The sequence below is a fragment of the Anomaloglossus baeobatrachus genome, chromosome 9, assembly GCF_048569485.1.
Source record: "Anomaloglossus baeobatrachus isolate aAnoBae1 chromosome 9, aAnoBae1.hap1, whole genome shotgun sequence".
NCBI lineage: Eukaryota > Metazoa > Chordata > Amphibia > Anura > Aromobatidae > Anomaloglossus > Anomaloglossus baeobatrachus.
In genome coordinates, this window is record NC_134361.1 from 135,012,612 (window position 1) to 135,156,790 (window position 144,179).

Genomic DNA, 144,179 nt, shown 5'->3' on the forward strand with positions numbered 1-144,179 from the left:
ATAGCTATTGAATTTTTCATGTCAGTATTCACACAGCAGTTTCTGCTATTCCATGTATTCCCCTTCCATAGTCACTGGTGTGCATACCTTATCTCCCCATAGTGATGTTTTTTAGGTTTTTTGCACCCAGTTCAGACATAGAATGGAGTTCCAAACGTTATTCCTTAATGTTAGTAGTTTTTCGTTTGTGAACCCTCCCCATACACACCTATTGCCAATCCACATTATACGCATATATAGCCTGGGTCTCAGCTTCCCATACACGGTAAGTTTTTTAACTGCATGAGAGGACACACACAAGCTAGGGACCCCAACGTAGAGAAATACTTTGGCGTAGTGTTGGGGCTCTTCTGCATTGATCAATTCAGTAGCTAAATTTCTCTTTATTCATATATTCATGGCAGTAATGCAGGTTCCATTTTTCACATTTCATTCTTACACATAGCTATTGAATTTTTCATGTCAGTATTCACACAGCAGTTTCTGCTATTCCATGTATTCCCCTTCCATAGTCACTGGTGTGCATACCTTATCTCCCCATAGTGATGTTTTTTAGGTTTTTTGCACCCAGTTCAGACATAGAATGGAGTTCCAAACGTTATTCCTTAATGTTAGTAGTTTTTCGTTTGTGAACCCTCCCCATACACACCTATTGCCAATCCACATTATACGCATATATAGCCTGGGTCTCAGCTTCCCATACACGGTAAGTTTTTTAACTGCATGAGAGGACACACACAAGCTAGGGACCCCAACGTAGAGAAATACTTTGGCGTAGTGTTGGGGCTCTTCTGCATTGATCAATTCAGTAGCTAAATTTCTCTTTATTCATATATTCATGGCAGTAATGCAGGTTCCATTTTTCACATTTCATTCTTACACATAGCTATTGAATTTTTCATGTCAGTATTCACACAGCAGTTTCTGCTATTCCATGTATTCCCCTTCCATAGTCACTGGTGTGCATACCTTATCTCCCCATAGTGATATTTTTTAGGTTTTTTGCACCCAGTTCAGACATAGAATGGAGTTCCAAACGTTATTCCTTAATGTTAGTAGTTTTTCGTTTGTGAACCCTCCCCATACACACCTATTGCCAATCCACATTATACGCATATATAGCCTGGGTCTCAGCTTCCCATACACGGTAAGTTTTTTAACTGCATGAGAGGACACACACAAGCTAGGGACCCCAACGTAGAGAAATACTTTGGCGTAGTGTTGGGGCTCTTCTGCATTGATCAATTCAGTAGCTAAATTTCTCTTTATTCATATATTCATGGCAGTAATGCAGGTTCCATTTTTCACATTTCATTCTTACACATAGCTATTGAATTTTTCATGTCAGTATTCACACAGCAGTTTCTGCTATTCCATGTATTCCCCTTCCATAGTCACTGGTGTGCATACCTTATCTCCCCATAGTGATGTTTTTTAGGTTTTTTGCACCCAGTTCAGACATAGAATGGAGTTCCAAACGTTATTCCTTAATGTTAGTAGTTTTTCGTTTGTGAACCCTCCCCATACACACCTATTGCCAATCCACATTATACGCATATATAGCCTGGGTCTCAGCTTCCCATACACGGTAAGTTTTTTAACTGCATGAGAGGACACACACAAGCTAGGGACCCCAACGTAGAGAAATACTTTGGCGTAGTGTTGGGGCTCTTCTGCATTGATCAATTCAGTAGCTAAATTTCTCTTTATTCATATATTCATGGCAGTAATGCAGGTTCCATTTTTCACATTTCATTCTTACACATAGCTATTGAATTTTTCATGTCAGTATTCACACAGCAGTTTCTGCTATTCCATGTATTCCCCTTCCATAGTCACTGGTGTGCATACCTTATCTCCCCATAGTGATGTTTTTTAGGTTTTTTGCACCCAGTTCAGACATAGAATGGAGTTCCAAACGTTATTCCTTAATGTTAGTAGTTTTTCGTTTGTGAACCCTCCCCATACACACCTATTGCCAATCCACATTATACGCATATATAGCCTGGGTCTCAGCTTCCCATACACGGTAAGTTTTTTAACTGCATGAGAGGACACACACAAGCTAGGGACCCCAACGTAGAGAAATACTTTGGCGTAGTGTTGGGGCTCTTCTGCATTGATCAATTCAGTAGCTAAATTTCTCTTTATTCATATATTCATGGCAGTAATGCAGGTTCCATTTTTCACATTTCATTCTTACACATAGCTATTGAATTTTTCATGTCAGTATTCACACAGCAGTTTCTGCTATTCCATGTATTCCCCTTCCATAGTCACTGGTGTGCATACCTTATCTCCCCATAGTGATGTTTTTTAGGTTTTTTGCACCCAGTTCAGACATAGAATGGAGTTCCAAACGTTATTCCTTAATGTTAGTAGTTTTTCGTTTGTGAACCCTCCCCATACACACCTATTGCCAATCCACATTATACGCATATATAGCCTGGGTCTCAGCTTCCCATACACGGTAAGTTTTTTAACTGCATGAGAGGACACACACAAGCTAGGGACCCCAACGTAGAGAAATACTTTGGCGTAGTGTTGGGGCTCTTCTGCATTGATCAATTCAGTAGCTAAATTTCTCTTTATTCATATATTCATGGCAGTAATGCAGGTTCCATTTTTCACATTTCATTCTTACACATAGCTATTGAATTTTTCATGTCAGTATTCACACAGCAGTTTCTGCTATTCCATGTATTCCCCTTCCATAGTCACTGGTGTGCATACCTTATCTCCCCATAGTGATGTTTTTTAGGTTTTTTGCACCCAGTTCAGACATAGAATGGAGTTCCAAACGTTATTCCTTAATGTTAGTAGTTTTTCGCTTGTGAACCCTCCCCATACACACCTATTGCCAATCCACATTATACGCATATATAGCCTGGGTCTCAGCTTCCCATACACGGTAAGTTTTTTAACTGCATGAGAGGACACACACAAGCTAGGGACCCCAACGTAGAGAAATACTTTGGCGTAGTGTTGGGGCTCTTCTGCATTGATCAATTCAGTAGCTAAATTTCTCTTTATTCATATATTCATGGCAGTAATGCAGGTTCCATTTTTCACATTTCATTCTTACACATAGCTATTGAATTTTTCATGTCAGTATTCACACAGCAGTTTCTGCTATTCCATGTATTCCCCTTCCATAGTCACTGGTGTGCATACCTTATCTCCCCATAGTGATGTTTTTTAGGTTTTTTGCACCCAGTTCAGACATAGAATGGAGTTCCAAACGTTATTCCTTAATGTTAGTAGTTTTTCGTTTGTGAACCCTCCCCATACACACCTATTGCCAATCCACATTATACGCATATATAGCCTGGGTCTCAGCTTCCCATACACGGTAAGTTTTTTAACTGCATGAGAGGACACACACAAGCTAGGGACCCCAACGTAGAGAAATACTTTGGCGTAGTGTTGGGGCTCTTCTGCATTGATCAATTCAGTAGCTAAATTTCTCTTTATTCATATATTCATGGCAGTAATGCAGGTTCCATTTTTCACATTTCATTCTTACACATAGCTATTGAATTTTTCATGTCAGTATTCACACAGCAGTTTCTGCTATTCCATGTATTCCCCTTCCATAGTCACTGGTGTGCATACCTTATCTCCCCATAGTGATGTTTTTTAGGTTTTTTGCACCCAGTTCAGACATAGAATGGAGTTCCAAACGTTATTCCTTAATAATAGTGCAAAAGTTGACTTTATATAACTAATAGGGATGATCTACTACCTCAAATATTTGGCTTCGCAAATATTTTCCGTATAGGTCGCCGCTATTCGACTATTCATGAATATTCGATGCGCAATGTAAGTCTATGAGAAACCTGAATAACAACTATTCGGAACTATTCGGGCTTCCCATAGACTTACATTGTGCATCGAATATTCACATATCCAGAAAATATTCGCAAAGCCGATTATTTGAGGTATTCGATCATCCCTAATAACTAATTGTTATTGGCACACATGTTGTATAAGCTTCTCCAGTTCACTCTTGTTGGCCCCCAAATTATTGCACAATGTATTCCCAAATCCTCAATATGAAAACATAAAAAATGATGATAATTTCATATCCGTTATGCAGAAATACATTGTGTACAAACTATGGAAAACAGATTTCCTGTAGTAAGATGGCTGGCTATAAATCTTTATTAATATAACAATGATTTATAGAACAAGGATACTATAATGATGCTAACACTTAGGAGCATGACATCTCAAGACAATATTTTAACCACTATAATCTCTAACTGCTGAAGATTTCTCCCCATCCTCAGTAGTGAGCATGTCTGATCCGTGTGGACCACGGGGGTTAACTGTATCTGGTTAAGCAAGAGTTCAGTGGTTTTTTTAAGGGGATCTGGCTGCATTCCTGAAATGGTCGGTTGGAAAACAGTCTAGCACAGCTGGGACCCTTTCAGAAAACAACAGAGTTAAGAACAAAAAGTCTTTTACGGGGCACCAAATCCACAAAACCTTATGTTCCCAATAACTGTGCAGGGCAACAGCCAGCCATTGATCCACAGCAGAGGGGACAACCTCCTCATAATTATTCATGACATCCCAGTGAACAAAAGGCTCAAGATTAAGAACCATCACATATAAAGATATGCATCCCAGCAGTCCCTCAAACAAAGCTGTGTTCCTGCAGAAAACAAGACGGCCCAGCCCAGAGGTAGCATGGGACATCATCAAATCAAAGAGAAGGGATTTAGTACAATCAGCCAAATTGGCTGTTGCAGCTGAACTGGTCATTAGCGACCTATAGAGTTTCATTTCCATCTGGTCTCCAATGACACACACATTCCAGAGGTCTGATGAGTCCAATAACTAAATGTTTTGGAGCAGTGCTTGGTAGACGGTCTGTTTTCTCAAGCACGAACGCCTGCAGATTGCGGCTATGGTGCAATGGCATGCCAGGCCTGTAATGGTCCTCATTAGCTTGATCCCTGTGGTAACCTGTGCTGGGAGGGGGAGTTGTTATGAAAGATTGAAGGATTTGGTAATATAGAGCATGGACTAAAGTACATTAACCTCTTGCAATCAAATGTTCAGTTTTAGACATTTTTGCAGAACATTCATATTAAATAAGTGAATCGCCTATATGTAATATTAGAATGGAGTTGGATTTTAACTGCGTATGCAACCATTTTTTATTACAAAACATGAAATCTCATCCCTCAAAAATGACTGCTGCTGCTTTCATTTTCATTGGATATTTTATTGTTTAGTATTTTGTGCAGCCTATAGAATGTTGAGCATTACATGTATTGCTATGAATAGGTGTAACATTTTTTGTACATTTTTTTCTAACTTAATCATTCCTTTGATAAACAAGAGAAATCCAATAACAGAGAAAATCCTTTCCATGAGTCATTATAGGCTGGCATCTTGCCTAGTCACCAAAGTTTGATGTCTCCATGGCTTCCCATCTTAATCACTAGATTCATCCCACTCATAAAGAAGTCATTCTGAAAGAAGTACACTTAGTAGACGTATTTTAGAGACTTACTGCGCACGCTGTCTTCTGATGTTTTGGTATAGGTTTACCATAGGCTCACCAAAGATTAACCCAATTTTTTCCTCTTGTTATCAAGTGACTCAGATTAAACCTGAACAATGTTATGAGGGGGTTGTGTAAGACTAATTGAATAAAAAAATACAAAACATATGATATCCCAAGAACGTGCCTATAACTACTTCTTTCCTTTTGTCTTCGCCTGGGTTCATAACTGTTGTTAACAAAATAGAATGTATTGCAAACATTTATTCTGCACACAAAAACCACAAAACGAATAGATAGAAATGTAATTATTAAAATCTAAAAACTAAGCTAATAGAAGCATTTCACAACATATATTTCAACACTACAGATATTCCACACAGATTTAACTAAATTGGCCAAGTACTGTGCTCCGTCTGTCTCTTTTCAGGTCTGTCTCTTTCCCCGTCTGTCTCTTTCCCCGTCTGTCTCTTTCCCCATCTGTCTGTCTCTGTCTGTCTCTTTTTTTGTCTGTCTCTATCTCTCTGTTTCTTTCCCCATCTGTCTCTTTCTAGGTCTGTATTTTTCCCAGGTCTGTGTCTTTCTTCGTCTGTCTCCCCATCTCTTTGTGTCTTTTCCTGTCTGTCTCTTTCCCTGTCTGCCTGTCTCTGTCTGTCTCTTTCCTTGTCTGTCTCTATTTCTCTGTCTCTTTCCCCGTCTGTCTCTATCAAGGTCTGTGTCTTTCCCATCTATCGTTGTCTGTCTCTCTGGCTGTCTCCTCTTTCCCTGTCTGCCTGTCTCTGTCCCTGTCTGCATGTCTGTCTGTGTCTTTCCCCATTTGTCTTTTTCCCCATCTGTCTCTTTCCCCATCTGTCTCTTTCCAAGTCTGTCTCTTTCCAGGTCTGTCGCCTTCCAGGTCTGTCTCTTTCCAGGTCTTTCTCTGTCTGTCTCTTTCCAGGTCTGTCTCTTTCCAGGTCTGTCTCTGTCTGTCTCTTTCACCGTCTGTCTCTGTCTGTCTCTTTCACCATCTGTCTCTGTCTGTCTCTTTCACCGTCTTTCCCTGTCTGTCTCTTTCCCTTTCTGTCTCTATCTTTGTCTCTTTCCCTGTCTGTCTCTCTGTCTGTCTCTCTGTCTATCTCTCTCTATCCGTCTCCCCACCGACATCTTATTACCTCACATATAAGCTTCTTATACTAACAATGTCTTTTGTTCCTCTAGCAACCAATCACAGCTCCTACTAATAACCTGTAGTTCCAGGCTCCATTTACTTTAATGGAGGCATGTTTTTGGAGAGTAACTGTAAATCGCGGGGTTACATTTTTCTGTCAAAGCATAGTCTACGACGTTCCCTGGGTCACATAAGGTGTCTGTGCAAAATTTCGTGATTGTAAATGCGACGGTGCGGATACACTTTTCTTTTCACTTTTTACCCATTATGCAGATAGGGGCAAAATTGATTGGTAAATTGGAACACGCGGGGTTAAAATTTCGCCTCACAACATAGCCTATAATGCTCTCGGGGTCTAGACGTGTGAGTGTGCAAAATTTTGTGGCTGTAGCTGCGACGGTGCAGATGCCAATCCCGGACATACACACACACACACACACACACACACACACACACACACACACACACACACACACACACACACACACACACACACACACACACACATACATACATACACACATTCAGCTGTATATATTAGACAAATAAAAATGTTATGTCCTGCCATTTGAAGTGAAAATCATGATCTCCATGTATAACTCTACAGTACCCAAATAATGGTTCTATAAATTGCCAACAAATCATAGTGTAACACTTTGCTCAAACAATGCTATGATACAAATATTTCAAGTGTGCTCACAAATATCTCCATACAATGCACAAGTAATGAAACTGGCAATTAAAATAAAGGCTGCCATAACACCAATACATTATGTTATCATACCTTTATTAATGACAAACACAGTGCTTATCAAACACTTTGAGTGTATAAAAACTGTGCTGACTGTATTGCCTCAAATTTTTAGGGGCAAACTATAGTGTCCTTGTGGGCTATACATGTTCCGATCTTGTAGGTAGCTTTGCCGCAATAATATTAATCATTACAGATCAGTGGCGTACCAGCCACCATTGAAGAGACCAAACAGTGTATGGGTACTTATTGATAATGCAATGTTTCTCAATATTTATGTGACACTGTAGACAGAACTGTTTCTGGAAGTTTGCCCTCCTTCAGTACACCGCAGCATAGTGGTTGGCCGAATGAGATGTAAAGATGCACCTTGGGAAAGAAGGAGTATTGCCTCACAGTTGAAAAGTCCCAATTATGTACAAAGACTTACTTACATACTAAGGCTAGGTTCACACACTGCGTTTTTTTTACGCTGCGTTTTTGTGCGTTTTTTACGGCAAAAAACGCACAAAAACGCAACCACGGCTAAAAACGCACGCGATTTGGTGCGTTTTTTGCTGCGTTTTGCTGCGTTTTTGCTCACTGCGTCTTTATGCGTTTTTTATCAGTGAATAATGCCATTAAAGATTGTTGAAAAAAAAAAAAAAGGTCTGATGTCATTTCCTTCTTCAATATGTTCTTCATTCTCCACTAGTGTATGCAATAGAGCAGACAGCTGCAGAACTACAAGGCTCAGCATGCTCCATACAGGACTGTATGCTGGAGGGAGAGGCAGAGGGAGCAGAACCAGAAGGCTCAGCATACTCCATCCAATAGTGTATGCAGGAGAGCAGACAGCAGCTGCAGAACTACAAGGCTCAGCATCCTCCATCCAGGACTGAATGTAGGAGTTTTTTGCCCCCCCAAAAAATGACGTGGGCTTCGCCATATTTTTGTATGCTAGCCGGGTACAGCAGGCAGGTACAGGCTGCCCCCAACCCCAGCTGCCTATTTGTACCCGGCTGGGAACCAAAAATATAGGGAAGCCCTTTTTATTATATTTCATGAATTTCATGAAATAATTTAAAAAAAAAATGACGTAGGCTTTGCCCAATTTTTGAGTCCAGCCGGGTACAACTAGGCAGCTGGGGATTGGAATCCACAGTGCAGGGTGCCCATGCTTTCTGGGCACCCCCGCTGTGAATTGCAGTCCCGAAGCCACCCCAGAAAATGGCACTTTTATAGAAGCGCCATCTTCTGGCGCTGTATCCAACTCTTCCAGCTGCCCTGATGCCGGGTGGCTCGCTGGGTAATAATGGGGTTAGGGCTAGCTGTATAGCTGTCCCTAAGCCCGAAATTTCTGGTGTCATGCCAATATTAGACATGGCCACCATGAATTTCTAGTAAAGATAAAAAAAAACACAACACACAGAAAAATATTTTTATTAGAAATAAAACACAACACAATTAGTGACTCCATCTTTATTGAAATAAAGAACCCCCCCTCCGCAGTAATCCTGGGTCAAGGGTCCCGCGCCGTCCAATCCGGATCCAATATCATCTGATCGGTTTGCTGGAAGGCAAAGCGATCAGATGATGTGTCAGGTTCTAGGGGCTGAATCACATCACACATCAGCTGATTGTATAAAAGCCGTTTATACAATCAGCTGATGCATCGGTGCAAAAAAAAAAAAAAAAAAATACTCACTTATGTGCTGATTACCGGCAGCTCCTGGAGCGATTGGAGGAGTCTGATCCCAATCGATCGCTGCAGGAGCTGCCGGTAATCAGGGATGAAGTCTCCTGATGCATCCGCTGATAGGTTAAACCAGCCGGGCGCCGGCGTCACCCCGAGACTTACGATCAGCTGATGCGTCAGGTGACCACATCAGGTGATCCATCGCCAGGTCCTGCATCTATCGGATGTGTCCCGGCCGTCTGCACACACCCGGAGCGGCGATACCGGGAGGATCTGGGAGCAGGCAGGGCACCGGGACCCTCCAGACAGGTGAGTATGACTTTTTTTTTTTCTACTGTTCACTTTTGTTTTCGCAGCCGCTTCCACCTCCTGCCCGTACATGGCGCCGCACGGCAGCATACATGCACAGGACTGGAGGTGGACGCGGCGGTGACGGTACCGGGAGGATTCACGCTTCTGTGTTTATTGACAGAAGGAATCCTCTTCCTGTACATGTCACTTTACTACCCACCTCCTGCGTTTATAGCTGCGTTTTTGGTCTTAGAAACGCACCAAAACGCACCAAAACGCAGCTATTTGCATTTCTCATTGCGTCTTTCAACATCCCATTGCACTCAATGGATGAAAAGCGCAGTGAAAAACGCGGGAATAATTGACATGCTGCGTTTTTGTGGCACCACAAAAAGCAGCTGAAAAAAAACGCTGTGTGCAGACAGCAAAAATGAAAACTCATAGACTTTGCTGGGGAAGCAAAGTCATGCAGTTTTCTGAGCAAAAACGCACCCGAAAACTGCGCAAAAACGCCGCGAAAAACGCACTGTGTGAACTTACCCTAACCCTAATGCTCCATGAGAAAAAGGAATATTCAAAGGGACTCACACCAGCCAGACTGGAGACCTATATGTAGACCGGTATTTCAGCACAGAGTAGTGTATAGGTTGGCTGATTTCACTGGCTAGATGCAGCTCAGGGGTGTACTGATTCCCATTGAATAGTCCAACCTATGTATGAAGACTTCAATAAAAGGCAGTTGTCAATAGGAAAAAATATATAAAGTGACTCATATCACCCAAAATCCATAGATACTGTAAGGCTATGTGCGCAAGTTGCGTAAATACATGCAGTTACGCTGCACTTTGTAGCGCAGCGTAACTGCATGCGTCCTGCGTCCCCTGCACAGTCTATGGAGATTGTGCAGGAGCCGTGCGCACGTGGCGTCTTAGAGCGCAGCGCTTCGGCTGCTGCCCGAAGCGCTGCGTTCTAAGAAGTGACATGTCACTTCTTTCCTGCGCTTTGCCGGCAGCTCCTCCTCTGTCTATGGCAGGAGCTGCAGGCAGAGCACATGGAATCGGCTTTTTTTTTTTCTCTACGGACATTTTCTGCAGCGATTTGAAGCGCACGTGTGCTCTTCAGATCGCTGCAGAAATATCTGCAGGGCTAGTACGCAACGTGCGCACATAGCCTAAAAAGTACAATATAGCAGGAGTAAGTTAGGTGTGAGTATTCACATTCATTTCAGTCCTGTTGGATCATTTAATTTGGCAAAGCTTCACACACAACTCTGTCCATAAAGCTTGTATATTTCCATGTCTATTATAATACAAAAACATAGGAACTGTTGTATTGAGATAAAAAAGGAGCACTGGTATAGTTCTGGGATATTAAAGTCATAAAAACAAAAAAAATATGCATACAGTAGATCCAAGCACATTCTTCCCTATAAATTTATACCTTAGCGTAAAGGAGCCATGAGTACCGGTGTTGCCAGGGTGGCAGAAGACATTTTTATCCAAATGCTATATTTGACAAACTGTCCTGGCAGTTATACATGACTGTTAGATAGGCAGGCATCATGTATGGTATGTAAGGAACTGAAATAAACTTGCTTTTTCTTTCTTTGCAATGTACTTTAAGGGTTAAAAAATTTGTATCCTCATGCACCTTCACATCTTTTGAGGTCCACAGTTTTAGACTTTTCCACCACTTCTCACTATGAATGGTGGTTGTGTCATTGTCCCCAATTTCTTCCCTCTCCTCTTCTCATGTATTTACATTACATTTTAATAATACACTAAAAAATGTCCTGGATGAAGCAGCACCCCCTACACCCAGAATATTCCAACCAGGTGACAGCAGCTAGCCAAAAACACATTTTGGTGATGGTCCTCTAAGTGTATTACATGACTAAAGAAAAAAAATGCATCAATCAGTTCTTTCTCCTTGTCTAAAAGTTTCTACTTAAAACCTGTGTTATGAATGTAAACTCTCTCGCACATTGGTAACGGAAAAAGGGAAGACCTACTACATGGAGATGCCGCACCCGCTCCCAAATGGTCCCTGTACTGACTAGAAAGATCCTAGCTACGAAACTCAAAACACCACGTTGGACCTGACTCCTTAAAAGACCATCAAAGGGTCTCTGATACCTCCTGAAAGCTGGCAACTCCTGAAGAAGGGAGGCTGCAACACATTGCCAACAAAGGGAGAGGCAGGTATGTAGGAAGATACAAAAACCCAGAGGACTCTAAAGAGAGCTATAAATAAGCAGAATAAATAAAACCTCCCAGACAACTAAAAAAGGTGAAAGGAGAAGGTGCTGAGGAAGGAAGGAAAACAAATTGACTCACTGCAGAAATTAAACTTGTGTTTACCCAATAAAGTAAATCACTTAGCTGAAGGGCTGGAACTCCTAAACACAAGTCCACCTAGAGGTATAGCCAGCCAGGAAGTGTAGCGAAAGGTGAACATAGTTACCTCAACCCAAAATGTGATAGGGCAGACCAAAACTGTAAAATAAGAAACACCTGGAGAGGAGCGAACTAAAAATAGAGAACAAAGACAATTGGAACCATCAGCATTTGGACAGGGAAGTAAAGGCAATAGCCAAGCAGCAGAGGAACCGATCATGATGCAGCAGATCACTGGATCGATTCCCGAAACTGAGCCATGACAACCTTTAACTCTGCCTTCAAATTGCAAAATAAGCCTAGTTAACCTCATTTCCTCAATTAACTCATAATCCAAAATGAATGACACATTTCCACCAATTTCAGCACTGAATATTTCACCTCTTTCTTCCGAGAAAAGATTGATAAAATATCCAATAGGAAATTATCCCCCATCCCCTAGTATTGATGATTCCCTTACCTCACAATCTACTTTATTTTCTACTTGTGACACACGTAGACATGTCTATTTTTCTCTGGCATCACGGGTGTCACACGGAACGCAAACGGACCACACGGATGTGTTCCGTTTGACACGCGCCGGAGAAAACACACGTGTCTGAGAAAAAAATTAAAAAAACATTACTCAGTTTCTCCAGCCCTGCTGTCTCTGCCGTTGCTGTCACTTGCTTCCATCTGCCGCTCATTATCCTCATTGCATATTCACTTCACTGCGGGCCGGAAGCAGAAGCAGCGGGGAGTCGGCAGGACCGGAGACCGAAGATCAGCACCACGGACAGCAACGCCAGGGACAGGTGAGCAGAAAGTTCCCGTTCTCCGTGTGTTATTATGGATAACACACGGAGAACACACATGTGCCATAAACACGGCTCACAGAGGGCAAAACGCACCTTTGACACGTCCGTGAAAAACGTGCGTGATTTTCACGGATGTGTGAAAGAGGCCTTATAGGAAAAAATAACTGTCACGATTCTCTGTGCAGAGCATCTCACATACCTGGAGATGCTCTGCAGCATTTACAGATTTCTGTCCATTCCATATGCAGAACATCTTGACTTTGGAGATGCACTGCGGTACTTACAGATTTGGCAGTGTGTCTGTTCCTTTGTGCAGAGCATCTTGCCCTTGAAGATGCTCTACGACATAGTCCTCGTTAATGAACTAGCAGCTTGGTCCCTATACTGAAGTCCAGATTGGTTCTGAGAGATTCTGGTTACTCAGCTGTAATTGCTCAGGCTTCTTTACTGAGCAAACTCCCCCAGAACTCTGCTAGTTGTATTGTTCGCTCTGCTGTGTCGCAATAGTTTGTGTGTCTGCTAGTATTCTGATCTTGGTATTCTGACCATGGACTGTTATTGGACTTCCTTCTGCCCGCTCCCTATTCCTATTGTGCATTCCTGTCTTGCACCCCGGACCGTTAACTGACTACGCCTTTGCTAGCTCCCTTTTACTACTACGTGCTTTTCTGGTATTGTGACCCTCGGATTATGCCCTGACTACATCTCTGTTTACCCCTTATGATTATATGTGACTTCCTGTTACCAGACCCCAGCTCTCATAACTACTCTTCCGTTCACGCGACCCTGTAAGATAGTGACAAGCGTTACAATAACTTTATATCTACACATGTACAGGTACTGGATGGTGACCAAGTCATGAAAATTGCACGAGTACCGATATTCAATATAACATATGGACATGAGCACTTTGTACCTCTTGTTTCACAGGGTACTCACATCTCTTGTTTGAATTGTTTTTCCATAGTATTAATATTGAAAGAAGATGATCCAGTTCAACCTACACTGTAATGTGTTGAAAATCAAAAAACATTATAAGGGAAAAATTTATCCTCGACCCCAAATATGGCAGTTAGAGTAGTTTGCTGGATCAATGTCCCATCGCCGGGTCTTGTTCCTAAACCCTATAATATTATATTTTTCAAGAAAGGCACAAGTTCCTCCATGAACTTGATAAATGACGTTTTACTCTGTAATGTCTGGGTGTACATGAACCCTCTGACTGGTAAAGTACTGTGGAATATGTTGACTCGAAATAAATACGTATTATCTTTATTATTATTAGTATGAAAGTATAACTTCTTCATACAATATTTATCTTAGTTGACGACCTTGTCAAAAAGTGCATTTTATAAAAACGCTGCTGACTTTTATCACCATACATCAAGGTCGGTATAGTTTAGAAGATGCAATTATTTTGTAATGTCTTGTCAGTCTTTAAGTAGCTAATAGAAGAACACTATGTTCCTTCCTTACTGTACATAAGATCTTCAGTCGCAAAATGGACTTTACCCGAAATAACTTTTACAGGATTATAAAAAATAATAAAAAAAAATCACATGACAAAAGAAAGGGTCTTGGGATGTTCCGTGTTCTTGTAATTCTGAAAATGATTTGGCTTGTTACAAAAAAAAATACTGTTTAATATATTCTGTATAATTATATATTGTGTCATAACAGATTTTAGAACAGTAAAATAAGATTTAAAAAAAAAAAAAAAGACAGAGATGTGATCTTGTTTTATGAGAAATTGTAAGACTGGGACTTCTCGATTACAGTTTGGAGCTCTCAAATAAATCAATTTCTAGGCGTAATTTCTAGCCTTCAAAAATGTTCAGCGTTAGAGCCAGAATGGAGAAAAAAACAATAAAGATCTGGACAGAGAGAGCACACTTAAGGTCTTATATGCAGACATCATTCTAGACTGCCGTTCTGAATAATACAGGCTTAGGTTACACATTGCTCTATTCCAGGACTAGAGCCGCTCCAGGTTCCTTATCTGTATTCCCTGCCACTTTGAAAGTCATGTTGCTTTGCCTGTTCCAAAAAAATAGGCACTTTCTAGTTTGTAAGTGTCTCCAACTATGGTAAGATTTTATATTTCTTCATGCTTAGACCTAACAAGATAACATATACTAAATGGCTATTATCAGTCTCTTGTTTTTGATATTTAATAATGTAATTTCTTCATTGTCTTTATCTCTTGTTGTCATTTTTTTTTACTTTACTCGTTCTTCATACATGCCCAGATGGTTAGTCATTCCAATTGTGCTTGTGGTTATCTTGTGCAGTGTGTGTTTAGCTTTCTTGGGTTGTGTGCACACAGAGCGTTTTTATCTCGTCTTTTGATGTATTAATTAGTGCAGTTTTGTCACAAAACTGTATGCCATCCTTATGCCAGCAAAGTCAAATAGAATCCTCAAGCTCTGTGCACAAGTTGCTTTTTTTCCCTTGCAGATGTGGTGCAACATGTCAATTCTTTCACCATTTTTGCAGCTTTTTTCCACCCCAGAATGCACAGAAAATGCATCAAAAACACTTAAAAAATGAAGCAAAATCGAGGCAAAACGCACATTTTTTCTACAAAGAGATGCAGATTTGGTGCAGAAACTTCTTCACCAAATACTCAGTGTGTGCACAAAGCCTTAGAGGCCGTATATTGTACCTATGATTCATTATTAATTCTTCATTTCCATTGTAACTATAGACTTGCCATCTATACTCACCTTTCCACTGCTATTCTGTATGGACCAATCTCTAATTCTCTATAAGCCAATATACTGTATAAAATGTTTTTTTCTTCTGCACAGTCTGTATTTTGCAGTAAACATTGGATACGTTCAGTAACTATGAAGAAATGCTTATAAACCAAGGGAGAATGTCATTCAGATGTTTTGCAAATCAATCTTGGAGTTCATGTGGTTTATTGGAGCCGAGTATCGGATCCGGTAGATTACGGTTCATATATGAGACAAATGGATGGGTGCAGTTATGGTTTCCTAGAACTTTTGGATTTTAGTTCAGTTATATAAGATATTTGTAGAGAACCCAGATCTTAGTATTTTGCTGTGATCTATAATTTTCTGTTTCCTGACATCTCATCTGGGAGTAATGTAACTATTGGCATGACAAAAGTCATTTTTCTTTCCATATTAGCAGAAGCCCCATATTTTATGGTGAAACAATTCCCCACCCCTTTTATTTTCCATCTCCTCATAACTTCCCCCCCCCACTATCATTATAGCTGTATTCATTGACTCATAGAGGCAAGTGCAAAGTATAAGTGTCCTAGAATAGTAACTTGTGAGGCATCGCTACTGGACGTCATCCAACAGGTGGACGGGACGCACCAAAGCCTGCTACACATAAAAAGAAGGAAAAGCCATTAAAAGCTCACATTAAATGTAGATGAAACAGACTAAACCTGAGTGACTGTAGTGATAAATAGCAAAGCTGTCTTTACAGAATACCGCACTCCGGTCACCTCACCCACTTCCCATGTATTCTAAATCAGGGAAATTACTTTGTCGTAAAGATGTTTCCTTGTGGTCGTCTGCCTGCAGAGAACTGGTGAATGTGAAAAAGCCTGAAACAGTAAATCAGAGATGGATCCTGAGGATTATACAGCAATTCTGTCTTCACAATATGTTATAGTGGTAAGGGATTACTTAAAAACAAAAAATATTATAGTTATGCAGACAATGCATTATAAGTAGTGTTGAGCGAGTATGCTTGTCACTACTCGGTACTCGCACGAGTATCACTGTACTCGGGCTACTCAGCGGGGACCGAGTAATCTCGCGATACACGTGCTGTACTCATGGTCTTCATCCCTGCATGTTGGCGCTCTTTTGAGCGCCAGCCCTCATGCAGGGATTGGCTGGCAGACCACTGCAATGCCACAGCCCTGTTGGTTGTGGAATTGCAGTGATTGGCCGGCCTGCACAGCATGACCGAGCCTTTATACCGGCGGGCGCACTGTGCTCTGCACACAGCCATCCAGACAGTCACTGCAGGGAGAATGTTGCTGCTTCAGGGAAAGGTTTGCGGTCCTTTATAGTTATTTCCAGAGCAGGGCTGCAAACAGTGTGACCAGAAGTCCTTCTCAGGACTATTGTAGTTTTATACAGGCAGGCAGGGTATAGCCAGGTCGGAGTACAGTAGCAGAGTCCTTCTCAGGACTATTGTTGCTGTATACAGGCAGGGCAGGCAGGGTATAGCCAGGTCGGAATACAGGAGCAGAGTCCTTCTCAGGACTATTGTTGCTGTATACAGGCAGGGCAGGCAGGGTATAGCCAGGTCGGAATACAGGCTAGTGACCAGAAGAGTCCTTCTCAGGACTATTGTTGCTGTATACAGGCAGGCAGGGTATATAGCCATTCCTAGTGGTGACCGTATACCAGCCTTCATCATATTTGGGGCTGGTGTACACAGTCTAAAACAGTCCTGATAGTGTCAGACTTCTCAGTAATTGTCGCTCCTAAAAACCTGTTAGGTTCTTATTGCGTCCGTGCTTGCATTTAAAAACCGCACGTGTGTGGCTGTCGATGGCAGCGTACAGGTCCACTTGTGTGCGTTTTTCACAAACTAGTATATAACGTACAAGTCTAGTGAATAATACACGTCAGCACTCAGCAGTGTCTGATAGTGTCAAACTTCTCAGTAATTGTCGCTCCTAAAAACCTGTTAGGTTCTTATTGCGTCCGTGCTTGCATTTAAAAACCGCACGTGTGTGGCAGTCGGTGGCAGCGTCAGGCTCCACATTGTCCCTGGATAGAGACGTGCATGATGGCCTGTAAACCTGAAGTGCCCATTGTAAGGAAGTGGGTCTATTGTAGTATAGCCCTTTGGCAGGGCAGCCAAAAATTGGGAAGCTCCACATTGTCCCTGGATAGAGATGTGCATGAGGGCCTCAAAACATTGTACCCATTGCAAAGGAGCGGGTCTTCTGTCATTGTAATGCCCATTCTGAAAGAATGGGCGAAAAAATTTACCACTGGGGGTATACCTGAAACAACGGCCTAACTATTGTAACGGTCATCATGGTGGCGCATAAGGAGAAGGAGGAGCAGTCCAGCGATTAGCCAAAGTCCAGAAGTGTGTACCCATGGGTGAGTGGAGGTACATGGCAAATTCCCGTTACAAACTTTAAATTCTGCTGTCATTTGCTGGTGGTGTAGTGAAGTCTGGCCCAATCCAACCCTTGTTCATCTGGATCAGAGTCAGCCTGTCAGCATTTTCAGTTGACAGGCGGGTGTGTTTATCTGTAATGATTCCACCTGCGGCACTAAAAACACGCTCTGGCAAAACGCTAGCGGCAGGGCAGGCCAGGAATTCCAAGGCGTAGAGAGCCAATTCATGCCACGTGTCCAGCTTGGATACCCAATAATTGTAAGGCACAGAGGAATGTCGGAGTACAGTTGTTCGATCTGCAAGGTACTCCTTGAGCATCTGGGCAAACTTATGATTTCTTGTGGCACTACCCCGCACCTCAGGGGCTGTGGTACGTGAGGGGCTGAGAAAACTGTCCGACATCTTAAAGACTGTTCCCCTACCTCTGGCGGATTGGACTTGTGCCCCTCTCGGCTGTACGCCTTGGTTGTCCACTGATTCCTGACCTATGCTGTTAGCGTTTTGTGAGGGGAATGCTTTGCCTACTTCCGTGACTATGGCCTTTCGGAACTGCTGCATTTTGGGTGACCTCTCCGCCTTTGGAATAAGAGACATAAAGTTTTCCATGTAGCGTGGGTCTAACAGTGTTACCAACCAGTAATGATTGTCGGCCAAGATGTTCTTAACGCGAGGGTCACGAGACAGGCAGCTTACCATAAAGTCAGCCATGTGCGCCAGACTCTTAACAGCCATCACTTCAGTATCCTGACCAACACGATGACAGAACATGCTGTCCTCCTCCTCCTCCTCCTCCTCATCATCTACTCTGTCCTCTAGCCAGCCACGCTGAACCGAGGATATGACTGCATGTCATATCCTCAATTTGGCCAGAGAGTTGCTCCATGTCTTCATCCTCCTCCTCGTCATAGTCCTCCACTGCACGTTGGGATGAGACGAGGCTGGGCTGTGTGTTATCACCCACACCCACTACTGTTTCTTGCTCCAACTCATCGCGCTCCGCCTGCAATGCATCATGTTTGTTTTTGAGCAAAGACCATTTTAGAAGGCAGAGAAGCGGTATGGTGACGCTAATAATGTCGTCATCACCGCTCACCATCTTGGTGGAGTCCTTGTTTTGTTTTGGCGGATGGTACATAGGTCGGACATCCATCTCCACTCCTCAGGTGTTATGTGTGGAGTTTGACCCATTTCCCGACGGCTTAGGTGATGCAGTTACTCAACAACTACCCTCTTCTGCTCACAACCCCTGACCAACATGTGCAGAGTTGAATTCCAACGCGTGGGGACATCACACACCAGTCTGTGAGCCGGAAGATGCAAACGGCGCTGAAAGCCGGCAAGGCCGGCTGAAGCAGTAGGTGACTTTCCAAAAAGGTGCAGACAGGCGGCGAACTTTTACCAGCAGATCAGACAGCTCTGGGTATGACTTTAGAAACCACTGAACCACGAGGTTGAGCACATGGGCCATGCATGGAACATGTGTCAGCTGGCCTCGCCTCAAAGCCGCCACCAGGTTCCGGCCATTGTCACACACGACCTTTCCTGGCTTTAGGTTCAGAGGTGTGAGCCAGTGATCTGCCTGCTGTTTCAGAGCTGTCCACACCTCTTCTGCATTGTGGGGTTTGTCACCTATGCAGATTATCTTCAGCACAGCCTGTTGCCGCTTCGCCGAGGCAGTGCTGCAGTGCTTCCAGCTTGGGACTGGTGTGGAGGGTAAAGTGGATGAGGATGCGCAGGAGGAGGAGGAGGCTGAGGAGCATGACATTCCGGAGCTGTAGAGTGTGGGTTTAACCCTGACTGAGGTAGGGCCTGCAAACCTTGGTGTGGGAAGGACGTGTTCCGTCCCTCGCTCAGACTGGGTCCCAGCTTCCACAATATTAACCCAGTGTGCCGTCAACGAGATGTAGCGGCCTTGCCCACAAGCACTTGTCCACGTGTCTGTGGTTAGGTGGACTTTGGCTGAAACAGTGTTGTTCAGGGCACGTGTGATGTTTTGTGACACGTGGTTATGCAATGCAGGGACGGCATACCGGGAGAAATAGTGGCGGCTGGGGACCGAGTAACGTGGGACAGCTGCCGCCATCAGGTCGCAAAATGCTTCTGTCTCCACCAGCCTAAAAGGCAACATTTCCAGCGCAAGCAGTCGCGAAATGTTAGCATTTAGAAGTGTGGCATGTGGGGCGTTGGCAGTGTATTTGCGCCTGCGTTCAAAGGTTTGCTGAATGGATAACTGAACGCTGTGCTGGGACAAGGACGTGCTTGATGATGGTGTTATTTCTGCGTGGGCAACTGCAGGTGCAGGGCCGGAGGAGGCTTGTTTGCGCGCAGCATGGACAGGGGATGACTCGCATGCGCAACAAGCGAAGACGTAGCAGTGACATCAGCAAGCACTGCTCCTCGACTCTGTTGTACATCCACAAAGTCGGGTGCTTGGCTGACATGTGCCTGATCATGCTGGTGGTGGTCAGGCTGCTAGTTTTGGTACCCCTGCTGATGCTGGCATGGCAGGTGTTGCAAATGGCCTTTTTAGAATCATCTGGAGCCAACTTAAAAAACTGCCAGACTCGGGAAGACCTAACATTTGTACAGGCACCTTGTGTCGTGTTGTTGTTCCAGGGAACGGTTGTCTGACTTCTGCCTGGGGCCACACCCTGCTTCTTACTGCCTGTTGGGATGCTACGCCTCCCTCCCCCATGCACTGCTGTCCTCGCTCTGCATATCCTCCTGCCAGGTTGGGTCAGTTACTGGATCATCCACCACGTCGTCTTCCTCTTCCGCACCCTGCTCCTCCTCCTGACTTCCTGACAATTGTGTCTCATCATCGTCCACCCCTTGTTTAGACACGTTGCCAACTTCGTGAGAACGTGGCTGCTCAAATATTTGGGCATCTGTACATACAATCTCGTCATGACCCACTTCAACAGGAGCTAGCGAGAGGCCAGAATGTGTGAATGGAAACGTGAACAGCTCTTCCGAGTGTCCAAGTGTGGGATCAGTAATGTCCGTGGACGTGTTCTCGGCCTGGTGGTAGGAAGGAGGATCAGGTTCTGAAATGTGCGATGCAGTATCACGGCTACTGACACTTGACCGTATGGAAGACAGAGTGTTTGTGGTGGTGCCAATCTGACTGGAAGCATTATCCGCTATCCAACTAACAACCTGTTGACACTGGTCTTGGTTCAAGAGCGGTGTACTGCTGCGGTCCCCAAGAATTTGGGACAGGACGTGCGAGCAAGTAGATGTGGCCCTTTGTTGTGGCAAAATTAGAGCTTGCACATGACCTCGGTCTCTGCCTGCACCACCATCACGTCCACTTCCTTGTTCGTTGCTAACGCCCTTGCGCATTTTGCTGTGCTGACGTGTATTCACTAGACTTGTGCGTTATATCCAAGTTTGTGCAAAACGCACACAAGTGCACCTGAACGCTGCCACCAACAGGCACACACGTGCGGTTTTTAAATGCAAGCAAGGACGCACTAAGAACCTAGCAGGTCTCTATCCAGGGACAATGTGGAGCCTCCCAATTTTTGGCTGCCCTGCCAAAGGGCTATACTACAATAGACCCACTTCCTTACAATGGGCACTTAGGGTTTACAGGCCATCATGCACGTCTCTATCCAGGGACAATGTGGAGCCTCCCAATTTTTGGCTGCCCTGCCAAAGGGCTATACTAAAATAGACCCATTTCCTTACAATGGGCACTTCTGGTTTACAGGCCATCATGCACGTCTCTATCCAGGGACAATGTGGAGCCTCCCAATTTTTGGCTGCCCTGCTTAAGGGCTATACTACAATAGACCCACTTCCTTACAATGGGCACTTCAGGTTTACAGGCCATCATGCACGTCTCTATCCAGGGACAATGTGGAGCCTCCCAATTTTTGGCTGCCCTGCCTAAGGGCTATACTACAATAGAGAGAGAGGGGAGCCAGCACGATCTGAAATTGGCATGCATAATATAAAAAGTGAAAATTCACAGATTTATTACAACTGTACTACAATAAAAAAAATGAGATTTTTAGCAAATAATTGATCAATTTTTTGAGCCACCCCTGCCAACGTCACGGCAAATCTCAATAGGGGGGTCCTACTCTACATTCTGTATTTCATGTGCCATGCGGCCTCCTAGATAAAGTTAAAAGCAGAACCATAATAGAGCACACATACCTGTAACCTGTATATAACCGCTTCTATGTTGCAAAAAAGGCACTTGTGGATAGAGACCAGCCCAGGTCCCAGCATGTGGAGCAAGCTATGCACCATACCAGGACTATATCAGAACTGATCCTCCCAGTGCCAAACAGCAACCATTGATAAAGGCGGACCAGATCCAAGATGGTGCTTAATTAGCATTGCCTGTGGAAAGGGGTGAGGTAACTGAATCTGAACAGCTACCAACAGGAGGAATACATAGCAAACCAAAATCAGGCGTGCATGGCATGGTGGTGACCGGCCACCAGAATTTGTAGCATAACTACGACCAAACAGAGAGAGAGGGGAGCCAGCACGATCTGAAATTGGCATGCATAATATAAAAAGTGAAAATTCACAGATTTATTCCAACTGTACTACAATAAAAAAAATGAGATTTTTAGCAAATAATTGATCAATTTTTTGAGCCACCCCTGCCAACGTCACGGCAAATCTCAATAGGGGGTCCTACTCTACATTCTGTATTTCATGTGCCATGCGGCCTCCTAGATAAAGTTAAAAGCAGAACCATAATAGAGCACACATACCTGTAACCCAGGTCCCAGCATGTGGAGCAAGCTCTGCACCATACCAGGACTATATCAGAACTGATCCTCCCAGTGCCAAACAGCAACCATTGACAAAGGCGGACCAGATCCAAGATGGTGCTAAAAATCTCATTTTTTTATTATAGTACAGTTGGAATAAATTTGTGAATTTTCACTTTTTATATGATGCATGCCAATTTCAGATCGTGCTGGTTCCCTTTTTTTCTCTGTTTTGACCGTAGTTATGCTACAAATCTGGTGCCTGACCAACACCATACCATGCACGCCTGATTTTGGCTTGCAATATATTCCTCCTGTTGGTAGCTGTTCAGACTCAGTTACCTCACCCCTTTCCACAGGCAATGCTAATTAAAAACCATTCTTGGATCTGGTCCGCCTTTATCAATGGTTGCTGTTTGACACTGGGAGGATCAGTTCTGATATAGTCCTGGTATGTGTAGGGCTTGCTCCACATGCTGGGACCTGGGCTGGTCTCTATCCACAAGTGCCTTTTTTGCAACATGGAAGCGGCTATATACAGGTTGCAGGTATGTGTGCTCCATTATGGTTCTGCTTTTAACTTTATCTAGGAGGCCGCATGGCACATGAAATACAGAATGTAGAGTAGGACCCCCCTATTGAGATTTGCCGTGACGTTGGCAGGGGTGGCTCAAAAAATTGATCAATTATTTGCTAAAAATCTCATTTTTTTATTATAGTACAGTTGGAATAAATTTGTGAATTTTCACTTTTTATATGATGCATGCCAATTTCAGATCGTGCTGGTTCCCTTTTTTTCTCTATACTACAATAGACCCACTACCTTAAAATGGGCACTTCAGGTTTACAGGCCATCATGCACGTCTCTATCCAGGGACAACGTGGAGCCTCCCAATTTTTGGCTGCCCTGCCTAAGGGCTATACTATAATAGACCCACTTCCTTAAAATGGGCACTTCAGGTTTACAGGCCATCATGCACATCTCTATCCAGGGACAACGTGGAGCCTCCCAATTTTTGGCTGCCCTGCCTAAGGGCTATAATACAATAGACCCACTTCCTTACAATGGGCACTTCAGGTTTAAAGGCCATCATGCACGTCTCTATCCAGGGACAACGTGGAGCCTCCCAATTTTTGGCTGCCCTGTCTAAGGGCTGTACTACAATAGACCCACTTCCTTACAATGGACATTTCAGGTTTACAGGCCCTCATGCACATCTGTATGCAGGGGCATTGGTGAACCTCACAATTTTGGACTGCCCAGGCAAAGGAAAATACTACAAATACTCACTTGAACTTCCTCAAAATGGGCACATTAGACTCAAGAGGCCTTCATGTATGTCTCTTCTCAGGGACATCGGAGTGCCACACAATGTTTTCACGTAAAATCTTTCATGTAATCTCCAAAAGTAACATACACCAGCTCTATCTCACTATTGGGTATGTGCCCTTAACATTTCCGCCATGAAAATTCATTTTGGTGTCATTTTGGAAGGTTTTCTGGCGAGTCCGTAAAAATGGCGTAAAACTCGGACAAAATTGTTCACACTTGTGACTTTTGAGTGATAAATGCTTCAAGGGGTCTTCCCCATGCTGTTTCCATGTCATTTGAGCACTCTTCTGAGACTTTTGTGACATTTTTAGGGTTTCTACATGCTGCCGGGGGGTCATTTCATAAAAATACTCGGGTCTCCCATAGGATACATTGGGCTCGGTGCTCGGGCCGAGTACACGAGTATCTTGATATGCTCGGCCCGAGCCTCGATCACCCGAGCTTTTTAGTACTCGCTCATCACTAATTATAAGGTAGGGTCAAGCTTATTTAAGGATAAACCCATTAAAAGCAAATCCAATGCAGAAATAAATTGTGGTAAAAAATTAGCTCTCATAAAAAAAAAAGACTTTCTAGTTCTACCTATGGAAAATATAAATCCTAAATGTCAATATCGAACCCCTTACCAAGCCTTACTACATGACTATGGATATATAATTAAATCAGAATCCTCTTTCCTGCTTTGCAAAAATATCTTAAAGGGAAATTCAAGATCCTAGATCCTATCCCAATATGTAGTACAACTGCATCTCAATAAATTAGAATATCATCAAAAAGTTAATTTATTTCAGTAAGTCAATACAAAAAGCGAAAAACATATATTATATTGAGTCATTACACACAGAGTGATCTATTTCAAGTATTTATTTCTTGTAATGTTGATGATTATGGCTTACAACCAATGAAAACCCAAAAGTCATTATCTCAGAAAATTAGAATCTATATATATAATTGCCTTATTCTGTCTGTCTGTCTGTCTGTCTGTCTGTCTGTCTATCTGTCTGTCTATCTGTCTGTCTATCTGTCTGTCTGTCATGCTCCGAAATTGTGTCCTTACGGTGACACAAAGCTGATTGGCCGCTGGGCTCGCCATGGCCCCGCCCCCCCACACGGATTGGCCTCTCGCCCCGGCTCTCTGCAGGCCCCGCCCCCCTCACGCAATGCACGCTCGCTCTGGCCCAACTGACACGGAGCCCCGATTCCCAGGTGAGTACACACACACACATCAGATCACACTCACTCTCACACTCACTCTCACACACACCTCACACATCACAACATGCTGGGATATCTCTTGCTTCTACACCGGCTCCGTCAGGATCCCAGCAGCGCCAGACATAACCTTGCGATGCTGGGATCTTCACGGAGGCCGTGAAAGCTGGTAACCATTATACACATCGGGTAACTAAGGTCCCTTAGTTACCCGATGTGTATCATAGTTACCAGTGTACACCGGCTCACACTCACTCTCATACACACCTCACACACACATCACATCGCATCCACACATCAAGGTCCTGCAGCGGCGGAAAATACAGACACATAACAGCACACACATAACAGAACACACATAACAGCACACACATACACACACACAAATCAGATCACACTCACTCACACACACACATCACATCGCATCCACATACTCACAACATCCTGGGATATCGCTTGCTTCTCGGCGGCGATACTGTGCTGTTGTGATCTTCCAGGACCTGCCGGAGGATCACATGGCCAGAAGCATGTGATATCCCCGGATGTTGTGAGTATAAGCGCGTATGTGCGATATCGTCAGTGTCTGTGTGTGTGAGTGTATGCGATCGGGTGTGTGTGAGTGGATGCGATCGGGTGTGTGTGAGTGGATGCGATCGGGTGTGTGTGAGTGGATGCGATCGGGTGTGTGTGAGTGGATGCGATCGGGTGTGTGTGAGTGGATGCGATCGGGTGTGTGTGAGTGGATGCGATCGGGTGTGTGAGTGTCCGCAGAGGAGCACGGCGTGCTGGAGGAGGCTGGGAGCAGAGAGGCTGATCATGGGGAAGGCTGGGAGGAGAGAGGCTGATGCTGGGGGAGGCTGGGAGGGGGAGGCTGGGACGAGGGAGGCTGATGCTGGTGGAGGCTGATGCTTGGGGAGGCTGATGCTGGGGGAGGCTGGAAGGAGAGAGGCTAATGCTGGTGGAGGCTGATGCTTGGGGAGGCTGATGCTGGGGGAGACTGGGAGGGGAAGGCTGATGCTGAGGGAGGCTGGGAGGAAGGAGGCTGGGAGGAGAGAGGCTGATCCTGGGGAAGGCTGGGAACGGGAGGCTGATGCTGAGGGAGGCTGGAAGGAGAGAGGCTGATGCTGGAGGAGGCTGGAAGGAGAGAGGCTGATGCTGGTGGAGGCTGATGCTTGGGGAGGCTGATGCTGGGGGAGACTGGGAGCGGAAGTCTGATGCTGAGGGAGGCTGGGAGAGGGAGGCTGGGAGGAAGGAGGCTGGGAGGAGAGAGGCTGATCCTGGGGAAGGCTGGGAAGGGGAGGCTGATGCTGGGGGAGGCTGGAAGGAGAGAGGCTGGAAGGAGGGAGGCTGATGCTGGTGGAGGCTGATGCATGGGGAGGCTGATGCTGGGGGAGACTGGGAGCAGAAGGCTGATGCTGAGGGAGGCTGGGAGGAAGGAGGCTGGGAGGAAGGAGGCTGGGAGGAGAGAGGCTGATCCTGGGGAAGGCTGGGAAGGGGAGGCTGATGCTGAGGGAAGCTGGAAGGAGAGAGGCTGATGCTGGGGAGGCTGGAAGGAGAGAGGCTGAGGCTGGGAGGAGAGAGGCTGATGCTGGGGAAGGCTGATGCTGAGGGAGGCTGGGAGGGGAAAGCTGATGCTGGGGAAGGCTGGGAGGACGGAGGCTGGGAGGAGAGAGGCTGATCCTGGGGAAGGCTGGGAGAGGGAGGCTGATGCTGGAGGAGGCTGGAAGGAGAGAGGCTGATGCTGGCGGAGGCTGATGCTGGGGAGGCTGGGAGAGGGAGGCTGATGCTGAGGGAGGCTGGGAGGAGGGAGGCTGGGAGAGGTAGGCTGAGAGAAGAGAGGCTGATGCACACACACACACACACACACGCGCGCGCACTGCACAACACACCACACACACACACACACACTGGGAACCACAAACAACTGCCCTACACAGACACCCACACACACAGACAACGCTGCACACACACAACACCCAACACACAAACACCGCGGCACACACAAATATACGCACATACCGCACAACACACACATTGCACAAAACATACCTCCCCCCAAAACACACCACACACACACAAACCGCGCAACACACACACAACGCTACAGACACACATTGCTCCACAAACAACGCAACACACGCAACACACATACAACACCGCTCTCACCCCCCGTCACACCCAGACAACACCCAGAACATGTACAGCGCCTACACAAACACTTGGTAACTACAGACAACAACATCTCTCTCTATATATATATATAACAAAAATCATACATGAACTACACAATACGTAAATTCTAGAATACCCGATGCGTAGAATCGGGCCACCTTCTAGTATTATATAAGACACACTGAAAAATTATTTTAAACTCAGAAATGTTGGCGCCTACTGAAAAGTCTGTACAGTAAATGCACTCAATACTTGGTTGGGGCTCCTTTTGCATGAATTACTGCATCAATGCGACGTGGCATGTAGGCGATCAACCTGTGGCACTGCTGAGGTGTTATGGAAGTCCAGGTCGCTTTGAGAGCAGCCTTCAGCTCGTCTGCATTGTGGAGTCTGGTGTCTCATCTTTCTCTTAACAATACCCCATAGATTCTCTATGGGGTTTAGGTCAGGCGAGTTTGCTGGCTAATCAAGCACAATGATACTGTGGTCATTAAATCAGGCATTGGTACTTTTGGCAGCGTAGACAGGTGCCAAGTCCTGCTGGGAAATGAAATTTCCATCTCCAAAAACCTTGTCAGCAGATTGAACCATGAAATGCTTTAAAATTTCCTGGTAGATGGCTGTGTAGCACCCCTGAGATCCTCAGGGCACTACATGGAACTGCATCCTCTTTGGGATGTAGGATCTAGCCCCTGGGGACCTGGAGTATCAATGCCTTTTCCACCAAAACACAATCTAAATCCTAGTTCTCCTCTCCACACTGGGCATAGAGAGTTATTCATGTAAGGGGATGTTCGCCATGGGAACGAGTCCCTGGGTATAGCCAGCCTGGTGGGAGGGGTTAGTCAGTCAGTGGTAGCCAGAGGAGAGTGAAGCACACAGAAGAAGTGTGCGAACGTGCCTGAGCTGGGTCCATGTAACGGTGACCCCGGGGCACAGGAGAGAGGTCGCCAGGTCAGGTACCGAGATACCGCTGGGATCGGAGCACAAACGGGGCACAGGGCCCTAGGTTAAGCGCAAGTTTTAGACTGTTTGGCAAATACCTGCCCGGTGAGGACACCTTCACGGACTTCACCAAACCAAATAATCCGGGAGCATCAGCAGTAAACTAGGATCAGGCTTTAGACACTTACCTCCCCGCATGGTCTGCACTGCCCGCCGTATGGAGGAGACTGTACCCCACTAGGGACAGTTGGGGTCCCCAAACGCTCCACGCTAAGGGGACTCAATCTACAGAGAATGCCGGGACAGAGCAACCTGGGTCAGTACATTGTCACTGGTCCTCCGGGGACCTGAACCATCAACTCCTGGGTCCACAATGAGTAGAGACTGTTAAAGACACCTGGTGTGGTCTCTATTATTGCCCCACTACATCTCCCAGGCGCTGCCCTACCTGCGGAGGCCCTACCATCATAACTGCCACTACCACCAGCTCTGGGAATACCCACATTGAGCAGCGGCGGTTCTCCATCATTAACCACAACCCGCAGGTGGCGTCACATGACAAAAAACTCTTATCTACCCTGTAAATACCCAACATTAACAAAAGGGGCCCAGAGCACGGGTACCGGGCAACAGCCATCAGAGTGACATTCCCATTTGCTACCGCCAGGGACCGAGTAGCCCCTTCTCTGGGTGCTACCGCTGCGCTGACTTTGGTCTTGATAAAATACAATGGACCTACACTAGCAGATGACATGGCTCCCCAAACCATCACTGATTGTGGAAACTTCACACTAGACCTCAAGCAGCTTGGATTGTGGCCTCTCCACTCTTCCTCCAGACTCTGGGATCTTGATTTCCAAATGAAATGCAAAATTTACTTTCATCTGAAAACAACGTCTTGGACCACTGAGCAACAGTCCAATTCTTTTTCTTCTTTGCCCAGGTAAGACGCTTCTGGCGTTGTCTATTGGTCATGAGTGGCCTGACACAAGGAAAGCGACAGTTGTAGCTCATGTCCTGGATACGTCTGTGTGTGGTGACTCTTGAAGCACTGACTCCAGCAGCACTCCACTACTTGTGAATCTCCCCAAAATTTTTAAATGGCCTTTTCTTAACAATCCTATTAAGACTGCGAATATCCCAGTTGCTTGTGCACCTTTTTCTACCATACTTGTTCCTTCCACTCAACTTTCCATTAATATGTTTGGATACAGCACGCTGTGAACAGCCAGCTTCTTTAGCAATAACCTTTTGTTACTTACCCTGCTTGTGGAGTGTGCCACTGACTGCCTTCTGGACATCTGTCAAGTCAGCAGTCTTCCCCATGATTGTGTAGCCTACAAACCAGTCTAAGGGACCATTTTAAATGCTTAAAGCTGGGTTCACACTAAGCGACAGCGACAACGACGTCGCTGTTACGTCACCATTTTCGGTGACCTAACAGCGACCTTGTAAGTCGCTGTTATGATCGCTGCTTAGCTGTCAAACACAGCAGAAGCAGCGATCATAACGTCGCTGTGCTACATGTGCAGAGAGCAGGGAGCCGCGCTTAGCGCTGGCTCCTTGCTCTCCTAGGTACAGTACACATCGGGTTAATTAACCCGATGTGTGCTGCAGCTACATGTCACAGTGCAGAGAGCAGGGAGCCGCGCGCACTGCTTAGCGCTGGCTCTTTGCTCTCCTTGCTACAGTACACATCGGGTTAATTACCCGATGCGTACTGCAGCCACATGTGCACAGAGCAGGAGCCGGCACTGGCAGCAAGAGCGGAGGCTGGTAATGAAGGTAAATATCGGGTAACCAGGGAAAGGTCTTCCCTTGGTTACCCGATGTTTACGCTGGTTACAGCTTACCGCAGCTGCCAGACGCCGGCTCCTGCTCGCTTCATTTCGTCGCTCTCTCGCTGTCACACACAGCGATGTGTGTGTCACAGCGGGAGAGTGACGACCAAAAAATGAAGCTGGACATTCAGCAACGACCGGCGACCTCACAGCAGGGGCCAGGTCGTTGCTGGATGTCACACACAGCGACAGCGACGGGACGTCGCTGCAACGTCACAGAAAATGGTGACGTAGCAGCGACGTCGTTGTCGTTGTCACTGTGTGTGACACCAGCTTAAGAAGCCTTTTCAGGTCTTTTGTGGCAATTATACTAATTTTCTGAGATAATGATTTTTGGGTTTTCATTGGCTGTAACCTATAATTATCAACATTTACAGAAATGAACACTTGAAATAGATCCCTCTGTTTGTAATGATGCTATATAATATATGATATTCTAATTTATTGAGATGCACCTGTATGTGTAATAATAATATTAGCAAAAACCTCCAATTAGAAATGTAGTATAGTTCTCCTGATAAAGTCATGTCTCTTAAGGTGGCTTTACACACTGCAACATCGCAAACGACATCGCTGTAACGTCACCGGTTTTGTGATGTAATAGCGACCTCCCCAGCGACATTGCAGTGTGTGAAACACATCAGCGACCTGGCCCCTGCTGTGAAGTTGCTGATCGCTACAAATCGTTCAGGACCATTCTTTGGTCCTTTGTTTCCCGCTGTGCAGCATGATCGCTAGAAAGTTTCAGTGTGTAAAGGGGACTTTACAGCGACTTCGTTAGCGACTTCCCTTTCAAAAAGCTGCTTTACAACGTCCCCAATGACTAGCTAGGTCGTTCTGCAGGTCAGGATCGCTGTAGCGTCGTTAGCCAGGTTTGCCTGTTTGACAGCTCACCAGCGACTCACCAGAGACTTTGTAGCGATCCCGGCCAGGTTGGGATCGCTGGTGGGATCGCTGAAAGTCTCAGTGTGTAAAGGGGCCTTTACCTCATGTGCAGGGCAGTGCAGCTTAGGTATCCAAGGTTACGACCATGAGCAACTAACTAACTGTAACTATATGAGTGGTCATAACCATGGATACCTAAACTGCAATCCCCTGCACATGAGTAAGAGACATGACTTTATCAGGAGAACTATACTACATTTCTAATTGAAGGTATTTGCAAGTATTATTATTATTACACCTGCTATATACTTGGATAGGATCTTGTAGATGGGAGTACCCCTTTAAGTATTGTCATAGTTTACATTAAAGAGGTAGTCCCATCTACAAGATCCTATCCTAATATGTAGTAGGTATAATAATAATAATATTAGCAAATACATCCAATTAGAAATGTAGTTTTAGTTTAAGGATATACTGCTAGAGTCCTGTAAAAAACTTATGCCCTCTGGCAATAAAATGTCCAGGAATAAAAAGAAACCACTATGGATAAATAAGACTGTACAAAGTAAAATAAAACAAAAACAAAGGGCGTTTAAAATCTTAAAGGCTGAGATTACAGAAATAGCATTTCAGAAGTATAAAGATATCAATAGGAAATGTAAAAAAGAAATCAAACAAGCAAAACTAGCTACTGAAACAAAAATCGCAAATGACATTAAAATAAATCCCAAAATCTTTTATAAATACAATAATGCCAAAAGGAAAACAAAGGATAGTATCGGCCCCTTAAAATATAATAACAAGTTAGTTATAGAGGACAAACAAAAGACTGAGATATTAAATAGGCATTTCTCATCTGTGTTCACCAAGGAAATGACTGTTCCAGGGATCATTCAACAAGTGAAAAATCAAAGTTCACCATCCGATATAATTAATTTAACACAAGAAGAAGTACGCCTGCGTCTGAGTAAATTAAATATTGACAAATCCCCAGGGCCAGATGGCATTCATCCACAAAGATTGAGAGAATTGAGCTCCGTAATCGACAGACCGCTGTATCTCATCTTTTTAGACTCGCTTGTAACATTGTTGGTGCCTCAGGATTGGAGGATTACTGATGTGGTACCGATATTTAAGAAAGGTAAGAGGGTAGATCCAGGCAACTGCCGTCCAGTAAGCCTGGCATCAGTAGTATGCAAAGTTTTTTAGGGCATTTTAAGGGATGACATGCAAAAATATATTGCAGAAAATAATATAATAACTGACAAAGCATGGATTCATGAAAGATAAGTCGTGTCTAACCAACCTGTTGGGGTTCTATGAGGGGGTAATTCAAACCTGGATATTGGTAATGCGGCTGATGTGATTTATTTGGACTTCGCAAAGGCATTTCATACTGTACCACATAATAGCCTTATACTAAAGCTCCAGAAGCAAGGACTAGGGGAAACTATATGCAACTGGGTAAGGAATTGGCTAAAAGATAGGAAACAAAGAGTAGTCATAAATGGTACATTCTTTAAATGGGCTATAGTCAGCAGTGGGGTGCCGCAGGGATCTGTGCTAGGACCGATTCTTTTTAATCTCTTTATTAATGACCTTGTGGATGGGATTGACAGTAAAGTGTCAGTCTTTGCTGATGACACCAAACTATGTAGGATATTAAAAACTGACCTTGATAGTACAATATTACAAAAAGATCTTGATAAGATGTCAGAATGGGCAGATACTTAGTAAATGAGATTTAATGTTGATAAATGTAAAGTAATGCACCTAGGACGGAGTAATCCTATAGCTGCGTATACATTAAATGGAAGTAAACTCGGGACTACAGAACAGGAGAAGGACATGGGTATTCTCATTACAAATAAGCTGAGCAGCAGCACTCAATGTGGGTCAATGGGTGTATAAAAAGAGAGATTAGATCCCGTGATCCCAACTTAAGTTCCAGTCACACTAAACAACTTACCAGCGATCCCAACAACGATAGGGATCGCTGGTAAGTTGCTAGGAGGTTGCTGGTGAGATGTCACACTGCGACGCTCCAGCGATCCCACCAGCAACCTGACCTGGCAGGGATCACTGGAGCGTCGCTACACGAGTTGCTGGTGAGCTCACCAGCAACCAGTGACCAGCCCCCAGCGCCGCGTGGAAGATGCTGCGCTTGGTAACTAAGGCAAAAATCGGGTAACCAACCCGATATTTACCTTTGTTACCAGCGCACGCAGCTACACGTGCAGAGAGCAGGGAGCAGCGCACACTGAGCGCTGGCTCCCTGCTCTCCTAGTTACAGCACACATCGGGTTAATTACCCGATGTGTACTGCAGCTAAATGTGCACAGAGCAGGGAGCAGCTCACACCGCTTAGCGCTGGCTCCCTGCTCTCCTAGTTACAGCACACATCGGGTTAATTACCCGATGTGTGCTGCAGCTACATGTGCACAGAGCAGGAGCCGGCACTGACAGTGAGAGCGGCGGAGGCTGGTAACAAAGGTAAATATCGGGTAACCAAGGACAGGGCTTCTTGGTTACCCGATGTTTACTGTGGTTACCAGTGTCTGCAGAAGCCGGCTCCTGCTGCCTGCACATTTAGTTGTTGCTGTCTCGCTGTCACACACAGCGATCTGTGCTTCACAGTGGGACAGCAACAACTAAAAAATGCCCAGGACATTCAGCAACAACCAATGACCTCACAGCAGGGGCCAGGTTGTCACACACAGCGACATCACTAGCAACATCGCTGCTACGTCACAAAAGTTGTTCGTTAGCAGCGATGTTGCTAGCAATGTTGCTAGCGATGTTGCTTAGTGTGACGGGGCCTTTATTGTTACCCCTCTATAAATCACTTGTAAGGCCACATCTGGAATATGGGATTCAGTTTTGGGCTCCACATTTTAAAAAGGACATTCAGAAGTTAGAGTCAGTTCAAAAGCGGGCAACTAGACTATTACAAGGAATGGAAGGCCTCCCATATGATGACAGGTTGAAAAAGTTAGATATGTTTAGCTTAGAAAAAAGACGTCTCAGAGGAGATCTCATTTATATGTATAAATACATGTGTGGTCAATATAAAGGACTGGCACATGACTTATTCCTTCCAAAGACAATACTAAGGACCAGGGGGCACTCACTGCGAGTGGAAGAAAAGCGATTCCGACAGCTAAATAGGAAAGGGTTCTTTACAGTTAGAGCAGTCAGAATATTAAATGCCCTACCACAAGAGGTAATGGCAGATACTATAACAGCTTTTAAAAAAGGGCTGGATGATTTCCTCAGTACACACAACATTGTTGGTTATCAATGACTTAAGGCCGCTTTACACGCTGCGATATCGGTACCGATATCGCTAGCGTGGGTACCCGCCCCCATTTGTTGTGCAACACGGGCAAATCGCTGCCCGTGCCGCACAACATCGCCCAGACCTGTCACACTACTTACCTGCCCGGCGACGTCACTGTGACCGGCGAACCGCCTCCTTTCTAAGGGGGCGGTTCGTTCGGCGTCACAGCGACATCACAGCTGCGTCACTGAACCGCCGCCCAATAGAAGCGGAGGGGCGGAGATGAGTGGGACGTAACATTCCGCCCACCTCCTTCCTTCCGCATAGCGGCCGGGAGGCAGGTAAGGAGAGGTTCCATAGAACAAAGAGAGACAGGGCAGCACTCACCGATAAACTAGGACTATTTTATTTTTCAATGCTGACAGGTGAGACGGACATGAGGGAATGCAGGGAGGGGAGCACGAGGACGACGGTACCGTTTCGCACCACTAGGGGTGCTTTCACGGGTCCATACCAAGGAGGAGAGGTTCCTCGTTCCTGTGGTGTCCCACGGTGCGATGTGTGCTGCCGCAGGAACGAGGAACAACTTCGTTACTGCTGCAGTAACGATTTTTGAGAATGGACCCCCATGTCACCGATGAGCGATTTTGCATATTTTTGCGATGATGCAAAATCGCTCATAGGTGTCACACGCAACGGCATCGCTAATGCGGCCGGATGTGCGTCACCAATCCCGTGACCCCAACGAGTTCGCATTAGCGATGTCGCAGCGTGTAAAGCCCCCTTTAGTTACTAAATGTAGAACTGGTGGAGGAAGGCTGAACTAGATGGACCTAGGTCTTTTTTCAACCTAAGTAACTATGTAACTATGTATAGTTCTTCTGAGTCACTGTCGCTTACCTCATGTTCTGGGTATTGCAGGACCTTAGGTATCCATGGTTACGACCACGCATATAGTCACTGTCAATTAGTCAGTTGATAGTGGTCAGGACCATAGATACCCAAGGTCCTGCAATGCCCTGAACATGAGGTAAATGACATAGTGAATCAGGAGAACTATACTACATTTCTAATTGAGGGTAATTGCTAATATTAATATTATTACATCTATTACATATTGGGTTAGGATCGTAGATATGGGAATACCCCTAGAATTGCTGAATACTGAATACCTGTGGTGGCTTTTTTTTCATATTGGAGGAGAGCTAATATGCATACCTTTTTCCCAATGAGCATCTCCCGGCCTACAAGTCTCTATAAACCAACTTACAGTGTTCTCAAGGAGAAACAGCACCCCCTAGAGCAGTGTTCCCCAACTCCAATCCTCAGGAGCCATCAACAGATCATGTTTTCCGGCTTTCCTTAGTATTACACAAGTGTTTTAATTATTACCTGTGCAGGTAATTCAATTTCCACACGTGAAATTCTAAGGAAATCCTGAAAACATGATCTATTGGTGTCTCCTGAGGATTGGAGTTGGGAAAAACCAAAGTAATAGTGGTGGAGCTATAAAAACAAACAAAAAACCAGAGCTCATCTACTGACTGCAGACTTGGTTGTGTTAAGGGAACCACAATCCATCTGTTGTATGCTAAAAATACTGTATTAAAAACAGTCTGCATTAATTAACCAAATAATTATCTAGTTTTAAGTTAAAAAAAAAGTCTTTGATCTGGTTTTGAACCATTTGAACTGAATTGCCCTGAAGTTGGCCGCTGGGAGACATTACTGAGCAGATCTAATTGTCATTCTGTGGGCATTTGCTTCTATTTCTGGCTGACCTCCGCTTTGTTCTCCGATCTCCTTGACCCTTGTAGGTTCTTTTTTATTAATGTCATTCACAAATAACCAAGCCCATTTAAAACATTAGAGATCAGAACAGAGAAGTACATGGCTGTCTGTAAATACCAGTTATACCTGTTCTAATCATCCCCGGCAATGATATCCTGGAATGAGGTACGTCTACTCATTTTGTTGATCTGTTTGACAAATGATGACATCTTAATTACTTTACAATCAAAAGAACAAAGCTTCACATCTGTTCCTATGACTCAATGATCTGCTATATTAATAGGCCTAAATGGCTCTAAAAGGACTAGGAAATTTGTTTACTAAGACAATGTATAAATTTGCTGATCACTTCTATTCCTCTTGTTGTCATTGTCCTCATTTAGCTTTTGCACCAGACCAGTTCATTTCCCTGATGAATAAAACATTTAGGTTGTGCTAAGGTTCTTTATCTGAAATGTACTGATACATTCTCCCCTTCTCTGCCCCATCCTTTCCCCATTCAACCTTTGGAATAGTATAGTATTATAGTATAGTAATTCTTGTCTACATTTTATTTTTCATCTTACTTCTAATGGTCAAATTCACACAAAAAGTTGCATAGGTCCTGCAACATACGAGAGTTGTCTCTTATCTTGCTCTAGTTACCCAAAAGTCAGTGGTTAACCCTTTTATTCCTGAGCATTTGCTTTTTCTTCTTCCTAATGCCATACCTGTTTTATTCTTCTGTTGCCCTAGTCATATGAGGCTTTTTTTTTTACAGGACAAGATGTACTTTAGATTTGAATAATATTATTCATTTTAAAATGTACTAAATAATAAAAAAAAAATCAAGTCCAGTGAAATGGGTAAAATGTCATTCCACCATTGACTTTTATGTTTTGTTCTTACACAAGATAACGTGGAAACCTGTCTCCCGTTCAGTACAATGACAGTGATATCCAACTTACATTTACTTTATTATTTCAATGATCACGTGAAGAAAGAGCTGTGGAGAAACAAGCGCACATAGGGTTTTACCCCAATATGTATGGGGTAGGGAGGGGGGAGTCAGAATACTCACCAAATGTAGTTGTGATAGTCACAACCACTATACACGCATGTAAAATGGATCCCAGGCTGCAGCCACCCGTAGTAGCAGATAACAGATAACACAAGAGATAGGTGTTCAGTTGCCGCGCCAAAAGATCACTTCTTGCCGATGTTCAGATTAATGTCACTTTATTATCGTACAGGTCAACGCGTTTCTGGAGCATCTGCCCCCTTCATCAGGACCACCAAGCACAGGAATAACATTAAATCTGCCCCAGTGGGACGAAACATACATTATAAAGTCTTTCTGACGTCATCAGACCATCCCTCAACCGAAAAAAACCGGCGGGAATCAAAGCCACGTTGCAAATCATGACGTACTACAGATCAAAGATGCAGTTGTACGAGAATCATAAATATAGTCCTTCAGGAAATAATCCAGATAAAAATCCACCAACAGCATTTAAGAAAAATAAAAAATGAAATAAAATGAAAATGTATATATTTGTATTAAAATTTTATTTTTATGTAAAAAATCCCCTTATTTGTGCGTGAGTATTTCAATGTGCACGACTATATGTCTACTCTAAACACACATGATATTTAGAACATACGGCTCTATACATTAAGCTGTTAGTTGTGATGCACATTGAAATACTCACGCACAAATAAGGGGATTTTTTACATAAAAATAAAATTTTAATACAAATATATACATTTTCATTTTATTTCATTTTTTATTTTTCTTAAATGCTGTTGGTGGATTTTTATCTGGATTATTTCCTGAAGGACTATATTTATGATTCTCGTACAACTGCATCTTTGATCTGTAGTACGTCATGATTTGCAACGTGGCTTTGATTCCCGCCGGTTTTTTTCGGTTGAGGGATGGTCTGATGACGTCAGAAAGACTTTATAATGTATGTTTCGTCCCACTGGGGCAGATTTAATGTTATTCCTGTGCTTGGTGGTCCTGATGAAGGGGGCAGATGCTCCAGAAACGCGTTGACCTGTACGATAATAAAGTGACATTAATCTGAACATCGGCAAGAAGTGATCTTTTGGCGCGGCAACTGAACACCTATCTCTTGTGTTATCTGTTATTATTTCAATGATAAAATAGTCTTAGAAGTTTGTAAAAAAGTTTGATTTGTGTCATCATTTTTAAGACCCATAACTTTTTAACATTCCCTCCAATGGTGAGGGCTTGCTTTTAGTGAGTTGAGATGATGTTTTAAGCAATATAATCTTTGTGATTTTTATTGCATTTTCATAGAGGGGTGTGGTGACTAAAATTCAGATATTTTGTTTTTGTTTTCCTTTTTACATTGATTACTCATTGGATTAATAATCACACTTTTACGGATGCAGCGATGCTAAAAAATTTTTATATTTATTATTGTTTTTATTTGTAGTGGGGGAGATATGAGGTTATTTGAATGTTTACATTTCTCAATTTTCTTTATGCAAATTTGTTTTCTTTTTTTACTGTATTATTGAATCTTGCCAAAGGGTCTTGAACCTGCAATGATCTTATCTAGGGATTAGTAGACTCGTGGAGGTTCGAGTTCGGCTAGACTTTAGTTCTTTGGTTCGGGACCCAGACTTGCCCCAAACCCCGAACCTCATATAAGTCAATGGAGACCCAAAACCTCTGTGTTGTAAAATGTCTGTAAAATGGGCTGGGAGTTGAAAAAGGAAGCAAAATAGGGGCAATTGCTCACTAAACACATGTGGATAGAGAATACATCTTTTTTTAAATAACATGAAATCCCACCTATATTTGATAACTATATCCGGGATCTGTGGGACCAACAATGCTAAAAAAAAAAAGTCTCGTATTGATCTCAGATATCTAGCCGGACACTGGTCCCCATATGAATCTATGGGGACCAGAATCTGGCACTTAAAAATAATGGTAAAAGGAATAGGAGGATTACAGCAAGCGCGTTATACTTACCAAGTCTCTAGTGTGGCTGTAACTGCTTCCAGGCCTCTCATTCTTCTTCCGGGCCTCTTATTTACCTTCATTCCTATTCACTGCTTCCCCTGCCTATTGGCTGTCCTGGCGACTGTGATTGGTTGCAGTCAGACACTGTCATGCAGGATGGGGGCACGTCTGACTGCAACCAATCACAGAGGCTAGGACTGCTGGTGCGTGGGAGAAGCAGTGAATATGGATGAGCAATAGTGAGCAACCCTGGAAGAAGAGTGAGTGACCTGGAAGCAGTTCCAGTTACGGAGACTCGGTAAGTATAGCGCTCTTGCTTCATTTTTATTTTTCCTTTATTTTTTTTTTATTTCACGGGTTGCCGAACACAGATGATTAGCCAGAGTTCCTTGAGAACTCTGGACCCAGGACCGGCACCTGGATACTTTTGAAACTGCGCGGATCTGAACTTTTACAGTCTGGGTCTGCCCATCACTAATAACCAGCGTTGGTAAAGCAGACAACTGTGGGCTACAGCCCTCAGCTGTCAACGAGCATGAGAAATTCTGTACCTACCACTAATTTACAGTGACCTTTGGAACATTCTCAGAATGAAGCTCCATAGGAATTGATGGGTGTCGTGGGACATTACTCCATTGGAACTTGCCAAATTCATGCCCATTTCTCCACTTTGTCAGCTCTAAAGTTTTGATCTGATCTAATGAATTTATAATTGCTTAATGTTTGCTCCCAAAGCAGGAGGAAGCAGATAAATTGGGCAGAACGCAGATGTTATCATTATTTTGTGTGGTGTGCATTGTATGTATATGGGGCAGAACAAAAACTCCTGTGAGATTAGATTTCAGCCAATAGGTACAGAGCAGGAACTGATGTCAGAGATAAGGAAATGTATTTGATACTTCATTACAGTGCTTTTTTTGCGGTGGTACGCGCCGGTACGGCGTACCGGAAAATCTGAAGAGCGCCTCTGGCTCTGTCCACATGGCTAATTTGTAAACTATACAAATTAGCCATGTGGAGCGAAGGTACAAGCCAGAGGCGTCTCCAGGGGGCGCTGTCGGGCTGCCTGATGCAGCGGTGTGGAAGTCTGCCGGGTGGGAGCCGCTATTCTCTGAACGCAGCTGTCATGCTGACGGCCGCACTCATAGAAGCTGCAGCGCACGGCTCTCACTGCTCAATTGTCCTAGCATCTGTCAGACGCAAGGACAATTGAAACGGTGACGCCAGCGCTGACTTCCGGGTCAGCGTGACAGCTGTCATGTGATCAGGTCAGCTGATCAGACTGCTGACCCGGAAGCCAGCTTTGCAGCACAGAGGCGGCAGAGAAATGCTGAGAAGTGCTCCACTGTGGAGCTGAAGAAGACACGGACGGAGGAACATTATGGGGTAAGAGGGGAGTATTTATGAAACAGTATGGGGGAGAGAGGAGGGGAGGGAACTAATTGTGGACACACTATGGGGGGACAGAGGGTGGGGGAGGGAACCATCTGTGCACACGCTATGGGGTGGACAGAGGGTGGGAAGGGGGCAATATGTATATACACAGTATGGATGGGAGAGGGAACTATCTGTGGACAGAGTATGCGGAGAGAGGATGAGGTTTCATGCACGGGGAGAGAAATGATGAAGGGTGATGTATGGGGAGAGAGGATGAGGTTTCATTCATGGGGAGAGAGGATGAGGGGGTGATGTATGGGGAGAGAGAGGATGAGGTTTCATGCATGGAGAGAGAGGATGAGGGGTGATGTATGGGGAGAGAGGATGAGGTTTCATTCATGGGGAGAGAGGATGAGGGGTGATGTATGGGGAGAGAGAGGATGAGGTTTCATGCATGGGGAGAGGGGACGAGGAGTGATGTATGGGGAGAGAGAGGATGAGGTTTCATGCATGGGGAGAGAGGATGAGGGGTGATGTATTGGAAGAGAGAAGATGAGGTTTCATTCATGGGGAGAGAGGATGAGGGGTGATGTATGGTGAGAGAGAGGATAAGGTTTCATGCATGGGGAGAGAGGATGAGGGGTGATGTATGGGGAGAGAGAGCATGAGGTTTCATGCATGGGGACAGAGGATGAGGGGTGATGCATGGGGAGAGGATGAGGTTTCATGCATGGGGACAGAGGATGAGGGGTGATGTATGGTGAGAGAGAGGATGAGATTTCATGCATGGGGAGAGAAATGATGATGGGTGATGTATGGGGAGAGAGGATGAGGTTTCATTCATGGGGAGAGAGGATTAGGGGTGATGTATGGGGAGAGAGAGGATGAGGTTTCATGCATGGGGAGAGAAATGATGATGGGTGATGTATGGGGAGAGAGGATGAGGTTTCATGCATGGGGACAGATGATGAGGGGTGATGCATGGGGAGAGAGGATGAGGTTTCATGCATGGGGAGAGAGGATGAGGGGTGATGTATGGGGAGTGAGGATGAGGTTTCATGCATGGGGACAGAGGATGAGGGGTGATGCATGGGGAGAGAGGATGAGGTTTCATGCATGGGGAGAGAGGATGAGGGGTGATGACTGGGGCGAGAGAGGATGAGGTTTCATGCATGGGAAGAGAAAGGATGAGGTTTCATGCATGGGGAGAGAAATGATGAGGGGTGATATGGTGATATATGGGGAGAGAGAGGATGAGGTTTCATGCATGGGTACAGAGGATGAGGGGTGATGCATGGGGAGAGAGAGGATGAGGTTTCATGCATGGGGACAGAGAGGATGTGGAGCGAACTGGAAAGAAATTTTGAGGACATAGAATAAAGAGTGACATGGTATGAGGAGCAAGTGGGCAGAATTGGGAGTGAGGTGGAAAAGTATATGGACACGCAGGAGGTAGTGAGGAGACAGGAAGGGATGAGAAGAATGTGAGGGGCACAGAATAAAGACTGGGTAGTGGAGGGGGGCAGTATGGAGAGGGGGCAGAATGGGAGGACAGTGTGAGGTTATAGTGAGGAGGGGGGAGTGTGATGAAGGCACAGTATAAAGACTGGGCAGTATAAGGGGACACAGTGTAAAGACACTGTAAACAGTAGGCTCAGTTTGGAAAGAGAGGGAATATGTAGGCCATGTACCATAAGAGGGACAGTATGGGTCATATTTTGTGCAGAGAATACTGTGAGTGGTCATTATTTATTCTGGGGCACTGCGTAGGGCAGATATTTTTAAGTAGAAGTATTATAATCATTCTGCTATTTTAGGGGCATCGTGTCAGGATGTGTTACAGAAGACCGGAGAAGATGGAAATCTGCAGAGACGAGATGTGAATGTGAAAGTCATCATGGCGTGAGGACAAGCTGAAGAATAGAAAGAAATGACTAGAGACATTATCATCTATAAGATACTTGAATGTAAATGTTTATTTGTGATACTGACTATGTCTTATCATTAGGCCTTGGTCCCACTTGCGCATTGGTTCTGATTTGAGCGCAATGGGACTCCCACTGATTAGCTGATTATGGTGCAGGTGTCCGGAAATGCTTATTTCTGGATCTGCTCTGTCCTCTGATGGTGTCTGCGGCTGGGTACTGTACTTCCGCCTCATTGATTTTAATAGGAGACTGCTGCCACTATCAGAAGATGGAGCAGATCCAGAACTGAGCACTTCTGGCCACCTGCCACCACCTAAACGGCACCTAGAACAGGTGATTGGCGGGGGTGCCAGGTGCCGGACCCTGACCAGTCAGACATTGATGACCTATCCTAAGGAAAGGTCATTAATGTTATAGTAGTGGACAATCTCTTTAATAAAGTCTTGTGCCATCTGACAAGTTAAGGGTTACTATGTTTTTATTTATGTTGTTAGGAGCATTAACGGGGTTGTCCAAATTTGTGATGAGTCTGCAGTCACTCTGTGTGTCACTCTGTGACTGCAGCCTTCTGAATTCTCACAGTGTGCACACTGCACGCTGTCAGGATTCTCTGGTGCCGGCGGTGAGAGTGGGAGGTTATGAAGCTGCAAGTATGCGATTTACATAGATCTGGTCACGTGCTGAACAGACATGCTCAATGAAAATGAATTGACTGAGGCTGGACACATCAAACCAGAATGTGGCCAGAGGTGTACAAATCTAATACTTGTGCTCACATGATCGTCCACTCTCTCCACTGGCACTGGCACCGGCACACCCCGCCGCAGCCCCGCCACACAGCCATTTTTTTCTTGCCCTTGGTGTGAGTATACAAAGGGAATTAAGAGAACAAAGGCAAACAATGAATGACCTTTGCATGTTGTATGACTCAATGAGGCTCATTGTACTAATCATGAATTTTGTCCAGGGTATCCCTTTAAGATGAATTGTTGGCAACACTAAGGGAAAGATTACATGAGGAATGCCAGGGCACATGCAGACGGAGAAATGTTCACCGCCATAAACACTTCTAAATGACTGAATTTCTAAGCAGTGAACAACACCTCGTGTTTATTTAAATGTGAATAACACGCTGTTCTATGTGGGGAGTCTGCGTCTTGTAGCTCTCTGTAACACTGGCTCCTGGGAGGATTAAATAGTCTCATCGCTGGCAGGTTAATATCTAGTGACCTCAGCACCTCCAGTCATCACAGATCCTCACTGCAAATAGGATTGCTATTTGCACAGTGCTGGGCTGCTCAGAGCCACAATAGACATGTGGGAGGGATGACAGCAGGGATCAGGGCTGGAGAAGGCCGTGAATGCCGAGGTCACCTCACTACATGCGCTGTATGAGTATGGAGAGGCTGTGGGAATCTGGAATCAGCTCACGGCTGTTGGCTCTCTCCAGAGCTGAACTTTAGTGCCATACGCTTTTAGAAAAAAATCACAGAAAAACACATATATTTATTTACAGCACTATGATAAAATATAACTACAGTGGAAATGATCTATGATTTTTAGCATGGAAATATTTATGAGTCAAATGTTCCTATTAATCCAGGCCAATGACAATTCTACGACTTTCTATCATCTTAAAGCCAAAGATATTTAGTCATACTGTAGCTTTATGTATATCGTATGTCTGGTTTGGCCATTGTTCCTTGTAAACTATAGACATTTCTCGTTTCATATATTACTTCTTTGTATGAATGATTATTTGGAATGAATAATCCATATGACACGCCCACAGAGTGTGGGGGGTTACTCGTCACCAGGCCGGTGTAGGGAGGTTGGATGTCACAGCAGCTAGGCCCGGTTCTGTGACCCCGGCGGTGTCAAGAAATTGGGAATGATGATGGGGATAATAGTTATTCGTGACGCCACCTATGGTGTGCGGCTAAAATAGAAGCCGCAGCTGCAAGAGGATTCCTCTGAGGGCAGATGGTAGTGTAGCTAGGTTGGTAAAGCTCTCCACAGGCAGAGCTCAGGCCCACAGGGAGGTTGGGAGTAGTAGTAATCTTTCAGTGGAGCGCAGGGTTGGAGGCGGTGAAGAAAGGGAGCGACACAGGGCTTGCAATGAAAGTTCTTTACTCACTGAGATGTCACCGCCTTTGGACTGCCAGACTCCGCTGTCATGGTTTCCAGCCGATCCCGGATAGTTCCAAGGCCAGAACCTGTGTTTCTTTCTGTGAGTCCTTCCTACTTGTGCTGTGTCATGTGAGTCCCTGCAGCTCGAGGCTATGGTGGGACTCAAGTCCTTAGATTGGCGCCGTTACTGTCCCATATGGCAGCACAAGTCTGTTACTTTTACCGCTCTTTTGTCACGACTCCTGGCTCTGTACCCCGGGAACTTTGTGTGGGCCAGAAGACTTGAAATCCTCTGTCCGGTGGATTCTGCTGGTGGGACGTGCAGTACCCACCAGCCTAGGGCTCCGTACCCTTTTCTGTGCACTCGACCCTGAGGGAGCTATGGCGCAGCTCTCTCCTCAGCAACCATGTTCTCCCCATGTCTCACTTGTTCTCTGATCAACTGTCTCTGTGTGTGTGTGTGTGTGTCGCCTACTCACCATTGTGAAGCTCCCCCCCCCTGGTTGCTGAACTAGTGGGTGGGAGGTCCCATACCTTGTGGTGACCATCCAAGTGACCCTACCCTAACCCAGTCCTGGTGAAAGGGCAACTGACTGTGTGTTTTCGTGAATTGTGGTGGTTTTCCCGGCAATGACCTCCTCCTTACCCGGGATGAATACTGCACCTCTGGTGAGATGCGTATGTGTCGCGGACGGGTGCCGCCTCCGCTGAGGCAACCGGGGCTGCTCGAGTGACGCTTGGATCTGGGATCGTGTACTGGGCTCAAGTGGTGGCCGGACCCGGGGCTCGTGCAACTGCCCGTCCTAGCACACAGTGATAAAAGGGGGTATTTACAGGGGAGATTGTCTGTGACGCCACCTGTGGGTGGCGGTGATGGGATGGTGGCACTGCCGCTGCCTCTGGGGGCCAGCATCCGGGACCGATGACATTGGGGCAGCAAGGTGGTATACCCTCCACGGGTAGGGGAGAAGTGTAGTCCCAGGGCCCAGGTGTAGGTAAGAAGCAGGGCTGGGGCGCTGTCGGCATGTTTGACCAGATGACATCGATGTACTCACAATTAGGAAGAAATCACACCAAGTCCATATTGTAAACCAAGGCCAGATGCCGGTTGCCTCTGGAGGGGTGTGCTAGTCCCGCACACGGGATGGCAGTGTAGTGGCCCTTCCTCCTGCACTTGTGTTTTGTGGTGTATGGTTTAACCCCGCGTGGAACGGGAGAAATCCGCTCTCCTGCAGTTTTGGACGCAGAGGGAGCTGTTGCCCGCAGACTCTGACCCGTGAGACTTCAGTGGGTTATTGGCGGGAACTCTGTCCCCCCGCATTGGGCTGCCGGTCTGCTCTATCTGGGCTTCTCTCTTCAGGAACAAGGCCTGGTACCTTGTCCCGCTGGTCAATTAACAAGGAGCTTGAAGCTTGCCTCGTTCTAGGGTCCAGGTACCCCGCCTATGCACGGCCTCCGGACCGGATTCCCGTTGTCGGTACCGACAGGCTACAACCCTGCCCCGGTCCACTTAGGTTTCCCGTGACCGGATCTCCGTCGCCTGTGGCCCTACAAAGCTGTCTGCCACCTAGTCGGTCCTCCCGTGGTCCAAGGGCTTCAACCCTCACCACACTGCACTTAAGCTCCTGTCACCGACTGCTCCTCCAACTCCACTTCCACTTCAACTCCAACTAAAACTCCAAACTAAACTGAACTCTTTCCTGCCCCATGTCACCTCAAGATCCCTAGGTGGGCATTCTCATCCGCTTGGTCCCGCCCACTGGTGTGTACTGTGTGCCATGGGGGTGGGGCGGCTAGGATTTGTGGCTGGTGTTCCCATGTGTGGGGTGTGTGGTATTAATTCCCAAGGAGGAGGCGATTCCTGTACCCTTAGTGGGGGGTACAGTCATCTGTGACTACCTGGTTTTGCCAGGCTGTCACATATGAATGATTATTTGGCATCAATAATCCATACATACTAAAATGTTTGTCCCAGAGCCATCAATATGTTATCTACAAAGGGCCTAACTGAGTGAGCGCCACATCCCATGTCACTTGATCAGACCCCCAAGGATCTAGTACTGATGACCTACCCTAATGTAGGTTATCAATTTTGTAGCTCCAGCAAACCCCTTTAAAGAGAACCTAACAATATGACAGCCCTATTAAAATAGTGCTATCGGTATAATACCCTAATAAAGGTATATAAGTGCGTTAATTTCACCCACTGAGCAGCAGTCCAATGTCCAGAACCAGGGGGCTGAGAACAAGGCATAGAAATAATCCCTTTAACTCAGATGGACATGCAGCTTGTGACTCCTGACCAATGTCACAGTATAAAGTGCTTTTCTGAGAACGATTTTCTTACTATTTGTAGAGGCACTTCAGAGAATGTAATCCACTCACTGGTATGAATATACGCTCACTAGTATTACTCCAATACGACATCATGCTGAGCAATGACAGGCTTTACAACCTGAAGATGTTGATGATAGAGTAGGAAATCTTGGATGGTACACCACCTATCATTTTTCTTCAAACACAAAGTAGACAATTTGCATTACTTTTCTATGATACAATCTGAAAATAGAAAATAACATTTTTGAAAATCAAAGATTTTTAACATTTGAATTTTATATCAATAAAACATTATAGCCCCAATTCATCAAGATTGGCAATTTTAATGTCAGTCTTGATGAGGAATGCACTGGAGTAAAGTGCACCTAAATCATTAAAGGTTATGCACGTCCTAATTAATTTCACGAATCTTTCAGATGCTGTGCGCCACAGCAAGAAATGGATTCCAGCAGGGAACATTTTGTTAGAATTAAAGCTACTTTTTTGTGTAAATATATTATGATGAATTTGTCAGCCATGTTCATCACACTCCCTCCAACTAAGTTCCTCCATTTTTCCCAAAAGAAGGCAGACTTCACCGGTGTAACAACACCAAAAATTGAAAATGCTTGCACAACCATGCGTTGTGCAAAACAATTGCAACATTTCAAGCAGCTTTTTACAGAAAACCGACAAAAACTCAGATAATTTTCAGAATTGAATATTACATAAGATAATAATTGTTTGTGCACTTGCTTCTGTGGAAAAAAAGAGGGAGTGTTTGCAATGACATGAAACTGCTGGGAGATCCCTTCGACCAACCTTAAGCCATATTGGTGTCTTTGTTTCTATTCATAATGGAAACCACAGGATTGTGCTTCACCAATTCTTGGGGTACCACTAAGGTAGATAACCTCAAGCAGATTCTAGGTGAGTCCCCGTACACGCTCCCATCAGCGTGTTTCTGTCCTTTAATTCCTCCCTAGAGTGTGCACACACATATGTAGCACTCACTACTGAATGCACAGAGCACACAACTCTCGATTTTGTCCAGACACTGCTCAATACCAGCATCAGGACCTTCTTCATGGGTGGAGTAAGCATGCTCTGCACTCTTGTCCTGCTCCTTCCTGTGATGAATATAGCAGTAACAGTCTACTATCTGATGTGTTCAATAGTTACAGTGTCCATTGTGATGAATGCAGCAGTCTCAGTGCATCCTACGTAACATTCAGTAGTCACAGTGTCTTCTATGTGATGCATACACAGTAGTCTTGGTATCTCCTATGTGATGTATACAGATGTTGCAGTCTCCTATGTGATGTGTTCAATAGCTTCAGCCTCCATTATAATGTATGCAGCATTCACAATGATTATGATTTATACAGAAGTTGCAGTAGCTAGTATATGTATATAGCAGTTTCAGACAGGGGCATACATAGAAATCATGGGGCCCCATAGCAAAAGTCTGGATGGGGCCCCCCACCAGATAAAAAAATACATTAAAATATTAACATAAACAGCATACACGTTACTGGGTATAGCATTGAAGTTACGGGGGGGTGGGCTTACATATTACTGGGGGGACAAACAAGTTACTGGAGGGCACATATAAGTTACTGGGAACCGGCATACAAGTTACTGGGGGTGTATACATACACATTATGAATTAATGCTTATCTTACCCAGGCTATACATCTACCAATCCAGTAAGTAGACTATTACCAGGCCCGGCTCCGTTTGCAGAGTACCAGCCTATGCAGTGCTGTGTGCCTTTTTTGTGAGTGGGTGTGATGCACCCGTCTGAGTCTCTGCCAGGTGCTGACGCCGTGCTGAGCTGTCCATGAGCAGTACAACCACAAATGACTGCCATCCGCCTGCCTGCCTTTAAAGCTCCTCTCTCTGGCTGTAAAGCTATGTCAACCAGGGGCACATGTAAGTTCAGCCAGAGAGAGGAGCAACAGAGCAAAAGCAGCTTCTAGGACACTGCAGTGTACACGACGCGCCAGTGCTGAGTTGCAGATGCTGAAGTCTGACACTCAGCCTGGCTGGGAATCAGGGGCTGGCTGGCAAATTTTTCCCCTGGGGGCAAGGACAAAGCAGTAACACCTGATAGGTGGCCTATACTAATAGGCTCTGATCCATTAAAGAGGTGGTCCAAAAATAAATTTTACATTACTCTTAAATCTCTGTTATAATCCAATAATTTTCTAATATACGTTAATGAAACATTCCCTCACTACTCTGCTTTATTTTTACTACTTACTTGCTGATGACACTTTGTTTTAAAATCCCCAATGAACCATGGGATACTCAAACGTCATTAAGGTGAAAAGGTTGCAGTCAAACTGCAGCCTCTGCCCTATTGCTGATACAAAGCATCATCAGTGACCTCCATTTCAGGGGCCGCGCTAATCCCTGTTCTACTTAGCATGCACCAGCTGTCAATTTCAACAGATGCTCAGAAGAATCTTGTCACTGCACTATTCTCAGTGCACAATGAAAGTGCATTCCCTCATGAGCTCAGAAGTGACATCACTTGCGGGGACGATGATCACTCTTTACTTACCATGTGCACTGACAGTGCGGTATGCTGCCAGCTTGTGAGTTCTAATCAGAGCCGATGAGGGAGTGCACTGCCATTGTGCACTGAGAAGAATTCTGCACAGTTACAAGATTCTACTGAGCATCTGTTGTAACTGACAGCCGGAGTATTCTCAATAGAGCAGGGACAAGTCCAGCCCCTGAAATGGACGTCACTGAGGACAATTCATTTCAGGGAGGAGGCAGAGGCTGCGACAGCGACTAGGTCATCGTAGGCTCGTCCCATGGCTACTTCTAGTTGTGAGTCAGGATTAGGTCTGCAGTCGCCACTCTGTTACTTTTTGGGTTTCCGCATTTTTTGATCCTCCCCGGTCACTGAATCATAACAATAGCACCAGCCTCACCTAGATTCCAGGGTTCTCAAAAGAAGGAAAAAAAAAAAAGTGTGTCTGAAATGTTTGTTTTATGTCTTTTTTCCTTTTTATCTCTGGGTGCTGTGGAAGATCTTGTGCTGTTATGGATGTCACACAATTAGCTGGGCGAGCCAATCAGCTTACGTCTCAGGTTAAGGATATATCAGATTATCTTGCCCAGACACTTGCGTTAGAAACTAAGATACCTTTACCGGATTTGTTCCTCAGGGTTTTCCAGGCAGCGAGTTCCGATTGTTATCTCCCTGTTGCATGGTGACCCCCAGGATTGGGCCTTTTCCCTGGTGCCTGAAGATCCTGCTCTTGCTGATGTGGATTTTTTTTTCAGGCTCTGGTATGAACCAAATGCTATTGATCAAGCTGAGAAAACTTTATTGGCTTTGATCCAGGGTCAGGAACCTGCAGAGATATATTCTCAGAAGTTTCGTAAGTGGGCGGTCCTTACTGAGTGGAATGATGCGGAAGGGGTTGGCAGAGCCTGTAAAGGATATTATGGTGGGCTTTCCTGTCCCCTCTGGTCTCAATGCCTCTGTGTCATTGGCCATTCAGATTGATAGATGTTTACGTGAACGTAAAACAATGCGTACAGAGGTTTCACTCTCAGAGCGGTCTCCGGAGCCTATGCAGTGTGATAGGGTCCTTTCTAGGGCGGAACGGCAGGATTTTAGACGGCGTAATAAGCTATGTTTTTTCTTTGGAGACGCCTCTCATACTATTTCTGTCTGCTTTAAGCACGAGAAACGATTTGCCTGTCCGTTTACTTTTGGCGGTTTACAGTCTAAGTTTCTTTTGTCAGTTTCTTTGATCAGTTCTCTATCATCATTTTCGGCTATGGCTTTTATTGATTCAGGAGCTGCCCTGAACTTAATGGATTTTTGGTTTACTGAGCGTTGTGGTTTTCCTATGGTACTTTTGCATGCTCTTATTCCTTTGAGGGGTATTCATGCTACTCCTTTAGCTGAAAATAAGCCCCAGTTTTGGACCCAGGTGTCGATGCGGGTCGCGCCTGTCCATCAGGAGGTTTGTAAGTTTTTGGTCTTGCACAATTTGCATGACATTTTGGTGCTGGGATTCCCCTGGGTGCAAGCCCATAATCCAGTTCTTGATTGGAATTCTTTATCTGTGACTAGTTGGGGCTGCCAAAGTGTGCATAATGATACTCCTGTTTTGGCTATTTCATCTCAGACATGGGAGGTCCCTGACTATTTGGCGGATTACATAGATGTATTTAATGAGACCGAGGCTGCGTCTTTGCCGCCGCATAGGGACTATGATTGCGCTATCGAATTAGTACCTGGTTGTAAATTTCCTAATGGACAGCTTTTCAATTTATCTGTACCTGAACATGTTGCTATGTGGACTTATATTAAGGAGTCTTTGAAGAAGGGTCACATTAGACCATCATCTTCACCTTTAGGCGCCGTTTTTTTCTTTGTGGCCAAGAAGGATGGCTCATTGCGGCCCTGTATTGATTATCGTCTCCTTAATAAAATCACGGTTAAATTTCAGTATCCATTGCCTCTGATTCCCGACCTGTTTTCCAGAGTGAAGGGTGCTAGTTGGTTTACTAAGCTCGATCTTCGGGGAGCATATAATCTCATTCGCATTAAGCAGGGTGATGAATGGAAGACAGCGTTTATTACCCCTGAGGGGCATATTGAGCACCTAGTGATGCCCTTTGGGCTCACTAATGCCCCTTCCGTCTTTCAGTCTTTCATGAATGATATTTTCCGGGACTTTGTGGACAAGCGTTTGATTGTCTATTTGGATGGCATTTGATTTTTTCTCACGACTGGGATTCTCATGTTGAACAGGTTTGGACAGTATTTCAGGTTCTCAGGGACAATGCATTATATGTCAAGGGATCGAAATGTCTGTTTGGCATACAAAAGATCTCTTTTTTGGGGTTTATTCTGTCCCCATCTTCTATTGAGATGGATCCGGTCAAGGTTCATGATTGGGTGCAGCCTACTTCTTTGAAAGGCCTTCAGATGTTTTTGAGTTTTGATAATTTCTATCGTAAATTCATAGGCAATTTTTTCAGTATTGTCATGCCATTGACTGATTTGACCAAGAAGGGAGCTGATGTTGTGAATTGGTCTTCAGAGGCAGTTGTGATGCCCTGGTGCCACCAGGTGGTCACAGAAGTACATAACACCTTCCCACAAGGGTTCCATCAGCCACAAAATCCTAGCCATTCTCCCCCAGGGTAAGAAGGACACACCAGTCGGCAGGACCAGTCGGATTGGGAGCGCCCACCTAGGGGTCTTGAGGATCCGGGGGAGGGAACAAGTTAGTCTAAGTCAGTTCTAGTTTGGAGTTTGAAGTTGGAGGTCAAGTGGAAAGGAGTGACAGTGAAAGACTGACAGGAGGAAAGCTGAGCCTAGTGAGGGTAGACAAGGTAATGGCCCTGGTCTACTGGCTAGGTGGCAAGCAGTGGACCATGTCCAAAGGCGATGGGAATATGGTCATGAGAGATCCAGAGTGGACCGGGACAGGGTTGGAGCTAACGGGGTACCAACAGCGGAGATCCGGTCCAGAAACCGTGCACAGGCGGGGTACCTGGACCCTAGTTAGAAGACGGTTGCTAGCCCCTTCTCTAATTCACCAGGCCGGGAGCAGGTTTCAAGCCTAACTCCAGACGTTTAGCCCAGATAGAGCCAACCGGCAGCCCACCGCGGGGAACAGGGTATCCGAAATCACCCACTGAAATCCCAAGGGTCAGTGTTCGCGGGCAACGGCTCTTCAGGTACACAAGACACCGGGAGCGGATTTCTCTCGTTCCACACGGGTTAAATCAACTCCAGAAAATTGCAGAGTGCCGGAGGAAGGGAAATCGATACACCAGCCTATGTGTACGGGACCCTAGTACACCCGGACGCGGCAACCGGCCACTGACACCTTGGTTTATCAATAGACTTGTGTGCAATTATTCCATAGTGAGTACACCAACACTCCCCGGTCCAGCCCGGCGCGCCACCTCTGGCCTACATCACTCCCCATGTTATGGACACTGAACCCCGGGGCAACCATCCCTACCCACGAAGGGGTTAACATCCAGCTGCCATCCCATCGCCCCGGGTGCTCCCCAACCACAGCGGTGGTGCTACATCTCACCACACACAGTGGGTGGCATCACAAAGTACTTTCAGCAATCCCGTACATATAAGTCCCCTTTTTATTTGAGTGTCCGCGCGACCACCGGGTCCAGAAATCCCTCGTGCCACTGCGGATCCGAATCCGAGCAGCCTGACTGCTGACCTAAGGGGCGGCACACAGTCTTGGCTTTTCAGGAGCTTAAAAGGAGGTTTACTTCTGCTCCAGTCTGGCGGCAGCCTGATGTGTCTATTCCTTTTCAGGTGGAGATCGATGCCTCGGAGATCGGAACTGGGGCTGTCTTGTCTCAAAGAGACCCTGTGACTTCTAAACTTAGACCCTGTGCTTTTTTCTCCTGGAAATTTTCACCACCAGAGCAAAATTATGATGTGGGGAATCTGGAATTATTGGCGATGAAGTGGGCTTTGGAAGAATGGCGACATTGGCTGGAGGGGGCGGGACATCAAATTGTTGCACTTACTGATCATAAGAATTTGATCTATCTTAAATCTGCCAGGAGGTTGAATCCTAGGCAGGCTAGATGGGCCTTGTTTTTCACGCACTTTAATTTTGTGGTCTCTTAAATTCCGGGTGCTAAGAATATTAAGGCGGATGCCCTTTCTAGGAGTTTCTTTGTTGATTCTCTGGATGTGACCAAGCCTGTTACCATCCTGCATGAAAGAGTGATTCTCTCTGCGATTTCACCTGATTTGAGACTTGCTCTTGAGGAATTTCAGGAGACAAACATGAAAGATGTCCTGGGGGAAATTGTACTAGAGTTCCTGACCAATGGAGGAATAGAGTGATGTCTGACGTTCATTGTTGTGTGTTGGCTGGTCATCCTGGGATTTTTGGCACCAGGGATTTGGTGAGTAGGTCCTTTTGGTGGCATTCTCTGTCTCGTGATGTGAGGAGTTTTGTGCAGTCCTGTGAGATCTGTTCTAGATCCAAGTCTTCTTGTTCTCGTTCTAGTCGACTATTATTGCCACTGCCGGTGCCTAAGAGACCATGGACTCACATTTCAATGGATTTTATTTCTGATCTTCCTGTTTCTCAGGGGATGATGGTTATTTGGGTAATCTGTGATAGATTTTCCAAAATCATTCATTTGGTGCCACTGCCTAAGTTGCCATCAGCTTCAGAGTTGGTACCTTTGTTTCTTTGTCAGGTGGTTTGTTTGCTTGGCATTACTGAGAATGTTGTGTCCGATAGGGGAGTCCAGTTTGTGTCTAGATTTTGGAGAGCTTTTTGTTCTAGGCTGGGAGTTGAGTTGTCCTTCTCCTCTCCGTTTCATCCTCAGACAAATGGACAGACTGAGAAGACTAATTAGACTTTGGAAACCTATTTGTGATGTTTTGTGTCGGCTGATCAGGACGACTGGGTTTCTTTTTTGTCCTTGGCTGAGTTTGCTCTTAATAACAGAGCTAGTTCGGCCACTTTGATGTCTCCTTTTTTTTTTGCAATTTTGGGTTTCATCCTCGGTTTTCTTCGGGGCAGATGGAGGCTTCCGCCTACCCTGGTGTTGATTCAGCAGTAGAGAAAATGCAGCATATTTGGGATCAAGTGGTGGATAAATTGTCCCACTCCTAGGAAAATGCCCAATGATTTGCCAACCGACATAGGTCTGTGGGTCCCCGGTTTGAGGTAAGGGACTTGGTCTGGTTATCTTCCAGACATGTTCCTATGAAAGTTTCTTCTCCGAAATTTAAGCAAAGGTTTATTATACCTTATAACATTTCGAGGATAATTAATCCTGTTTCTTTCCATTTGGCTCTTTCAGAGACTTTCAAGATTCACACTGTCTTTCATAAGTCTTTGTTGAAGAAATATGTTGAACCGGTAGTGCCCATGGCTGCACCTCCTGATCCTGTGTTGGTCAAAAGGGATCTGGAATATGTAGTGGAAAAAAATTTGGATTTCTGTATTGCTAGACAGAAGCTCCAGTATCTGGTCAAGTGGAAAGGTTATGGTCAGGAGGAAAATTCTTGGGTGCTTGCTTCCGACATACATGCTGATCGCTTGATCCGTGATTTTCACCGAGTCCATCCTGACAAACCCGAGGGTTCCGGTGAGGGTTCTGTGACCCCTCCTCAAGGGGGGGTACTATTGTGAATACATTTTTCACTTTGGGGCTCCCTCTTGTGGTCAGTGCTGGCGGTGCAGTTGATTTGCGTAATGAAAGCCACACACCTGTGGACGACTGGCAATCAGGCATTTTAGATTGGACTATATAACTGAGCAGTTTCCTCCTGTTACTTGCCGGTGCTCAATGGATATCCTGTGTGTTAAGGACATTCTGAAACCAGTCCTGCTCACTACCAGAACTCCTCTCAAATAAGTGGTCTTGTGCTTCTGCTTATTGTTTCCACTTTCTTGATGTTTTTTTCTGCTTTGATACTATGCTTGATTCCTATTTTATCTGTGTGGAGTTTTTGGTGGAATTGGATCATTCCCTGCTGGGAGTGTCTGTATACTTAGCTCCATGATTCTGCAATGTGTTTCGTCATGCTTGGTATTAATTTAGTCCCTCATCTATATTAGTGTTTTTGGATCCCAGTAACATCAGAGTGCTGGTCTAGTAGGGGAGGGGCCGTGTGGCCTCAGGGTTTTTCCATATCAGGCATGCTGGTATTTATTAGGGTTTTTATGGCTGCAGACAGTTGCTGAAGAAGCTCCACCCCCTCTCCTGATTGGCTGTTTCTCTTCTGGCATCTATCCCAGCTCTCCGAATGGAAGAAAACGCTGCCTGGCCACTCCCCCCTCTTCAGCAGAGGCCGCAGTGTGCAGTGTGGGAGTGTCTGCATCTGTAGCTATTCAAACAGTGTGGGCCCCCCCCTTAGTCAGTTGTTTGGTGACCGTACGGGGCAGCCCGCCCCTGCTGGGAATAAGGAAAGGGAAAACGCACACACCGTGGGCAGCTAGGGTGTGCCTCCTTAGGTCAAGGGTCCCATAGCACTGGCGTGGCCTGCTTCTATTAACGGTATGCCATTGGTTTCAAAGTATCCTATATATATGCCAGAATTGTTATGTCTGCTATGTGATGTACACAGTAGTTGCATTCTCCTATTGTCATGAGTGTATCACGCTCAGGGGAGACCCCGAGGGAATATGATGCCAGAAGGTCACAGCACCTTGCTGTTGGCAGGTTCACTACTGTTATTTCATAACATCTCCTTGCTTATGGTACTGTACGTGTTAAGCACCCTTTCCTGTCTGGCTGCTGGCTGTAGCTGCCAATCTCAGGTGTGACTCTTTGGGATCACTCCCCTTTCCTATTTAAGTCATGTGATCTGATCACATGATGCATGTGACAGAAAATGAACCCTCATTTCTATGTGGTCCACTTTGGAATGAGCCTGATCTGGAAGAAGTCTCTCGTGTTGTGTGCAGCAGTGGTGTTTGCTGCACCAAAGCCACCTGGAGTGTATTTTCCTTTGCATCTGTATCTCCCCTGTTTGTATTCCTTCCCTTGTGTGTCTGTATTGTAGTGGTGAGTCTAGTGATCTTGTTGGCCTACGCACTAGCCAGGGTGAGTGGATGGTTACCTGAGAGCCTAAGGTATCTTGGTGACAGGTTGCAAGAACCTGTATAGGGACGCTAGGGAGCTAAAGAGTCGGCTTGAGGTGAGTTCAGGAGGTGTCCCCTCACCCCTCTCCTTAGCGGCAGGGACCTCCATTGTAACATGATCCCTGTGTTCCCTGTGTGTTGTAATATTTTCTGTGGGTTTACCATGTACCAGGTAAACCCTGCTAGTCATGTGCGTGATATTATCACAGGTATCATGTGATCAAATCACATGATTTAAATATGGAAGGGGAGTGATCCCAAAGAGCCACACCTGAGATTGGCAGCTACAGCCAGCAGCCAGGCAGAAAAGGTGCTTAACCCTTACAGCACCACATGCAAGGAGATGTTATCAAATAACAGTAGTGAATCTGCCAGTGGCAAGACGCTGTGACCTTCTGACACCAGATTCACTCGGGGTCTCCCACAAGCGAGATACACTTATGACAGTAATGAGGATTCACTTTCTATCACAGGCATCATGTGATCAGATCACATGACTTAAATAGGGAAGGTAAATGATCCCAAAGAGCCATTACTGAGATTGTCAGCTACAGCCAGCAGCCAGGCAGGAAAGGGTGCTTAACTCTTACAGCACTATAAGCAAGGAGATGTTATCAAATAAGAGTAGTGAACCTGCCAGCGGCAAGGCATTGTGACCTTCTGACACCCGATTCATTCGGGGTCTCCCCGAGCGAGATATACTCATGACACCTAAGTGATTATGTGATATATTCAATAGTTAAAGTTTCCAGTGTGATGAATGCTGTTGTCACAATGTATGCTATGGGATTTATACAACAGTCAGGGCGTGATTAGACCAGAACCAGACCAGAGGGTGGAGTCAGCTGAGTGGGAACAGAAGTGATGTGTTGAGAGAAGAGAGTCGAGTGTAGTCTGAGGAGTGGAGGATCAAAGACCAGAGGTCTGGAGCTGGTACCGCTCAACCCAGCAATAGATAGAGGGGTCCTATAGCCCACAGGAATTACTACACTAACCCGTGGACTTGTTCTACATATAATCAATGAGTAGAGGGACACGGTCCCCTGGCTAGAGGAGATTAAACCCACGGGCTTCCTAGTGAAACCAGCGGCTGAGGTATCTCTAAGCACTGAAGCTACCACCGCACACAAATCTACTGGAAAGTGACCCAACAAGGACCAACAGGGATAGAGGTTCACGCCACCCAACAGGGTTCATGAACACTGGACAGAGTTCAGTGAGCGAGGGAACAAGGCAGGAGGGCAAAGCTAGCACAGAAGTTGACCAGGGAAAGAGCACATTAAAGAAAGGTGCACCGGACTCGACCTCCAAATTATCTGGGATCGGCTGGAGCCTATCACGGTTAATCTCGGCACTCCAAGAGTGGTCTGCGTGTAACCAGCTACAGTTAGTAAAACATCTATTGACTGCATCCCTAAGTCTCTCACTTATTTGCCTGTGTCCGCCATTATAGTCTACTACCACAATCTTCCGCTCTGGGGCCCAGTTCTACCTGTGGAGAGCTATACCATCCAAGCTGCATCACCATCACCCCAGAGATCCCTGTCTTGCATTAGCGGCACCAAACTTGCCGCATACCACAGGTGGCGTCACAAATAACCCCAATCATCCCCTACATCTTTATTAAATGACATCACCGGGGTCACAGAGCCGGGCCTGGCCACCGCGGTGCCCCAGCAGTAGAACTGCGGCCCGGTAACGAGTTGCCTCAGGCCTCAGTGGGCGCGTCATATCTATTTATCATGTATCTATCTATCTATCTATCTATCTATCTATCTATCTATCTAGCTGAATAATCTGCTTCTGGTGTTTCTGCCTGCAATACAGAGGTCATGATTACCAAATTTTCCTATGTCAGATAAAACAGGCAGTAGTTCAATAGTAGAGCTGCTGCCTTTGGACAATGAGTTCACGAGTTTGAGTGCTGGCCATTCCAGTAAACCAGAGTAGATGAGAATTTAATCTATGCACTTAATCAGTTAATGTATTCACTTCACTGATGGGAGGGGCTGGGACAACAGTTATTAGCAGCAGGACTGCAGGAGGGAGCCCTCAAATTAGGACATTCCTGCAGGATCCAGAATGGTTGGGATGTATGTGCTGCTCCCTGCGGTCAGTCCTCAGTGCCTCTGTCTTTTCTTCAGCTCAGTGTTTACTCTAGGTAAGGGCTTCCGGCCGTGACTAGGCCCAAGAGTTCATTGCTCAGGGGCCTATTTGTAGACAGATGTCCAGGGCTATAAAGACCAATGGGCCATGATTTATAACCCCAGGCTCGGAAGGTCACTATGCATGTGTAGATAACACTGGGACCTGTGTATGGCAGGCAGCACCAGCTTAAGGTCCCGTCACACACAGAGATAAATCTTTGGCATATCTGTGGTTGCAGTGAAATCATGGACATATTGTTCCATTTGTACACAGCCACAAACCTAGCACTGATTGTCCACAATTTCACTGCAACCACAGATCTTCTGCAGATTTATCTCTGTGTGTGACAGGGCCTTTAGACTGGACACCAGCCCGGAGATACAATACTTAGATGTGATTGGCCAAAGAGCAGGGAGCAGCAGGGGAGGCCGTATAGGTGAAATTAAATCGTTTTTTTTTTTTGTTTTTTTTTAATCTTATGTGCATTATAATTTGGAGTCTAGTGAGACCTCAGAGCATTAAGGCACATTAAATTAAGGGAGACTAACTTCTCTGCAAATTGAATTTCCTCGCAAAATCAGCACAAAAGGCGAATTTGAATCTTGTCCGATTTGCTGGTCTCTCCACTTTGCTATGTACATGTTCAGTACAGTGGATTCTTATATGACAAGGATCGTCCTCATTTATTTTTATTTTTTAGTGGAATCTGCATAAAGTAACAGATATCAACAGGTAAACTTTTTATTATATCTATAATTATTAAAGGTCATAATATTAATTCATGGATTGGCAAAATGTCAGGGTTACGAGCTGCTTAGGATACTTTCACACTTGCACTTTTCTCCTCCCGTCACAATCCGCCCTTTTGGAAAACAGCGGAATCCGTTAACGGATTCCGCTGTTTCCCATAGACTTGTATGGATGACGGATTGTGCCAAAAGTATCTGCGTTGCTTCCACTGGCCGACGCTGCATTGCTTCCGCCATGCGGAAGGATGCAGCATGTAATGTTTTTTTGAGCAGCGGAATCCTTAGGATTTCACTGCGCATGCTCTCTCTGGCTCCCTGCACCCGTAACCAGGATACACATCAGGTAACCAAGCAAAGTGCTTTGCCTAGTTACCCGATATTTACCTTGGCTACGTGTGCAAGGAGCCAGTGCTAAGTGGTGTACGCTGGTAACCAAGGTAAATATCGGGTAACCAAGCAAAGTGCTTTGCTTAGTTACCCGATATTTACCCTGGCTATGTGTGCAGGGAGCCCGAAACTTCCACGCTTGGCTCCGCCCCCTACTGCATTCCACTCCGCATGTACACAAGCGTACACACACGCAGGCGTACACAAACACACACACACACATGTACACGGGCACACACACGCGCATACACACTCACCTGTCCTCAGCGGCGCCATGGCCCTGCTCGGCTCCACCTACCCTGCACTCCGCCCCCCGCACACATTCTCGGCGGCCGAAGGATCAGCTGATCATCTGGCGACCGGCTGCTGTGAACGATCAGCTGAGCACCCGGCAGCCGGGTGATCAGCTGATCGTTCACAATAGTCTGCCGCCGGTGAAACAGTAAAAAAAAAGCTGATTCCGTTGTTTTGTACGATCCGTTGCATCTGTTGTGCCACTATATGCAACACATCCGTTGCATCCGTCACACAACACAATGCAACAAATGCCATTCAACGCAAGTGTGAAACTAGCCTTAGTGCTTCTGCTGACAAAGTATACATGCAGATTTTACTTCTGTAATGTTCACAGGGTGAAACATGCTGCAAAAATCTGAGGCATCTAATGAAATCTGCTTTTTATATGCGCAGAATGTTATCTCTTAGAAATATGTCTGAAAAATCATCCCAACAACAATCCGCTTTTCTTACTAGAATCCACTTCCAAAAGATCCCACAATCTGTCATATTTATTATTTCTTCCTAGAAATCAGATTATACTAATTGAATTAGTCACAGCCCAAACATCACCCTGTGAGACTAACCAGCTGCCATGTTCATTATTCCCCAATCTTTAATGAGGGAGGAGTTCAGATTTCTTCTAATATTCAAGTCCTCATTTACTACTCAACCAAAACAGTGAAAAAACGTGTGGAAAAGCTAAGCATTTCCAAATGTTAACAATGTTGTTATCATGAACATGTACAGACAGTGGGAGGAGGATTGGTGTTGTAATGGCCTAATAAGAATTTATTGGGATATTATAGTTGCTTTATTAGAAGAGCTTACCACGCCAGCTTCCTCCATTACATTATAGCATCAAATGCTATAATAATGATGAACCAGGGGATGCAATTTCGCCTTCTTAATTGCTTACTGAAGTGCCCATCAGGGCTGTGAAACTTGCCTTCAACAAAATAGAACGGTGATATCTTGCAAACAAGAAGAACCCTATCTTACCGACACCTTACTTTTGAACAGCTGATAACCACCTAAGGTTGGGGCCAAATAGAATACAATTTGTTGAAATTTCATGAAGCATCAAATAAATGTTCCAATTTAAAGGGATTCCCTGATATATGCTTTTCATCCCCATTTGCTTCTGCTAGATTAAAACAATAGATCATTGTGTTATTCACTTGTCTCTGATCCAATGTTGCCTTTTCGAGATGCTCTTCAGATCTTTCCTGACAATCTGCAGTCATCAGGTCACAATTGCAGGACGCATAATTTTTCCAACTAATCACTTGTGCTATCAACAGAGCCAGTCTTATGATATTAACACTAGAAGTCCCGGAAATTTCGAGCTCCCCCCTGAAGTCCCCAAAGAGGGTCAAATGACCCTTAGTCTAAAATGAATAGAACTAACTGGAAACTAAATGGTTAAACTCAATGGAAAACAACAACCTCCTGAGGTGCGACAGTAATGGCCTTAATTACAGAACAAAAGACGGTGAATATAGGAAGTTAGCTAAAATCCTTCAGGTCATTCGACCCATCTCTGGGTTCCAAAGGTAGAAATGTCAATTGACCTCTCTTTGGGACTTCTAGTGTTAAGTAGCATGTTCTGAGCAGATACTTAAAAATCACAATAGTCATCAAGGCACTGCTCATGTTAGTCTTGCAGCTCTGAATAGCTTTTTCCACCAACAAGCTTGGCAATAGCCACTCCATTTACCAGATTCCAAGAGTTCCCTGGACTTCAGCCTTTAACCTCTGTTCAGGGATCTTACTTCTACAGGAACTCCTGGGATAGGGCCACAGAGTAGACTGCTTGGTGAAGGAGCAAGCTGTCTGCATGAATACCTGTCACATGGGGTCATTACCAGGGGCGTAACTACTGCCATTGCAACCAGGCCCGGCAGGTCAGGGGCCCGCGGTCGCCCGGCAGATCAGCAGCCTGCTCCTTTCAGTGAGAGAGGAGCTGCGCTGATCTCTCACAGACCACACGGCAACTAAATGACCCGGTGCTGCCACCGCTGACACTGGGCCCCCTGTCCAGTGTTGGATGCAACTCAGCATTCTGTCTCCTCCAAACACAACGAGTCGTGTTTCTATCAAACAGTTCTACTTTGGTTTCATCAGACCATATGACATCCTCCCAATACTCTTCTGGATAATCCAAATGCTCTCTAGCAAACTTCAGATGGGCCCGGACATGTACTGGCTTAAGCAGGCAAATATAATGTCACAGGGGTGGTAGTTGTGGGTGAGGTATTTGCCTACCACACCCCGACACGTAAATGAAAATGGAGGTCCTAGCTGGCATTGGCAGGCCGCATGTTGCAGGTTGTTTTGTCCGCCCATGAACAGATGGTTCACAGTTCATTGAGGGAGACCACAAGTTCATAAAAATATAGTTTTACTGACCATTAACTTGGTAACAAAAACAATGTACATAAGATGACGGATAAAAATCTTCTTGCACATTTCAATATCACAGAGGATCATTAGGCACACATTTTTCACTTGAATTGTTCCAACCTCCATAAGTCCTTTACTTCCAAACACTTCCCAGTCTAGCCTACCACATCACAGTCCATGGAAGTCATTCTCCTCCTCAAGCAGTTCCACATCTTTTCACTCCTAGAAGGATATTGCCAATATGGCTGGATTGAGCTATAAGCTACTTAAGACGCCTCAGGGACACTCACTTGCCACTCACTTCATTCCTTATCCTGCTCTTTCTTGCACCAGGACCCGTCTCTCTCTGTCACTTGTTCCTTCGGTCAGTGTGCTGACCCGGCTCCACTAGATCACTCTGTGTCTCCGTAATCTCCTTCTCTTTCTCAGTTGTTCCCTCTCTTCCTGTCACACTATTCTATTAGACTAGAAAAAAGTCTTTTCAGCTTACCAGGATATATGGTCCCCGGAAAAGTTTGCGGTGCAAGGATCCTCCAGCATAGCCCAGTCTGGAACCAACAGTAAGTCAAATGACTAGCTCCTCCTCTATTGGCTAATCCTAGAATCATAACTGTCACCTGTCTGTCACCGGGAAGATTTAACCTTTCCTGCATACCTATGACACTAATAATACCTTATTAAGCATCCTATATTATATGCTACATAACATTTCACCTTATTACATATACATATATATATTTAAGAACATATTTGATGTCTTCAGGGGTAGGAACTCGACCACCATCTTATAGGAATACGTCTGGCACTGCAAGATCTGAGTCCCTGGCGGCATAGTGTGTTACTGATGGTATCCTTTGTATGGTGGTCACAGCTCTATGCAGATCATTTACTAGGTCCCCCTGTGTGGTTCTGGGATTTTTGCTCGCCGTTCTTGTGATCATTTTGACCCCACAGGGTGAAATCGTGTATAAAGCCCCAGATCGAGGGAGATTATCAGCGGTCTTGTATGTGTTCCGTTTTCTTATTATTGCTTCCACAGTTGATTTCATCATACCAAGCTGCTTGCCTTTTGCAGATTTAGTCCTCCCAGCCAGGTGCAGGGCTACAATTTTGTTTCTAATGTCCTTCGACGGCTCTTTGGTCTTAACCATAGTGGAGTTTGGAGTGTAAGGGGTACTTCACACACAGCGAGATCGCTACTGAGATCGCTGCTGAGTCACGTTTTTTGTGACCTCATTAGCGATCTCGCTGCGTGTGACACTGAGCAGCGATCTGGCCCCTGCTGTGAGATCGCTGCTCGTTACACACAGTGCTGGTTCTTTTTTTATTGTTGCTCTCCCGCTGATAAGCACACATCGCTGTGTGTGACAGCAAGAGAGCAACAATCCTGAATGTGAAGGGAGCAGGAGCCGGCGTCTGACAGCTTGCGGTAAGCTGTAACCAAGGTAAACATCGGGTAACCAAGGTGGTTACCCGATATTTACCTTCGTTACCAGCCTCCACAGCTCTCACGCTGCTAGTGCCGGCTCCTGCTCCCTGCACACGCTAAGTTAAGCGGTGTGAGCTGGTAACTAAGGTAAACATCGGGTAACCATACCCGATGTTTACCTTAGTTACCAGTGTCCGCAGCTTCCAGACGCTGGCTCCGTGCAAGCGCAGCGTCGCTTGCACGTCGCTGCTGGCTGGGGGCTGGTCACTGGTCGCTGGTGAGATATGCCTATTTGACAGCTCACCAGCGACCATGTAGCGATGCAGCAGCGATCCTGACCAAGTCAGATCGCTGGTTGGATCGCTGCTGCATCACTAAAGTGTGAGGGTATGTGCACACGTTGCTTTTTTTTCCGCGCGGAAAAAAACGCACCCTCTGGCAGAGGGGAGAATAGCAAACAATGCTTTTTGAGAAACAACGCATCGAAAACGCATGCGTTTTTCATGCGTTTTTCATGCGTTTTTCATGCGTTTTTTTAGGTGCGTTTTTTAAGACTTGGGTACCTATACGTCAGAAAACCCCCACAAGTGACCCCATTTTGGAATCTGCACCCCTCAAGGATTTTAATCAGGAGTATATTAAACATTTTGAATCCACAGCTACTTCCCCCAAAATGTAGCTGTAGCAACAATATTCTCACTGTTGAGCTATGTGGCCATGATCCAGCGACACGGCGTCTAGTACCCAGTGTCAGCCTTCCTGCAGAGATGTGAGTGTTTCCCACGGGAGAACGCAGCTGCCCATGCCCACGATTTGGGTTCAGGCTGCTGTGGAGCTCTATGCTACCTGCAGAGAACACTCATCTACGCAGCATAAATTGACATGCTGAGGCTCGGGAAGCTGCGCCACCGGTCGGTTTATGCTGCGGAGAAAAGAAGCACAGTGGGCATGAGATTTCTAAAAATCCTTCCACTGTGCTTCTACTGCACAACGCAGCGTCATGGACGCAGGGAAAACAATCTGCGCCCAAAACGCTGCAAACCCCGATTGTGGGCATCCAGCCTAAAAAGCGTCAATGGAGGTCAAATATATATACAACGTCCCACCCCCCCCCTGCATATTCTAAGCTGGCACCTTTAGTACCTTTCATGTGGCACTAAAGGGTGCCTAGCCTAGTTTTTATCACAAAAACAAAAAAAAAAAATGGCGTGGGATCCCCCCTATTTTTGATAGCCAGTCAGGGTAAAGCAGACAGCTGTAGCCTGCAAACCACAGCTGGCAGCTTCATCTTGTCTGGTGATCAATTTGGAGGGCTCCCCAGGTTTTTTTTTTTTATTTATAAATAAAAATAATAAAAAAAAAATAACATGGGGTCCCCCCAAATTAGATCACCAGCCAAGGTGAAGCTGACAGCTGAGGTCTGGTATTCTCAGGGTGGGAAGAGCCATGGTTATTGGACTCTTCCCAGCCTAAAAATAGCAGGCCCCAGCCGCCCCAGAAGTGGCGCATCCATTAGATGCGCCAATCCTGGCGCTTCGCCCCAACTCATCCCGCGCCCTGGTGCGTTGGCTAACGGGGTAATAAATGGGGTTGATACCAGATGTGTAATGTCACCTGGCATCAAGCCCAGCAATTAGTGATGTCACGGCGTCTATCAGACACCCGACATAACTAATTGACAGTAAACAAAAGCAAAAAAAGACAACAAAAATTTTTTTATTAGAAAAAACACTCCCCAAATCATTCCCTTGTTCTCCAATTTAATAAAAAAAATGGGTCCGCAGAAATCCATTTGGATGTCCCACGTCGCCTCTGGACCTTCTAGAATATGGGGGCACGTTCAGGGAACGTATCCCCCATTTTCTAGGAGGGCAGACCCTCCATTTGAGGAGAGTGGGTGCAAAAATCTGCACCCACTCTCCCCGGGTCACAGCTGCAGAGTGCCGAGCAGCCAGCACAGCTCACACTGAACACTGTGCTGGCTGTCAGCTGCTCTGCACATGTGACCGGCCGGCGTCTGCTGTGAAGGAGGAGGGGGCCGCGGGGGATCAGCGCTGCGACCGGACAGGTATGTATGACACCGGGGGGAATTGGGGTGAACGGGCAGGGCCTGGGTGCATTTTTCTGTCGCATGTCTCAAGGCACATGCGACAGATAACATAGGAGCAGGGCGGCCGGTGCGCTACTGTGCGCGCGGCCATGTTGGATTTTCGGGAGGGGGGTCGGGGGTCGGGGCGGGCACTTTGGCGACACCGGGGGCTTTGCCAGGAAGTGAGGTCAACAGGAAACCTCTTGACCTCACTTCCAGGTAAATGCCTGCGTTCTGTGTGCCGACAAAGCCCGTGGACCGCAACAAAAAAGCAGGTCCATGCGGTGTAGCTGCGTTCTGACCCCACATCATTGATTTCAATGGGGGAGAGAACGCAGCCACACCGCACAAAAGAAGTGACATGCTGCTTTTCTTTCCGCATCGATTTTTGGCATCCAAAACGCTGCGGAAAGAAACGCAGCATGTGCACTGATTTTTCAGCTTTCCCATACACTTTGCTGGGAAAGCTGAACGCATGCAATTTGCCACTGAAACGCTGCGGTTCAAAACGCAGCGTTTCCGCGGTAAAAAACGCAACGTGTGCACACAGCCTGAAGGTACCCTAACTGTTTGAAGTTCTGTACAGGTGTCTGTTATACTGATAAAAAGTTCAAACAGGTGCCATTACTATACTATAGATAATGAGTGGAGGATGGAGGAGCCTCTTAAAGAAGACGTTACAGGTCTGTAAGAGACAGAAATCTCTGATGTTTTCAGGTGACTAAATACTTATTTTCCACCATAATTACAAAAAAAAATCTTGCGAATCAGACAAGGTGATTTTCTGGATTTGTTTTTTCATTTTGTCTCTCATAGTTGTGGTCTACCTATGATGCCAATTACAGTCCTTTCTCATCTTTTTAAGTGGGAAAACTTGCACAATCGGTGGCTGATTAAAGACTTTTTTCCCCACTGTACCTATCAAAGTACTACATTGGAATTCATTTTCAAAAAATTATCTTTATTGAAATACATCAAAACATGATAAAAAAAATCTAAAATCAGATGCACAGAAAATTGCTGTGGCATTACAATGTGTGGCAGCCAATCCCTGCATGTGTCTGACTCTTTAAAGAGCTCCAACAAGCAAGGAGGGGGAGCCGAGCATGTGCCCGAGCATCTCGCCGGTACTTGGCGCTCGCTGAGTATTTTGAATACTGAGATGCCCGGGCAAGCACCGAGTGTCGGCGAGCATGCGTGCCCATCCCTAGTATTAACCTTTCATTTTTCTCAGGATATCATCCGGAGGCCAATGGATAGACAGAAAGTATAAATCAAGAGGTAGAACAGTATTTAAGATGTTTTGTTTCATTTAATCAGGAGGACTGGGTAGATTTTCTGCCTCTTGTTAAGTTTGCTCTGAGTAATCGCACCCATACAGATACTGGTACCTCACCTTTTTTCTGCTGTGGGGGTTTTCATGCTGTTTTTCTAAATGTTTCCAGTTTGCAGTCCTCTGTACTAGAGGAAGAGAGATTTTCTTCACGTTTTAGCTATGGACGGAGATTGAAAAAAGTCATATGGCAACTTGTGACTGGACCAAGAAAACTGCAAACCGCAGACTTAGGAGGGCTCTTGTCTTTAGGTTGGGAGAATATGTTTGGTTATCCTCAAACAATCTACTCCTTAAAGTACTATCTAAAAAAATTTGGTCCAAATTGTTGGTCAGTATAAGATAATAAAAATGCTTAATCTTGTGACAGTCAAACTCCAACTCACAATGGCATGTGGGATCAACATTTCTTTTTATTTCTCTTTCTTTAAAAAGTTTGAGGGGATACCCAGTGTTAGGGACAGAATTATGGTGGATTTGGGGGAGGACTAGGAGCATGAGGTGGAGCAAGTAATTAGCGCCAGATGCACAAGAACCGGGAGGATCAGGTGTAGTATGTTTAGTAGTTTTTAGTAAGGCCTGATTTTTTGTTATTCACCACGTGGGCACTTTTCTGCACAGAACACCTTCTTAAACCCAACATTACTATTTATGTGTGTGGTACGGCCATTACTTTCCAGCAACACGCCCCATTACTTCCCAGCAACACGCCCGATGTCTTGGGGTCATATTTGACACGTATCTCTCCTTCACTCTCTACATATGATCACTCGCTGACACAGCTACCTCAAAAATCCCTAAAATTCGACCTTTTCTTACCGTTGTCTCTACAAAAACTTACTGTCACTCTTATTCATTCTCCTCTGTCTATTGTAACTCTCAACTAATCCCTCTTACTAAACTCTCCCCTCTCCAATCCATCCTTCTCCGATCAACTGTTTACTGGTGCCACTATTCACCAGCTCATGCAGGAGCCGGTGAATAGCGGCACCCTGAATCAGGTGATCGGAAATCACCGTTGCCATAGTAACCCGCATGTTAGGTTTCTATGGCAACGGTGGCAGCGCGTCACTGTTTACCAACTCGCAGTCTCTGCTCACTCATTGAGTAATTAGACAGCACGGGAAGAAGAAGCGTTCTTCCTCCTCCCGTGCATTCTGATATAGTCGAACTACATCAGTTGAAGAAGACAGAAAAAAAGACAGAAGACCAGGATCATGGATGGGTGAGAGGGAGTAATAAAGATGGAGTCCCTAAATGTGTCTGTGTATTTATTAGAGATGAGCGAACCGGTCCCGGTTCGGCTCGAGGTCGGTTCGCCGAACGGAGGTCCCGTTCGAGTTCGGCTCATCGAACGTTCGACGAACCGAACTCGAACTGCATAGGAAACAATGGCAGGCAATCACAAACACATAAAAACACCTAGAAAACACCCTCAAAGGTGTCCAAAAGGTGACAAACAACTCACAACACAACACAAACACATGGGAAAGTGACAAGGACATATACTCATGCGAAAACAAAACAGCTGGACAAGGAAAAAGAGGAGGACACACAGATATATGAGTATATGCAAGGAAACGTCGATGCCATTACTGTGCAACTTGAGCCCTGCTCATTTTAGGCTTCCAATCTGGATAAATTGCCTGAGCTTGCCACGTATGCCTTGGGGATCTTGTCGTGTCCTGCAGCCTGCGTTCTCTCGGAACCTGTCTTCAGTGCTGCTGGGGGTCTGTTGGCAGATAAGCACACGCGTCTGTCCACTGACAATGTGGACATGGCTCTCAGAGGACTTTTCTTCCCCTGGCTCAGCCAGGGGACGGCAAAGGCACGCGTATTTTTGAGAGTGCTTCATGCAAAGCATCTTTTTCATCTTGAAAATGGGGGTCAACTGATGCCAGTCAAGTGGGGTGTGTGTGGTCCAATTAGTGGAAACGAGGGAGACTGTGGTTGGAGTCCCCTCGCTGTGTTTCTAAAAGAACCAAGATGAACAAGTCATGGCTCTCAGAGGACTTTTCTTCCCCTGGCTCAGCCAGGGGACGGCAAAGGCACGCGTATTTTTGAGAGTGCTTCATGCCAAGCATCTTTTTCATCTTGAAAATGGGGGTCAACTGATGCCAGTCAAGTGGGGTGTGTGTGGCCCAATTAGTGGAAACGAGGGAGACTGTGGTTGGAGTCCCCTCGCTTTTGAAAAAAGATCCAAGATGAACAAGTCATGGCTTTCAGAGGACTTTTCTTCCCCTGGGTCAGCCAGGGGACGGCAAAGGCACGTGTATTTTTGAGAGTGCTTCATGCAAAGCATCTTTTTCATCTTGAAAATTGGGTCAACTGATGCCAGTCAAGTGGGGTGTGTGTGGCCCAATTAGTGGAAATGAGGGAGACTGTGGTTGGAGTCCCCTCGCTGTGTTTCTAAAAGAACCAAGATGAACAAGTCATGGCTCTCAGAGGACTTTTCTTCCCCTGGCTTAGCCAGGGGACGGCAAAGGCACGCATATTTTTGAGAGTGGTTCATGCAAAGCATCTTTTTCATCTTGAAAATGGGGGTCAACTGATGCCAGTCAAGTGGGGTGTGTGTGGCCCAATTAGTGGAAACGAGGGAGACTGTGGTTGGAGTCCCCTCGCTTTTGAAAAAAGATCCAAGATGAACAAGTCATGGCTCTCAGAGGACTTTTTTTCCCCTGGCTCAGCCAGGGGACGGCAAAGGCACGCGTATTTTTGAGAGTGATTCATGCAAAGCATCTCTTTCATCTTGAAAATGGGGGTCAACTGATGCCAGTCAAGTGGGGTGTGTGTGGCCCAATTAGTGGAAACGAGGGAGACTGTGGTTGGAGTCCCCTCGCTTTTGAAAAAAGATCCAAGATGAACAAGTCATGGCTTTCAGAGGACTTTTCTTCCCCTGGGTCAGCCAGGGGACGGCAAAGGCACGTGGATTTTTGAGAGTGCTTCATGCAAAGCATCTTTTTCATCTTGAAAATTGGGTCAACTGATGCCAGTCAAGTGGGGTGTGTGTGGCCCAATTAGTGGAAACGAGGGAGACTGTTGTTGGAGTCCCCTCGCTGTGTTTCTAAAAGAACCAAGCTGAACAAGTCATGGCTCTCAGAGGACTTTTCTTCCCCTGGCTCAGCCAGGGGACGGCAAAGGCACGCGGATTTTTGAGAGTGCTTCATGCAAAGCATCTTTTTCATCTTGAAAATTGGGTCAACTGATGCCAGTCAAGTGGGGTGTGTGTGGCCCAATTAGTGGAAACGAGGTAGACTGTGGTTGGAGTCTGTGGCGCCCCTGACCTGGTCAGGCACCACTGAGTACTGCACCCATGCTGGGGACAGTACAATACAGGTAATCCAGAAGGCTGACAGGGGTGTGGAACACAGGCGCATAGTGATCAGGTCTCACACATGTACCCATGAGAGGACCCCTGGGGATCCCAGGAGGGGGCAAGCCTTCACCTTCACTGGAATAGTGGAGGGGGTAGAGCCTCCATCTCCTCTCAAGGGGTGTGGTAAGAGAATCTGGTTGCTAGGTGGCGTAGGCAAGAACAGGAGAGGAGGGGCAGTGAGTCAGTTAGAGCAGAACTCCATAGGGCTCAGTGAGGAGCAGACCTGTGGGGCTGTTGCTGTCTAACAGCGCCCGCGCAGTGGCTATTGACGGGGGAGAACGGTCAACTAGGAGTGCTGCCTGAAAGCCAGCTTCAGCTAGAGAGTGCAACGGAGTGGGAAGTAAGGAGACTGCTAGAGAGCACCAGGCCCAACCGGGCGGCAGATCCCGAAGCGAGGATAGATTCACCTTTCCCTGCTAAACCTGCCGGTGTGGGGCTCTTAAAGCCCACACCACAACACTACAAAAGCCGCAGCCACGTAACCGCAGTGAGGGCCCATAGGTCATAGGAGGCAAGAGGCTGGAGTGGCCTGGTCCGGGGAACAAGCACACGGCGAACAAGAAGGGGAGAGAGGCTTGGAGCATCTTCCCTGGGTGACCCCCATAGGGACTCAAAGTCGGGGTCACCCCAAACCACCAAGGGCTAAGGAAGGCGAGTCAGTAGTCACCCTCATAAAGTCAGCCTGAAGGATACCTGGTTCCTACCTAGTTCATCTCAGCTACGCCCGGGTTACTCACCCTGCCATCTAATGTGAGTAAAAACCCTGAAAGACATCCTGCCTGTGTGGTCATTCTGCGACTTGTGGTACTACAAACCTACACAGGGCCCTGGGGCTTGCCTCACTCTCAGGAGGCTCCTACATCTAACTGCACACACCATCAGCCCCAGGCGACCCTCAACCTGCAGTGGCGGTCCCTACTGGCCGCAATACTGAGAGTGGCGTCACGATCAAAAACAGAAGATTTCCTACCAGTGACGGAGATCCAGCTACGTGGAGTCCCTGAAGGTAATGCACCGACACAGCACCGGCGGGGCTTCACAAGTCCCCTCGCTGTGTTTCTAAAAGAACCAAGCTGAACAAGTCATGGCTCTCAGAGGACTTTTCTTCCCCTGGCTCAGCCAGGGGACGGCAAAGGCACGCGTATTTTTGAGAGTGCTTCATGCAAAGCATCTTTTTCATCTTGAAAATGGGGGTCAACTGATGCCAGTCAAGTGGGGTGTGTGTGGCCCAATTAGTGGAAACGAGGGAGACTGTGGTTGGAGTCCACTCGCTTTTGAAAAAAGATCCAAGATGAACAAGTCATGGCTTTCAGAGGACTTTTCTTCCCCTGGGTCAGCCAGGGGACGGCAAAGGCACGCGTATTTTTGAGAGTGCTTCATGCAAAGCATCTTTTTCATCTTGAAAATTGGGTCAACTGATGCCAGTCAAGTGGGGTGTGTGTTGCCCAATTAGTGGAAACGAGGGAGACTGTGGTTGGAGTCTCCTCGCTGTGTTTCTAAAAGAACCAAGATGAACAAGTCATGGCTCTCAGAGGACTTTTCTTCCCCTGGCTCAGCCAGGGGACGGCAAAGGCACGCGTATTTTTGAGAGTGCTTCATGCAAAGCATCTTTTTCATCTTGAAAATGGGGGTCAACTGATGCCAGTCAAGTGGGGTGTGTGTGGCCCAATTAGTAGAAACGAGGGAGACTGTGGTTGGAGTCCCCTCGCTATGTTTTACATGACTTTCGAAGAGCATGACATGCCTAAGAGGTTGAGTTTCATCATCTGCAACTTGTTGGCAACAGAAAGGCTGCCTTTACACCCTTTTGAGACCGAGGATTTTCGAGACCTTATGCCTATTGCAGTGCCCCAAGAGCCGATGGCCAGTCGTCACTCCTTCTCCAAGAAAGGCGTGCCCGCGTTACCACAGTAGGTCCCACACAACCTCACCGATTCCTTGAGAAACTCTGTGTGTTACAGGGTGCATTTCAACACAGATACTTGGACCAGTAAGCATGGACAGGGGAGTTACATGTTGCTGACTGGGCACTGGGTAACTATGGTGAGAGATGGAGAAGGGTTTGCTGTACAAGTCTTGCCGTCCCCACGACTTGTGTGTCAATCCTTCCTCTGTATGTACAAGTTCCTCCACTGCTTCTGCCTCCTCAACCTCGTGTGGGTCCTCCACCTCGGCCCAAACCCTGTGTGGTCAGGCCACCCTTCCTTGTAACTGCGCCCAAGGAATCCCGCACACCTCCTTACTATGCTGGCAGCAGAGCTCAAGGCCATCATGCGGTCAAATGTTTACTTTGAAATGTAGGGGAAATGTGAGACACCGCTGAGGAATTGTGGACGGTTAGCTCTGGAGAGTGAGACCGAGTTTCATCAATGGTTGTCTACAGTCAACCAGCAGTCAGGGAAGGTCGGGTGCGACAATGATGCAAACCAGTCTGCGACCCTTCTTCAGGGCAATGTGACAAACGTGCCTTGTATGGCTCACGTGTTAAACCTGGTTGTCCAGCAATTTTTAAAACACTATCCCTGCCTACATGGCCTTCTGCAGAGGGCACGGTGTAACGCCTGCCTGGATCGACACACTCAGATGGGCTGTAAAGGATAGGCTAGAGGCAAGCCACTCACCAAGCTGGACACCCAGAACCCTGAAACCCTTTAACCCCTATACAGTGATTTGGAATTACACAGGGCCCACGTTGATCAATACCTGTGGAAGGCTGCAGTTCCAGAGAATAGTAGTCATGCAGGTTCAAAAACATTAATTGAGGAAGAGGAACAGAATGGGATGGCCAGGACTTAATCAGAACACAAGCAGAGGTGAAATGCGGATCGGCCAACGAGGTACATAAACAACAAGCAGGAAACGTAGTCAGGTAACAAGCACACAAACTCATAAAACTGAACTGGGGGTAACAGTAACAAGAGGTTCATAGCTTTGTCTGGCAGTGGTCTGCAGACAGGAGGGGCCTAAAAAAGGGTGTGGTGTCTTCCTATTGGGACCAGAGTACAAATTGATTGAGTGGACTACGTTGGTGACTTAAAAGCCGTGTGCGGCAATGATGCAAACCTGTCTGCAGCCCTTCGTCAGGGCAATGTGACACACGGGCCTTGTATGGCTCACGTGTTGAATCTGATTCTCCAGCAATTTTTAAAATACCATCCCGGCCTACATGGCCTTGTGCAGCGGGCACGCTGCTTTGTGGTCACTTTCATCCTTCGCACCCAGCAGCTCAACAACTTTCATCGCTCTGGAAGTCTTAGGGTCTGGCAGTTAAACGCCGGAAATGCGATGTTCCGACACGCAGCAATTGGAATCTGCACATGTTGCAGCGTGTGTGGCAGCACCGCAGAGCCCTGCTGAAATACGGTATGACGTATACCCTGGGCTAACTTGATCCAGAGGTGGTGCAGATCACGCTGCTGGAGTGGTGTCAGATCAAGGACCTATGCACCCTTCTACACAGTTTCCAAATGTCGACGAAGATGTTTAGCACTGGCAATGCCATTCTCAGCGTGACAATTCTGGTCACCTACATGATGGAGCACACTGTAAGCATTATTCGGAGTCAGGTATTGGTCCAAGAGGAAGGTGAGTAAGTACAGGAGGAGTCATATGCAGAAGGGATAATAAGATCTACAAGGTCCATATGGTAAGCGGCACCTAGGCAGCAGTTATGGTGGGGGATAGGGATTAACAAGGGCGCATAGTATCAGCAAAAATTGTTGAGGAAGGTGCAGGAGCCATGAAGAAATGGAGGACGAACTTGCGATGGGCATGGAACACTCAGCAGATAAGTGAGAGCTTGCTCACATTTCGGTTGTGCGAGGTTGGGGGGAGAGGGCAGAGGAAGGAGGCACGATTCTCACCTCTCTGCCACCAACACACCAAGGACTTGGTCCTCCTGGATGCACAAGACACATGAGCGTCTTCTTGCTGCACTACCTACAACATGACCCTCGGATTGTAGGAATTCGAAGAAATGCTAACTAATGGGTTGCCACACTGTTAGATCCCCGGTACAAGACAAAATTTGGCGAAATAATTCCTGCCATATAAAGGGATGCACGTGTACAGGAGTATCTTCAGAAGGTGTTACGCAATCTTCGATCTGCTTTTCCACTAAACACCAGTGCTGCACAGAGTGAATCTCAACGGTTTGTCATGGATAGGAGGAAATGGTCTTTTACTTGTCCACATCTGAGGGACCGAGGGGTGGCTGTTGTGCTGAGATGCCATTGAGTACGGTGTCCCTGCAGAGTTGCACTTTTGGTCATATACAAAATGAGTTGAAAAAGGACAGATGCGGGTGAAAAGGGGAACAGGTGTGTTGGAAAGGGGAAAAAAGTTTTGGTCCGTGGGTTTGGTGGTTAAGCAAAAGTAACATTTGATGAAGAAACACCATCTGTTACGGTGGGACTGGCAGATTTTGATAAGGTGGTATATACTATGTTACCGCTATATAACGAAAATTAATAAGAAAAGAAAGATAAAGGTATATATCCCCATGAGCAGTCAGTGTCCACTGTGCTCCCAGATGGAAAAGGAGAGGTTGGCAACTGGAAGGTTCGGTGGAGGATACAGAGCTGTGTGGCTATGAAACTAATAGTAGCCTGAACCAAGTTAGACGCCACTCGGATCTTGAGACTGGGAGCCCTGTTAGCGTCACAGGGTCCACACGCCCACCCAGCCCAGGAACTCCCTGTTAACATCACAGGGGCCATTCAGTACGCTGACCGTGTGCATTGGGGCCACACCTGTGAACAGCAGGCGCATCAGCAGCAGCAGGCCTGTTAATGCCACTGGGCTGCACAAGCAGGACTTGTAGGACAGGAGCTGGTCTTAACCGTTCTGCGTTACCAACTGTGGTGGCGGCCTGCATCAACGCCCTATCCCTGCCTACCTCTGGCCTAAAGCCACAATGGGTTCAACACATGGAGGTGTGCTCTTTCGGAGCATAATAGAAGACTGCGCACCTCCTTGTTGTCTCCAGCACCTTCTATAACCTGGGTCCGCCCCAAACCAGGGTGGACCACAATGCACCTCCTGGAGACAAAAGCAGAGTGACACGTCATGAGTGGCATAACTAGCGTCCTATTTGGAACCGCAACTTCAATGATGACCTCATGGCTGTCATGACCCAAACACCTCACTAGTCATCGTCTGACCATCAATAATGAGGTGACAAGTCATAAGGGCGGGCCTCTGCAAGCCATTTGGGAGTGGCCTGGCCACATCGTCAGGACACCTGATGCCCTGTGGTCTAAATGGGCCCCCCACATCACGGGCAGGGCCAAAGAGTTCATTACCGGACCTAGTTTCTGATGCAGTAAGTGCCTGACCATAGTCAGTTGCATGAAATACAGTCTCTGAAAAAAGACTATCAGCTTTAGCATGGTGTCTATGCACAACACAGGACTTAGGGGCACTTTGCACACTGCGACATCGCAGGTGCGATGTCGGTGGGGTCAAATTGAAAATGACGCACTTCCGGCATCGCATGCGACATCGCAGTGTGTAAAGGCTGGATGATACAATTAACGAGCGCAAAAGCGTCGTAATCGTATCATCGGTATAGCGTCGGCGTAATTCATAATTACGCTGACGCAATGGTCCGATGTTGTTCCTCGCTCCTGCGGCAGCACACATCGCTGTGTGTGAAGTCGCAGGAGCGAGGAACGTCTCCTACCGGCCTCACTGCGGCTTCCGTAGGATATGCGGAAGGAAGGAGGTGGGCAGGATGTTTACATCCTGCTCATCTCTGCCCCTCCGCTCTGATTGGCCGCCTGCCGTGTGACGTCGCAGTGACGCCGCACGACCCGCCCCCTTAACAAGGAGGCGGGTCGCCGGCCACAGGGACGTCGCACGGCAGGTGAGTGTGTGTGTGAAGCTGGCGTAGCGATAATTTTCGCTACGCCAGCTATCACCACATATCGCTGCTGCGACGGGGGCGGGCACTATCGCACTCGGCATCGCAGCATCGGCCTGCGATGTCGTAGTGTGCAAAGCCCGCCTTAGACCCGTCACGGAGTGCAAGTACCTGTGCAAAGAGGCTTTTCTCACTAAGTGTGGGAGCATGCGCTGTAGCCCGAAATGAAGACTTAGCCTCAGGAATGGCACAGTCAGGCTGAGCATACTCACTAGGTGAAACACTGGAGTTAGGCTGCGGCTGGGGTAATTCGTCACACGCATGCGCACTAGCTGCCTCTCCACACTTACACGTGGAGGAGAAAGCAGCCAGCTGGACAACCCGAGGCACAGGCCTAAATGGCAGCTGATGCCTGGGCGCAACTGAAACCGCAGAAGGCTGCTTGCGTTTAAGGCGTCACCGTTTTGTAACAACAAATAACATCCAAAAGAACAGGTGTACTTCTTCCCATGGATAATCTGATATGATCCCTTTTTTCATGGACACGACCATCGCTAACAAATGTAGATGAGGCCAAATCAGCAGCTGCTTCAATGGATCTGGATTGCTCCATAAAGTGGCCTCTCCTCCACCCCAATTTCAAGATCCCAAATACTCCATTCCTCTGTGGTGTCAATCCAATCGCACTTGCTTCCTAACAGGTCTCAAGTTTCCACCAGCCCTGCTGAGTATGGGGTGACAGAGATGGTTGAGTTTGCATAGCTGTTCAGTCGCACTATAGCCTGGGAATCAGAGGTCTGCTCCAAAGCTGCAATGAGTACAGACAAGGAAGATATTATTATTTTTATCATTATTGATTTATAGAGCACCATTGATTCCATGGTGCTGTACATGAGAAGGGGGTTACATACAGAATACATATACAAGTAACTATAGACACACTGGTACAGAGGGAAGAGGGCCCTGCCCTTGCGGGATTACATTCTAAAGGATTTTTGGGAGGAGACAGTAGGAGTTGTTTAGGTTGAGCGTCAAGTACGTATGGTGGTGGTGTCATTGAAGGTTATAGTAATTTCTAAACAGATGAGTTTTCAGATTCAGTTTGAAGCTTGCGTGTGTAGCAGATAATCTAACGTGTTGAGGTAGCGAGTTCCATGAGACAGGGGAAATGATCTGCGCAGATAGCCTGAAGCTTTGTGACTGGGATACAGGCCCCGATGAAGAAGGTGCTGAGCCTAATCTACACCCTCATTTCCAAATAGTAAATCCTCCTGGTGGAGACAATGGGGAACATGATGAGGAGCACAGATACCTGATTGGAAGGACAACTTTACTATTCGGTCAGGGCAGGAAAAGGTTGTCTCGGAGGACTCAGGACGAGGGGAATGAAAACACACAGGGTTATTGATGAGGTTGGAGACAACACTTACTGTCAAACCAAAGTCAGCCAGTCGATGAGGTCAGCAGAGGAGGTGGAGGAGGATGCTACTGACGACGAGGTTACGTTGCGTCTTCCTGGCCAGAGACAAAGTACTGGAAGCACGTCAACAACTGAATCCTGGACCACAACTTTGACTCTGAACAGAAGTCGTGTTGGCTATGCAGGTCGCATGGGCTGTAAGCCTTTCCTAGCCTGTGAATTTTTGGACATCGCAAAGGATCACCCAAGTCATGGAATCTGTAAGATTTGTCAACAATCTGTAAGTAGAAGGCAAAAACTCACACTTTTGAGTACTTCCTCCATGAAGTATCACATGGATAGGAATTGACAGCGTGAAGGTGTATTGCTCAGCTTTAGCAACTGTCAACGCAATATGCTTATTTGCCGTTCATTGCATGCATTGTTGCAGACTACACACAAGGGTCTGCTGTTTTTTTGGATCTGCCTTTGGTCACTATAGCAATAGAAAATTGCTCTTCGGGGGTGGACTTGGAGATGCTGTCTATGAACAGAATGAAAAGCTAAAGGTGTGTGTTACAGCAAGGAGCCACCGCGGAAACACTTTGTTCAATTGTGAGGGGAGTTGTGTTGTACTTTGATGATGAACACTGTAACGTCAGTGAGCAGCATCCTGTGCCACAGACCAACATTCTTACAGTGCTGTCTATACTGTTTACCGTGAGAGGAGCGTAAAGTCTGTATTTCTGGCAACTGGACATCACAGTACCCGGGTACGGTAGGCTGTGCCCAGACAATAATGCGGGCACAAAACACTTTGTTTTATTAGCAAAACACATATCTGTTCTGGGTAGGCCGACTATATAGACAATAAGACTTGCTGCCTCTGCACTGTCAAATTGTCACGTACAGTTTAAATCATAGAGGGACAGCAACACATGTTGCATTGACTGTTGCTTTTCAAGATTTCCATGACTGTGTTGCAGAGCTGTGTGGTTTGCATTCACACTGTTATCATCTGCAATATCTGTGAGGCTTCAGCTAACAAGGGTATTCAGGGGGGGTCATGTGTTTTGTCTATGTTTAGGTAGATAACTTGGAAGCTCTTGTGATGCGCCACTCGTAAGTCGTGTTCGCGCACACACACACACACGCACAAACACACAATTACTGCTACACAGAGGGATTAGCAGGTAGTAGGCAACAGAATAGATTGTTCAATTATTTTAATTGTATGCATGGTTCTTATTGTTTGTTTTGGTAAAGTTAAACAATCATTTATCAACCCAACTGGCTAGAGTCCTTTTCCTTTTGCCTGGTTTTGCTGCATACTGGGGAGCCCACCCTGTACACGACTTAAAATGAAGCATAAGTCGCAATGTGAATTTCACTGTGCTACAATGCGGACTAGCGTGCCTGTGCAACCACCGCCTGCCCCATCAAGTGCATCTGCATGCTCTTCATTCTCTGTGACTGTGGGGACAGCAGTCACACATGGTTTTTCACACTGAACTTCCACTCCTTAACCCGCAACAGGGAGTGTGATTGGCAGGTCATCACTTGTTTTGGAAGTGGAAACAGAAGGTATTGTTGAGCTGTCAGACATCGAGAGAACCATCATTGGATGCAGGCTACATTATATCCACGCCTGCACCTTCGTCACAGATTGCCTGGACTACCTGCAGTTAATAATTGCATTCCAGAAATGGAAAGGAGTGTAGAATGCACATGTGTTGTACCTAGCTTGGCAGCAAAGGAACACTAACTTAGTATTCCAGACAATTTTAGGAAGGCAGAAAAAGAGTCAGCTCTTTGTGCAAATTAAATAGCGTGGCAAAAGTGGACAGATGGGTACAGTGGCCGTGTTCTTTGGGTACCAGGACAGTAAAAGAAGCTTCACTTTCTAGCCCTCGTAATGATCAAATGCAGCAAGGAATTCCCTGAGTTTGCTATAAAATTAGCATAGCAAAATGGGCATGAGTGTAGAATGCAGAGGTGCTTGAGATTGCTTGGCACCAGTGGCACAATAAAGGAGTCCTACAGGCATTTTTTGTATACCACTAAGTGGCAGTATTTTTTGCTATAATTATAGCTTATTAAAAACAGAGCAGGAGGGTGTCATGCAGAGGTGCTGCACATAGATTTGCACCAGTGGGGCATTAATGGAGTACAACAGCCACTTCTTGTATGCCACTAAGTTTACTCAATTTTTGGTATTATAATGTATTAGTAACAATGAGTTTGAGTGTGCAATGCAGGCAGACGTGCTGCAAATATCTTTGCACTAGTGTGACTACACAAAAGTCCAATAGCCACGTTTAGGATGCCACTAGGTACACTGACTGTTTGCTAGTATAATGGCTTAGTTAAAAAGAGTTTGAGTGTGCAATGCAGGCAGACGTGCTGCAAATATCTTTGCACTAGTGTGACTAGACAAAAGTACAATAGCCACGTTTAGGATGCCACTAGGTACACTGACTGTTTGCTAGTATAATGGCTTAGTTAAAAAGAGTTTGAGTGTGCAATGCAGGCAGACGTGCTGCAAATATCTTTCCACTAGTGTGACTAGACAAAAGTCCAATAGCCACGTTTAGGATGCCACTAGGTACACTGACTGTTTGCTAGTATAATGGCTTAGTTAAAAAGAGTTTGAGTGTGCAATGCAGGCAGACGTGCTGCAAATATCTTTCCACTAGTGTGACTACACAAAAGTCCAATAGCCACGTTTAGGATGCCACTAGGTACACTGACTGTTTGCTAGTATAATGGCTTAGTTAAAAAGAGTTTGAGTGTGCAATGCAGGCAGACGTGCTGCAAATATCTTTCCACTAGTGTGACTACACAAAAGTCCAATAGCCACGTTTAGGATGCCACTAGGTACACTGACTGTTTGCTAGTATAATGGCTTAGTTAAAAAGAGTTTGAGTGTGCAATGCAGGCAGATGTGCTGCAAATATCTTTCCACTAGTGTGACTACACAAAAGTCCAATAGCCACGTTTAGGATGCCACTAGGTACACTGACTGTTTGCTAGTATAATGGCTTAGTTAAAAAGAGTTTGAGTGTGCAATGCAGGCAGACGTGCTGCAAATATCTTTCCACTAGTGTGACTACACAAAAGTCCAATAGCCACGTTTAGGATGCCACTAGGTACACTGACTGTTTGCTAGTATAATGGCTTAGTTTAAAAGAGTTTGAGTGTGCAATGCAGGCAGACGTGCTGCAAATATCTTTCCACTAGTGTGACTAGACAAAAGTCCAATAGCCATGTTTAGGATGCCACTAGGTACACTGACTGCTAGTATAATGGCTTAGTTAAAAAGAGTTTGAGTGTGCAATGCAGGCAGACGTGCTGCAAATATCTTTCCACTAGTGTGACTAGACAAAAGTACAATAGCCACGTTTAGGATTACACTAGGTACACTGACTGTTTGCTAGTATAATGGCTTAGTTAAAAAGAGTTTGAGTGTGCAATGCAGGCAGACGTGCTGCAAATATTTTTCCACTAGTGTGACTACACAAAAGTCCAATAGCCACGTTTAGGATGCCACTAGGTACACTGACTGTTTGCTAGTATAATGGCTTAGTTAAAAAGAGTTTGAGTGTGCAATGCAGGCAGACGTGCTACAAATATCTTTCCACTAGTGTGACTACACAAAAATCCAATAGCCACGTTTAGGATGCCACTAGGTACACTGACTGTTTGCTAGTATAATGGCTTAGTTAAAAAGAGTTTGAGTGTGCAATGCAGGCAGACGTGCTGCAAATATCTTTGCACTAGTGTGACTAGACAAAAGTACAATAGCCACGTTTAGGATGCCACTAGGTACACTGACTGTTTGCTAGTATAATGGCTTAGTTAAAAAGAGTTTGAGTGTGCAATGCAGGCAGACGTGCTGCAAATATCTTTCCACTAGTGTGACTAGACAAAAGTACAATAGCCACGTTTAGGATGCCACTAGGTACACTGACTGTTTGCTAGTATAATGGCTTAGTTAAAAAGAGTTTGAGTGTGCAATGCAGGCAGACGTGCTGCAAATATCTTTCCACTAGTGTGACTAGACAAAAGTACAATAGCCACGTTTAGGATGCCACTAGGTACACTGATTGTTTGCTAGTATAATGGCTTAGTTAAAAAGAGTTTGAGTGTGCAATGCAGGCAGACGTGCTGCAAATATCTTTCCACTAGTGTGACTACACAAAAGTCCAATAGCCACGTTTAGGATGCCACTAGGTACACTGACTGTTTGCTAGTATAATGGCTTAGTTATAATGAGTTGGAGTGTGCAGAGGACAGGAGGGTACAGTGCCAGGATTGTGGGGCTCTGGGTAGAGGAATGGAAGCCTGCCTTTCTATTCCCTCCTAATGGGGAAATGCAGCGACGAAATCCCTGACCTTTGCTACACAGACGCTGTCGCTGCTTTCAGGACCTGTCACCTTAACTCTGACTCTGCCCGTACGAGCCCTTAAAAGGACTGATGGAAAGTGCTATCCTTAAGCTGTCCAGCGCTGTGTATGGAGCGCATACAGCTGTATCAGCGATAGGACTCAGGACGGAGCTGCGCCAGTGATGTCTGACACCAAGAACGCAGAAGAGATAATGGCGTCCTGGGGGAAAATGTCCGGTTTTATAATGCAGGGACATGTGACATGGACATCCTATCACACATGCCGTTGCTTCTCTGGCTAAAAGTCTACTTAGCTGTGTGTGTGTCTGGGATTGGCTGACATGCTGGCCCGCCCCACAAGACGCGCGCGCTTAGGGAAGGAAGACAAGGAAAAAAAAAAAAAATGGCGATCGCCATTATACAAACAGCAGTGATCTGAAGGCGCTGTTCACGCACACTATACACTGAAATGTCATAATAGTGTGAGTCACAGAGTGACTTACACTATTACAGCGGAAAGCCAGCTAGGAATTAGCTGTTTTTTTGCTGCTAGAACCGTTCTCGAACGTTTCTAGAACTATCGAGCTTTTGCAAAAAGCTCGAGTTCTAGTTCGATCTAGAACAGGCCCCAAAATCACTCGAGCCTAGAACTGGAGAACCTCGAACCGCGAACCGCGCTCAACTCTAGTATTTATGTCTAATAAAGTATTTTTTCTGTGTGGTGTCTTTTTTTTAACCCTTTATTGGAGATTCTTAATGGCCAGGTCAAACTTGGCTTGACATTAAGAATCTCAGGCTTAATACCAGCTGGTAAAACAAAGCTGGTATTAACCGCTTATTATCCAGTGTGCCACCCGGCACCAGGGTCGCTGAAGAGTTGGATACAGCGCCAGAAGATGTTGCTTGTATGAAATCGGCATTTTCTGGGGCATCTGGGGACTGCAATGTACAGTGGGGGGCAGAAAGCTTGGGCCACCCTGCGCTGCGGATTCCATTCCTCAGCTGCCCAGTTATACCCGGCTGTAAACAAAAGTTGGGCGACGGCCAAGTCATTTTTTTAAAATTATTTCATGAAATTCATAAAATAATTCAAAAAGAGCTTCCCTTTATTTTTTGTTCCCAGCCAAGTACAAATAGGCAGCTGGGGGTTGGGGTCAGCCCATGCCTGCCTGCTGTACCTGGCTAGCATACAAAAATATGGCGAAGCCCACGTAATCTTTTTTTAGTTTTTTGGCAAAAAACTTTAAAAAAAAAAGGGCTCCCTGAATTTTCGATTGGTAACACCAAGCAGTGGGGGTTAGCAGCTAGTAGCTGCTTGGGTTACCCTTAGCTAGCAATAGAAATGCAGCGGGAGCCCACACATTTTTTTTAAACACTAACCCTAGAGTTAGGGTTATGTGCTTGTTTTTTGTTTTTTTTTATGAATTTAAAAAGAAGAAATCAGGTGATCCAGGCTCTGAGGGGATTGTGCAAGAATGTCCTGATGGATATGGTTCATTTTTCTAGGAAATGAGTGTCCAGATTATCAATGCTAAGGTTGATGACAGGGGCCTGTACTTTAAGGCTCAGGGGAAGTGGAAGGTTTTGCAGAGTCATGTTGGATTGTCGGAAAATGATGTGATGAGGTTGGTGAAGTAGACTTGTATGGCCAGATGGAGTGCAGTTAAACATTTTGAGCATGAACTTATAGTGGGTGAAGTCATCTGTTGAAAGTGATTTTCTTCACTGATGCTTGGCACACCTTGAGCAACGCTGGAGAAGATGTGTTTGCAGCTAGCGCCAGGGTTGCCGTCATCTGTGATCGGTCTTTCTACATGTATCAGGAGCTGCTTCATCCTAGAAGGTAAATTTCATACCATTTAATCAGATATTGTGCCATGTTTTTAAAAATTACTCAAGAGGGCCTACGACCCTTCATTACCAACTAGTAGTGAACAAGTCTATAAGTCTTTTTTCCTCTGCTCCATAGTTTTGTTCAGTAAGGAAAATCAATTTTAAAGAGAATCCAAACTTATTTTGATGCCAGTTAATTAGCCTGTTTTTTTTTTAAGTCAATAGTACAGAAACGAGAGAATCCAGGCGCAGTAGAAGTATAAAGATTACATTTTAAATTATTACAATTAAATTGAAGTCTGTTTACTATATGATAAAGTTAAATGGGGTCCTAAGTTTTCTCTTATATCATAATAAGCTATTTATCATACATTTACCGTAAATAACTTTTTAAAGTCAACCTTATTTGTCTACTTTTCTAAATGTAACTGACAATAAAATGTTCTATTTCCATTACAGTTGTTAATGGCTTTGCCCAGAATTATGCACATACTAAGAATTGCATATAAGTATGCAATTCAGATTCAGCTAAAGAATATAAATAAAATACAGTTGTATTAATATGTCCAGACCCAGTAGATAGCACAATGAAAACATCCATTGTTCCAATTACTTGCTAAATTGAGATAACTAGATAACAATGTACAAAACAATACCATGACTGCATTTTTGTATTTCTTTAGATAACAGTGTATGCTAGAAATAAACAATATTATCAATTTTAACTTTATAAAACTTTATAAAATAACAGGATTATTTTAGTTCCTCATTTCTCTGTTATCCCTTCTAGAAATGTATAAATAAATTACCAATTATAAGTTACCACTTCACTTGTCATTAGGGTCTCAGCACAAATTGGATACTAATAAAACGGTGTAGTACATACTTCTACAATGCGGGGCTGGTGACACCCAGCTGTTTGTTTATTCATTTGTTTCTAGCTAGAGTACCAGAGGAATCACACATTGGCAGAATTCTAAGAAGCAATGCTACAATATGTTTATTTTATAGGGAATGCAAGCCAAACACATCAGGATGGCAGTTATGTCTGACTGGATTTCTGTAGTGGTGTAACAGTAATTTATAAGCAATAGTATATACTGTATAACACAAAGTATTATATTTAGATTTGTACCTATTAACATACTGTATAATTAGAAATAGGAATTAAGAATGACAAATCAGATAAACATAAAAAAGCAATCATTGCAGCAAGTAATCAATTATTATAATTAGAGATGAGTGATGTTCCAGGCTCGAGGTTTGCCAATTTCATGTTCGAGTGATTTTGGAGGGTGTTCGAGAGGCTCGACGAACTCGAGCCTTTTGCTAAAAGCTCGACAGTTCGAGCAGCGTTCGAGAACGGTTCGATCAACAAAAAGCCTAGCTAGTTAGTAGCTGGCTTTTCACTGTAATAGTGTGAGTCACTGTGAATCACGCTATTATCAAAATTTCACGTATAGTATGTGGGGGGGACGGGGTTTAGATCAGTGCTGCTGCTGCTGAGTGCTGAGATAATGCCGATCGCCATTCCCCCCTCCCCCTAACCGCGTGTACAGTGGGACGGGCAAGGCTGTCAGCAAATCACAGAGACACACACTACAAAGTGGAATTTTGCCAGACAAGCAAGGGCATGTGTCATAGGCTGTGCATGTCACATGTCCTTGCCTTATAAGACACAGACATTTTCCATGTCACTGCCATTATCTATCTGCTGCGTGTGGGTGACAGTCACCTCTCACGCTGCTGCTGCTGCTGTGTGCACTATAGAGATATAGTGCAATCTACACAGCGCTTTAGAGAATAGGGACTACTGGTTATGTGAGCCCTTTTCAGGGATGATTCACAGGCGTTCATAGCCATAACTGCTAGGCAGGTCCATGCAAACGCTGTGTAAGGCTTTAGGTAACAGCGTCTGAACACGTCAGCTCAGGCAATTCCATGCTGCATTTTTTCATTAGCAGGGATAGAAAGTGAGGCTTCCTTTGCTGTCCACTGACCCACAGCACTTGTGCGTTCTACCAAACCTGCCATTTTTGCCACGCTATTTTATTTCCCCAAAGAGCTGACACTTTTTGTGCCATCCTAAAAGTGTCTGGAATACTAACTTTGTATTCCTTTGCTGTCCACTGACCCACAGCACCCGTGCATTCTACCCACCTGCCCATTTTTGCCACGCTATTTTATTTCCCCAAGAGCTGACACTTTTTGTGCCATCCTAAAAGTGTCTGGAATACTAACTTAGTGTTCCTTTGCTGTCCACTGACCCACAGCACCCGTGCATTCTACCCACCTGCCCATTTTTGCCACGCTATTTTATTTCCCCAAAGAGCTGACACTTTTTGTGTCATCCTAAAAGTGTTTGGAATACTACCTTAGTGTTCCTTTGCTGCCAAGCAAGGCACACCACATGTGCATTCTACACTCCTCTCCATTACTGCTACGCAATTTTAATTTACAAATGTGCTGCCACTGTTAGGGGCATACTCCAGTTGTCTGGTATACTACCTTACTGTTCCTTTGCTGCCAAGCAAGGTACACCACATGTGCATTCTACACTCCTCTCCATTACTGCTATGCAATTTTAATTTATAAAAGTGCTGCCACTGTTATGGGCATATGTAGCGCCCCGGGCTCAGCTGAAACCGAGCCGCTCGGATCCAGTGGGTGGCTCGAGCGTCTCCAGACCCGGGGGCCCCGTGGTCCACTTCGATCTGAAAGGGGGGCTGGCGCTTTTTAGGGGGAAGTAGGTGTACGGCCGGAGCCATGTTTGAGTTTGTGATGCCACCCACGGGATGTGGTGAAGGTAGGCACCACCGCTGCAGTTACGGGGCACCCGGGGGAGATGGTATGCAGCAAGTTGTTAACCCCTCCGTGGGCAGGGATGGTGGCCCCGGGACCCGTTGGGGGAGCTTTGGCGGTGCAGGGAGATGAGCGGCCGAAGGGCACTGGTGTACTCACTATTGGAATGAAACACTCAATTCTCTGGTAAACCAAGATGTTGGTGGTCGGTGCCCGCAGCCGGCTGCAGTCTGGTCCCCCACCCGGTTGGTGGTCTCTGCCTTTTTCCTGCACCGTGTTGTGTATCTGTGGACTGCCTGCGCTTCAGCGATGGGAGTCCATTCCCCGGCTTTGTGAATGTCAGGAGAGCCCTTTTGCCCACAGACGCTGGCCTGTGGCATCTCTCTGCCTGTGCGGTGGCTTTCTATCGCCCTCATTGGGCTGTTGTCTTCAGTCGGGACTTTGGGTGGGAAAGGACCTATAGTCCAGACCGCAATTAGTTAATTAACTCGGTCCAAAGGCAACAGGACCTCGTTTCAGGGTCTGAGTACCCCTCTTTGTGCTCCGGTTTCCGAGTCGGTTCCCCGGGTCGGTACCGGCGGGCCACTACCCTATCCCGGTCCACCACGGTTCCACCGAGCCGTCTTCCCGGCTCCTGCAAGATGAGGCCACCGCTTGCCTCCTAGCCAAAGGTGCCCGGGCTCCAACCCCGACACCTGTCAGTCTATCTGACCTCCTCTACTGCACTCTCAAACTCCAAACTCAACTGAACTGTTTCCTGTCTTAGGCTCTCTGAACTCCTCGGTGGGCGTGCCAACCGCCTGGCTCTGCCCCCCTGGTATGTCCATCAAGCACTGAGAGAAGTGACTAGGGTTTTACTGGTTGACTGGTGACACCTTATTAGGGTACTGGTGTTGTGCTGTGTGCTATCTGTGACTACCTGGCTAGTTCAGGGTGTCACACATACTCCAGTTGTCTGGGATACTACCTTACTGTTCCTTTGCTGCCAAGCAAGGCACACCACATGTGCATTCTACACTCCTCTCCATTACTGCTATGCAATTTTAATTTACAAAAGTGCTGCCACTGTTAGGGGCATACTCCAGTTTTCTGGGATACTACCTTACTGTTCCTTTGCTGCCAAGCAAGGTACACCACATGTGCATTCTACACTCCTCTCCATTACTGCTACGCAATTATTAACTGCAGTTAGTCCAGCCAATCTGTGACGAAGGTGCAGGCATGGATATAATGTTGCCTTCATCCAAAGGTGATTCTCTCGCTGTCTGACAGAGCTCAACACGACCAGCTGTTTCCACTTCCAAAACAACTGACAACCTGCCAATCACACTCCCTGTTGTGGATAAAGGGTTTGAAGTTCAGCGTGAAAAAGCATGTGGTGTGACTGTTGTCCCCACAGTCAAAGAGGATGAAGAGCACGCAGATGCACCTGATGGGGCAGACGGTGGTTGCACAGCCCCGCTATGCCGCATTGTAGCACAGTGAACTTCCCATTGCGACTTATGCTTCATTTAAACTCGTGTACAGGGTGGGCTCCCCAGTATCCATCAAAACCACGCAACAGGAAAAGGACTCCAGACAGTTGGGTTGATAAATGATTGCTTAACTTTCCCAAAACAAACAATAAGAAGCATGCATAAAACTGAAAGAATAGAACAATCTATTCACAATTCCAAAAGCCTACACCCCTATGCTGCAACACTCGTAATGGCGATTTATACACCCTGCTCATCAAATTTGGACTAACCAAGGGACTGTATAAACAATTGCCTACTACCTGTTAATCCCTCTGCATTGCAGGAGTAATTGTGTGTATATGTGTGTGCGCGAACACGACTTCCCAGTGGCGCATCACAACAGCTTATAAGTTATCTACCTAAACATAGACAAAACCAATTACCCCCCCTGAATACCCTTGTTAGCTGAAGCCTCACATATAAGGCAGATGATAACAGTGTGAATGCAAACCACACAGCTCAGCAACACAGTCCTGGAAATCTTGTAAAACAACAGTCAATGCAAACATGTGTCCCTGTCCCTCTATGATTTTAACTGTAAGTGACAATTTGACAGTGCAGAGGCAGCAAGTCTTATTGTCTATATAGTCAGCCTAACCAGATCAGATACGTGTTTTGCTAATAAAACAAAGTGTTGCGTGCGCGCATTACTGTCTCGACCCACCCTACCGTACCCGGGTACTGTGGTGTCCAGTTGCCATAAATACAGACTTTACGCTCCTCTCATGGTAAACAGTATAGACAGCACCGGAAAAATGTTGGTCTCTGGCACAGGATGCTGCTCACAGGCATTACAGTCCTCCCCCCCAACTCCAACACGACTCCCCTCACAATTGACCGAAGTGTTTCCGCTGTGGCTCCTTGCTTTAACAAACATCTTTAGCTTTTCCTTATGTTCATAGACAGAATGTCCTCCGCTCTCAAAGTCCACAGTGAAAGACTGTTTTACTATTGCCTTAGTGACCAAACAGACAAAGGCAGATGCAAAAAACAGCAGCCCCTTGTGTGTAGTCTGCAACAATGCATGCAATGAATAGCAAATAAGCATGTTGCATTGACATTGGATAAAGCTGATAAATACACCCTAACGCTACCAATTGATATCCATGTGACACTTCATGGACAAAGTACTCAAAGTAGTGAGTTGTTGGCCTTTACTTAGAGATTGGTGACAAATATTACAGATTACATGACTTGGGTGATCCTTTGCGATGTCAAAAAAGCCCCAGGCTAGGCAAAGCTTAGAGCCCATGCGACCTGCAGAGCCACCACGACTTCTGTTCAGAGGCAGAGTTGTGGCTGAGGATTCAGTTGTTGACGTGCTTCCAGTACTTTGTCTCTGTCCAAGAAGACGCAACCTAACCTCATCGTCAGTCGCATCCTCCTCCACCTCCTCCGCTGACCTCATCGACTGAAAGACTTTGGTTTGACAGTAAGTGGGGTCTCAAACCTCATCATCACCCTGTGTGTTTTCATTCCCCTCGTCCTGAGTCCTCCGAGACAACCTCTTCCTGCCCTGACCGAATAGTAAAGTTATCGTTCCAATCAGGTATGTGAGTCTCCTCAGCATGTTCCCCATTGTCTCCACCAGGAGGATTTACAGTTTGGGAATGAGGGTGTACATTATGCTCAGCACCTTCTTCATCGGGGCAGATAATTTCCCCAGTCTCCTGGAACTCACTGCCTCAACACGTAAGATTATCTGCAACACCCGCAAGCTTCAAACGGAACCTGAAAACTCATCTGTTCAGAAATACCTATAGCCTTCAGTGACTCCACCACTGTGTGGAGCTGCCGCCTCACCACTGTGCGGAGCTGCCGCCCCACCACCATGCGGAGCTGCCACACAACCTACACCCCACCTACTGTTTCCTCCCCAAAATCCTTTAGAATGTAATCCCGCAAGGGTAGGGCCCTCTTAACTCTGTACCAGTCTGTCTATTGTAACTTGTATATGTATTCTGTATGTAACCCCCTTCTCATGTACAGCACCATGGAATCAATGGTGCTCTATAAATAAATAATAATAATAAAAATAATAATAACTTCCTTGTCTGTACTTACTTCAGCTTTGGAGCAGACCTCTGATTCCCAGGCTATAGTGTGACTGAACAGCTCTGCACACTCAACCATCTATACTACACCATACTCAGCAGGGCTGGTGAAAACTTGAGAGCTGTTAGGAAGCAAGTGCGATTGGTTTGACACCACAGAGGAATGGAGTATTTGGGATATTGAACTTGAGGTGGAGGAGAGTCCACTTTATGGAGCACTTGAGATCAATTGAATCAGCAGCTGTTTTGGTGCCTTATCTACATTTGGTAGCGATGGTCGTTTCCGTGAAAAAAGGGATCATATCAGATTATCCAAGGGAAGAAGTACACCTGTTATTTTGGCTGGTAGTTGGTGTTACGAATCGGAGCCGCCATAGAGGCAAGCAGCCTGCTGCGGTTCCAGTTGCGCCCAGGCGTCAGCTGCCATTTTGGGCTGTGCCTCGGATCGTCCAGCTGGCTGCTTTCTCCTCCACGTCAAAGTGTGGAGAAGCGACTAGTATGCATGCGTGTGCCGATTTACCCCAGCCACAGCCTAAGTCCAGTGTTTCGCCTAGTTAGTATGCTCAGCCTGACTGTGCCATTCCTGAGACTAAGTCCTCAGTTCAGGCTACAGCGCATGCTCCCACACTTAGTGCAAAAAGCCTCTTTGCACAGATACTTGGACTCCGTGCTGCGTCTAAGTCCTGTGTTGTGCCTAGAGAGCATGCTGAAGCTGATAGTCTTTTTTCTGAGACTGTTGTTCAGGCTACTGAGCATGCTCAGGCACTTACTGCATCAGAGGCTAGGTCCAGTAATTAACTCTTTGGCCCTGTCCGTGACGTGGCAGGCACAGATAGGCCACAGGGCATCAGGTGTCCTGATGATGTGGCCAGGCCACTCCGGACTGGCTTGCAGAGGCCCGCCCCTATGACTTGTCACATCATTATTGTTGGTCAGACGATGACTGGTGAGGTGTTTGGGTCGTGGCTGCCATGAGGTCATCATTGAAGTGGCAGTTCTGAATAGGCCACTGGTTATGGCATTGATGACGTGTCACTCTGCTTTTGTCTCCAGGAGGTGCATTGTGGTCCACCCTTTGTTGGGGCGTACCGAAGTTATAAAAGGGGCTGGAGCCAACAAGGAGGTGAACAGTCTTCTATTATGCTCAGAAAGAGCACACCTCCATGTGTTGAACCCATTGCGGCTTTAGGCCAGAGGTAGGCAGGGATAGGGCGTTGGTGCAGGCCGCCACCACAGTTGTTAATGCACAATGGTTAAGACCAGCTCCTGTCCTACCAGTCCTGCTAGTGCAGCCCAGTGGCATTAATTGGGCTGCTGCTGCTGCACCTGCTGTCCACAGGTGTGGCCCCTATGCACACGGACAGCTTACCCAATGGCCCCTGTGTTGTTAACAGGGAGTTTCTGGACTGGTGGGTGTGTGGACCCTGTGATGCTAACAGAGTTCCCAGTCTCCAGATCTGAGTGTTGTCTAACTCGGTTCAAGCTACTATTAGTTTCAGAGCCACCCAGCTCTGTATCCTCTGCCTAACCTTTGTGTTGCCAGCATCTCCTTTTCCATCTGTGAGCACGGTGGACCCCGACTGGCGATTGGGATATATACCACCTTATCCTAATCTGGCAGTCCCCCCATAACAGATGGTGTTTCTTCAGCAGATGTTACTGTTGCTTAACCACCAAACCCACGGACACAACCTTTTTCCTACTTTACAACACACCTGTTCCCCTTTCCTCCAGCATATGGCCTTTTTCCACTCATTTTGTATATTTACTAATTTCCAACTCTGCAGGGACACCATAGTCAACGCCGTCTCTGCACACCAGCCAGCCGTCGGTCCCTCAGATGTGGACAAGTAAAAGACCATTTCCTTCTAGCCATGACAAAACGTTGAGATTCACTCTGTGCAGCACTGGTGTTCAGTGGACAAGCCAAGCTAAGATTGCGTACCTGCTTCTGCTGATACTCCTGCATATGTGCGTCCCTTTGTATGGCAGGATTTATTTTGCCAAATTTTGTCTTGTACCGGGGATCTAACAGTGTGGCAACCCACTAGTCAGCATTACTTCGAATTCGGACAATCCAAGCGTCATGTCGTAGGTAGTGCAGCAAGAAGGCGCTCATGTGACTTGCGCATCAAGGAGGACCAAGTCCTTGCTGTGTTGGTGGCGGAGAGGTGAGAATCATGCCTCCTTCCTCTGCCCTCTCCCCCCAACCTCGCACAACCAAAATGTGAGCAAGCTCTCCCTCATCTGCAGTCTTCCATGCCCATCGACATTTCGTCCTCCATTTCTTACTGGGCTCCTGCACCTTCCTCAACAGTTAGGCTGATACTATGCGCCCTTGTTAATCCATCTCCCCCACCGTCCCATGCCTACCGCCTTGGTGCTGCTGACCGTCTGGACCTTGTAGATGTTGTTATCCCTTGTGCATATGACTCCTCCTGTACTTCCTCCCATTCCTCTTGTCCCACCACCTGACTATGAATACTGTTTAGAGTCTGCTCCAGCATGTAGATGACCGGAATTGTCATGCAGATGATGGCAACGTCAGCGCTAAACATCTTTGTCACCATTTTTAACCTTCGAAGAAGGGTGCATAGGTCCTTGATCTGAGACCACTCCAGCAGCGTGATCTGCGCCACCTCTGGATCTCTTTAGCCCAGGCTATACGTCATAACATATTGCAGCAGGGCTCGCCGGTGCTGCCACAGACGCTGCAACATGTGGAGATTCAAATTCCAGCGTGTCGGCACTAGAGATGAGCGAACCGGTCGCGGTTCGGCTCGAGGTCGGTTCGCCGAACGGGGGTCCCGTTCGAGTTCGGCTCGTCGAACGTTCGACGAACCGAACTCGAACCAATAGGCTATAATGGGAGGCAATCACAAACACATAAAAATGCATGATAAATGTACACAAACAGTTAATAAATAGTGATGAGCGAGTACTAAAAAGCTTGGGTGCTCGAGGCTCGGGCCGAGAATCCCAAGATACTCGTGTACTCGGCCCGAGCACCGAGCCCAATGTTATCCTATGGGAGACCCGAGTATTTTTGTGAAATGACCCCCGGCAGCATGTAGAAACCCTAAAAATGTCACAAAAGTCTCAGAAGAGTGCTCAAATGACATGGCAACAGCATGGGGAAGACCCCTTGAAGCATTTATCACTCAAAAGTCACAGCTGTGAACAATTTTGTCCGCGTTTTACGCCATTTTTACGGACTCACCAGAAAACCTTCCAAAATGACACCAAAATGAATTTTCATGGCGGAAATGTTAAGGGCACATACCCAATAGTGAGATAGAGCTAATGTATGTTACTTTTTGAGATTAATACATGAAAGATTTTACGTAAAACATTGTGTGGCACTCTGATGTCCCTGAGAAGAGACGTACATAAAGGCTTCTGAGTCTAATGTGCCCATTTTGAGGAAGTGAGTCTTTCTAGTATTTTCCTTTGCCAGGGCAGTCCAAAATTGTGAGGTTCACCAATGCCCCTGCATACAGACGTGCATGAGGGCCTGTAAACCTGAAGTGCCCATTGTAAGGAAGAGGGTCTATTGTAGTATAGCCCTTAGGCAGGGCAGCCAAAAATTGGGAGGCTCCATGTTGTCCCTGGATAGAGACGTGCATGATGGCCTGTAAACCTGAAGTGCCCATTGTAAGGAAGTGGGTCTATTGTAGTAAAGCCCTTTGGCAGGGCAGCCAAAAATTGGGAGGCTCCACATTGTCCCTGGATAGAGATGTGCATGAGGGCCTGTAAACCTGAAGTGCCCATTGTAAGGAAGTGGGTCTATTGTAGTATAGCCCTTTGGCAGGGCAGCCAAAAATTGGGAGGCTCCACATTGTCCCTGGATAGAGATGTGCATGAGGGCCTGTAAACCTGAAGTGCCCATTGTAAGGAACTGGGTCTATTGTAGTATAGCCCTTAGGCAGGGCAGCCAAAAATTGGGAGGCTCCACGTTGTCCCTGGATAGCGACGTGCATGAGGGCCTCAAAACATTAAGTGTCCATTGTCAGGAAGTGGGTGTATTATAGTATAGCCCTTAGGCAGGGCAGCCAAAAATTGGGAGGCTCCACGTTGTCCCTGGATAGAGACGTGCATGAGGGCCTCAAAACATTAAGTGTCCATTGTCAGGAAGTGGGTGTATTATTGTATAGCCCTTAGGCAGGGCAGCCAAAAATTGGGAGGCTCCACGTTGTCCCTGGATAGAGACGTGCATGAGGGCCTCAAAACATTAAGTGTCCATTGTCAGGAAGTGGGTGTATTATAGTATAGCCCTTAGGCAGGGCAGCCAAAAATTGGGAGGCTCCACGTTGTCCCTGGATAGAGACGTGCATGAGGGCCTCAAAACATTAAGTGTCCGTTGTCAGGAAGTGGGTGTATTATAGTATAGCCCTTAGGCAGGGCAGCCAAAAATTGGGAGGCTCCACGTTGTCCCTGGATAGAGACGTGCATGAGGGCCTCAAAACATTAAGTGTCCATTGTCAGGAAGTGGGTGTATTATAGTATAGCCCTTAGGCAGGGCAGCCAAAAATTGGGAGGCTCCACGTTGTCCCTGGATAGAGACGTGCATGAGGGCCTCAAAACATTGTTCCCATTGCAAAGGAGCGGGTCTCCTGTCATTGTAATGTCCATTCTGCAAAGAATGGGCGAAAAAATTTACCACTGGGGGTATACCTGAAACAAAGGCCTAACTATTGTAACGGTCATCATGGTGGCGCATGAGGAGAAGGAGGAGCAGTCCAGCGATTATCCAAGGTCCAGAAGTGTGTACCCATGGGTGAGTGGAGGTACATGGCAAATTCCCGTTACAAACTTTAAATTCCGCTCTCATTTGCTGGTGGTGTCGTGAAGTCTGGCCCAATCCAACCCTTGTTCATCTTGATCAGAGTCAGCCTGTCAGCATTTTCAGTTGACAGGCGGGTGCGTTTATCTGTAATGATTCCACCTGCGGCACTAAAAACACGCTCTGACAAAACGCTAGCGGCAGGGCAGGCCAGGACTTCCAAGGCGCAGAGAGGCAATTCATGCCACGTGTCCACCTTGGATACCCAATAATTGTAAGGCACAGAGGAATGTCGGAGTACAGTTGTTCGATCTGCAAGGTACTCCTTGAGCATCTGGGCAAACTTAGGATTTCTTGTGGCACTACCCCGCACCTCAGGGGCTGTGGTACGTGAGGGGCTGAGAAAACTGTCCCACATCTTAAAGACTGTTCCCCTACCTCTGGCGGATTGGACTTGTGCCTCTCTCGGCTGTACGCCTTGGTTGTCCACTGATTCCTGACCTATGCCGCTAGCGTTTTGTGAGGGGAATGCTTTGCCTACTTTTGTGACTATGGCCTTCCGGAACTGCTGCATTTTGGTTGACCTCTCCGCCTCGGGAATAAGAGACATAAAGTTCTCCTTGTAGCGTGGGTCTAACAGTGTTACCAACCAGTAATGATTGTCGGCCAAGATGTTCTTAACGCGAGGGTCACGAGACAGGCAGCTTACCATAAAGTCAGCCATGTGTGCCAGACTCTTAACAGCCAGGACTTCAGTAGCCTGACCAACACGATGACTGAACATGCTGTCCTCCTCCTCCTCCTCCTCCTCCTCATCTACCCTGTCCTCTGGCCAGCCACGCTGAACCGAGGATATGACTGGTGTGCATGTCATATCCTCAATTTGGCCGGAGAGTTGCTCCATGTCTTCATCCTCCTCCTCGTCATAGTCCTCCACTGCACGTTGTGATGAGACGAGGCTGGGCTGTGTGTTATCACCCACACCCACTACTGTTTCTTGCTGCAACTCATCGCGCTCCGCCTGCAATGCATCATGTTTGTTTTTGAGCAGAGACCGTTTTAGAAGGCAGAGTAGCGGTATGGTGACGCTAATAATGGCGTCATCACCACTCACCATCTTGGTGGAGTCCTCAAAGTTTTGGAGGTTGGTACATAGGTCGGACATCCATCTCCACTCCTCAGGTGTTATGTGTGGAGTTTGACCCATTTCCCGACGGCTTAGGTGATGCAGGTACTCAACAACTGCCCTCTTCTGCTCACATATCCTGACCAACATGTGCAGAGTTGAATTCCAACGCGTGGGGACATCACACACCAGTCTGTGAGCCGGAAGATGCAAACGGCGCTGAAAGCCGGCAAGGCCGGCTGAAGCAGTAGGTGACTTTCGAAAATGTGCAGACAGGCGGCGAACTTTTACCAGCAGATCAGACAGCTCTGGGTATGACTTTAGAAACCGCTGAACCACGAGGTTGAGCACATGGGCCACGCATGGAACATGTGTCAGCTGGCCTCGCCTCAAAGTCGCCACCAGGTTCCGGCCATTGTCACACACGACCTTTCCTGGCTTTAGGTTCAGAGGTGTGAGCCAGTGATCTGCCTGCTGTTTCAGAGCTGTCCACACCTCTTCTGCATTGTGGGGTTTGTCACCTATGCAGATTAGCTTCAGCACAGCCTGTTGCCGCTTCGCTGAGGCAGTGCTGCAGTGCTTCCAGCTTGGGACTGGTGTGGAGGGTACAGTGGATGAGGATGCGCAGGAGGAGGAGGAGGCTGAAAAGCATGACATTCCGGAGCTGTAGAGTGTGGGTGAAACCCTGACTGAGGTAGGGCCTGCAAACCTTGGTGTGGGAAGGACGTGTTCCGTCCCTCGCTCAGACTGGGTCCCAGCTTCCACATTATTAACCCAGTGTGCCGTCAACGAGATGTAGCGGCCTTGCCCACAAGCACTTGTCCACGTGTCTGTGGTTAGGTGGACTTTGGCTGAAACAGCGTTGTTCAGGGCACGTGTGATGTTTTGTGACACGTGGTTATGCAACGCGGGGACGGCACACCGGGAGAAATAGTGGCGGCTGGGGACCGAGTAACGTGGGACAGCTGACGCCATCAGGTCGCGGAATGCTTCTGTCTCCACCAGCCTAAAAGGCAACATTTCCAGCACAAGCAGTCGCGAAATGTTAGCATTTAGAACTGTGGCATGTGGGGCGTTGGCAGTGTATTTGCGCCTGCGTTCAAAGGTTTGCTGAATGGATAACTGAACGCTGCGCTGGGACAAGGACGTGCTTGATGATGGTGTTATTTCTGCGTAGGCAACTGCAGGTGCAGGACCGGAGGAGGCTTGTTCGCAGGCAGCATGGACAGGGGATTGGCTCGCATGCACAACCAGCGAAGACGTAGCAGTGACATCAGCAAGCACTGCTCCTCGACTCTGTTGTACTTCCCACAAAGTCGGGTGCTTGGCTGACATGTGCCTGATCATGCTGGTGGTGGTCAGGCTGCTAGTTTTGGTACCCCTGCTGATGCTGGCACGGCAGGTGTTGCAAATGGCCTTTTTATAATCATCTGGAGCCAACTTAAAAAACTGCCAGACTCGGGAAGACCTAACATTTGTACAGGCACCTTGTGTCGTGTTGTTGTTCCGGGGAACGGTTGCCTGACTTCTGCCTGGAGCCACCACCCTGCTTCTTACTGCCTGTTGGGATGCTACGCCTCCCTCCCCCTGTGCACTGCTGTCCTCGCTCTGCATATCCTCCTGCCAGGTTGGGTCAGTTACTGGATCATCCACCACGTCGTCTTCCTCTTCCTCACCCTGCTCCTCCTCCTGACTTCCTGACAATTGTGTCTCATCATCGTCCACCCCTTGTTGAGACACGTTGCCAACTTTGTGAGAACGTGGCTGCTCAAATATTTGGGCATCTGTACATACGATCTCCTCATGACCCACTTCAACATGAGTTGGCGAGAGGCCAGAATGTGCGAATTGAAACGTGAACAGCTCTTCCGAGTGTCCAAGTGTGGGATCATTAATGTCCGAGGACGTGTACTCAGCCTTGTGGTAGGAAGGAGGATCAGGTTCTGAAATGTGCGGTGCAGTATCACGGCTACTGACACTTGACCGTGTGGAAGACAGAGTGTTTGTGGTGGTGCCAATCTGACTGGAAGCAATATCCGCTCTCCAACTAAAAACCTGTTGACACTGGTCTTGGTTCAAGAGCGGTGTACTGCTGCGGTCCCCAAGAATTTGGGACAGGACGTGCGAGCGACTAGATGTGGCCCTTTGTTGTGGCGAAATTAGAGCTTGCCCACGACCTCGGCCTCTGCCTGCACCACCATCACGTCCACTTCCTTGTTCCTTGCCAACGCCCTTGCGCATTTTGCAATGCTGTGCTGACGTGTATTCACTAGACTTGTGCATTATATCCACGTTTGTGCAAATCGTGCACCTGTACGCTGCCACCGACAGGCACACACGTGCGGTTTTTAAATGCAAGCATGGACGCACTAAGAACCTAACAGGTTTTTAGGAGCGACAATTACTGAGAAGTCTGACACTATCAGCCACTGCTGACTGACGTGTATTATACACTACACTTGTGCGTTATATAATAGTTTGGTAAAAACGCACACAAGTGCACCTGTACGCTGCCACCAACAGGCACACACGTGCGGTTTTTAAATGCAAGCACGGACACACTAAGAACCTAACAGGTTTTTAGGAGCAAAAATTAATGAGAAGTCTGACACTATCAGCCACTGCTGACTGACGTGTATTATACACTACACTTGTGCGTTATATAATAGTTTGGTAAAAACGCACACAAGTGCACCTGTACGCTGCCACCGACAGGCACACACGTGCGGTTTTTAAATGCAAGCACGGACGCACTAAGAACCTAACAGGTTTTTAGGAGCAAAAATTAATGAGAAGTCTGACACTATCAGCCACTGCTGACTGACGTGTATTATACACTACACTTGTGCGTTATATAATAGTTTGGTAAAAACGCACACAAGTGCACCTGTACGCTGCCACCGACAGGCACACACGTGCGGTTTTTAAATGCAAGCACGGACGCACTAAGAACCTAACAGGTTTTTAGGAGCAAAAATTAATGAGAAGTCTGACACTATCAGCCACTGCTGACTGACGTGTATTATACACTACACTTGTGCGTTATATAATAGTTTGGTAAAAACGCACACAAGTGCACCTGTACGCTGCCACCGACAGGCACACACGTGCGGTTTTTAAATGCAAGCACGGACGCACTAAGAACCTAACAGGTTTTTAGGAGCAAAATTAATGAGAAGTCTGACACTATCTGGACTGTTTTAGACTGTGTACACCAGCCCCAGATATGATGAAGGCTGGTATACGGTCACCACTAGGAATGGCTATATACCCTACCTGCCTGCCTGCCTGTATACTGCTACAATAGTCCTGACAAGGACTCTTCTGGTCACTAGCCTGTATTCTGACCTGGCTATACCCTGCCTGTATACAGCAACAATAGTCCTGAGAAGGACTCTGCTACTGTACTCCGACCTGGCTATACCCTGCCTGCCTGTGTACAACTAGAATAGTCCTGAGAAGGACTTTTGGTAACACTGTTTGCAGCCCTGCTGCGGAAATAGCTATAAAGGGCCGCAAACCTTTCCCTGAAGCAGCAACACTCTCCCTGCACTGACTGTCTTGATGGCTGTGAGCAGAGCACAGCGCGCCCGCCGGTATAAAGGCTTGGTCACGCTGTGCGGGCCGGCCAATCACTGCAATTCCACAACTAACAGGGCTGTGGCATTGCAGTGGTCTGCCAGCCAATCCCTGCATGAGGGCTGGCTCTCAAAAGAGCGCCAACATGCAGGGATGAAGACCACGAGTACAGCACGAGTATCGCGAGATTACTCGGTCCCCGCCGAGTAGCCCGAGTACAGTGATACTCGTGCGAGTACCGAGTAGTAACAAGCATGCTCGCTCATCACTATTAATAAACATTGCCATAACACTTACCGGTCCCCGCGATCCCTCCTGCACTCTGTCTCCTGCCGCTATTCCATCCGATGATCGCTGAATCCTCCCGGTGACCGGCACTGCCAGCAGAGAAGCAGGACCTATTGTGACGTCAAAATAGCCATGTGACCAGTCACTTGGCTATTATCTCATTGGCTACAGACTGGTCACATGACTATGACACGTCATGTAGGACCTGCGAGTGCATCTCTCCGGTACACGGTGCACATTTGTGTTTCGCCGTGTACCGTCGATATGCTCTAGCACACGGTCGACTCCCCATTCCGTTAGGGACCGGCTGACACAGCCGGTCATTAACGGAGATCACCGTTGCCATAGCAACGCAGTTAGCGGTGACGTCACCGCTAACCGCGGCTCCGGGAGCGCCGTTGCTATGGTAACGCGTCTGTCAGCGTTACCGCTGTTACCGCTAGCAGCACTGATCACTCACGGAGTGAAGGCTGCACGCTGCTTCCCGATTGTAGTGAGGATTGTAGTGAGGATGAGGTGCCCCAGCGCATCAAGTGATGGGCTGGTGCACCTCATCCTCACTACAATCGTCACTACTACTACACTAGTGAGGATTGTAGTGAGGATGAGGTGCCCCAGCCCATCAAGTAATGGGCTGGGGCACCTCATCCTCACTACAATCCTCACTACAATCCTGAAGTGCAGTTTCTTCAAATTCATTTAAATGCACTTGGAACGCTGAAATTGCTGCTTATAATTTAAGCCTCTATTAAAAACCTCTTATCAGCGCTGGTTTATTGGGGATTTATTGGGCTGACAGGGGGTAATAAAGATGGAGTCTCTAATGTGTCTGTGTATTTATTTCTATTAAAGTATTTTTTCTCTGTGTGGTGTCTTTTTTTTAACCCTTTATTGGAGATTCTTAATGGCCGGGTCAAACGTGCCTGACATTAAGAATCTCTGGCTTATTACTGGCTAGTAAAACAAAGCCAGTATGAACTCATGATTACCCAACAAGCCACCCGGCTCCAGGGCTGTTGGAAGAGTTGGATACAGCGCCAGATGATGGCGCTTCTATGAGAGCGCCATTTTCTGGGATGGCTGCGGACTGAAATTCGCAGCAGAGGCGCCCAGAAACCTCGGGCTAACCTTTGCTACGGATTCCAATCCCCAGCTGCCTAGTTGTACCCGGCTGGACACAAAAATGGGGCGAAGCCCACGTCATTTGTTTTTTAATTATTTCATGAAATAAGTGAAATAATTAAAAAAAAAAGGGCTTCCCTATATTTTTGGTTCCCAGCCGGGTAAAAATAGGCAACTGGGGGTTGGAGGCAGCCCGTGGCTGCATGCTGTACCTGGCTAGCATACAAAAATATGGCGAAGCCCACATCATTTTTTTGGTGGGCAAAAAACTTCTGCATACAGTCCTGGATGGAGTATGCTGAGCCTTGTAGTTCTGCAGCTGCTGTCTTCTCTTCTCCATACAGACACACAGCAGCTGCAGAACTACAAGGCTCAGCATACTCAGCATACTCCATCCAGGACTGTATGCAGAAGTTTTTTGCTGAAAAAATTATGTGGGCTTCGCCATATTTTTGTATGCTAGCCAGGTACAGCAGGCAGGTATGGCTGCCCCCAACCCCCAGTTGCCTATTTGTACCCGGCTGGGAACCAAAAATAAAGGGAAGCCCTTTTTTTATTATTTCATGAATTTCATGAAATAATTAGAAAACAAATGACGTAGGCTTCGCTCCATTTTTGTGTCCAGCCAGGTACATCTAGGCAGCTGGGGATTGGAATACGCAGCACAGGTTGGCCTGAGCTTTCTGGGCCCCACTGCTGCGAATTGCAGTCTGCAGCCGCCTCAGAAAATGGCACTTTCATAGAAGCGCCATCTTCTGGCGCTGTATCCAACTCTTCCAGCACCTGCCTGCTATACCTATACCTGGCTAGCATACAAAAATATGGCGAAGCTCACGTCCTTTTTTTGTAGTTTTTTGGCCAAAAAATTAAAAAATGCTTCCCTGGATTTTCCATTGCCAGTGAAGGTAACACCAAGCAGTGGGGGTTAGCAGCCAGTAGCTGCTTGGATTACCCTTAGCTAGCAATACAAAAAATGCAGCGGGAGCCCATATACATTTTTTTTAATTATTTATTTCAATAACTAAAAACAAAATGGGCTTCCCTGTATTTTGATTGCTGGAAATCACAGTGCTGTAAAAATAAATCTTTAAAAAAAATGACATAGCGCTCCGCGGTATTTTTGATTCTCAGCGCAGATAAAGCAGACAGCTATAGGTTGCCACCCCCATCTGCCTGTCGTTACCTTGGTTGGCAATCAAAATACAGGGAAGCCCATTAATTTTTTCTATTTAAAAAATAGTTAAAAAAAAATGACGTTGGGTCCCCCCATTTTTGATAGCCAGCTAGGGTAAAGCAGACGTCTGTAGCCTGAAAACCACAGCTGGCAGCTTTACCATGGTTGGGGATCCAATGTGGAGGTCCCCCTAGGCTCTTTTTTTATAATTATTTTATAAATATTAATAATTACACAAAAAAAGTAGGGTCCCCTCCAAATTGGATCACCAGCCAAGGTAAAGCGGACAGCTGTGGTCTGGTATTCTCAGGGTGGGAAGGTCCATAGTTATTGGGCCTTCACAGCCTAAAAATAGCAGGCCGCAGGCACCCCAGACGTGGCGCATCCACTAGATGCGCCAATCCTGGCGCTTCACCCCAGCTCATCCCGTGCCCTGGTGCAGTGGCAAACGGGGTAATAAATCGGGTTCATACTAGCTGTAAAGTCACCTGAGATCAAGCCCAGCAGTTTGTGATGTCATGGCGTCTATTAGATACCCAACATCATAAACTGTCAGTATTAACAAAAACAAAAAATCGACAAAAAAAATTTATTTGAAAAAACAGTCCCCAAAACATTTCCTCTTTCACCAATTTATTGTAAGAAAAAAAATAAAGGGGTCCCACGACGACTCTGGACCGTCTAGAATATGGGGGGGAGACACTCAGTGAACGTATCCCCCATTTTCTAGGAGTGTGGACCCTTCATGTGAGGAGTGTTGGTGCAATGAATCTGCACTCACTCTCCCCGGGTCCACAGCAGCAGAGTCCATGTCGTAATGGTTGCTACCAAAGCTGCAATGCCCTGCTCATGAGGTAAGGGCATGCCTAATCAGGAAAACTACTGTAGAGGAAGCTCTGCTCACTGGTATATAGGTGCTCAGAGGTAATAATAGATAAAATTAGTGAGTAACCTCGGCACTCTAAATCTCCCAGACTAAGTCAGTAAGTCACAACGGATAGTAATGCAAAATCACTCTTTATTGGTCCGTATTAAGAAAAAAAATTTTTTCATAAGCATATATGTTTTTGTCCAAAACAAGTTACAAATGACGTTTCGGCCTGAGCCTTCGTCACATTGGACTTATCTGCATATAATCATGAAAAATGACAATAATCAGTATCACATAAGAGTGAGAGAACAATAACATAAACTCGAACAATGTAGAGGTACAATTGGGATGCAGCAAAAAAATTGCAACACAGCAAGAAATGAAACACATGATACAAATGTCATAATACAGTACAAGGACAATATAATAATGACAAATATGGGGTCAGAGTAGGCTTAGACAGCTCTGGTACGAAAGAGATGTCAATCATAAAATAACATGTGCAGTAGGTGTAGAGCTACACTATGCATGGCAGAGCTAATGGGTAGACCGACCATAGAAAAAGAACGGAGAAAAAGTGGAGAAAAAGTGGAGAAAAAATGGAGAAAAAATGGAGAAAAAATGTAGAAAAAGTGGAGAAAAAGTGGAGAAAAAATGTAGACAAAGTGGAGAAAAAGTGGAGAAAAAATGGAGAAAAAATGGAGAAAAAGTGGAGAAAAAATGGAGAAAAAGTGGAGAAAAAATGGAGAAAAAGTGGAGAAAAAGTGGAGAAAAAATGGAGAAAAAGTGGAGAAAAAGTGGAGAAAAAGTGGAGAAAAAATGGAGAAAAAGTGGAGAAAAAGTGGAGAAAAAGTGGAGAAAAAATGTAGAAAAAGTGATGAAAAAGTGGAGAAAAAATGGAGAAAAAGTGGAGAAAAAGTGGAGAAAAAGTGGAGAAAAAGTGGAGAAAAAATGTAGAAAAAGTGGAGAAAAAGTGGAGAAAAAATGGAGAAAAAGTGGAGAAAAAGTGGAGAAAAAATGGAGAAAAAGTGGAGAAAAAGTGGAGAAAAAGTGGAGAAAAAATGTAGAAAAAGTGGAGAAAAAGTGGAGAAAAAGTGGAGAAAAAATGTAGAAAAAGTGGAGAAAAAGTGGAGAAAAAGTGGAGAAAAAGTGGAGAAAAAATGGAGAAAAAGTGGAGAAAAAGTGGAGAAAAAATGGAGAAAAAGTGGAGAAAAAGTGGAGAAAAAGTGGAGAAAAAGTGGTGAAAAAATGTAGAAAAAGTGGAGAAAAAGTGGAGAAAAAATGGAGAAGTGGAGAAAAAGTGGAGAAAAAGTGGAGAAAAAATGTAGAAAAAGTGGAGAAAAAGTGGAGAAAAAAATGTAGAAAAAGTGGAGAAAAAGTGGAGAAAAAGTGGAGAAAAAATGTAGAAAAAGTGGAGAAAAAGTGGAGAAAAAATGTAGAAAAAGTGGAGAAAAAGTGGAGAAAAAGTGGAGAAAAAATGTAGAAAAAGTGGAGAAAAAGTGGAGAAAAAATGGAGAAGTGGAGAAAAAGTGGAGAAAAAGTGGAGAAAAAATGTAGAAAAAGTGGAGAAAAAGTGGAGAAAAAGTGGAGAAAAAGTGGAGAAAAAATGTAGAAAAAGTGGAGAAAAAGTGGAGAAAAAATGTAGAAAAAGTGGAGAAAAAGTGGAGAAAAAGTGGAGAAAAAATGTAGAAAAAGTGGAGAAAAAGTGGAGAAAAAGTGGAGAAAAAATGGAGAAAAAGTGGAGAAAAAATGGAGAAAAAGTGGAGAAAAAGTGGAGAAAAAGTGGAGAAAAAATGTAGAAAAAGTGGAGAAAAAGTGGAGAAAAAGTGGAGAAAAAATGGAGAAAAAGTGGAGAAAAAATGGAGAAAAAGTGGAGAAAAAGTGGAGAAAAAGTGGAGAAAAAATATAGAAAAAGTGGAGAAAAAGTGGAGAAAAAATGGAGAAAAAGTGGAGAAAAAGTGGAGAAAAAATGTAGAAAAAGTGGAGAAAAAGTGGAGAAAAAGTGGAGAAAAAGTGGAGAAAAAATGTAGAAAAAGTGGAGAAAAAGTGGAGAAAAAGTGGAGAAAAAATGTAGAAAAAGTGGAGAAAAAGTGGAGAAAGTGGAGAAAAAGTGTAGAATTTTGGAAGTTGGTTTGTGTATTTTGGGTGTTTTTGGGTTTTTTGGGTGTTTTGGTGTTTTTATTGGGGTGTTTTTGTGGTGTTAATTGGTGAAGTTTGGTTTTTGGGATTTGAAGTGAGAGAAGTGGAGATGTGTTGTTAGTTGGTTATGCAGTTATGGGGAGATAAATGAATTTTTTACCGGCGCTGTCATTTACTGTAATGTGATCATCGGTGTACGGTGTATACCTGTGATCACGTGAGCGAGGACCGGAAAAACCGTCCTGAATCATGATCTCCAGGGTCTCAGCTAGCCCTGAAACCCCGGAGATTTTCTGACGCCGGGGGGTGCTATTCACTTATTTCTGCCTGCTGTTTATAAACGGCAGATCAGAATAAGACTACATTAACACGACCGATCCATTTTTGTGGTCTGCAAAAAACAGTCCGTTTTTTTTCACGGGTGCATCCGTGTGGCATCCGTTTCCGTTCCGTAAACGGTCCGTATGTCATCTTGTTGTCATCCGTGTGCCTTCCGTTTTTTTTGTGTACTGCAAAAAAACTGAATGAGGGTAAATGCATAAATTTACCCAGGATCCATAGCTTCATCCTACATGAGGCGGTCACATGTTCACTCCAGTGCCATTTTCTACTGCTTTTCACAGCGTAGAGCGCTCTGGTGATTTTCTTGTGCTTGTCCACTTCATATCAGTCTTTTCTGTCATTATAATGGCAGAAAGACACATAATGTCCCACTCTCCTGCATTTTGTAATTTTGCACCCTTTGGTGCCTTTCATGTGGCACTAAGGGGTGCTTAGCTTTGTATTTAGCCAAAAAAATGAAAAAAAAAAAAATGACGTAGGGTTCCCCCTATTTTTGTAGCCAGCTAGGGTAAAGCAGATGGCTGCAGCCTGCAGACCACAGCTGGCAACCTCACCTTGGCTGGTAATCCAAAACTGAGGGCACCCCACGCTGTTATTTTAAATTAAATAAATAATTAAAATAAAAAAACACGTAGGGGTCCCCCCAAAATTGGATCACCAGCCAAGGTAAAGCAGACAGCTGGGGTCTGATATTCTCAGACTAGGGAGGTCCATGGTTATTGGACTCTCCCCAGCCTAAAAATAGCAGGCCGCAGCCGCCCCAGAAGTGGCGCATCCATTAGATGCGCCAATCCTGGTGCTTCGCCCCAGCTCATCCCACGCCCTGGTGCGGTGGCAAACGGGGTACTATATGGGGTTAATACCAGATGTGTAATGTCACCTGGCATCAAGCCCTGGGGTTGGTGAGGTCAGGCGTCTATCAGATACCCGACATCACCAACCCAGTCAGTAATAAAAAAAAATAGACGACAAACACATTTTTATTTGAAAAAACACTCCCCAAAACATTCCCTCTTTAACCAATTTATTAGAAAGAAAAACAAATCCAGGTCTGGTGTAATCCAAGGGGTTGCCATGACGATCCACACTGTCTCAGTCAATGAAGAGCAGGATGTTCCCCATTGGCTGGGAGAGCAGTGCAGTGACCTGAGCTAACATCAATGGGTCAGCCCAGGTCACTGCAGGGGATGACAAGTGCTGCTGTCAGCGAGGTACATTACCTGCGCTGATCTACAGCACACTGACAGCCCCTGTCACTGAGTTCAATGACCGGCGCCTTCACACCAAGTATCGCGAGAGGCCCGTGACGTCACCGCTAGTCAGTCTCGGGTCGGAAGCGAGAGAAGGTGATGTGACAAGCGGCGGCAATGGAGGACAGTGACAGCGCTGAGGTCGGGATGGCGGGACTTCATCACCGCAGGTAAGCCGAGCGGGACCATGTGTGTGTGTGTGTGTGTGTGTGTGTGTGTGTGTATGTGTACATGCCGCGGGCAGGAGGGGGCGGAGCGAGCTGAGCGGGGAAGTGTGGACTTCCTGCACGTAACTAGGATAAACATCGGGTTACTAACCAAAGCGCTTTGGTTGGATACCCGATGTTTATCTTGGTTACCAGCTTCTGGCAGGCTGCCAGCTATGGCTCCTGCACACTGTAGCTGTAAAAAGCCCTGCTTTTTGCTGCTAGAACCGTTCTCGAACGTATCTAGAACTATCGAGCTTTTGCAAAAAGCTCGAGTTCTAGTTCGATCTCAAACAGCCCCCAAAATCACTCGAGCCTCGAACTGGAGAACCTCGAACCGCGAACCGCGCTCAACTCTAGTCGGCACATCGCATTTTAGGTGGTGAACCACCAGACCGAAAGACTTCTGGAGCGATTCAAGTTGTTGAGCTGCTGGGTGTGAACGGTGGAAGTGAGCACAAAGCGAGCGTGGCCGCTGCAGAGGGCCATGTAGGCCGGGATGGTGGTTTAAAAATTGCTGGATTAAACAGGTTCAACACGTGTGCTATACAAGACACGTGTGTCACATTGCCCTGACAAAGGGCGGCACCCAGATTTGCATCATTGTCGCATACGGCTGTTAAGTCACCACCAAAGTCCGCTCCATCAACTTGTACTCCGATCGCCAGGTGACACCGTGTTACTTTCGTAGATAGTGCTGATGATGGGAGAGGAGTCGATGCCAGCGGCGCCGGTGGCCGCAGGTTCCGCTCACCCACTGGGCTGCGTTACCTTGAGATATGCAGAACCACTAGCTGAATGTAGGTGGTGGGTGTCTAACAGCTGAAGTACCATCATTCAGCTACAACCAATGGGAAGACACCACACCCTTTTTTAGGCCCATCCTGTCTGCTGACTACTGCCAGACATAGGTCTGAACCTCTGATTCCTGTTCCGCCCAGTTCTGTTTTTTAATTTTCTGTGCTGACTACGGCTTGTTTCATGACTACGTCTCCAGTCTGCTGTTTATGTAACTCGTTGCCCGATCCGCATTTGTCCTCTGCATGTTTTCTGATTAAGTCCTGGCCTTCCGATTCTGTTCATGCTCCTCAATTCATGGTTTGACCCTGCCTGACTACTACTCTCTTGGACTGCAGCCTTCCACAGGTATTGATCACCTTGGGGCCCTGTGTAATTCCAAATCCCTGTATAGGGGTTAAAGGGTTTCAGGGTTCTGGGGGTCCTGCTTGGTGAGTGGCTTCCCTCTAGTCTATCCTCTACAGCCCGTCTGAGTGTGTGGATACAGGCAGGCGTTACACCGTGCCCTCTGCAGAAGGCTATGTAGGCCGGGATAGTGTTTTAAAAATTGCTGGATAACCAGTTTCAATACATGAGTCATACAAGGCACGTGTGTCACATTGTCACAGCGAAGGCCGCACCCAGGTTTGCATCATTGTCGCACCCGGCCTTCCCTGGCTGCTGGTTGAGTGGAGACAACCATTGAGGAAACTCGGTCTCACTCTCCAGAGCTTACCATCCGCAACTCCTCAGTGGTGTTTCCCAGACATTTCAAAGTAAAGAGTCGACCACCTGATGCCGTTGAGCTCTGCTGCCAGCATGACCAGCTGAGGGAGGATTCTCCGGTCGTGATGTCTGTGTAACCAAACCCCCTTATCCTCTAAGAATAAACACACGGACTGCATGCGACTTGGTTGAAATGGCCACAGCAGCCTTTTATTGCCTATTGTTTACAAACTAGCACCTTAGGGACGCCGTCCAACGGGCGACCCAAAACAACCACATAAAGGTAACAATAGACAATAACATTTACAATACCCCCGGGGCAGGCCCAGTCCAGTAACTACTACTCCCCCTGTCCCCGGCCGCAACACACCGACCCAGAGACGAGGTGCCAATCACCCACGGATTGACCCCCACACTTTGGCAGAACCCCGTGCCTGCCACATCCCGGAAACCGAGAGCCACCATACCAAGACAATGACTCCCGGTCCAGCCACCAATCACTTCCAAACCTCTGGACCAGACCTACCCCCCCCGCTGCTGTGACAAAGAGTATCCCAACTACCCAAAAAACATCCCCCACATAACAACACAAAGGGAGGGTGGGCGGGGATTGTTCGGCGTCCGGAAGCAGAAGAGGAGGTAACTCTTTCCTCTCCCAGACTAACCCTTTCCCTGCTCCTCCTCTTCCTCCCAGGCTAAGACCATCCCCCAATGCCATATTAGGCATACACCCAACTGTCCCTATTACCCCATCACTCCCTACCTCCCCCTTGGTCATGTCGCCCCTCCCCCCCAAGTGGGTCCGTGGCTTTCTTGACCAGCTGAGGGAGGATTCTCCAGTCGTGATGTCTGTGTAACCAAACCCCCTTATCCTCTAAGAATAAACACACGGACTGCATGCGACTTGGTTGAAATGGCCACAGCAGCCTTTTACTGCCTATTGTTTACAAACTAGCACCTTAGGGACGCCGTCCAACGGGCGACCCAAACCAACCACATAAAGGTAACAATAGACAATAACATTTACAATACCCCCCGGGGCAGGCCCAGTCCAGTAACTACTACTCCCTCTGTCCCCGGCCGCAACACACCGACCCAGAGATGAGGTGCCAATCACCCACGGATTGACCCCCACACTTTGGCAGAACCCCGTGCCTGCCACATCCCGGAAACCGAGAGCCACCATACCAAGACAATGACTCCCGGTCCAGCCACCAATCACTTCCAAACCTCTGGACCAGACCTACCCCCCCCCCCGCCACAGGACAGACCACGTGACACCTTACGTGGCCTGGACCCGCCACACACCAAAAGCACGCTCCACACCATCCTGCAGACCCAACGCCCATAAATCCAGACCGACCTCGTTGAGGTGCACACCATCACCCCTCCGAAATCGCCAATCTGCCAGCTCCAAATCCTTGTGCCTTACCACAATCCCACCATTCCTGGTCACAAACCTAGCCACCACCCTATTCACCTGGGCCCTGGCCTTGTTAACCTTTTCCACCGACCGAGCCCCTCTCCATGCCAACCTGGTCACTATGTCGGACCATACGACCAGCAAACCAGGATATCGCTTCCACAACTGCAGTAAGTCGATCTTTATATCCCGGATCAAATCCCGCGACGCCCTGGCACCAAGATCATTACCCCCCACATGCAATACCAGCACATCCGGGGGCCGCTCAACTTTACAATGGAAACGAAATTCCGGGACCACCCTGCCCCACTCCATGCCCCGAACTCCAATCCATCGAACAGTCGCCTGCGCACGATCCAAACCCAGCTGTCGACCATTCGGGCGGACCTCAGCCCGACGGGCACCCCAAAATACGAAAGAGTGCCCCAAGATTCAGATCAGGCACTTCCCTATAACAAATAAAGCAGAACGAAAATATCAAAACCAATAACATAACAACCACCAAGACAGCTAAAAACACCCCTTTCCGCAACCTTCCGCACGTAACCAAAGTACCATGATGCTACAACAACTGCGGTCTCACATACCGCCGAAAACAAGAAGATTCCCATCTACCAATACGCTTCACCACCTCATCTCCAAGCCCCCAACGAGCTGCCTCCGTCGCTGCCCCAATTCGGAATGAATGCGACCCGAATTCCTCTGGGCGCTCCCCCGCGTTACGTAGACTTAGCCGCAGCACCGCCACAAACTGAAACCTCGACAAAAACGACCCATTCAAATGCCGCAACAACGGGCCAGGTAAGCCTCCCCTCACGGCCAGAAATCTCTCAACTAAACGCACAGGGCATAATTCCTCCCCTGGAACCGCATATGACGCCACCAATCTACCACGGCCCAGCTGATCCATTTTTGACCAGCGAATCCGGCACTCCACCTGACCACCGCTCACTCGCACGTCCTCAAGCATCAAACCACCACCCGTCACCCTAGACGGGCTTACCAGCTCGCCTATCCGGAAAGCCCCATAAAAAGCGAGACCGAAAGCCGTTGTAAACAAAACCGTCTCGTATACAGACTCACAAATGCCGCTCAGGCCACCCACCATCCGTCTCAACAAACCGAACGATACAGGACGCCTCTTGTCCCTCTCCCGTACGCCATGGCGAAAACCCCGCAAAGCCTGACGAACCCGAAAATCCTGTGAAACATCACGCTCCCCTCTCATTTTTAACCAAAACGCCACTGCCGACACCCGATGTGCCACAGCCGATGCCGATCGCCCGGCTGAAAAATCCGTACTCACCAACGACAACAAAGCCACCAAGTAATCCACGCTCTCCCCACCAAACATCAGCCACAACAACTCCTCCCATTCAGCCCACACCTTAGCATACCGGCACCAAGTCACCTCGGTCACCGAGTTCCGAATCAAGTCTGAGATCACTGCCTCACCAGATGCCACAAATCCTCGGGACACTCCACTCCAACTTCGTCCGCCCACGGCAACAGCGCCCGAAACCTGCTGAACTGAAAACGAGACAAAGCATCAGCCACCTCGTTGTCAACACCCGGAACGTGCCTTGCCACTACCTGCACATTCAACTGCAGGCATCTCAACACTAAATGCCGCAAATACACCACCACCGGCTCCGACCTAGCAGACAAGTTGTTAATCGCGTGCACCACCGCCTGGTTATCACAATGAAAACACACTTTCCTTCCGGCAAAGTGCGACCCCCATAGCTCCACTGCCACTACAATGGGAAATAGCTCTAAAAGAGCCAAATTCCTAACCAAGCCGCACTCCCGCCACGCCTGTGGCCACTGCCCGACACACCAATGACCTCTGAAGACAGCTCCAAACCCGGCCGACCCCGCCGCATCCGTAAACAGCTGCAACGCCCCATTAGACGCCACCCTCTCCATCACCAGCGCCCGGCCATTAAAATGCTGCAAAAATTGATCCCATACTCCCAAATCATCCCTGATCGCCTTTGTGATCCGCACAAAATGCGCCGGAGACCTTACCCCGGCCGTCGCCGTCGCCAAATGCCTCGCAAACACTCTCCCCATGGGCACAATTCTGCAAGCAAAATTCAATTTTCCAAGCAAGGACTGCACCGCCTTAAGCCGCACCTTCTTCGCCGCTTTCACCCCCGTCACTACGGTCCTCAAATCACGGACCTTCTCCGCCGGCAACCTGCATTCCATAGCAATGGAGTCAATCTCAATTCCCAAAAAACACATCACCGGCGCCGGGCCTTCCGTCTTATCAGGCGCCAAAGGAATCCCGAAGCTGGCCGCAACTTTTTGCAACGCAAATAGCAAACCCGCACAAACCATCGAACCCGCCGGCCCGACACACAGGAAATCGTCCAAATAATGAATGATGGACATAAGCCCGGACACGTCCCGAACCACCCACTCAACAAACGAACTAAATGCCTCAAAGTACGAACACGAAATGGAACAGCCCATTGGCAAACAACGATCAACATAATAACTGCCATCCCACCAGCAACCCAACAAATGCTGACTATCTGGATGAACCGGTAACAACCGAAATGCCGCTTCCACATCCGCCTTTGCCATCAATGCACCCCGCCCCGCCGCCCTAACCAGGTCCAACGCCTTATCGAACGACACATAATATACCGCTGACAACTCCGGTGCAATGCCATCATTCACCGATAACCCTTCCGGGTAAGATAAATGATGAATCAGCCGAAATTTATTCCGCTCTTTCTTTGGCACCACCCCCAATGGCGAAACCACCAAATTCCCGCACGGCGGGGCGACATAAGGACCGCCCATCCTGCCCAAAGCCACCTCCTTTTCCAGCTTCTCATCCACCACTTCCGGATGATCCCGAGCGTAACGCAAATTACGACACGGCGGGACCGACGCATTAACAACCGACGGGATATGAAAACCATCGGAAAAACCAGAACATAACAATGCCGCAGCCTCCCCGTCCGGATACCTATTTAAAAACGGAACCATCACTTCTACCTTCACCGGCGTCGTCCCTCTTACCAGCCCCATCACCAGCCTTTCCTTTTCCTTTTTTAAAACATTTGGACAAGCTATGTCCCCCCCCACATCCGGAGCATTCATGCTTAAAACGGCACGCCGCTCCAAACCTGCACTGCCCTTCATTGTACTGCCAACACAGACCTTTTTTGAAACTTGCCGGGGACCCGGCCCCCGAACCCCCGGCGCCCCCTCGAAAGGGCTGAGCCGGTGCCGACATCAGTCGCATCCATAAGGAAATATCCTTATGGTCCCATCGCATATCTGGCCGCAATGCCTTCCGCTGCCTAAATTGCTCGTCGTACCGCAGCCACGCCAGCCCGCCATAAACCCTATAAGCCTCCCCTATCGCATCCATGTAACCGAACAAAGCCGAACAATGCTCCGGCTCCTTCTCCCCGACCACGCTCGCCAAAATCGCAAATGCCTGTAGCCAGTTGGCAAAAGTCCGAGGAATAAGCCTATAACAGCGCTTTTCCTCCTCGTCCTTCTCCTTTTTGGAGTCACTCGGCTTAACCCTATCCAGATTAAATTTCTCCAGGGGAAGCAGAGAAAATATCTCCACATATTCCCCTTTCCAAATTTTTTCCCGCACCTCCTTCTTTAAATGGGCCCCCAGCGGGCCTTCAAAACAAACATAAACTTTGCTTTTAGCCCTATCATCTAAGCGCACCACCTCATCCTCCTTCTCCTTTTCCTTCTCCTTTTCCTTCTCCTTTTCTCCCCCCGGCTCACTCCCCCCTTGGCCCCCCCTTTACTCGCACCCTCCGTCCTCCGTCTGTCGTCCATCCGACTCCTCCAAAACGAAAGCCTCTTCCTCCTCCTCGCCGCTGGCCTCATCTTCCATCCGACATCCGGGGGGCGCCGCCGCAGCACCCCCCCCACCACGGCCGCCAGACAGGGCCGCCGCGTGGGCAGAGTCATCCCCGCTCCATCTCTTGCCCCGGGGTGACAACCCAGGAGACCGTCCTGTCCCCCGCGCCGGCACCCCGGGCCTCGATCTCTTGCGCCCGCCCCCCTGCCGACTGCAAGGGGCCTCTGGGCGCGGACGAACAGACGCCCGGCTCCGGGTCTCAGCCGTCGTCGCCTCCGGCCCTCCTGGGCTATTGCAGGCCTCCGTCCGCCGAGTCCTCCCGCTCCCACGGGAGACTGCCACATCCGGGGGCTGCACAGCAGTACTGAGTGACCCGGCGGTCGCCGCAGGGCTCCCGCCGTCACTCCTCCTCTCAGCCGCACCAGGGTTAGGCACCGCAGACCTCCCCCCGGTGCCGGACCTACCGCCACGTGCAGCCCCGCGGTCCCCCCGCCGACTGCAGGGGGATCTGCTGGCCTCTCTCCTGCGCCGAGCGCGCTCCCGACCTGGAGCCACTGCAATCACAGTAAATCCAGCCCGGAGGCCGGGACCGGAAGTAGGCCCCGTGCTGGCCACTCCCACCTCCCGACCGCCGCGGCTGGAGCGAAGATTCCTCCCGCCGGCCTCTGCAACAGCCAGATGCTGCCGCTGCGCCGCACTCTGCGGAGGGTCCCCGGAGGGGCTCTTACATCTCCTCCTCGCCCCCCCCACGCCCGGGGAATACCTGCGGGGGGGCCGCGACTGGCGCCTGCCGCTGCTGGGGGGACGAGGGTCAAGCGCCGACAGGTTGACCCCGGCAGCCCTGATGTGGGACTGCACTGCCAGGGGCCCGTGCGCTGCAACCGCTGCCTGGATCAAACGCTGCAGGTCCTGGAGGTCAGCCATGGTGGTGATTGTTCGGCGTCCGGAAGCAGAAGAGGAGGTAACTCTTTCCTCTCCCAGACTAACCCTTTCCCTGCTCCTCCTCTTCCTCCCAGGCTAAGACCATCCCCCAATGCCATATTAGGCATACACCCAACTGTCCCTATTAACCCCATCACTCCCTACCTCCCCCTTGGTCATGTCGCCCCTCCCCCCCAAGTGGGTCCGTGGCTTTCTTAGTAAGAAGGTGTGCGTGATTCCTTGTGCACAGTTACAATGCCGGTGGCCTTACAATACAGGTTTTGAGCAAAGGTTGAGGACCTAGACCAGGTTGAGGAGGCAGAAGCAGTGTAGGAACTTCTACATACAGAGGAAGGATTGACACACAACTTGTGTGGACGGAAAGACTTGTACAGCAGACCCTTCTCCATCTCTCACCATAGTTACCCAGTGCCCAGTGAGTGGCATGTAACGCCCCTGTCCATGCTTACTGGTCCAAGTATCTGTGGTGAAATGCACCCTGTCACACACAGAGTTTCTCAAGGAAGCGGTGATGTTGTGTGCGGCATGCTGGTGTAGCGCGGGCATGCCTTTCTTGGAGAAGGAGTGGCGACAGGGCATCGGCTCTTGGGGCACTGCGATGGACATAAGGTCTCGAAAATCCTCGGTTCAAAAGGTTGGAAAGGCAGCATTTCTGTAGCCAACAGTTTGCAGATATTGAAAGTCAACCTCAAAGCCATGTCATGCCCTTCTAAAAGCATGTAAAACACAGCAAGGGGACTCCAACCACAGTCTCCCTCGTTTCCAAAAATTGGGCCACACACACACCACTTCACTGGCATCAGTTGTCCCCCAGTTTCAATCTTAAAAAGATGCTTTGCATGAAGCACTCTCAAAAATACACCAGCCTTTCGCCTCTCCTGGATGACACAGGGGTAGAAAAGTGCTCTGTGATACATGACTTGTTCATCTTGGTTCTTTTTGAAAAAAGCAAGGGGACTCCAACCACAGTTACCAAAGCTCACAGCGTCTGGGTCTCGCAGCAGCTGTCAACCCAGTAACTTTAAGGGAGCCTTTAAGAGTGCCTTTAATGTTCCTTGAGTTCCCAGCTGCTGGGACATATGGAGGCTGTGAACTGTTACTAGACTTCACAGCATCCAGGTGTCCCAAAAACTGAGAAATTCAAGAAACTGAAAAGCTCTCTTATAGTGATTATTAAAGACTCTTTTAAGTTACCAAAGCACACAGCCACTGGGTCTCTAGGCAGCTGTCAAACCGGTAACTTTAAGGGAGCCTGTAATAGAGCCTTTAACGTTCTTTGAGTTCAGAGATGCACCTAAACTGCATTTTTTTGCCAGGAGATGCAGATTTGGTGTAGAAATATCTGCACCAGAATTCTGTACCACATTTGTATTCACTGGCAGAAAACCGCATCAAAATGGCGTTAATATCACGGTTTTTGTGTGGTTTCTGCATCAAATATGCATCTCCTGGCAAAAAACCTCGTTAAAACTGCATCGCCTTTTGATGCGTTTTTTTGCCGGAAGATGCAGATTTGATGCAGGAATTTGGTGTATGATTTCAGCACCAAATCCGCATCTTTTGGCAAAAAAGCGCAGTTTAGGTGAACCTTAACTGCTTTTTTTGCCAGGTTTGGTACAGAAATGTCTGCACCAGATTTCTGTATCAAATTTGCATCTCCTGGCAGAAAACCACATCAAAACTGCATCAACACAGCATCACATTTTTATGCATTTTTTTTTTTTGCCAAGAGGTAGAGATTCGGTGCAGGAATTTGGTGTACAAATTTCAGTACCAAATCTGCATCTCCTGACAAAAAAAAGCGGTTTTCTGCCAGGAGATGCAGGTCTCATTGAGTTCCCATGATATGAGTTTACCTGAGGTGGGGTACCATCGGAACCTCGAACTGTGACCGCAGGTAAACTCAGTGATGTCCCTGCTCACAGTGTCTGCCTAAAGCCATAGTGAATGGTCATGTTTTCCAATGTGCCTGCGCTGCGACTTCAGTATGTAGCAGATCGGGTATTGTTGTGGGACGTCGTGATGTGGATTACGTCGTACCTGGGTGTTTTGGGGATAATAAATTGGAGTAAGAGGGTGTTTTTTTTTAAATAAAAAGTAAAGGATTTTTCTCTGTTTTGTGTTTATTTCTCTTTACTTGCAGGGTAAGTAATAAGAGGGTCTCATAATCCATGGCTTAGTGACAGCTGTTATTTTTGATAAATGACAGATGTCATCAACCTGTTATATTACCCCAATTTCACTGCTACATTGCAATCAGGATGAGCTGGGTAAAATGCTGTAATTGTTGCATCTAATGGATGTGACAATTCTGGGTGGCTGGAGGGCCAATAACCATGGGCCTCCTAAACCTGAGAATACAAGCTCCCAGCTGTCAGATTTAGTTTGGCTGGGTAATAAAATTGTGGGGCCGCATTCTTTTTTTAAAATTATTTATTTAAATAATTAAAAAAGCCACATGGCGTCCCTCTAATTTTGATACACAGCCAAGATAATGCGCACCGCTTGAGGCTTTAGAGTGTAGCTGTATGCTTTATCTGTGCTGGGTATCATTATATGGGGCACCCTGCAACATTTTTTTATCTATTTATTTATTTTTACACTCCATTCAGGGATCCAAAGAGCTACTGTGAGCCAATCAGAGATGCCGTCAGTCTGACTGCAGCCAAGCTCAGACTCTGGCAGAGAGGGTAGGCAGGGGAAGCAATGCATATGTTTGAGATCTAATGAGCAGACTCGGAAGTAATGTGACAGCCGCAGGGAATCTCAGTAAGTGTTATTTTCATGCTTTCAATCTATGTAATACTCTGACAATATTATTCTCAGAAACCAAATGTGAGTCAGAAATGCATCCAGACATCTTTCCCATGATGTTCCCATTCAGTTTCAACACTTTCCGATCCCTTTCAGCAATTTTACAGCCCTCGCAGACCTTCTTCCATGATCCTCCTGAAATTTATTTGAGTTTCCCATTGATTTGCATTGGGTTCGTTATGAATACACGAATAATAGAAATTATTCTGCTCAAATAATCCAAACCCGAATATTTCACTTTTCACCGATCTTTACTAAACACCAGTCTTGAAAATAGATGGGCAAATTTGAATGTAACTGAATTCTACCAAAATTTAGGAATGATTTATTGTAATTCAGTTTGTACACATTCAGCAAGGTGGGGGTCAACTGGCAGCTATTCTGCTAAACTATAGAGGGCCAACAAAATGTTAAAAAAACTGTAATACTGTATTTACCCCACTGCTCACTTCTCTAACCACCTCCACTGCTTGTTGTCCCCTTACAGTCCTCCATGCCTCTTCTTATCGTTGTTGTATGCATAGGACACTGCCCAGAGGATTGGGGACAGTGAGCAGCGGTGGTGGCCGGAGAGGTGAATGGTGACGTTGTGGTGCCCTTGAGGGTCCAGTCGCCACAGAGGTACTGCACCTCAGCCAGAGGTGTGATGCCCCATTCCCTGGTAAGGAGGAGGACAAAGGCCATTGTTCACATATACACTCTTAGTATAACTGCACCACTTCAGGCAGGGTTAGGGCGAGATTGCTCCATAGGGAGAGCAGATCTCTGAGCCAGTCTGGAGGTGGGGTTAGTAGTGGGTGGAACACAATAGTATGGAGTGGCTCAGTGGTTAGCACTGCAGTCTTGCAGCGCTGAGGTCCACGGTTCAAATCTCACCAAGGACAACAACTGCAAGGAGTTTGTATGTTCTCCCAGTGTTTGCGTGGGTTTCCTCCTTGTACTCCGGTTTCCTCCCACAATTCAAAAATATACTGATAGGGACCTTAGATTGTGAGCCCCAATGGGGACAGTGTTGCTAATGTATGTAAAGCACTGTGGAATTAATAGCGCTATATAAATGAATAAATATTATTATTATATTATTAAAGTGAAACTAGGCAGAACAAGTAAGAGTGAGAACAAGGAAGTGGAGGGGAGAGGTCTTGAGGACTGGAGCCGGAGGAGCTCGTCCTAGGACAAGGAGGAAGATCAGAAAGAAAGGAAGAAGGGGTCCCAGAATCACGGGCAGTGAGATATCCACCCGTGGGCTTGCATCTACGTCTGACTCACCGGTGTGGAGGGACTATCCGCAAGGGGGAACCGTTCCCTTGACTAGTGGAGAACAACCAGGCTCAGCTAGCAAACCGGAGGCTGAGGTATCTTCATGTGCCAAAGCCACAGCCACACACGAATTCACTGAAAAGATGACCACAAAGTGCTAGAGGATAGGGCTGAAGAACCTCCCAGACAAGACCCGTGTACACCGGCTCAGGGCACTGTGTGTGAGGTGCAGGGCAGGAGGGCGAAGCCAGCACAGGAAGACGACATGGAAAGGATACAGAAAGGGACACCAGTTCTGTGCCTCTGAATTACCTGGGGATCGGCTGGATCCCATCACCGCAGGACTCAGCACTCCATGGGCTACATTTGACCGGCCGGCCGTGATAATCTGGAACTGACAACTGTGAGTAAAGAGCTAATGACTGCATCCTACTGTGTCCTGGATTAATTGCCTGCGCCACTATCCAAAATGCCTCATCTGCTAAAAACTGCGCATTTTGCCCAGGGGCCCAGCTCCACCTGTGAGGAGCTGAACCATCATTTCTGAGTCACCATCTGTCCCAGTGGTCCCATCCAGCAGTGTCAGACGTACCTGGTCAAATACTACAGGTGGCGTCACAAATCATTATTCTCTGTAAATATATTTCCCCCCTCTTCATTTAATTAACGACACCGCCAGGGTCACGGAGTCAGGCCCTGCCGCCACGACCTCCTCTCAGACAGAACCGTGGCCCGGTTCCGAGTGCCCCACCTGCCCTGGTGGGCATGTCAAGGTGAGTATTAGTTGTCTGTTTTTAACATTTGTATTAATGGTGAATACATTCTCTGCAAATCTAGTTTCCCAGGAAAATCCACGTGACTTGGCAAATTCAAATCCCCTTAGATCCACTCCTCTCATAGGCTGACATGTCTATTTCAATGTCTAGTTAAAGAAAACGATTCCATGCTTGCCATACTGTTGATAGAGAGCTAAAAAAAAGAAAACTCGGAAAGTTGGAAAGAAAGTACCTGTATACAGAAGGATGCTTCTATTGCTGGAATAAAAAGAAGTATTGGGGTTTATCCAGCAGTGTAAAATAAAATGAAAAGTATATTTCATGGCTATGGTATATTACATGGCTGTGGTATATTACATGGCTATGGTATATTACACGGTATGGTATATTACATGGCTATGGTATATTACAGAGTATGGTATATTATATGTCTATGGTATATTACATGGTGGGGTATATTACATGGCTAAGTTATATTACATGACTATGGTATATTATATGGTGTGGTATGATACATTTCTATAGCATATTACATGGTATTGTGGTATATTACATGCTCTGGTATATAACATGGCTAAGTCATACTATATGGCTTTGATATATTAGATGGTATGGTATATTATATGGCTATGGTATGTTACATTGCTATGTTATATTGCATGGCTGTGGTATATTAAATGGCATGGTATATTAGATGGCTATGATATGTTACGTGGTGTGGTATATTACATGGTATGGTATATTGCCTTGCTATGGTATACTACATGGCTATATTACATTGTATGGTATATTATATTGCAATGGTATATTACATGGTGTGGTATATTACATGGTAATGTTATGGTATATTACATGGCATTGTATATTACATGGCTAAGGTATATTGTGCCGCCCCTGCAGAGGATCGAACCGCACAGATCCGGGGATGATGATTACTCGTGGCTCGAAGGTTTCCGGACCCGGGGGCTAGGGGCCACACTCAAATAAAGAAAAGGATAATTTACAGGGGATAGGTATCAAGGTGTACGGTAATTGGGAGTACCGCCACTGCCGTTGGGAGTACCTGGGGTGATGGAGTGGGGCAGCAAGATGACGTTACCCTCCACGGGTAGGGGTAGGCCCCGGGACTCTGGATGGTGAGGCGGGGTTGCAGTGCAGAGGTCAGTCGGGTACTCACTCAGCAATGAAGCAGACGCTGACAACAGGGTAAACCAAGTCTCTGACTGCCGTTGCCTCTCGAGGGGAGCTCGTTCGGGTCCCGTTCCCTGCAGCACTGTCTGGAGGTCTGTAACCTGCCTCCTGGCACAAAAGTTTAGATTATCAGTTGTGGTCTGGTAGCTTGGAGCTTTCCGGGCCCCGCTCCCCACTGTGGCTAAGTAAAGGAACCTGCTCTCAGGAGCTCACGCTTGGGATTTTAGTGGGCCGCTTGTTTGGAAAACCCTTTCCCCCTCGTTGCACTAGTGCCCCCGATCTCTGAGCTTGTGGGAACAGTCAATAAAGGCCCTGTCCTGCGCAGGTTAATTGCCAGGTCGCTTGAAGCTTCTCCCTGACCTAGGGTCTGTGTACCCCGACTTGCCTTTGGTCCGGACCGGTGATAGGACCAGGCTGCTGACCATCCTCATTGATGGGTTCCATGCACCTGGCCTCAATCCCCTGCAACTGGAGCCCAAATCCTATAGGTCCAGACCATGGTCTGCGACCTAGTTTACTTCTTCCCTGGGAGCTCCAACTCCCAGCTTCCTCAGAGCTCCTCACAGCTCGAGGGCTACCACTGAACTCACTTGACACCTTCCACCTTCCTGCCTGACCCCTAGGTGGGCAGCCCTATTCCTGCTTAAGCAGCCCACTGGTGTGCCTGACAGGTGTGGTGCAAAGTGTATCTAGGATTTGTGAATGCTGGTGGAGGCAGCACTGCAGGATAGAGACCCAGAACCAAGGGGGTTTGAGTCTTGCACGGGGAGGGCAGATCATGCAGAACCCTGTGACGACCCGAATAGTCCAGGGCGTCACAATATTATATGGCATGGTAGGTACATGACTATAGTATATTACATTGTATGGTATATTACATGGTGTGGTATATTATATGGTGTGGTATATTACATTGCATCATATATTAATTAGCATGGTATATTACATGGTGTGGTATATTACATGGTTTTGGTATGGTACACCACATGGCATTATATATTACATGGCTATGGTATAATATATGGCATGGTATATTACATGGCTATAGTATATTACATGGTGTGGTATATTACATGGTATGGTATATTGCATAGCTGTTATCTGTGCTAAGAGCAGCAGCTGAGCTCCGATTGCTACAATGAACCATATAAATGTTGTTAATTACTGACAGCAAAATTTAAATTTAGATGATGCTGGTGCACCGGATCACATCAGCCTCCAGCATAGCAATCGTGAGAGAAATTTTGGGTTTCTCCATTGCTACCAAATTGGTATTCCCGTGAAGCTCAGCTGCAGTTTTCCCAAAATACAGCAGCATTTGAGCATATTGTAAAAGTGAAAAGAGTATCTGAATTTCAATCAAAAAGTAAAAAATAAAGTTTTAAAAATAAAAAAATTGAATATATAAAAGCTGAATCACCTCATTTTCACCAGTGGAAAAAAAAAAAATCAAAATAGATTTATTTGGTATTGTCATGTTCATAAAGGGCCTGTTTATGAAAATATAAAATTAATAAACCCAACATGGAAAATCTTGGAAAGAGAAAAATAAAACTTGAACACAATTTTTTACTTTAGAAATTCTGAATATTTTTTAGCACTTAAACAAAAAAAAGCTAATTTATCAGGACAATCGGATTGGCAGTTCATTTATCCCATCAAATCTTCACCATCAAAACAGAACCCAAAAACATTGGTGATTTTTTTTGTCCATTTATCCACACTTGGAATTTTCTGCTCAGTCTATTACATGGTAAAATGGTTGTTTGTCAATTAAAGCTACAGCTCATGCCCCTCCCAAAAAAAAAAAAAAAGAAGTCCTTATGCAACTTTTTCAGCAGAAAAATTAAAAACTTATGGGGTTAAAGGAGAAATATAGGGCAATAAAAAACAGCATCTTCATTAAAGCATCATAAAACAGTGCAACTCACCCATAAAAGAAAAATAGCCAAGACAAGTGCAGGGCAGGGGGTTGCAGCCTGTAGCCGTATGCTTTAGCTGTGCTGGGTATCACAATACGGGGGAACCATACACCAATTATTTTATTTATATATCTATTTTTATACCACGATACTTATCCGCAGACAGTTGCTCTGCTTTCCCCGCCCACCGGCTGTCCTGGCACCTGTGATTAGTTGCAGTCACATGACATGCTGCCACTCAGGTTGGGGGGCATCTGACTGCAACCAATCACAGGTGCCGATGGGCGGGAAAAGCAGTGCATATGGATGAGCAGTAATTAGCAGCCCAAGGAAGTGAATGCGTGGCCTGGGAGCAGCACACACCTTTGTCAGTGTCTCAGCTACCACCATTTTAATCGACGGATTCTATTCCCTATAGACTTATATGGAGACCGGAATCCAGCCTGGAACCGGATTTTAGAAACCAGGTCACAGGGATCAGCTGGTCCCAGTTATCTGCGAGTCCACTCATCACTATTAATAAGGCAAAAATATTAGGAATTATGACAGATGCTCCAAAAAATATATCATTGGAAAGAGACATTACATTTTCAAACTACAGCTGGGCTGATGAAAAGGCTATTAATTTGGAGAGACATGATGAAGAAATAAGATTTTATTATTTCTAAAAGGGTAAACTGAAGCATTCCCCAAATCTCGGGCTATATGACTAGAGAGAAAATTGTATGTTATGTGACTTGTTAGATATCATTTGTAGATTTTCCATGCTTTCCGGACAATACACTGATCACTACAGGAGTGTTGATTAATGCCAGAGGACTTCACATTTGTCCGAAATGACTCCTTGTTTATTGATGAAAGACATTGCTTATTTTACTGTAAGGGTCAGAAGGCAGAACAAGCGTCTATTGCTGCACCGCCTGTAGTAAAATCATTTATTCAATGTCAGCATAGCTGTCAAATAAACACCCTATAGGGTAAATTAATGTGCCACAAGCTGTAAAGGGCAGAAAGGAGTGACAATTGTGCCCTGATATCTATTTGTACTTTATGTCTATCTTTTCACTGATGGTAAATGATGATGTTTTATTTATTACTCATATCTTAGTAGTTTATTCTTATCAAAGCTCCTCGTGACCTTAGCTCGCATGTATTATATGGAATTAGGGAAAAGCAACCATATATAGAAGACATCATAGTCAGGTATCGGCAGGCAAGAATGTGTTATTCCTAGTGTGCAAGGAAAAAAGACGCCAGTCTGATGGAGCGTTATAGCTGATTAAAGGAAACCAGGGAATGTTTTTTTAGAGATATTTTAAAAAACAATCCTTTTATTAGTTAGTAGTCCCTTATAGTCAACGCGTTTCAACAATGATGTTGTCTTACTCAGGTGAATAAGGAGACTTTAAAAGTAACGACATATATATATAATTGCCTTATTCTGTCTGTCTGTCTGTCTTGCTCCAAAATTGTGTCCTTACAGTGACAACCGTCGCATTGGCCGCTGGGCTCTGCCTGGCCCCGCCCCCCACACGGATTGGCCGCTGGGCTCGGCCTTGCCCCGCCCCCCACATGGATTGGCCATTTGGCCAGGCCATGCTCCGCACGTGGTGCCGCCAGGCCACGCCCCCTCACGCTGTGCCGCTAGGCCACGCCCCTCACGCGGTGCCGCTAGGCCATGCCCCCCATGGGCCCGTAAGGCCACGCACCCTCACACGGTGCCGCTAGGCCACGCCCTCTGACACTATGCCGCTAGGCCACGCCCCTCACACTATGCCACTAGGCCACGCCCCCTCACACTATGCCACTAGGCCATGCCCCTAACACTATGCCACTAGGCCACGCCCCCCACTATGCAGCGAGGCCACGCCCCCTCACACTATGCAGCTAAGCCACGTCCCCTCATACTTTGCCGCTAGGCCACGCCCCCTGGCACTATGCCGCTAGGCCACGCCCCTCACACTATGCCGCTAGGCCACGCCCCCTCACACTATGCAGCTAGGCGCCTCCTCACGATCCCGATAGGCCATGCCCCCTTACATTATGGTGCTAGGCCACGCCCCCTCACGTTTATGGTGCTAGGCCACGCCCCTCACACTATGCTGCTAGGCCACGCCCCCTCACATTATGGCACGAGGCCACGCCCCTCACACTGGCACTAGGCCACGCCCCTCACACTATGCCGCTAGGCCACGCCCCTCACACTATGGCAGTAGGCCACGACCCTCACACCATGGCACTAGGCCACGCCCCCTCGCACTATGGTGCTAGGCCATGCCCCCTCACACTATGGTGCTAGGCCACGCCCCTCACACGATGGTGCTAGGCCACGCTCCCTCACACTATGCCGCTAGGCCACGCCCCCTCACACTATGGCGCTAGGCCACGCCCCTCACACTATGGCGCTAGGTCACGCTCTTCTCACTATGGCGCTAGGCCACGCCCCTCACACTATGGCGCTATACCACGCTCCTCGCACTATGGTGGGTGCGCAGCATGGGGGATGGAGCACGATGGGGGGTGCAGCATGGGGGGATGGAGCACGATGGGGGGTGCCCAGAATGGGGGGGATGAAACACGATGGGGGGTGCCCAGAATGGGGGGTTGAAACACAATGGGGGGTGCGCAGCATGGGGGATGGAGCACGATGGGGGTGTGCAGCATGGGGGATGGAGCACGATGGGGGGTGCACACCTCCCCCCAAAACACACACACACCGCCACACATGCACCGCACAACACACCACACACACTGGGAACCACAAACACCCCCCTACACAGACAACCACACACACAGACAACGCCGCACACACACAACACACAAACACCGCGGCACACATAAATATATGCACATACCGCGCAACACACACACATTGCACAAAACATACCTCCCCCCAAAACACACACACACCCCACACCCACACGCACATAAACTGCGCAACACACACAGCACCACACACAGACAACACTGCAGACACACAGCGCTCCACAAACAACGTAACACACACAACGCAACACACAAACAACACCCCCCCACCCAGACAACACCCAGAACATTTACAGCCCCTACACAAACACTTGGCAACTACACACAACAACATCTATATATATAACAGAAATCATACATTAACTACACAAATTCTAGAATACCCGATGCATTAGAATCGGGCCACCTTCTAGTATATATATATATATATACGGCAAAAAAATCCAGCCTAATACTGGGGTTGTGCGGGGGCACACAACCCTTTAAGGGGAGCAATATAATAAGGAAAATTTCACAAATCCCACTGATGATTCTCATTTTGCGCCCCTATTTTTTCATTTTGTTTTGTATTATTCCTAGTGTGGGCCTGAGAGGGAGGGTCAGAACAAAGGGAATCAGAGCACGCCAAGCAAACAAACCCCCAAAGGGGGAATGGTGTAATCAGGGTAGACCCATTGCACTGATCCTTTTTGACGTCTTCATTGGTCTCACCTGAAATTACTCTGAACGTGAGTTCATTGTTTATTCCTATAGCAGTAACCTGAATGTTCCAGAAATCTCAGAAAATGAGGATTGTTATTTTTATTACTATTATTATTCTTCATACTGAAACTGCTCTTTAGTAGACTTTAAGAAAGCTGAAATGTTGACTAATAGCGCCTCCCTTTTATCATTATTGTACATGGCAGATGGACGGCAACACAGAGAAAGTAAAATAAAGCAGGTCAACAAGGGTTGTTGGAGAGCACAGTCGATTTGACCCTCTGGGACATAGGAGTCATTTTCTGTAAGAACTGACTTTTGGTTTGAGGCCAATGCTCTAGGAAAAGAACCAAGAGAGAACTCATTGCCCATGCAAATATTTATCTTAACATCAAACTGACTTGGATTTAAATTCCACAGCAACCTTGCTTGGCAGACGGTGACAACATAGGGGGCATCTGGGTAAATGTGCCACTCGGCCAACTCCCTGACTCACAGTTCACAGGCCTGTCAGTAAATGTAATTCATTTGCTGTTGCATTTGCGTCTAATTGCATGTCTGCCTTTTCCTAAACTCAGCTGCTCTGTGTAGTTTTGCCTAATGTGGCCCTTAGCTGGGAGATGGAAAAGTCACAGAGGTCCTGTCATCATCTCAGGGGAGACTCCGAGGCCGTCTATGGGCCAATGTAATAGTTGATTTAGCAATTTCAGTGTGGCATGGAGCTAAATCTAAAATGTTGCATTCACTATTTTATATTCTACAAGATTACAAGATGTCTTTTCTGTTGTCTGCCATTTTAGCTAGAACATTTAATGCTGATTAACAGGTCTTCAGAGTTACATTTTTGTTTTACAATGTTCCAAATCCCCAACAGAGTCAAAATAAAAAAAAAAATCCTGCCATCACTAGAGAGAGCTTAAGAGCTTAATAGTATTACTAATGGGGAAAGTTCAGCGAGGTGAAAAGTGTTTGAGATGTGCCTGATCTAAACTTTGAAACTAAAATCAATTAACTTTTCTAATGCACCTTAGTTATGGAAGTTCTCCTGTTTGCCCAATTTCAACACCCCTCTTGAGGTTCTAGCAATTACACTTTCGCATTAGGTTAATATCCTTGGAGTTTCCCCCTATTTGTTGGCAAGTGATAGGGAGGAAGACTGTAAGACTTAATTCATTAGCTAAGTAAGACCACTTCTTTATATTAGCTAGGATAGAAAAAGAGTTAGTTGATTAATTGATTGATGTCAGGAAAATCCCACCTCTACCACAAATTTGTTAAAAACACACCCACCACTTTCGGCCAATTTGCACAATCACCATTTGCTTGTCACACACATGCCTTGCATGTGTTGTTTATTGTACTTGTTAATAAATAAATAAATTAAAAAACGACATGGGGTCCACCCGATTTTGATAGTCAGCCAAGGTACAGAAGACAGCTGGGGGCTGATATTATCAGGCTGGTAAAGTCCATGGTTATTTGGCTTCTGCCTGCCTAAACATAGAAGCCCGCAGCTGTCCCAGAATTGCCACATCCATTAGATGCACCAATTCTGGTTCTTTGCCTAGCTCTTCCTGATTGCCCTGGAGCGGTGTCAATGGGGGTAATATTTAGAGGGGTTAATGTCAGCTGTGATTTTACAGATGGCATCAAGCCCAGGTGTTAGTAATGGAGAGGTGTCTATCAGTCACCCCTATTACCAACAAAAAGTAATAAAAAAACCACACAAAAGGGAAAAAAAATATTTATTTGATAAAAGACTCTCCCAGACTATCCCTCGTTCACCAATTTATTAGCAGAAATGTTTCCATTCGCGCCTCTTTTTAGGCCACATTCCCCGAATGCTGCTCTGGTGACTATGAAGCAACGACAACACTCACGAGAGCCGCTGGGTTTCGCAGTATTGAGCTTTTCGCTCTGATGAGCATTATAGTCACTATCCATCGCCTGTGAATAGCTGTACTTTACTGCTATTTACAGTGGCCGAAGCTGAATTTGGGGATCATGGAACCTAATTTTTTTGAAAAATTGATGAACGAGGTAGTGTGGGAGAGTCTTTATTCAAATTTTTTTTTCCTGTGTGTGTGTTTTTTTTTATTGCTATGATATATTCGGCACAAAGTTCTCTGAAAGCAATTCAAAGAGAGTTGACCTAGGAGAGAGAATTTATATTAGAGCAGGCATATAGGCATAGTTTAATTGCTATTTCAGAAATTGTAAACCTTGGCTGCTCCATTAAAATAAACGTCCTTCACGGGGCTACATATTGACCTTTCTCTAGTAAAACCGCTGTTACCTGCATTCAATGTAGGGATGGCTATACTGGTTACACTTGCGTTTTTCCTTGTGTCTTTTAATGCATTTCTGCCTTGTTTTTGATGGATGGCTTTTTATCTAAATAAAGTTGATTGAAAGATATGAAGCCCACCAAACAGAAATTTGACTAAAACAATCTAATGTCCCACTTCTATACATAATTATACACTTACACCCTTTAGTTCCTTTCACATTAAAGGCTGTTTATCTTAGTTTAGCCTTGCATATGTAGTTTACTGTACTTGTTAATAAATAAATATATGAAAAAACAATATGGGGTCCCCCCTATTTTTGATAATCAGTGAAGGTAAAGTATACAGCTGATGAGGCTGGAGAGTTCCATGGTTATTGGCCCTTCCCAGCCTAACAATGCCAGCCCGAAGCTGCACCAGAAGTGGTGCATCACATTAGATGCTTCAAATCTGGCACTTTGCTTTGGCTCTTGCCAATTGCTCAGGTGCAGTGGCAATTGGAGTAAAGGTTTATTGGGTTGATGCCAGCTGTGTAGTGTCAGTTTGCACCAAGCCCAGGGGTTAGTAATGGAGAGACATTAATCAAACACAACCATTACTTAACCCAGTTTGTGAAAGGAAAAAAAACAACACACATAATACAATATTTTATTTTAAGAAACACACCCCGACTCTAGCCCTGGTTTGAGTGTGGAGAGAAAACGGAGTGCCCAGAGGAAACCCACACAAACACGGGGGACAGAATAGATGTTGTCCTTGATGGGATTTGAACCCAGGACAAATGATGAGTGGACCCGGACTGTAAAAGTCCAGATCCGCACGGGTTTAAAAATACCCATGCCCTGATTCCAGACCTGGAGTTCTCAGGAAACTCAGGGTACAGATCCGGATCCGGCCACCTCAGTAACTAAAAACAAGTAAAGAAAAAATAATGATAAAAAAGGGAAAAGCAGGCATATTATACTTACCAGTGTCCCGCAAGGTTGTAATGCTACTTCCGAGGCCGTTCATATTACTTCCGGGGCCACCCATTATCTTTCAAACATATGCACTGCTTTCCCTGCCCACTGCCAGTTCTGGTTTCTCTGATTGGTTGCAGTCAGACAGCACCTCCACCGTGTGTGACAGCGTGCCTGACTGCTTGCAATCACCGGAACTGTATGCGTCCCTAGCATGGTGTAAAAATAAATGAATAAAAAAAAAATGGCATAGGGTCTTCCCATATTATGGTACCCAGTATAGATAAAGCATAGAGCTACAGTCTGCAGCCCTGAGCCATATTCTTATCTTGGCTGTTTGTCAAAATCTCAACAGATCACATGCGGCTTTCTTTAATTATTTAAATAATTTTAAAAATTGGCATGTGGTCCCCCTCAATTTGATATCCAGCTATGATAAAGCCGACAGCTGGGGGCTGGTAATCTCAGGCTGGAGAGACACATGGATATTGGGCCCCCAGGCTATAAATAGCAGCCTGCAGCCACCCAGCATTGTCGCATCCATTGGATGCAACAAGCCCGGAACGGTTACTAATCCCTTATTACCCCGATTGCCAGCATACCACGGCAAGCGAGATAAGATAGGTAAAGTTCTGGGATTATCGGATCTAATGGATGATTTAACTAATTTGGTGTCACAGGTGACAATCATGTGGTTTCTGGCAATAGAAGGTCATGGGAGACAAATACGTATGTATGGCTGACAAAAAAACGCTTGCCTGGTTCGAACCTAAGTTTGATTGGCTATGTGTGGTTGATTACCTTGAACATAAAGTTGAAAATGCCTTCCTGGTAGCTGGGGCCTAAGTTTATTGGTCCTTATAACATAACCACCATCATTAACCCAGTAGCATTTCGACTGGAATTACCTCAGGTGCACTGGAGGGGTTACGGACCAGAGGAGGGGATGTGGGTCCCAGCATCAGATGTGAATGCCCCAAGATTGGTTCAATAATTTCATGCTGCCCATCCAGATAGGCCTGGTCCTGAGTGTACAGAGACCAATCGTAGAAGGGGGAGTAATGTCATGGGTGTGTTACAGGTGACCGACAGTCATGTGGTTTCTGGCAATAGGAGGTCACAGCATTTGGCTGCGCAAAATGCTCCCTGACTTTCTATTGTTCCTGCTGTTAGTATTAATTTTACTAATTAGCTTTCATTCTGGACTTTCATCTTTCCCCCTTTAGGACCCAGCAGGAGCTCGCCTTCCATCCAGCTGCTGATTATTAGTATTCTCTTGGTGCTTAAATACTCCCTTCTTCTCTGGACTGGTCCTGGGAATATTATTCAGTTCATTCAAGCTCTGGTTTCAAGCGGTGGCTTGCTCTAATCTGTAGTATCATTGCTGAAGATTTTCTGAACTTTTGCCTGAGTTATCTCTGGATAAGTAGTTCATGCATGTCCCCCCACCCAGCGTATCCTCCTTGTGTCTTCCTTTAGTGTTTAGTGGGATTGATGAAGCGCTCATCCCACCAGTTCCCTATTTAGGGTCCAGCACTAGGGATTCCTAGGGTCAGGTATCCGGATTGGCCTATAGGTGCAGAATCTATCTAGGGTGGTGAGGGCCCAGGGACCAGCCGTAGGTTTGGTCAGGGTTCACATCTCCACCTTTCCTATATGCAGGGGTCGCCTTCCCTTACCTTTCCCTGCTTACTTGGAACTTCACCGTACAAAGCTTGACAGTTGGGTGGGCGATCATACGCCTTTTTTTTTATTTATATATTTTTACACCATGCTAGGGACACAGCATGTGCACGTGAAAGAAGTCACACGCTGTCACACAGGGTGGAGGTGCGGTCTGACTGCAGCCAATCAGAGATGCCAGAACTGCCGGAGGGCGAGGGAAGCATGAGATTAATGAGAAGTAGCGTTACAGCTACGCGGGAAACTGGTAACTATAATGTGCCAGCTCTAATCCTCCTATCCCTTTTACCCCCATTTTAAAGCCCTGGATTCTGGTCCCCATAGACTTATATAAGTACCAGCGTCTGATCAGATATTTGGAATCAATTCCCGGGCTGGAAATTAATTAAAATAAAAAAAGCACCGCCCACCCACCTCCGGAGGTGTTTTGCTGTGGGCTGAAAGCAAAATACTTCCGGAGGTAGGTGGGTGGTGTTTTTTTTACTTTAATTAATTTCTTTATGAACAATACATCTTAGAATGCAGAATGTAAGTCAAATTTGAGTCGATCACACACTTCCCGCAGTGCACACAATGCAGGGCATCACTCAGACACCAGCACAGCGCGATACTCACCGGGGGATTTTCACATTGTTTTCCGAGCCTGAACCCCGAGCCTCGAGCCTAAGGTTCACTCATCTCTAGTCACAGTCACCGGGTATTGCAGAGTGCATCTTGACCTGGAGTGACCAATAAAGCATCATTCTCAGAACAAGGCTTCATAGGTTGTACTACAGACTTGGTGGACGTTGTGGGAATGCCATAGACTATGTCGGAGATGCAGAGATTTTTCTTTTATAAGAAATTGGTGAACTAGAGTACAATTAAACTACCTTTGTTAAACTATTCAGCTCTTTGGACCTTTGTTTACTCACAGCAGCGCAGTCTTATTCCACAACCTTTTTTCTGTTCATGTTTTTACGTCCCCCTTTAGAGGCAGCTACAAGTATCAAACACGTGGCTTCTTCAGTCTTTCTATGCTGGAGATTTGGAGACCTAGAACAATAAATGGTAACTACAGAATTATAATATATATTAATAAATCATACTTGAATTCCAGATCTATTAACTGTTCATTGATGGACATTTACTTTCAGTTTAATTTGGCTTCGAATATGACGTTTATGAAGAATATTACCATACTTCATTTAGTCTATTGCAGATATTTCACTCAAGTTTTTATCATTAGAGGAAAAAGAAACAAGTAGAGCGGAGACTTGCAGCTGGCCTAAGAGTGGCAGCGGTTTTCGGCCTCAGGAATCTGTGGATTTAAGTCTTTCGTCAGGTAGATTTTTCTCTTGTCTTCTGACTCAGCCCTCCCTGCCCTCACTTTAATCACAGATGACAGCTTCTCCTTCGCTGCCAGAGAAATGCTTCTTTCTCTATTTCCTTTTATCCTGTTTTATTCATTGCTGACTTTGTAGAGGAATCAGTAGCATCGGCAGACAAGAGGAAGGCTTTGTCACTAAGCTGCAGAGGGCACAGGTTGGATTAACACAGGCAGGTTGAGGGAGAGCTGGTGAAGAGAGAGCAGAAGAGAAAGGGCATTAAATGGGCTCAGGGAGTCACTTGCTGGAGGACTATGAATAGTTTGGACGTCATCCACAAGAAAGATGAGTTATTTGCTTGACACACCTTAACTGTACCAATCTGTACACATGGTTACGAAGCACTGCGCTCAAAAACTAAAATACTGGCGTTAACACATAGGAGACAAGCATCTTACTAACAGATACCTTTTCTGTTACAATATTCAGTAATTATATTATACAACATAGTGAAGCAGTTATGTTGGTTTGATGACCTCTAAGGACAAAACTACAATGCCATATTTCCATGTGGAAGCTTAAAGGGTTTTTCCGACAAACTTAAATGTAAATTTCATTTTAATTAATAGATCTTGGAATAATAAATAATTGCTACAATATGATATATTTGGAAAAAATGTTGCTCTGCTTAGACAATCTTATATATGTGTCACTGCTATGTACTGTGTAATGGTCGTGTCTGACCACACAGGGACATAGTCTTATCATACCACATCTCCTAGGCAAAGGAGGGCACAAAAGAGTATAAAGATATTGTAGCAAGGAATCATAGCTGATTCTTTTTGTGATGTAAATAATTTCTCTGCCTGTTTATAAAAAATGTTTTACCTCAAAAAAAGAATCATTTGTGATCCCATGCTGTGCTATCTGTATGCTTTTTTACTTCCTTCCCAACCAGGAGTTGTGGTATGATCAGATCATGTCCCTGTACGGTCAGACATGGCCATTACACAATAAATAACAGGTAAGTTATATAAGTAAGTTCTAAGTTTATATCATCACAAGAACATTTAAAACATTTCAGTATTTTTAAAGTGGGAGGACCAGTTCCTGGGTGGAAGCCTTAGAGAGAGGGACCAGTTCAGGAAGAGACAAGGGAGGAGGAGGTGAAGTGAGCCGCAGGAGAGACCAGAAGGGGAGCAGGGGCATGAAGCAGAGCAGCAGCGCGGGAACATGCAGACAGAGGAGAAGAAGGAAGCCTCTCCTGCAGGAGACTGGTGCGGCAGCCGGCTGGAGCAGGTAGTACGCAAGACCTGGCTCCTGCACCCTCCAGCGAGACCCCAGCTACACCGGTCAAGATCCCTGAGACCCCTGCTATGCAGGTCAAGACTCCTGCTACGCCTGTCATGAACCTCCAGACCCCCCACACCGTGCAGCGAGACCAACGATATGCCGGTCAAGACCCCAGAGACCCCCGCCACGCCAGTCAGGACCCAGACCACTGCTACGCCGGTTAGGACCCCCGGTCCAGACTACACGGGAAAGCTGTAGACGTTGCCAGGCAAGATAGCCAGCCACGGGTGACCTGTACGCGCCGGGCTGCTGCCTTCTGCTCGGCCATGGGGTACTTAATGTGGGGATTGTGATGATAGTGATTTGAGCTTAGCCTCCAGTGCAACTCAGTGACTGTAAGCCACAGAGACATGGGGTTAGTGGCTAGGGACATAGACCCTGACTGGTCCAAATCCTTTCCCATAGTAGGTAACGTGGGCCACGTGTTAGTAGAAGGAATGTTACTTTCCTGAAGTCTGGTATACTGAGAGTTTATTGATTGCTGTTGTTGTGTAAGGGGTGGGCAGACCCCTTACAAGGAAGCACAGGTTTTCTCTGAAGTGGTTAATGCTGTCCCCATAGAAACTGTACAGGAGGGAGGAGGAGCCGGCAGTTTAGGAGGGAAGAAAGTGTGTGACACAGGCAGTTGTCTCTGGGACAGGAAAGAAGAAGGAACAGCCAGGGGCAGAGTGTGGCAGCTGAAGTTCAGGAAAGCCGGAGAGGACAGGAGCGGGCGGAACCTCGTAGGGTGAAGCAGTCCGGTGTGGGTCCGGGCTGTGGGTAGCCAGAAGTGGGAGCCGGGCGAAGAGAAGTAGTCAGGCAAGTCACCCACTTGAGGGGACGCTAGGGCAGGCTTTCCCTCAGCTAAAGGAAGCGCCACAGTACTGTGTTTTGTTACTGCCAAGTGTGGAGAATTGCGAAGAATAAAACATGTTTGTTATTTGCATTGAACCATGCCTGAAGAGTATTTGTGCGCCGGACGACATCTGCACCACCACACTCTGCCCCACAAAGACATCTCCCGTCCCGATAGTGACGGCGGAGCCAGGGGTAAGCCTGACAGAAGGGGCCACGACTACAAGGCCGGAGGCGCCCCTGGCACCCTGTTACATGTGGCGTAGTCGGCAGGATCCGGATCATATGCAAGGGGTCCCGCTCCAAGAAGAAGGAGATCAAGTGATGCCGAGGACACTGGATCCAGATTATTGGAAAAGAGTCCCGATCCCATGGTGGGAAGAGGAAGAAGTGTCTAAGGCGTTGGACCGGGCACAGGATGGCGGCAAGATGGCCGTTGTCTGTGAAGACACAGAAAGCGCGCGCAGAATTGGCGCCAAAAGAGGAGCCTGGGGCTGGCCGGTGCCGAAAAAGAAGTTCGGAGTACTCCGCCCAAAGAGGGGAGGTGCCGGTCCCAGGGCACGAAGGAAGATATGTGAAGTGGGCGGTGTTCCAGAGAAAAAGAAGAACCGCCGTGTAGGGGTCGACCTGATGTGTGAGACTGGGGGTGGAGTATACCCAAGAGCGGGAAAAGTAAGCCCGCCTCCACTTCCTCCAGCATCTCCACTGACCCCGACGCCATTACCAGAAACGCTGACTCCGAGCAAGATGGAGACTCCAGGAAAACAGCAAGCTGCGGTAGCCGCACTAGTAGCGACTAGCCTGGGCAGAGGACGCCCGAAGCAGACTGCGGCTGCGGAAGGACCCACCCTTAACCTACCGGCTGTGCCAGGAGGACCGGAGCGGCCCACTACACAAGAGGCCGCACAGTGGCAACAGGAAATCGAGTGGGAGGAATGCCAATACCGGCGGCGATCGCAGCAAAGACCGGTGCTAGCTGAACTCTCCCACCCGAGACGTTGGAGCAACCCGCCAACTACGAGCCCTTCCGGAGGCTGCGCCAGTTGCCCGGACAGTCCCTGTCGGAGTACGTGCAGGCCCAACGAGCCGAATGGCAACGTGCATATCATCCGGAGTGACTTTTCAAGACCGGAAGATGGCGGGCCTGTTTTTGTTCAACACCGGCGTTGTTTTGAGCCGGAAGAAGGTGTGTTGTTTGTAACCGTTCAAGTTGCTGAGCCCGGCAGAGAGCCTGATGCTGGACTGAGCCAGGGGCTCCCTCCGCGTCGTTAAGAAGATTTTTGCCGAGTTGTGTTCCTGCCAGCTAACGTCTAAGACCGGGAGTGCTGCAAAAGCCTCCGGGCAGAAACTCCACTAAGACCGGGAGTGCCTGCCGACGGCCTCCGGGCACGACTAAGACCGGGAGCTTCCAGGAGGAACTCCGGGCGCTGGACTGGTGTGCCCTTGCGGGTGCCCTCAGGTGAACATGTTCGCAGTTTCATTAAAATGACTTTGTTTAGTTTTAAAATGTGATTTTAGATTTGTGCCTTGCCGGGAGGCTTAGGCTTAAAGAGGGGAGGTATGTAAGGGGTGGGCAGACCCCTTACAAGGAAGCACAGGTTTTCTCTGAAGTGGTTAATGCTGTCCCCATAGAAACTGTACAGGAGGGAGGAGGAGCCAGCAGTTTAGGAGGGAAGAAAGTGTGTGACACAGGCAGTTGTCTCTGGGACAGGAAAGAAGAAGGAACAGCCAGGGGCAGAGTGTGGCAGCTGAAGTTCAGGAAAGCCGGAGAGGACAGGAGCGGGCGGAACCTCGTAGGGTGAAGCAGTCCGGTTTGGGTCCGGGCTGTGGGTAGCCAGAAGTGGGAGCCGGGCGAAGAGAAGTAGTCAGGCAAGTCACCCACTTGAGGGGACGCTAGGGCAGGCTTTCCCTCAGCTAAAGGAAGCGCCACAGTACTGTGTTTTGTTACTGCCAAGTGTGGAGAATTGCGAAGAATAAAACATGTTTGTTATTTGCATTGAACCATGCCTGAAGAGTATTTGTGCGCCGGACGACATCTGCACCACCACACTCTGCCCCACCAAGACATCTCCCGTCCCGATAGTGACGGCGGAGCCAGGGGTAAGCCTGACAGAAGGGGCCATGACTACAAGGCCGGAGGCGCCCCTGGCACCCTGTTACAGTTGAGAACTAAGAATACTTTAATTCTTCCCTTGTGATAAGCAGCCCCTCTATTTTCTGACCTATTTGTGGATTAATACATTTTGTTACGTCACTACTGTGTCTACCTTCTCTGTGTGCTGCATCTGGATCTCCCTGCTTCTTACAGAAACACAGAATTGAATGATGTGTCACATGTCAATCTGAATGTTTTATCCCCTGATGATTGTCATTGCTGTGAGTAGCTAGCACTTGTCCAACTCCACCCCTTCCTGTGAAAGCACCTCACTGTATATAGACAATATACAATGCAGCCTTCTCAGGTCTGCTGCATGCTAAATCTAAACACTATGATTGGTTCAGAACCTCTACACCCAGTAATCTAAGTGAAACATAGTTGAATTCAGGGTCTCTTTGCCTACATCATGCTGCTGTCAGGTGAGGTAGCAAAAACCTGCTGACAGGTTTCTTTTAATACTTTACTAAAGTTTGTTTTCACCACGCATTTTTGGCACATTTCTCTTCCTTACTCTACTTTTTTGGCTGGCCTACTAGTACACTAATGTTTTAGACATGTCTAGTTTTTTTAATACAGGTAAAATATATATTTGTACCGTGTTAGCCAGTAGAGATAAAGTTCCATAAAGATGCGGTAAATTCTGGTATCCTCCATTTTGATACAGGTAAAATATATCTTTGTACCGTGTTACAGTTTTTTTTAATGCATATTGGTACTCTTTTTAACCACATCATGATTTCTAAAATGCTTGAAATATGTTGAAATAGGTATAAAAGTTACTAAAACGTAGTAATTTAGGACTCATGCTGAATTTTGGAGCGGTTTTCACTATTAATAGTAGGTGTCAACTTTACCTGAACCTCATAGTAAAGGCCCTGTTACACGCTACAATATATATAACGATATGTTGTCGGGGTCACGTCGTTAGTGACGCACATCCGGCATCGTTTGACATATTGTAGCGTGTGACAGCTACAAGCGGCTGTGAAAGAGCAAAAATACTCACCTTATCATTGCTTGTTGACACGTCGCTCATTTTCAAAAAATCGATCGTCCTTCTGTGCGCCGGTTGTTCATTGTTCCCGAGGTAGCACACATCGCTCCGTGTGACACCCCGGGAACGATGAACTGCAGCTTACCTGCGGCCGCCGACAATGCGGAAGGAAGGAGGTGGGCGGGATGTTTACGTCCCGCTCATCTCCGCCCCTCCGCTTCTATTGGGCGGCCGCTGTGTTAAGTCGCTGTGACGCCGAACGTCCCTCCCCCTTCAGGAAGAGGATGTTTGCCGCCCACAGCGAGGTCGTTAGGGAGGTAAGTACGTGTGACGTGGGTTAACGACTTTGTGTGACACGGGCAACAAATTGGCCGTAACGCACAAACGATGGGGGCGGGTTCGATCGCACATGCGAACGCACGATAAATCGACGCGTGTAACGGGCAGTTAACACTTATGTGTTGGTCAATGAATATTATTAGTGGCAATCAGGATCAGAGATTCAGAGGATGGATCAGAGAATGCAATGATTTATTCTTTGCCGGATACAGATAATGGTTTATTTCTTATAACCCTTTAATAAACTTTGCGGCTGCTATAGCCACACTGTATTCTGTTTACATTACTAAGTATTTATTGGTGGGGTTCTACGATGGTGTCCTATGCGTGAGATAACCCTTGGCCCCCTTACTTGGTGGTCTTCCTTATTCCTCGTTAAATTGAGCAGTGGTGCTTATGCTTAACCATTGCTTCAATCAGATGGGACAATATAGCTTCCATCTCAGGGTCAGTGGAGAGTGCAGAGAATGAGTAATCGTTAAATTATAAGCATCCACAAAATCGGTTATGGTTGTCCCTAATGGGGTCCTCCAGCTTTTGGCACAATTTTTTTGTTTTGCTTACAGGCATGTAATTGGGCAACAGACTACATCAAAGTTTAATGTGCAAAGAAACAAAAGGCATGAAAAAACAAATGCTTCACAATTTTAAATGAAACCCAATTGTAAAAATGATTTTAGCCCATAATAGATGCCTTTAAGTAAAAAAAAAAATAAATACCCAAAGCTTGACAAGCCCTTTAACCAGTTCAAGATTTAGCCCTTAACTACCATTCTTGATCATGCAATTTTTTTTCGTAATTAAAAGCAGTAAAGGGTTTTTTTTGTTTGATTATTCATGTGGTTTTTCCATTTTTTTTGTGATATATTTGGCTTCATTTTTATGACATTGTCATCACCTTTGTTTTCTTTTGCTCATATCAGGTGATTTCAGTTGTAAAATAAGGTAAATAAATGTCTGTTTTCTAGGTTTTTCTTACGATCACAAAGGACTATTAAAAGACATTTAAATATTTGTTCCATATTCTGCAATAATTATTTTTATATAGTCAACAAATTATTTTTAAGGAGATGGGGCTAATAACAGAAATTTTGATTGATAGTGGCATTTTTATTAGTTAATTTTTTTTTATTTATTGCCTTTTATTTTTATATATTTATTTTTCATTTATTTTGCACATTGTGCCCCTGTAAGGTTAGAAAAATCTTTTAGTGGGCATTTCAATATTTCAATATTTATATTTTCATCTTATTTCCCTTGTACCTGGTGTGGGTACAGTAGCTCCATATTAGAAATACCGCCTCCTGGCTGCATGGCAGAACTATCCAGGTCTCTTACGGCCCAGCAGCTCCTGCTTTCTCATTATACACAGTGATCACATGAGCACTGTGTATGGAGGAGGGAGCACCATCTGCACTTCCTATTACTGCATACACAGCGCTTCGTTAGCTGTGTATATAGCAATTTCAGAAGACAGAGATGGTTATTAACTGTCTGTGCCTTTACTATGGGGACGCTGCCTGTTTCTGTTAGCTGGCTCCCTGCTCCCACAGATACATGATCATGTCCTATGCAGTGACCTTTTAGAATGTATCTGCAGAGTTGGAGTGGGACCACCCGACCACCCGGATATCTAAAGTCTATGGCTTGTCTGGGAACAGATGAGCAAGATAATATATGTGAATACTTAAACATATAGTAACTAATATTGTAATAGTTTAGATAAAGAAAAGCCCGGACGCCTGCCCTGAAGGGGCTCAAGGGAGGGCAACATGACTGAGGAGGGATGCTAGGCCTGAGGGTTAGAAAGGGGTTAAGGTGTAGGGCATTTTGTGTGGGAAAAGTGGGAGGTGGAGTTATAAGGGCTATGGGGCCATGTAATTGGTCAGGGGGTTGTCAGTAGTAGGGGAGTATATATAGGGCTGAATTATGAGGTGGGAGGCTCATTCACTACCTGGAAGACGTCCGGAATTGTATGGTGGGACTCGTGGCACAGATGAAGAGGATCAGTTTGTCCAGCAGCAGATGGCGAAGCAGCGGCGGCGATGGTCCGGTGACGTCGGCGGCGCTGAAGATGGGACCCATCTGCCTCCGAAGCGGCAGCGACTCCTGAGCGCCTCAGCCCAGAGATGACTGCAAGGAGCCGGCGACGGGAGAGGAGCCCCAGCGGAGGATCCACGGCAGCGGTGGCGGCGGATCCAGGAGACGGGACATCGCGGGGCCTGGGCCGGAAGTCGGGCGCAGGCTGAAAGGCTGCGGGGCGGTGAGTGCTGTAGCCGGCTCCCCTCCATTTCCGGGTCGCAGTGGCCAGTGGTGACGTGCATGTTGCAGCTGCGTGACACGGCGCGGTCGCCTGACCCGCTGCGGTCACCTGACCCGCTGCGCTCACCCGACCCGCTGCGCTCACTCGACCCGCTGGGCTCCCCCGATCTGCCGGGCTCACCTGAGGTGCTGCGGTCGCGTGGGGCCGGCGCGGTCGCGTGGGGACGGCGCGGTCACGTGGGGCCGGCGCGGTCATGTGGGCCGGAGCGGTCACGTGGGGCGCGATCGCATGCTCTTACGTCACGTCACATGGCTCGCTCGGCGGTCATGTGACCGGCATCATCCAGGAGGCGCGGCCTGCACGTCGGTGCGAGGCCCTCGGATGGCATGGTCACGCGGCTCGGTGACGTGTCGGGTAACCAGCAGCAGCAAGGAAGTGCGGCCGGCACATCCGTGCAGGGCCTGACAGCAGGGGGTTCACGGCGGATGTCGTCCAGCGGAAGGGGTGAGTGACACCTCTGATTCACCCGCTACCAGATTGCAGCACGGGGGTCACCGTAGCGACTGGGGCGACGCGGCCTCATGACCCGCGGTGCGGTTATGGGGTCAGGCATTGCATTTAGGTGCCACCCCCCCTCGGCGTTGAGGTCACGTGGCCGAACAGGGGGCGGCCATGTGATCGGCTGCATATTCTGGGGGAAAGTGCGGCCTGCGCAGCCGCGTAGGGCCCGGCCAGCAGTCCAGCGGTGGCACGTGATGGGGCGACATCGCAGGAGGGTTACGGTGCGGGGGTTTGGCGTGACAACCTGGGTGGCGCGTCCGCGTGACCCGTGGCGCGGTCACTCGGTCCGGCGTTGCCGTCACGTGCCCCAGCATCTGGTGCAAGATTCAGGAGCTGCGCCCTGCGCAATCGCGCACGGTTATGGTAGCAGATCCAGCTCTGGATATGGATTCCCACAGGCAGCTGAGCGGCTGGAGCGCACCCCCCCCCCTTAGTTGTGGCTCCGAGCCGGTGACCTGTTGCCAAGCGCCCCCGGATGGCTGGTTAGTCTGGGCGCTTTCGGTGAGGCCCAGGAGGGCTGCATCCTGCATCTACCTGTGGAGAGGATGGCGGTGCTCGACGCGGAGGACATGCGACGGCTGTTCCGTGGGAAGCCACGGAGTCAGCCTAGTAAGATTAAGGCTCACTTAAACCTTGTTTTAATGCTTGGGTTATGGGGGGTGGTAAAGGGTTGATATGTATATGGTTTTGGGTGCACTAGGGTGGTAGTGGTTTTGTCAGTGGGGTTTCGGGATGGTGCCCTGTGGCCAGCGTTCATTTTGTGGGAGTAGTTGCTTTGTGGTCCAGGAGGCCTTTTGTGCAGTTTATGAGTGTTAGGGGGGTTCTTCCTGTTAATGTGTTTTCATGATAGTGTGTATGTTTGCAGGTGAAGACATAATTTCTTTTGGTTGGTGTAAATTGTGCTTGCATTCTAGGTGCGATTTTGTATGTGAATTCACGGCGGTTTGCGGGTAATTCAGGTGGTGATACGGATATTAGTAAAGCGGTGGTGAATGCCGTGTTCATGACGGTTCCATGGTCCATTGTAATAGACATGGGGGTAAAAGGTGGTTAAGGAGTATCGCTGCGCCCCAGGGTTGTATAAGCATTTCAATGATAGTTTGCTGACACGGCGAGCCGTTTTGGGGGGGGGCACACTTGGCGGCTTAATCTTTTGCGTTTAACGTTGGGTTTGTGCTATTGCTGGTCAAAGGTGCTGGGACAGGTGGTCCCGTTTCACTAGGGCGTGTTTTATAATTTTATGCCTCGGTCCAGGGGTTGACGAAGGGTTATCATGTTCACTGGTGGGCGGTATGTTTTGTTGCGGTCAGACGCTCAGGGGAGGTTAAGATGTTTGGGACGGCAGATCTTTCGTGAACCTGTCCTTTATTGCAGTGGTAGCTGTTATCCCCCCGGGGGTCTTGGAGTTGACCATTTACCGGATTTGGTTTCTAGGTCAGCTGCTAATTAATGGAAAGTATTTGGCGGATTAATGGGAAAGAGAGAGAGAGAGAGAGAGAGGAAAAAAAAAATATGATAAGGGTGTGGCATGATCATCCTTGGTCGGAGAGGGTGTTTGTTGCCTTTTCCTGCACTTGGGTTTTCAGCGTTTGTCGACGATTTCCTGGGGTATATATATTGTGTGGAGCCGGGTGTTTTTATAGTGGCTCAATGTTTGGTGGTTGCGGCCCATGGTTGGGGTTCTGGCCGTTAGTCGGGGATTATCCAGTAGTGGGGATGATTGAGTGCTTATTTTATGTTCCTGGTCCAACATGGAAACACTACGGTGTTTTTCATGCCCAGGGTGTCTTCGCGGTTAGTTTGTTTTTGACAGGTCAACGCGTTTGTTTTGGCTGGGTGGGGCCCTATGTCGGAAGTCAGGGCACGGGTCATTATTAAGTTCCCATGTATATCATGCTGTTTTTGGGGGTGTGTTTGGTTTATGGAATATGTGGGTCTATGTGGCGCTTGGGGTTTTGCATGACCTGCAGTTACATGGGGTGCGTTCGGGAGCTGTTGGTCGTGGCTGCACAGGGGCAGTTGTAGTAAATTTTATACACGCGGACTGGGGTTTTTTTCCACCGTGGTTTCAGGGTTACCGGCTGCGTTTTGAGCAAACCGTATCGGGTGATATTTATTACAGCTGTTGACAGAAACTTCGTAGTAGTTAATCATATGGAGAGAAGGAGTTCTTGCTTACAATGAGATTTGAGGTTTCCTGCTGGGAACAGCGGGCTCTGGTTTGTCTTGCGGGTACATGGCTTGCCTTAGAGTGGTTTCTTTTATGGTGCCCCGCATGTTGGGGCCTAGGGTAATGTATTGGCGCAAGGACTGTGTAGCATTTCAGTTGGGTGACCCCGTGTGTGATTTACTGGTATCAGGGGTCGCCGGTTGGCGAATTGTTTGATTATCTAGCTTGCCAGTGCTGATGGCGGGTGTTGTTCCATGGGTTGGGATTTCTGTATAGCGCATGAGGCGGGACATGTTGTTTCGATGACGAGTGACCGGTCTCCCGCGGTGGCGTAGCCTCTCCGGCACACATGGCTATGGGCTCCTTTTGGTTATGTGTATTTGCTAGGACTGGCTGGTATTATGGGGACAGGATCGTTGTGCGGCGCAGCTGCGGTGAGGTGTAGTTGAAGCAGTGTGAGTGCGGGTTGCAACTATAACAATACCTTCTTTAATGTCGGCAGATGCCGTGCCATGGCAGGGTAAGCTGGTGCAGTGCATTGACTTTTAGTGAGTTATGTACCAGGTACTCGTCTGGGGCAGTGCCCTGTTTGGAGGTGTTTTGCGGGCTTTAAGGCCAAGTGGTAGATAGGCGTGGGGCACCTGGGGGGGAGAAACGTTTTGACAAATGGCCCAGGTGTCATGGTGTCTGGAGTTTTGGAGTAATGTGGTGTGTGTGTCTGAGTTTTCCTGGACTTTGGGAGTGTGAAGTTGCTTTTCCCTCATTTTGTGAGTGGTGTCGTTCAGCGGGGATTGGGTGCGGAGTACATTCCACTTTGGTAAGTGGGTGGCAATGGTTGTGTGGTGCTTTAGGGTTCAAAGTACTCGGGTGATGCAACAATTAATTGTGGTCATGTGGCCTGGGGGGGTGACCCC